General features: G+C 40.2%; 2 protein-coding genes and 1 pseudogene across 12 annotated transcripts in view; 2 read left to right on the plus strand and 1 right to left on the minus strand.

Moving 5' to 3' along the window:
• Positions 1-29,203: 29,203 nt before the first annotated feature.
• ELMOD1 (ELMO domain containing 1) lies at positions 29,204-102,901 on the minus strand. Of its 4 annotated transcripts, none has more exons than XM_032472340.1 (11): positions 102,088-102,401; positions 76,366-76,467; positions 63,261-63,406; positions 63,095-63,123; positions 62,157-62,254; positions 56,677-56,806; positions 47,365-47,498; positions 44,261-44,329; positions 40,671-40,721; positions 39,399-39,532; positions 29,204-30,574 (listed from the first exon to the last, which is right to left on the minus strand). In XM_032472340.1, exons 2-11 carry the CDS (start codon positions 76,380-76,382, stop codon positions 30,402-30,404), a joined length of 981 nt encoding a protein of 326 aa, XP_032328231.1. In that variant the 5' UTR covers positions 76,383-76,467; positions 102,088-102,401; the 3' UTR covers positions 29,204-30,401. The 4 variants fall into 4 exon arrangements, with proteins under 4 accessions (XP_032328231.1, XP_032328233.1, XP_006189059.1 ...); XM_006188997.3 differs by lacking the exon at positions 102,088-102,401 and adding an exon at positions 102,783-102,901 and having other exon boundaries at positions 30,402-30,574; XM_032472342.1 differs by lacking the exon at positions 40,671-40,721 and having other exon boundaries at positions 102,088-102,402.
• LOC116661095 lies at positions 92,482-93,783 on the plus strand (annotated as a pseudogene).
• Positions 102,902-125,662: 22,761 nt separating the features above from the next.
• Positions 125,663-144,179, plus strand: part of LOC102503986 (CWF19 like cell cycle control factor 2) — a 179,232-nt gene continuing 160,715 nt past the window's right edge. For 2 of the 8 annotated variants that reach the window (XM_032472553.1, XM_032472554.1), the window contains exon 1: positions 125,773-125,918. Coding sequence is in view for 2 of the 8 variants with exons in the window: in XM_032472557.1 (XP_032328448.1) it covers positions 125,767-125,918 (152 nt within the window). In the remaining 6 variants the exon portion in view is untranslated. Of the gene's footprint in view, positions 125,919-144,179 lie in introns of all 8 variants that reach the window. The other 6 variants (XM_032472557.1, XM_032472556.1, XR_004316962.1 and 3 more) reach the window with 6 other exon arrangements.

Here is a 144,179-nt window from a genome sequence, read left to right on the forward strand (position 1 = left end):
TGCTAGATTTTTTTTTTTAAGGTGCTTGATCTTGAGACATCCTTGGATGACTTCCTGGTAGATTGTTTTCTCTAAAAAGTAGAGACTGTTATTCTCTGGAATTTTTAAAATCAAAATTATAAATTAGTTTCTATTTATTGATTTTATTTTTGGAAGGGGAGGTAATTAGGTTTACTTATTTATTTACTTTTAGAGGTGGTACTGGGGATTGAACCCAGGACCTCATGCATGCTTAGCACACGCTCTGCCACTTGAGCTGTACCCTCCCCCATAAATTAGTTTCTGTTAACTCTAGTTCCCCTTTAATAATCAAAAAATTAAAAATGTTTCTAACTCTTCTATCTTCAACTATCACTCTGTTTGTTTTTTTTTAATTACATAATATTTGTTTTCCTACCTAAGAGATACTTCAACAACAAGTTAAAAACAAACAAAATCCCTAAACTTTGTTTGGCTAGAGTTTCCCTGATGCTATTAGAACTCTTTGGTAAAGTTAAATTAGGTTTTATCCATGTGAATGAAATCATTATCTTTCTTACCTCAACATCCTTACAGCAGCAACAACAACAAAAATGCAGAAAGGGGAGTGGAAAAAGGTCGTTACAAATGCCAGCCATGGCCATGTGGCCAGTTACAGAAATAAGGACTGAAACTGATATGAGTATTCCTCTTTATAGTTATAAACACACACACACAAACATGGCTTCTGTAGTTATATATATGATATATATTATATATAAAGTCAAAATGGCTTTTTTTTTAATTGAAATATAGTTGATTTATAATATTGCATTTGTTAGTTTTTGGTGTATTGCAAAGTGATTCAATGATATATATATTATTTTTTTTCAGATTATATATTTTTCAGATTCTTTTCCATTATGGTTTATTACAAAATACTGAATATAGTTCCCTGTGCTGTACAGTAGGACCTTGCTTTTTATACATTTTATGTATAGTAGTTTGTATCTGCTAATCCCAGCTCCTAATTTATCCCTCCCTCATTGCCTCTTTGGTAGCCATAAGTTTGTTTTCTATGTCTGTGAGTCTGTTTTGTTTTGTAAATAAGTTCATTTGCGTCATTTTTTAGATTCCCCATATAAGAGATACCATATGATATTTATCTTCCTCTGTTTGACTTGTTTCACTTAGTATGATAATCTCTAGGGCCATCCATGTTGCTGCAAATGGCATTATTTCATTCTTTTTCATGACGGAGTATTATTACATTATTCATTCCATTCCATTATATTACATATAATATATATATATATATATGTATATATCATATCTTCTTAAACCAATCATCTGTCAGTGGGCACTTGGATGGTTTCCATGTCTTGGCTATTGTAAATAGTGCTACTATGAACATTGGGGTACATGTGTCTTTTCAAATTAGAGTTTTCTCCTGGATAAATGTCTAGGAGTGGGACTGCTGGATCATATGGCAAATCTATTTTTAATTTTTTAAGAAATCTTCATACTCCTCTCCATAGTGGCTGCACCAAATTACATTGCCACCAGCTGTGTAGGAGGGTTGCCTTTTCTCCACATCTTCTTCAGCAATTATTATTTGTAGTAAAGTCAGTATATCCTATGTTACACGATGAGGTATGTATCCTACATGAAGTAAACATCACTCAAGGAGTTTACTTCCTCTTTTGGGGAAGGTAAAGAATAAAATACTGGTTCTGTTTCTCTGGAGAACCCTGACCAATGCATATCATATTTCACAACTTTTAGTTTTAGTATTTTATAACTTCAATTTTTTTGAGATCTGTAACTGTAACTGTATGACAAGTTTCATGAAGTAATAGAGGGGAAAGAGAGAAAAGGATGCGATCTATAGTTGGTTTTTTAATATGGTGGAACCCTTTGACTTACATAAAATGCAAAATTCTTTCAAATGAAGGCTTCTCATTGGGCAGCACCCAATGATTGTTCTTAAACTAGACCACGTGAAGTACGTATGAAAGACCTCCACTATATTTGGGGGCTAGTTTTAAACACAAGGAGTAATTTTCTTTTCATCCCTATAATCCAGTAGTGTTTCTGGAATGTTTCAGCTATAGGGGATTTCAAAGGTACTTGGTTCAACAGTAAAGCTTTATAGAGGGGAGACAAGATCAGAGAAATTACGCAACTACTCATGGTTTGTTAATGGAAATGCTAGGGTGAGAAAGACCCCCTGACGGTTAGGCCGACATTTTTCAACTAGCAACTCTGAATAATTGGATTCTTCTACTGGAAGCTCTCTTCACAGCTGTTGGATGGAAGAAAAAAGGCAAAACTTGGTTCCTTTAGGCTGTGACCCAAAGAGTATACTTAATTCCACACGTATACAGCTGAAAGTGTGTGATCGTGTGGCTACTCATGGCCAGATTTCTCTTGCTGTGGACTGGAAAATATGCTGGCATATCATCCTGACTAGATGTCCAGGCCCCTCTATTTAATATTCAGCTTTCTGTTTGTGCAGTTACCTAAAAAGACTGGGGTTGGGGGTGTTTGAATCAGAAGCCTACCGAATCTCTCACTCTTTCTTATGGTCGTTTAATACTAGACACTTTAACCTTCATCATGGCTGGAAGTAGAAAGAAAATTTTAGCAAGGGTTGAAATTGAAATTTTAGCTGTGTGTAGGAATAAATAGCTCCTTGACCTCTGAGATTTCCTACAATATCATTGGATGGTTTCCCTGAGAACTTTCTTTACAACTCTTAGATGCTAAAACCAGCTGCTTACAGATATCTTTCCCTACTCTCAAGGAACATGATCTAAATATGAATCATCATAGGCATCAAGATCTTGGCTAGAAAATCTTCCTAGTGACACAGTATCCTATTCCCTGAGAGATGCCAAAGGAATTCTTTCCACAGTCTCCTCCCCAGAAGAGGGCATAGTGGAAAAAACACTGACTTTGGCAACAATTAGACTGAAGTTTTAATCCTGACTCAGCCACTTTTTAGTTGTTTGACCTATGACAAGTAAATTAAATTCCCTAAGTCACGGTTTTCTAATGTAAAAATGGAGATAATATTACCTACTTCAGAAAGCAGTGGAAAAAGTAGAAATAGTGTATATAAAGCATGTAAATATAGTAGATTCTAGACAAATTATAGTTTGTAACTATCATTTTTAGGTTGAGTCTGGTTCTTAGAATGAAGGACCATTTCTATATATAAGTTAAGCTTTTGAGAATTTAATGCCCCACCAAGTCCCCTACACTGATCAATACATGTGTGGGTGTTGGAGTAGGCGTACGCATGAGATAAGACAAGAATATGAAATAAGATGCTAATGTTCATCTTTTCAGTAAAATTTTAGTATTTTCTTCCACTGTTTCTTATTCATTTTTTCTCATTTATTTTTTAAAATGATATTTACTTTAAAATACAAAATAATACATCTATACATTCTTATTTTAAAAAATGAACAAAAGCACACTAATTCCTTTTTTTTTCTGATGATGGGAGGGTCAGAATACCTGCTACTATAGTAATGAAATGCTAGCAAGTAAATAACCATGGCTGGCTCTCCCTGTTAGAAGTAAAGATTGTCTTAACTATTCTTGCACATTAACTATTCCATGTGAAACTTAGAATTTTACAAAAAGTCCATCGGGATTTTGATTTTAATTACATTGATTTATAGATTGATTTTAAGAAATGTAATACCATTAAAATATCAAATACTTTCAGACATGAACTTGGTGTATTTCTCCAAATTTTTTAGTATGTATTTTTAAATGTCCTTGTAAAATGTATACAGTTGACCCTTGAACAACATGGGGAGGATAGTAGTACAGATCCTCCTTGGAGTCGAAAATCCTTTTGTTCATGGTTCCTCACTTTCCATGTCTCTGCATCTGAGGATTCAACCATCCTTGGATCGTGTAGTACTGTAGTATTTACTGTTGAAAAAATCCATGTATAAGTGGGCCTGTGCAGTTTAAACTATGTTATTGGAAAATTACCTGTAGATTTATCTAAAAGCTCTTATATTTTTCTCTTTTTTAAAGTTTCATAATTACTTTATTTTTTAAATGAAGGTATGGTTGAAATAAAACATCAATTTTAGGCATACAACGTAATGATTCAATATTTGTATATATTGTGAATGATCACTACAATAAGTCAACATCCTTCACCATATATAATTACAATTTGTTTTTCTTGTGATGAGAACATTTAAGATTTACTTTCTTAGCAACTTTCAAATATACTATGCAGTATTATTATCAGTTATAGTCACCATGCTGTACATTGCATCCTTATGACATTTATTTTGTAGCTGGCAGTTTGTACCTTTTGACCCCCTTCACCCATTTAGCCCACTCAGCCCCCAGCAATCACTAAACTGTTCTCTGTATTTTTTTTTCTTCTTTAGGTTCCACATATAAGTTAGGTTATATAGTACTTGTCTTTCTCTGTCTGACTTATTTCACTTAGCATAATGCTTTCGGGGGCCATTCGTGTTGTTGCAAATGGCAGAATTTTCATTCTTTTTCACGCCTGAATAATATTCATATGTATATCACAGTTTCTTTTTTAATTTATCCATTGCTGTACACACTTAGGTTACTCCCATATTTTAGCTATTGCAAATAATGCTGAAATGAACATGGGAGTAAATATATCTTTTCAAGTTAGTGTTTTCATTTTCTTTGAAAATATACTCAGAATTGCTGGATCATATGGCAGTTCTATTTTTTTTAATTTATCAAATTTATTTTTTATTATGGATATTGTTATAGCAGAATATAAAAATTAAATGATAAAAGTTTCTTCTAAGAGTACAATTTAACTTCATCTTTTAAAAGTTCATCTTTTTTTTTTTAAATATACATACTCAGGTAAAAAACGGCTCTAAACTTATGACTTCAGAATTAAACTCTAGAAATAAATGCTATGGCCATCTAAAAGTTTATATTGACCAACTGCATACATTTTTAAATTATAATGCAATATTTATATACAGAATAACTATATACACACTTCATTTGCATTGCTGATGTATAATTGTTACCCAAACTGTCTTGAGAGATGAGGCTTAATGTAGATTCAAACTAAGTAGAAGATTAGTCTCAATTACAACATTTCTTTCACAGCTAAGAGACAATAATAAGAGACAATCTAAACATTTGCTGAATATAAAAAAAAAGTCCCATTCTTCATGGTATGTTCTGGGAATTCCAGTATATTTTATTTTATTTTTTTAAAAATTTTTTTATTGAGTTAATAGTCATTTTACAGTGTTGTGTCTCCAATATATTTTACATGAGAGATGTTGACCATGAAGGAGTTCACTGCTGTGCTCGCTGGTAAAGCTGGAGGAACTCTGGTCCAGAGGAGGGGATTGGCCTCCATCCACCGGCCTCAGTGCAGCTCAGGTGGAGATCTGACTCAGTGAGTGAATGCAGCCTGGCAGTTTGGGAGGCCTGAGTGGAGGGGAGGGAACAGCACAGCTTTAACATGAGGGCCCACTCCTGGGAAAGGGGCCATCAGGACTTCGTGCTTGGTCCCCTGGCTGGTTTGTAAAAGCCCCTTGTAATTGTTTTTGTTGTTGGTTTCTGTTTTTTTTTTTTTTTTTTTTTATAAACTGACTGGCCTTTCCTTCTGTGACTCCACTGATGTTTTCTACTTTTCTTCCAAACCCTTTAGCATTAGTTTGACTCAGGAACTAGTTTTTTTTTTTTTTTTCTCATAGTTTACATTAAGGTTCACTCGATGTTGTACATTCTATGAATTTTGACAAACATGTAATGACATGTAGCCGCTATAGTATCATACAGAATACTTTCATTGCCCTAAAAATCCCTTAAGCTCCATCTATTCATTCCTCCCTCCCTCCCTCTCCCCAAGCCCCTGGAAACCATGGTCCTTTTTAGTGTTTCTGTATCTGTGCCTTTTCCAGAATGTCATTTGGTTGAAATCATACATTTGGTTGAATTTGTAGTCTTTTCAGACTGGCTTCTTTCATTTAGTAATATGTTTTTTAAGTTTCCTCTATGTCTTTCATGGCTTGATGGTTTTTTTTTTTTTTACTATACATATATCTTTTAATTTACATGTATGTACTATTCATTGTTTTGAAGAATGTTTAGGGATTTAGCTTTTTAAACTTACATAGTTATCAAAGAAATAAAGCCAACTACAAAATAAGAATTAACTAAAAAAGATACATACACCCTGCTATTAACAACAACGTTATTTATAATTGCCAACATATTGAAGCATCCTTAGTGCACATCAATAGTTAAATAGATAATGAAGATGCAGTGTATATATATGTGTGTGTGTGTGTGTGTGTGTGTGTGTGTGTGTGTGTGTGTGTGTGTGTGTGTATTCGTAAGCGGGATTGTTTTTTCTTTTCTTTTCTTTTCTTTTCTTTTCTTTTCTTTTCTTTTCTTTTCTTTTCTTTTCTTTCCTTGTGTTGCCCTTGTCCAGCCCAGGTTATGGTAATGGGATCATGCTGGTCTTATAAAAGTTGGATTGCTTTTGATTTTCCCTTTTATAACTTGTAAGATTTTATGCAATATTGGAATTATCTTTTATTGAGGATTTTATAGAACTCATCAGTAAAATTGTCTTTGTGGGATACAATTATTAGGAATAGATTTTAGGCTATACAATTTCTTATGGTTACTGACTTACCTATATATTCTACTTCATGAGTCAATTTGGATAATTTATATTTTCTCTTAAAATTGTTTCATTCTTCTAATGTTTTATATATATAGGAAGTAGGTAACTCAGACCAATACTTGTGAAAAAATAACTAGAAAAGATGGACAAAATATTTTTTAAAATATGTTTGAAGGTTTTAGGTGGCTAAGAAAGGAGTGAAGAACTCCAGGATCAAGATTATGAAGGAAAGGGAAATCCAAGGTATGAGCTCGGTATCTGGGAGTTTTCTTTCCCTATGAGTTTCTAGATTCTGAAGAAGTGACTGAGAGAGTGAGTAGTGTTTTAAACAGCCTTTAGGAACTAAACATTTGAGTTCAGAGTCCTTCAAGAAGAGGAGTCATGGCAAGCTCGTAGGCTTTGGGTAGAACCTCAGTATGTTACCCTAGAAGTCAGTTAAGCCAGAAGTAAATTGGACTTCATAGTAACTTAAGTCTAGATTTTTATTTAGCCTGACAAACTCTGTCTTTTAATTTGTATTTTTGGATCATTTACATTTAATGTAATTATTGACATGGTTGGATTTTTAAAATTTATTTCTTTTCAGAGACTATTATCTATTTTAAATTATTTTTCATCATTCAGGTTTGCTTGGAACATCACAGTAGTTTGCATTTATATTTAATACCCATGTGCTTTGCTAAAAAAATTTTTTTAAAGAATTTTAAACTTTTTTAAAATTGTTTGAGCTGACCTTGAACAACAAAGGTTTGAACTGTGTGGATCCACTTATACACAGTTTCCCCCCCCCCCCACCAAGCAATACATACTACAGTATGACATGATGTAGAACCATGGTTACAGGGCCCACTATAGGAATGGAGCAACCCTGGATTTCGGTACCCGGGGCAGGTCTTGGAACAAATCACCCATAGATACTGAAGGATGGCTGTATTTGCTTTGAAATTTTGCAGCTTAATTCTTTTTGAAAAACACCTTTATTATGGTATGATTCCTGTAGGGTAAACCACACATATTTCAGATGTAAAATTTGATAAATTTTGATAGATATATACACCCATGAAACCATCACTACAATCTAGATACCTAGCATTTCCATCACTCCCCAAGAGGTGCAATTTTTGAATTTCCAATTTATCCCCTCCCACCCCCTTTAACCCCTGGTAACCATAAGTTTGTTCTCTATGTCTGTGAGTCTGTTTCTGTTTTGTAGATAAGTTCATTTGTGTCCTTTTGTTTTTAAGTTTCCACATATAAGCAATAACATATGGCATTTTTCTTTCTCTTTCTGGCTTACTTCACTTAGAATGATGATCTCCAGGTCCATCCATGTTGCTGCAAATGGCATTAATTTTATTACTTTTTATAGCTGAGTAGAATCTCATTGTGTGTGTATGTGTATACCACATCTTCTTTACCCAGTCATCTCTTGATGGACATTTGGGTTGTTTCCATGTCTTGGTAAATAGTGCTTCTGTGAACATTGGAGTGCATTGTCTTTTTGAATTATGTTTTTTTCCAGATATATGCCCAGGAGTGAGATTGCTGGATCTTACGGTAAGTCTATTTTTAGTAATTTTAAGGAATCTCCATAGTGGCTGCACCAATTTACATTCCCACCAACAGTGTAGGAGGCTTCCTTTTTCTTCATGTCGTCTCCAACATTTATCATTTTTAGACTTTTTAATGATGGCCATTTTGACTGGTGAGGTGATATCTCATTGTAGTTTTGATTTGCGTTTCTCTAACAATTAGTGATGTTGAGCATCTTGCCATGTGCTTGTTGGCCATCCATATGTCTTTGGAGAGATGTCTATTTAGGTCTTCTGCTCATTTTTTTTTATTGGGTTGCTTGTTTTTTTTTGATATTAAGGTGTATGAGCTGTTTATATATTTTGGAAGTTAGTCTCTTGTCAGTTGAATCATTTGCAAATATTTTCTCCTATTCTGAAAGTTGTCTTTTCATTTTGCTGATGGTGTCTTTAGCTGTACAAAAGCTTTTAAGTTAATTAGATCCCATTTGTTTATTTTTTATTTTATTTTCATTACTTTAGGAGCTGGTTCCAAAAATATATTGCTGTGATTTACAACCAAGAGTATTCTGCATATGTCTTCCTCTAAGAGTTTTATAGTATCTTGTTTTACATTTAGATCTTTAATCCATTTTGAGTTTATTTTTGTACATGGTGCCCGAGAATGCTCTAATTTCATTCTTCTCAATGGAGCAGTCCAGTTTTCCCAGCACCACTTATTGAAGACACTGTCTTTTCTCCATTGCATATTCTTGCCGCCTTTGTCATAATTGACTGTAAGTGTGTGGGTTTATTTCTGGACTTTCTATCCTGTTCCATTGATCTATGTGTCTGTTTTTGTGCCGGTAACATACTGTTTTGATTACTGTAGCTTTGTAGATAGTCTGAAGTCAGGGGGCATGATTCTTTTTCAAGATTGTTTTGGCTATTCAGGGTCTTTTGTGTTTCCATACAAATTTTAACAATTTTGTTACAGCTTTCTGAAAAGTGTCATTGATAATTTCCTAGGGATTGAATTGAATCTGTCTGTTGCCTTGCGTAGTAAGGCCATTTGACAACATTGATTCTTTCAATCCAAGAACACAATATATCTTTCTATTTGTTTATGTCATCTTCAATTTCTTTAATCAATATCTTATAGTTTTTGGAATACAGGTTTTTGCCCCCCTTGGGTAAGTTTATTCCTAGGTATTTTATTCTTTTTGGTGTAATGGTAAATTGTATTGTTTCCTTAATTTCTTTTTCTGCTATTTCATTGTTAGGATATAGAAATGCAACTGATTTCTGTATATTAATTTTGTATCCTGTAACTTTACCAAATTTATTGATGATTTCTAGTTGTTTTCTGTTCACTTCTTTAGGGTTTTCTATGTGTAGTATCATGTCATCTGCAAACAGTGACAATTTTACTTCTTCATATCCAATTTGGATTTCTTTTATTTCTTTTTCTTCTGTGATTGCTACAGCTAGGACTTCTAAAATTATGTTGAATATAAGTGGTGAGAGTGGGCATTCTTGTCTTACTCCTGATCTGAGAGGAAATTCTTTCATCTTTTCCCTGTTAAGTATGATGTTAGCTGTGGGTTTGTGATAGATGGCTTTTATTACACTGAGATACGTTCTATCTATGCCCACTTTCTGGAGACTTTTCACCATAAATGGATCTTGAATTTTATCAAAAGCTTTTTCTGCAAATATTGGGATGATCATATGGTTTTTATTCTTTAATTTATTAATGTGGTATATCACATTGATTGATTTGCAGATATTGAAAAATCCTTGCATCCTGGGATAAAGCCCACTTGATCATGGTGTATGATCCTTTTAATGCATTGTTCAAGTTGATTTGTTAGTATTTTGTTGAGGATTTTTGCATCTATATTCATAAGTGATATTGGCCTGTAATTTTTGTGTGTGTGTGTGTGTGATATCTTTGGTTTTGGTATTGGGGTGATGGTGGCCTCATAGAATGAGTTCAGAGTGTTTCTTCCTCTGCAATTTTTGGAATAGTTTCAGAAGGATAGGCATGAGCTCTTCTCTAAATACTTGGTAGAATTCACTTGTGAAGTCATCTGGTCCCAGAGTTTCGTTTGATGGGAGTTTTAAAATAACTGATTCAATTTCAGTTCTGGTAATTGGTTTATTCATATTTTCTATTTCTTCATGGTTCAGTCTTGGCAAATTGTACCTTTGTAGGAAATTGTACATTTCTTCTATGTTGTCCTTTTTTGTTAGTGTATAGTTGCTTGTAGTAGCCTCTTATGATCCCTTGTATTTCCGTGGTATAGGTTGTAATTTCTCCTTTTTCATTTCTGATTTTATCAGTTTGGGCCTTTTCCCTTTTTTTCTTGATGAGTCTGACAAGAGATTTATCAGTTTTGTTTATCTTTTCAAAGAACCAGCTTTTAGTTTCATTGATCTTTTCTATTGTTTTTTATTTCATTTTTTCTGCTCTAATCTTTATGATTTCTTTTCTTTTACTAACTTTGGGGTTTGTTCTTCTTTCTCTAGCTGCTTTAGATGTAAGGTTAGGTTGCTCACTTGAGATTTTTCTTGTTTCCTGAGGTAGGCTTGTGTTTCTATAAACTTCCCTCTTAGAACTGCTTCTGCTGCAGCCCAGAGGTTTTGGATACTTATGTTTTCATTTTCATTTGTTTCAAAGTATTTTTTTATTTCCTCATTTATTTCTTCAGTGATCCATTGGTTGTTTAGTAACAGATTGTTTAGCCTCCAAGTGTTTGTAGTTTTTGCAGTTTTTTTTCTTGTGATTGATTTCTAACCTCATAGCCTTGTGCTCAGAAAAGATGCTTGACGCAACTTCGGTTTTCTTAAATTTACTGAGGCTTGCTTTGTGGGCTAGCATGTGGTCGATTCTGAAGAATGTTCCATGTGCAGTCAAGAAGAATCTATATTCTGCTGCTTTCAGATGGAATGCTCTATAGATGTCAGTTAAGTTCATCTGGTCTAATGTGTCATTTAGGGCCTGTATTTCCTTATTGATTTTCTGTCCAGATAATCTGTAAGTGGGGTGCTAAGGTCCCCCACTATTATTGTGTTATTGTTGATTTCTCCTTTATGTCTGTTAACAATTGCCTAGTATATTGAAGTGCTCCTGTGTTGGCTGCATATATATTTACAATTGTTACATCTTCTTCTTAGATTGATCCCTTGGGCATCATGTAGTATTCTTTGTCTCTGTGATAGTCTTTATTTTAAAATCTGTTTTTTTCTGATGTAAGTATTACTACTCCAGGTTTCTTTTGGTTTTCATTTGCATGGAATATATTTTTCCATCCTCTTACTTTCAGCCTGTATGTGTCTCTAGCTCTGAAGTGAGTCTCTTGTAGACAGCATATATATGGGTCTTGTTTTTGTATCTATTCAGCCAGTGTATGTCTTCTGGTTGGAGCATTTAATTCATTTACATTTAAGGTAATTATCAATATATATGTTCTTATTTCTATTTGTTCATTGCTTTGGGGTTTTTGTTTGTTTGTTTGTTTTGTTTTTTGATTTTTTTTTTCTTTTTCTTCTTTTTGTTCTCTTTTTTTGTGCTTTGATGACTAGAGAAGTTCCTTTAACATTTATTGTAAAGCTGGTTTGGTGCTGCTGAATTCTTTTGGCTTTTGTTTCTTTGTGAAGCTTTTGATTTCTTCAAGTCTGAATGAGAGTCTCACTGGACAGAGTATTCTTGGTTGTAAGTTCTTGCCTTTCATCACTTTAAGTATATCATGCCTCTCCCTTCTGGCCTGTAGAGTCTCTGCTGAAAAATCAGCTGATAACCTTACAGGAATTCCCTTGTATGTTATTTGTATTTTCTCTTGCTGATTTTAATATTTTTTCCTTATCCTTAATTTTTGTCAATTTGATGGCTATGTGCCTTAGTATGTTCCTCTTTGGGTTGATTCTCTGTGATTCTCTCTGCCCTTCCAGGACTTGGGTGACTGTTTCCTTTCCCAAGTTAGGGAATTTTTCAGTTAATATCACTTCAAATATTTTCCCAGGTCCTTTGTCTCTCTCTTCTCTTTTGGGGACCCCTATAATGTGAATATTAGTGTGCTTCATATTGTCCCAGAGTTCTCTTAAACTATCCTCAAATCTTTTCATTCTTTTTTTTTTTTTCTTTTCTGTTCTGCAGTAGTGATTTCCTCTAATCTGTCTTCTAGCTCACTGATTTGTTCCTCTGTGTTGCTTAGTCTATTCTTGGTTCCTTCTAGTGTGTTATTCATTACAGTGATTTAATTTTTCAACTCTGTTTGGGTATTCTTGATATTTTCCAACTCTTTGCTAAAAACTTCACTCTGTGCATCTATACTCCTCTTGAGTTCTCTGACCATCTTCGCCATCATTACTTTAAACTCTTTCTCAGATAAATTACCTATCTCCTCATCACTTATTTCTTCTTCTGAGATTTTATCTTGTGCCTTGGCCTGGGAGATATTCTTCTGCTGCCTCATATTGTCTATCTTTCTATTTGTATTTTTAAGTAGGTTCATTATGTTTCTTGACCTTGGAGAAGTGGCCCTTCTATGTGTCCCAGGAGTACCCTTCTCTCTTATCACCCAAGGGCCAGGGTCCAGCCTGTCCCAGTGTAGAGTCTGGCCTGTGTTTGTGAATTTCTTTCACGGGCTTTGGGACTGTTGTTTTCTTATTTCTGGTATCTGCCCCCTGGTGGATGAGGCTGGACCAGAGGCTTATGCAGGTTTCCTGGCAGGAGGAGCCCATGCCTGCCCACTGCTTGGTGAAGCTTGGTCCTGGACCTCTAATGGTTAAGGCCATGTCTAGAGGCTCAGGATGTCTGCTGATGACTGGGGCTGTGTTCACATCTAGTGTGTTGTTTAGCCTGAGGCTTCCCAATCATTAAGCCTGTAGGCTTTAGGGTGGGGCTAGGTCTTGGTGCAAATGAGCCAATCAAGATGTCAGCCTCCAGGAAAGCTTATGTAGATGAACACTCCAGGAATGTCTGTGACCAGCTTTTATGTCCCCTGGGTGAGCTGCAGCCATCCCTTACCTCCCCAAGAGAACTTCCAAAATCAGCAGGCTGGTCTTGCCCAGGTTCCTATGAAATCACTGCCTCTGTCCTTGGACCTGGCACACATCAGATTCTGTGTGTGCTTCCCAAGAGAATGAAGTCTCTGTTTCCCCCAGTCCTCTGGGGTTCCTGGAAGTTAAGCCCCATTGGCCTTCAAACCCAGATGTCCTGGGGTCTCCTCCTCCCTATGCTGGAACCCTGGACTAGGGAGCCTGACGTGGGGCTCAGAGTTCTCACTCCTGTGGGAGGGCCTCTGTGACTTAATTATTCTTCAGCTTGTGGGTTGCCCACCCCGGGAAATATGGGGCCTGATCATATTGTGAGCACGCCCCTCCTATCATCCTGCTGTGCTTTATATTTCTTTGTATTTCCAGTTGAAGAAGATCTTTTTTTGCTAAGTTTAAGTCTTTTTGTTTTTGTTTTTTGGGTTTTTTTTTTTTTTTTTTTTTTTTGATGGTTGTTTAGCAGTCAGTTGTGGTTTTGTTGTAGTCAAAAGGAGAGGCGAGCTCATGGTCCTACTACTCCACCATCTTGACCTCAAATCTGAGCCAAAATATTGTTTCTTCAAAAAAGAACTAACATGGGTGGCTGCAGCTATAAAATGAATGACCCTGTGTATAGCACTGTGGGGTTGGGTTAGAGAAGTACCCCACAGGTAAGCAGATGGACACTTGGCTTAGATGTGCCTTTCTGGAAGCTTTCTAGCTTTATTTGGGCTCCCTCAGGAGATTCAATTCATCCCTGGATGTGTGAACAGACCCATGCACAGCAGAGGGCGCCCCAGTATAACACAAAAGCCCCAGGGCCACTGACCAGTGCTGTGCTTTTGGGGTTTGTGCTCAATTCTTAAACATTTGGTGATATCTGATTGATGGGCATCTGGTGAGTGTTTACCATGTGCCAGGCACCCTTTAAGCACTTCAAACACAAAGATGAATTTGGCTCAGTTCCTGTTCTCAAGAAACTTATATTCAGCCACGTGATGAGAGTATGTATCACTAAAAACAAGAACTAACATTATTTTTCACTTACTTTGTTTCACCCACCATGCTAAGGTTTTTGCCTTCAAAAATCTCATCTATTCATAAGATTTCTTCAAGCTAGATACTGTTATTACGGCTGGCATCACACTATGAGAAGAACTATAATTGAGGAATGAGAGTGATTGGGAAGAAATAAGAAAGACTTAAGTCTACCTAAAGGAGTTAGGGAAAGAATTAAGAAAGCAACATTAGCTATTTACTTGTTTGTTTCTTCCTCCACTCTGAGCTGCTTGAGTGCACAGACTGCGTCTTGCTCAGTTTCAAAGCTTCAGAACCTACCCTCAATAAATATCTTGTGAACAAACAAACGACATTTCAGTTGGATCTTGAATGTTGAGTGGATTTTCACAAAATAAGAAAGAGAAAAGGCCCTTCTAGGCAGAGGGTGAAGCATAACAAAGACAGTGAGACATGATTGTCAGATACTTAGGGAATGTCAAGTACTTTGCGGTCAGGAAATATCTAGATACAAGGTAGAGAGTGAGCGAGAGGCTGGAAAGTAGATTGGTATCTCAGTTAGCTAATGCTGGGTAACAAATCGCCATAAATGGAGTGGCTTAAACAATTGGTGTTCATTATTATTTACGAGTTTACAAGCCAGTTGGAGGGTTCTGTATATCTGGGCCAGACTTGGCTGATTTCAGTGGGGCTTGGTCAAAAGTCTAGGGTATTCTTATGAGTAGGGTTGGGGCTGGCTTGCCTAGGCTGGCCTCATCCACACGTGTGGTCATTGGCTGGATGCTGGCTGGGTGGACAGCGGGGCCTGGGCCATGCATCTCCCATCGCGGAGAAGCAAAGCCTGGGCTTGTTCATCTGCAAGTGGCAGAGCTCCAAGAAAGTAAGTGCAAGTGGGCAAGGCTTGAGACCTGGTCTTGGTACTGGTACTCTGTCATTTCTGCCACAGTCTATTGGCCAAAGAAAGTCACAAGGCCTAACGTGAATTCCAAGGGTCGGGAAACTGAGTCCACCTGGTGATGGGAGGAATGCAAAGTCAAATCGCAAAACGATGGGGATAAAGATGGGTGAAGAATTGGAGACATGTTTGCTCTCAGTCTCTTACGGTGGAGGTCAGATACCAAAGGGTTAGCACCGTCTGAACACCAAGTATGGATTTTGTAAGAATAGGAAGCTCTCAAAGTCATGACACAGTTTTAGGTTTTACAAAGCTATCTCTGGTAGTAGCATGACAGTTTGGAGGGAGGAGAGATTAAAGGCAAAGGGCCTTTGAGGTGTAAAATGCGACAGTCCAAAATAACGTGGGTTTAAACAGAACATATGACTTTAGTTCACTCCATCTAATCTGCCAAGTTAGATCAAAACCACCTCTTCTATTCCCTGCCCCCACCAATCCATTTTGTGTAGAGATTTAAGGATTTAGTTTAAAGATGTGACTATATAAATTAACTCAGATGGCCTCTAAATTTCTTCCCTATATTAAGTTTCCAACATTCTAAGAAGAGTCTTGTCTATGGTTGTTCCAAATGCCTTGAGGACAAAATAGTGTCTTAAAATTTTTTTTTTTTAACAAAAAGAAATATGAGTTGTGGGACTCAGGGAAAGGTTTTGAGCAAGGAAAAAAATGTGATTATAGATGCCACTGGGAAGTTCCATTTCACAGTGAAGAGTGAGACAGATTGACAGGAGAAGGTTACAGTGAAGGAACCATTTGGATCCCATAGAAGTAGCTCATATTTCTAGACAGGGGTAGGCCCTGGGATAAGGAGGAATAGATCCTCAGGGTAGTTCTAGGGTGGGACAAGGGAGAGGAAGAGTTGAATGCAAAGTTCATTGATTCGTGTCAATCTTAAATCTGATTCATTATATCTCCAAGATCACATTTTATAAACATTAAATTTTATTGCTTATAAAAGTAACACCTGGAAGTTTAACCTGCATTTTCAACTGCTACCCTATAAAGTCTCCATAAAAGTGCAAAAAATTATGAATTATTATTAAAGGAGGAAGGTCCCACGATGCAGAGGGAACAGGAAGAAAGAAACAACATAACACTTTGACACATATAAGACTGGTCCGGTGGTGTATTATTGGATCTGTCAGGATTCTCAATTACCTATACTAGAAACAGACGCAGAACAGCTTGAACTAAAGGGAATCTGTTTTTAGGATGTCAGAGGACTCAGAGAGAGGCTGAAAGACCGGGCTTGGAAACATGTAGAATCCATGGAAACCCATGGAAAACAGTGGGGAAGGAACAGTTTGGTGAGCAAAGCCTGGAAATAGTAACACTCACCCCTCCCCCAGCTAGCTCAGATTCAAAGTTCTCAGGAAGCGTCTTTTTGCTCAAACTCAGTAACACGGATCACCCGCTCCAGCCCCAAGGCCAGGGGGAAGGAGGCTCTGAGCCCTTCACCTTCCAGTATAAGAAACAGTTTCTAAGGTTTTTCCTTTTTCCAAGACTACATGATGGAGGAGAGTTATTTTCTCCAAAGGAAATGAGGGTACTTTTAGGACACGGTTGGGTGTTGGAAGATAAATGAGGGCCTTGTGCATTGCATGTGTTGAGAGAAATGACAGTTGTTCCATTTTCCACATCATCAAACTCCGAGGTATTTATTTGAAAACGGAGGCTTTGTGTTCCAACCAGAGAAAGACATTTGATCATTTTCATACTGTCAAAAAAAGGAGACAGAAGCCTCATTATTCTTGGAGATCTGAAACATTTCTGTAAAAAAAGATAATAGTCAAAAGATAATTCCTTTTCATCCTAGTGAAATTCTAATGTGTATATCCCTGTCACCCTGAGCTTTGAGATGACAGTTTGCTGGTTTTTCCTCTTCCAGCTTCCTGATGAAGAGCTGATTCTTGGACCAAAATTAAGGTAAATGAAATATCCCAGAAATTATAGTTTCTGTTTTACAGTTGGGTTCTTCTTTCATACAGAGAGCTGAGGAGTTTTAGAAGAGGTAGAAATGGTAAACATTACCTAATTTCTTCATTTTATAAATGAGGAAACTAAGATCTAAAGACATTCTGTGGCCTACCTTTGGTCAAGCACATCTCCTGATCTAAACTCTCAGCTTTTCCATCTGAGCCAATGAAACAATGTTTTTAATCTTTATTCTTTTATGATTTGCTATGTGACTCAGATCCTTTAGTAAACTGAGCTTCCAAATTTCTGGGGATTATAATGGTCTCATTTCATGGAAAATCTGGCTGGGTTTCTCCCTTGCAGTTCTCCTGCACCCCCGTGTTGGCTTCCTTCGCTGGTTTCTGCCTGGCTCCCTGCCTGCACCACCGGTGTGCGTCTGAGCACATCACGATGGATGCTGGACGGGGGTCATCATGCCCTGCTCATTTCAGGAGCCTGAGTCTTCCCTCCTCAGCTCCTTTTGCCCCAGGGCTTAGGCCATCGTACTACCTGATAGTATTTCAATAAATGTGTGAATGGAAACTTATAGGTTGGCTGGTTTGATTTGCCAACAACCCTTTTTTTGCAACTCACTTCTATCTTTTAGTACTCTTGGCCCTGCTCGCCCAAGACCTCAGGCTGCCAGAGCGCTCGCTGTAGCAGCCTACTCAGGCTGTAGCCACGTGTCCCTCCCTTTCCTGCCATCTTCCTTATCACCCAGAGTAGCTTATCGTGGACTTTGTTACTTTGTTAACTTTGCTAATCATGTCATTAGGCATAAATGGAGAATATGTTTCAAATAGCTACTGTCGGATGATAAACCACCACAAGGCTTAGTGGCTTCAAACAACAGCATTTGCTATTTCTCATGAATCCACACCTGGATGTCCTGCTGATCTGGCTAATCTTGGCTGGGCTTGCTCATGCATCTGCTGTCCACTGGCAGGTCAGCTGGGGCTGGCTGGTCCAGGAGAGTTTTAGCGAGTACATATCTTGACTTGCCTCCACATGGTCTCTGGTCCTCCCAGAGGCCAGCCCAAGCTTGTTCCCATGGTGGTGGCCAAGTTCAAAGAGAAGAAGAAGAAACTCAAAGATTTTTTCAAGTCTCTGCTTGTGTCAAGTTTGATATTGTCCCATTGCCCAAAGCAAAACACAATGCTAAGCTCAGAGTCGGTGGGGAGGGCAGAGAGATCAGATTTAGGGAAGTGTGAAAGTTGGGGCTACAAGTGCAATCAGTCTAACAGAACATCCAAATTAAAGTAAGCATAAACCTTATCTAAGCTGGTTGGGTGTTACACATGTATAATACATGTAGACAAATATATAGGGGTGGGTGTGTGTGTGTGTGTGTGAGTAATAATCAATGGAGTGAACACTGTTTGTTTCTTTCATCCTCCCACAATATCCGTTTCCCTTACTTCTTGCAAAATACCTGATTTCTTTACAAGTGAATGATTCCTCTCCTGCTCTCAGTGAACGCAGTTTTGGGATAGTGGCACATGACCATGCTTAGTCAGTCAAAACCCTACCTCCCCCTAGTAACAGTGATGGACACACATCTCAAGTCGAGCTAGTACGAGATGCAATTTCAGGTCTTTATCTGAAGCAGACTTTCCCACCAAACTCCTCGCCAGGGGCTGACCTTAAAAGTGTGCACTATGGAAGCTGCTTCAGTCACCGCCACTGTGGAACCAAGAGATGGAGACAAACACGATCTCGGTGACGTTTTTCTGAGCTGCTGGATCCATCTATACCTGCAGCCAGCTTTATGACTCATTTTTCCACTGACATGAGCCACTAAATCTCTTTTTATTTAAATGAGTTATAAGATTAATCCATTGAAGTGCTTAGATCAATATCTAGCAATAGTAAGCACCCACTATGTGCTGCTATTACTTGTTTATGCCGACTTGGGCTGGATTTTCTGACATTTACAATCAAATGAACCTTTTTTTTTTTTAGTTAAAAATTTAATACATTTTTCAAAGGTTATTTTCCTTTTACAGTTATTACAAAATACTGGCTGTATTCCCCGTGCTGTATGATACATCCCTAAGCCCGGGTCACACCTGCTAGTTTGTACCTCTCATGTCCCCACCGCTACGTTGCCCCTCCCCTCTCCCCACTGGGAACCACTAGTTTGTTCTCTGTGTCTGTGAGTCTGCTGCTTTTTTGTAACAAAAAAACTAGTACACTAGTTTGCTGTACTTTTTAGAGTCCACATATAAATGATATCGTGCAATATTTGTCTTTCTCTGTCTGACTTACTTCATTTAGCATGGACCCTCCAAGTCCATCTGTTTTGTTGCAAATGGCAAATTTTCATTCACTTTTATGGCTGAGTAGTATATATACCACACCTTCTTTATCCATTATCTTTATCTATTTATCTGTTGATGGACACTTAGTTTTTTCCCCATATCTTGACCATTGTAAATAATGCTACTGTGAACATTGGGGTGCATGTGTCTTTCAAATTAGTGTTTTTGGAATTTTTTTGAGACAACAAAAACCTGGATGAGAAGAGACCATATATAAAACAGATAAAATTTTCATAAGTAACCTACGAATTTTTCTATTTATTGGTTCCTTCCTCTTCCTCTCTCCCATCCTGATAGATCTATCTCAACCCTTCCAAATACATACTCTCCTCCTCCTGGAACCAGGTACTAATTATTCTGATTTAATTGTTTAAATAGTTTCTGAGTCTGTTTCCCCTTCTACGTACCTACCCTGCCAACTCCAGTTTGGTTCCCCGTAATTTGTTACCTGGACTGCACTAACAATCTCTCGACAATCTTACTGTCTTACTTTTGGCCCCTCAGATTCATCCTCAAGTTCCAGCTCTTTAAGAAAGCCTTTAAGGCTACAAACTGTGACTCCAACTAAATGACATTCTGGAAAAGGCACAGCTACAGAAACAATAAAAAGATCGTGGTTTCCAGGGTTGTGGGGAGAGGGAGGGAGGGAGGAATGAATAGATGGAGCACAGGGGATTTTTAAGGCAGTGAAATTACTCTGTATTATACCATAGTGGTGGCTGCATGTCATCATGCATTTGTCAAAACCCACAGAATGTACAACATCAAGAGTGAGCCCGGATGTAAACTGTGGACTTTGGTTGATAATAATGTGCCCATGTTGCTTCATCGATTGTACCAGATATGCACTGATGGGGATGTTGAGGGTAGGGGAGTATAAATGTGTGGGTGGGGAGGGCTGTGTGCGAACTCTCTGTATTTTCTGCTCAATTCTTCTGTGAATCTGAAACTGCTCTAAAAAAATTAAGTCTATTAATTAAAAATAATAATAAAAAAAGAAGGCCTTTAAGGCCATTCTTATTCTAAGAATGCTCTGCGCTTTCTGGCAAGGCGGAACTGCTTGTAATGCTCTGCCCAGACAGCGCTCTGTTCACCTTGGTGCCTCTGTGCGAATTTGTCCCGTGAGTGTCGTCTCCCGTGGCACTGAAGACAGTCCACCAGCCTTACCACCTCCCTGCAGTGCAGTGAACTGTTTACGTGTCTATCTTTCATCTAGACTTGCAGGCAAAGGGCATATCTTACTCCCCATTGTCTCCTGGTGACTAGCACAATGCCTGGCATAGAGCAGGCCCCCAGTGACTGTTTGCTGCTGAATGGATGAATGCGTGCCTGGTTCCCTAGCCCTCCATTTGCACAGGAAAGGAAAATGGACATTTCTTTGTGGGGTATTCCACCTAACAGGGCCATAAGCAGGTCTACAGCAGGCATATGGAGCTGCTGAGTGGGAGGAAGCAAAATAGAATATTCAGGGTTGAGCAGTGAGATGGAAATAAATATGGTAACTTGTGCTGAAACTGTCATTCCTTATATTAGTGATAATAACAAGACATAAATATTCATGGTGCCATTATTCAAAGAATTATGAAGTGTTGGCAGGAGATGTGCTGTCTGGAATTTTTGCTTCAGTGACTGAAATTGTTACTGATAATTTTTTTTTTAAAAGAAAAGAAAGCCCAACAAGCTAGTGATCTTCTTGAGCATCTTTAATGAGACTGTAGCTGTAAGCAGTTCTGTTAGGGGGACCAGGTGACTGGGTGGGCTGGGCTCTGAATGATCTAACATAACGTCTGCATGACCCACAGTTGCGGTGTCAGCAAAAACACGAGGAGGGCTGAGCTGTAGAAGGCAGCAGTCTCGGGGAGAGCTCCAGCAATGTGCAGGTGCTCCCTTTCAGTGGTTTGTGGAGGAACACACCTGGACACGTGGGTATCCTTAGACCCGTTAGGGAAATCTTGATGAGAGTTCTGTGTTCCTGAATAAGAGCAGACCTGGAGTACCACACCCCTCATGACCAGGTGCCTGCCTTTGTCCTTGGCTCTTGCCCCATTGGTAGCTAGGTGCCAGTGAGCACTCTGTGCAAAGCTGTTCTGAGTGAATGCGGTTCCCTGCATGGGTCTTCCGGGATGGGTCTCCGCGCTTTGGCACCTGGTATATTAGTCAGAACTCAGTCCAGATGCAAATAACAGAGATTTAAATAAATAATAGCTTACACCAACTGAAACTGAAAGATACTTTGTTTCACATTCACATAAAAGTCTGGGGAAGACAGACAGCCTAGGGCTGGTAGGTCTGCTGGGGTTCATCGGGACTTAGGCTACTCTCAGCTCACCACTGACATCCTTACTATGCAGCTCTTGCCCTTATGGTCCAAGATGGCAAATACCACATCTGGTTTGTAGCAGCAGGAGGAACTAGAAATGAGCAGAGGGCATTTTCTGCAGTTTTTTTAATGGACCATTCTTAGAAGCTTCCCACAACACTCCCACTTACATTCTAGTCACCAGAACTAGTCAAACGATCACACCTCGCTGGAAGGGAAGGCGGGAAATGTAAGTCTTTAGTCTTGGATAGCCATGTGCTTCAGCTCAAAGTTAGGGATTTTAGTTACTGTGAGAGATGGGTCAGTCAGATACGGGGGAATGACTAGCACTCTTTGCTGTACCTAGAAATTCCCGCTTATCTTTTATGTAAAATGGTACAGTCCCTCTGAAAAACAATTTGGCTTGTTTCTTGTAAAACTAAATATGCATTCCCATATGACTCAGCAATTATACAGTTAGGCATTTATCCCTGAGATAATGAAAATTTATTTTTACATTAAAATACAAACACTAATATTCAGAGCAAAACCTAAAAACAACCCAAATATCCTTTGAAAGATGAGTAAACAAACTGTGGTATATTCATTCCATGGAATACTACTCAGCAATAAAAAAGGAATCAACTATTAATACACAGAAAAACTTGGGTGAATCTCAAGGAGTTACACTGAGTGAAAAAGCCAATCCAAAAAGATTACATACTGTATGATTCCAATTATAAAACATTCCTGAAATGACCAAATGATAGACATGGAGAGCAGATTGGTGATTGCCAGGGCTGAGGGACAGGGGTGGGGTGGGGGGAGGTGGGTGTGCTTATAAAAGGGCTGCACAAGGCATCCTTATAGTGATTGAAATGTTCTAAACATTGACAGGGATGGTGATTATACAAATGTACACACAGGATAAAATTTCATGGAACTGAACATACACACATACAAACAAGTACATGTAACACTGGTGAAATCTGAGTAAGATCGGTGGATTAAATCAATGTCAATTTCCCTGTTGTGACTTTACACCACAGCTATACAAGATGTGCCACTGAGGGGAAATCGATGAAGGATATATGGGATCACTCCATATTATTCCTTACAACAGCATGTGGTATGAAATACATTTATCTTAAGAAGTTTAATTAAAAATTCTTTCAGAAGCTGGGGAAATACACAAAAAAATAACATAAGTAAAACATATTAATCCATAAAAAAAATCCACATCAAGTTAGTAGCATTTTAGATGGAGCCTCTCATTGGTGTATCATATTTACATGTTAATTCGTTTCATATTTAAATAGAGTCAGGAGCACAAGTTAAGCAAGGACCTGAATCCAGGAAATTAACTATGTGGCTCATAGTAAGAATAAATGTAACCCCAAACCTAGCAATTTCATAAGGACATTTTAATAGCTTTCTTATAATTAGCTAATATTTTTAATTGATTCTAATTTACCGGCTTTATTCTAGAGCATGAAAAAGTAACCAGATTGCTGTTAGGCTGCATGAAAGTCTTTGGTTTATTTACAAATGGCTCTATTCTGTTCTGCAAATGTTTCGGTGCGCTCTGAAAATAGGGTCAGAACACGTGGGCAGCAGAGTTGCATTATTTTGATTGTCACCCTCTTGGTGCTTTCAAGCTCCCAGGTCCACTCTAGACTCGGACTTCGAATAACTTCTCTGACAGCTGTTAAGTTGCAACTAGGTGGTTTCTATTCAGTGAGGTGAAGAGTTTGGCTAATAAGTAAAGACTCTTCCTTGTTTGTTTTCTCCCACGTGTAGGAGGCTGGCCACCCTGACTGACACCTTGAGAGAGGGGAACTCTTTTGAGAATGGCCATCAGTGGAAGTGTGCATCGGGGCAGCCCCAGCTTACTCCTGTAAGAAGCTTCTCAAGAAGCATCTGGGTGGCAGGGCAGCCATTCCGCCTGGGACCTGTGTCCACCTTGGTGTCTACAGCAGTGTTTTGGGCAGCTAGGACAAACATACTACAGACCAAGTGGCTTAAAGAACAAACATTTATTTTTCACAGCTCTGGAAGTTGGAAAGTCCAAGATCAAATTGCATCTGCGGAGACGTGAGGACACACGTCTAGGTGTGTAGATGGCCATCTGCTCACTGTATCCTCACAGGGCAGAGTGAGGGAAGGGGGAGGGGGAGGGGGAGGGGAGTTTTTCCATCTTTCATTATAAAGGCTCTAATCCCATCCATGAGGGTTTTACCCCCAAAGGGTGGCCCCAAAGGCCCCACCTCCTACTGACCACCACATTGGGAGTTAAAGACTTCAACACATGAATTTGGTGGGGGACACAAACATCCAGTCCGTAACAGCCCTCCACCTTCCCCATACCAACTCCTGCTTGTGTCTCTGGGTGGTTGACAACAGAACACGTAGTCCTTTGTTAGAGGTGGCCACAGGGTCAAGTTGTATTGATGAAATTGAGGGAAACAAAGGGAGTGTTTGATTTACTTTTATGCCATTAACAATTGGGACTAAACCTTGTTGGATTTCAGTGGAGAGGAACCAGATCAATATCCTTTAGAGCGGTGCTTCTCAACTTTAACGTGCACACGAGTCATCCGGGGAGCATGTTATGATGAAGATTCTTGTTCAGAAGGTCTGGGAGGGGGTTTCAATGATTCATTTCTTTTTTTAAAAAATAAATTTATTATTGTTATTTAATTTATTTATTCTTGCAGTGGGGAGGCAACTAGGTTTTATTGTCTACTTTTAGAGGAGGTACTGGGGATTGAACCCAGGACCTCCTGCATGCTAAGCATGCACTCTACTACTTGCGCTATACCCTCCCCCCAACAATGATTCACTTCTAACAGTGCTCATGCTGGTGGTCCAAAGACCAGACTTCAAGAAGCAAGGAAGTGGGTTTAGACTATGAGGTCCACGAGACCAAGGACAGTATCTTCTTTTCCATTTTATCCCCAGACTTGGCATGGTGCCTGGCACAAAAAGAAATAATAAATGCTAGCTGAATTGAAATAATGCGGGACACCGGCTACAAGGACAAATCTTACAGCTTCATTTTCCATTAGAATAAGCTCACAGCCAAAACCCAAACAGATAAAAGCCAACCATAATAAAACATGTGTTTTAATAGTACTTGAGTTTCCCATGCACTTGAATTAACGGTAGCTTATTTGATTTTTGCTGTTACAATAATCCTCTGAAGGAGAGCCGTCTTTATTATTTATCTGTCACAGATGGTAAGAGCCAAGTCGGAGAGGGTAAGCCTCAGGAGGCTGGCAGCGCACACGCTGGGACGCGGGTCTCCTGCCTGCGGGAGTTGTCCTGCTGTCCTCTGCAGAGATAGCACAGCGCTGACCAAAAGCGGATGAGGGAACTGGCGGTATCACACTGCTCGAGGTTGTTGCCATTTCTGTTCCCTGGTAATTGCTACACGCTTGGCGCAGAAGAGCTGATACATCCAGGATGTAAGTGTATGGGTGTGATAGGAGGAGATTTTGCAAAAAAAAATACCCCACAAGCTCTCTCTGGGCCACTGGGACAAACCAGCTGCGCCCGAAGGCTCTTCTCTCTCCCAGCAGAAGGGGTTACATCCAAGCTCGGCTTCCTCGAGGACCAGAGATTCTCTTCCCCAAGGTAACATCCCGCAGGTCCAGGGTCTGCAGGGACAGGGCAGCTGGCAGCCAGAGCCAGACCGCCTGGCTACAGAGTGCACCGATCAGACCCTTCCCTCTGCCAAGGTGGCTTTCAGGTTTGCCGCAAAAGAAGGGAGGGCAGTAAGGAGCGGGGTGGGGGTCCACCTGAACCCCACAGTGTGTCCAGCACAGCACACAGGCCCTGGCGGCCTTGGGACAACAGGAAACGCTCACACCTTCTTTTGTCTGATCCTTGCTTTTGAAACTTTCCTAATAAAGTCTGTTTCAAACTGTGCCTTGTGATGCTGTGGAATTCCCTTGAGCCCTCGTATGGCAGGTGGCAATCATGAAGGGATTCATCTTAACTCACCTTGCATGACAGAGGGCGCTTAACTGTTGTTTTACAACCTTAATCTCAGCTTTCTCTTCTCCTTGCCACCCTTTTTCCTAGTTGCCATCAACTTTGCAAAGCAGACCACAGTGCTAGGTACAGAACAGATAAAATAGTAGATAGGTAGTGAGTCAACACGTTACCCTTTGTACCCCCGCCCTGGTTTCGGTCAAGCATCCCAGGGAAGTTAACAGGTGACATCACATGTGTCGGTGTGCCCAGGAGTAGCAGCATTCCGGAAGCTAAGTCAGGTCAGCGGGGCACAAGACGCTCCGCAGTGCAAGGAACGTTTTATTTGACAAAGAGTTCACACGTCCGAGTTTCTCTTTCCACAGAAAAGCCCTTTAGCTTCCAGCCAGGCCCTGCGAGGCCCAGCTTGCTGAGATTTCCCACAGGGGAGCCAGGAGTTACACAGGCTTCCGGTGCTCTTGGGGGAGGCAGGAATCAGGAGACGGAGCTCACATCCCTGTTGGAATTGTTCTGTGTGTGTCAAGGAAGAAATTCTGACCCAGAACGTGGGAAGCCCTGAGGGACGGTTTGGCAGCATCTGTGATCTGCAGGTATGGATTCACCCTGCAGACACCGGAGGGAGGAGTGTTACATACAGTATATTATCAGCTGGGGGTAGGTGTGCATGTGTGTTTATAATCTACCCAGGACAGTAGAAAATAATTCCAGTTATGTAGACAGCATAATTTGCCTTTAAGTCAGGCGTAAGGCCCTGACTTAAGAGATGCTGTTTATTTATTTCCTTTTGACCTCCTTCACCCCATTTGACCCACTCCACACCTCATGCTTCTTACAACTACCAGTCTGTTCTCTGTATCTGTAAGGTTTTTTTCTTTCTTTTTTTAAGATTTCACGTATGAGATCATTTGTCTTTCTCTGACTTACTTCACTTAGCATAATGCCCTCAAGATCCATCCATGTTGTTACAAATGGCAGGATTCCCTCCTTTCTCATGGCTGAATAATAATAGTCCATTGTGTGTATAAATATGTCACGTTTTCTTTACCCATTCATCCATCAGTGGACACTTAAGTTGCTCCCATGTCTTGGCCGTTATAAATAATGCTGTGAGGAACATGGGGCTGCATGTATCTTTTTGAGTTAGTGTTGTCAGTTTCTTTGGATAAATACCCAGAAGTGAAATTGCTGGGTCCTATGGTAGTTCCATTTTTATTTTTATTTTTTTGAGGAACCTTCCATACTGTTTTCCATGGTGTCTGCACCAGTGCACACTCCCACCAACACTCAGGTGTTCCCTTCCCTCCACGTCCTCGCCAGCACTTGTTATTTCTTGTCTTTTTGGTAACAGCCATTCTAACAGGGGTGAGGTCATACCTGGTTGTGGTTTTCTTTCTCTTGATAACTTTAGTCATGTATTTAAATTCTCTAAGCCTGTTTGTCTACAAAAACAAGCATGCAAACCATCTCACTTTATATGCCGTTGAGGAGGTGAAATAACGGGGGCAAAGAGCTAGCACAGCCCTGGTACACGGCATCAGAACTCACTGAATGCCAGCTCTTAAAATGGAATCCATACCAGAATCTCTTTCATCCTCTGGACTTTGTTCTGCTTTTCTGCCATTTTGTTTCTAGATTGCAGCAGTGACTTCCGTCAAGTTCCCTAAAAAGCCAGAGGCATTGCTTTGATGGAGCACATGTCACTGTGGCTCAAAGTTTCCTTTTTCTTCCCTCAATCTCCCATCCGCTAGCCCCATGCTCCACCAACCCTGGTCCCCTCTTCATTTCTGTTCAGTTTGGATCTGGCCCCATCTGTTTACGGATCAAGGTCATTTGTGGCCATGGAGCTTTGTTGCCAGGTTTTACTTCCCCACTGCTGACTTCCTATAAGCCCAGCCTGTTCAGCTGACCTTCCAGCTCAGGTCAAGCCCACACCTCTGATGGGTCTTCAAAGATTTGGGGTAGTATCCTGGGTATCAAAATGTCTCTGTCCTTGTGATGTATTTCTCCTGCTGGAGGTTAGAAGGTGAAGACACTGGGTTGCATCTGTCTAACTGAGTGGTGGGTGGGCGACCCCTCTGTCTCTTTGTCCCTCTCAGTCACCTAACATCTTAGTTTCCTCAGACTGTCCCACTTTATTCTCCTAAAGAAATTATTAACAACATCCTCCTTTGTCTTTAAAAGTGTCCCGGTTTGGAAGATATCTTGTAAGGTTATCTTATCTTTTAGGTTTGGTATATATTTAAGCTTCATTTCAAATAGAAGAGATGGTGGGTTACCAGGCCAAAAAAAAAATTTTTTTTTCAGTACAATAATAAGAACCGTGAGAAGGAAAGTGAGACTGAAGTCACAATTTTCAGAACTGGTGCTTCAAAGAGCTTGCTTTCTGCAGTGCAAACTGGAATGTGTTTTTATCATCGCAAGAACTGTTTTGAAAAACCTGGTAGAGGCATGCTACATAATTTACATTTTAAGTGGCTGACCCTTGTTCAGTGGAGTGAGTATAAGCAAGCTAAAAATGCTCAAGGGAAACACACACACATACATACACACACATCACACTTTTTTTTTAATGCCTTTGAAAGCTTCTCCTCTTTTTTTCTCACCTCACTTTATATTACAGGGTAGAATGCATCTGCCACAAAGAGGTGCGAACAAGAAATCTAATAATATTCAGAACCAGAAGCAGCTGGCAGAGTTTGTTCATCCTCAAACTGTGCAGCCATGTTAAGAAGCAGCAGAGAAGTCATTCAAGGAGCTGGGAGGGAAAACCCCCAGCTTTGTTACCATCAACCATCGCCACCCGCACAGAAGGGACGCGAGCCGGTGTAGATGCCACATGGTATCAAGCCATGTCAGTGACGCCGGACCACAGGGGACAGGAAGAGAACAGGCGTCCATGTGGCTGACAAGGCTCTACTGAACGTGGAATGATGCCTTCACACACAGCGGCTGCTGCTGTGGCGGGAAGTCAGCGGTCCCCAGACAGCCCGATGACCAGGTTCACCAACTCTCACTTACTCTGAGGATGAATACATGTTCTCATCACTCCTCTCATCAGTGTATCACATGTTAACCAACTCCCTCCCTTTCCCATTCTGAGAAAGGGCAGAGGGCTATGAAAGATGCAGTGCAGAATCCCAGAGGCACTAGAATGGACCAGGAAACCACAGGCACCGTGGTGTTTCCCGGATCCGCTGTCCAGCAGGAGACAAACCAGGCTTCAGAGGAAGTTACAGAGAAAAAGCTGGATCTTATTCTTTCATTAAAGCACCACCAGGCCTCACGATCCGTCAAATAAAAGCAGCCTCTCAGACATGACACCCTCTAATTCGCACCTGGCTACTCTGGCCGATGGTGTGACTTATATTCGGCTCCGGGTGGTCGGCCTTTGACATTCTACCAACTCACATATTTGCATATTCAGAAGCCGTACAAGTACGAAAACATTCAAATGAAATCCACTATATGTTACAGTAGAATGACATGTAATTTATTCATAACTGACAGGCAGTACTCAAAATTAATTTAAATAAGCAAATGATTACACAAACGTCTAATAATACTAAAATTGACAGAAGGTATAAAATACCATGGGTATGAAATGCCATGGTAAATACTATTCAACAGACTACAATCATAATTCCAAACGAAGTCATGGTTTTTTAAAATGATTTTCAGCAGTTTTGAAATGATTTGATTTTGTCCCTCATCCAAGCAATTTACTTCTTCCACTGATATAAGACAAGGTCATCATTTTCAAGAAATATTACAGAATGACATAGCTCAGGTTCCTCTCTTGCAACACATTTTCTTGCAAATTGTTTTTTGATATCACCTCTTGACAGAGATGGCAAACCAGCTAGCACTCAGTGCCCCAAGCAAAGATGCCTGGATGAGAACGGTGCCAGGGTGTAACTGCATTTAGCAAGGGGCAAGTATGCATACTTCTTTTTTTGAGGCTCCAGCATCATCAACATATTTAGGCACCCAAGCGAGTAAAATTATGGGAATAAAATAATTGGATGTCCAGGTGATTACGCACAATGGCAACCGCGGGTAAGTTACAACAGAATTCTGTGGTACTTCAAACAAAAACAGCACCTACCTAAATTTGCTTCTTGTAAGCCTCATTACATTTTCAAGAAGCGCAGCTGTGTTTGCAGGAATGATTTGGCTTATCATGTGTCTGTCGGTATTATCTGAAAGTCTTCTACTTTACTGGAATGAGATCCAAGCATGGACCTGGCTTGAGAGCTATCAGCCGTAGTCACGAAACGTATCAATAAATTAAAAGGCTTTCACAGAACAAGGGTCAGCTAAATTTTTTACATACAAAATACAGCTAGAGAAATACAATTCTTCAATGCTGAATTATGAGGGAGAGGAAAACAATCTAAAAAAATAGAAAACTCTCTCCATACCCGGGCATCAAGGCAAGATGTAACACTGCATAATGCACAGTATGAGCAGTCAATGGATGACAGATACTCCAGAAATTGTGGTATCCTGGGGATCTGGTAATTACAACCAAGATATGAAAATACTGTACCAACAGGCATGCATACAATCACTGTGTGCATTCGGTGTGTGAGCTGGGACCTAAGCAGAGCGCTAACACAATAATGAGGCAGTGTTCCAGGGTGTCCAGTAAAACCAGTGTGGGTGACTACATGTTGATCAGACCTTCTGAGGCAGCAAAGTGTGGGCACAGCGCCATGTCTGGGTTCTGCAGCTGTTTTATGATTCTCTTGCGGAATTTCTCTCGCACACGATTAAATTCCATTATGTCCATGGGGTCCTCTTCAATCCAAAACTTATGGAACTCGTGCATCAAATAGCCTGTTAGAGAGAAAGACAGTGATAAGAATGTAAGAAAAAAAAAACCCTTACTTGTATTCAAAATCCCCCTGAATGCTGAAAGAGATGTCAGACCAAATAACAGTAACCATGGAGCTCCAAGAAGAGATCGGAATACAGCCAATACTGCGGTTAAAAATTATTCTTTAAAACAGGCACAGTGGAAGCTACCGATTGCAAGATTCTTGCAATTGGTCCCAGAATTATTCTCACTCTTCTCAAGCAGGAAGAAAAATCAATTCTGTCATCTCAAGAGTATGAATAACATCTGGAACATTTTCTGAGAGGTCGACAGTAACTACTTCATCTTTCCCCTAATTAAATTAACGTGATGGTCTGGTTTTTCAAAATGACTCCGGTCAGTCTTTTTTCTCTTGATATCTGATTTGAGTCAAGTTTTTAATCACCCTGACAAATCAAACGAATGTATTCTGATAATTTATTATGAGAAAAAAAAACCCTGCAAACCAACTCTGAACAACACAGACTGGTCATTAAACCACATGAAATTGTTAATAAGACATCTTTGCTCTGAAGCATAATTGATATTCAAAAACTTTGTCGCAAAAATGTTCTCTACCAATGATCTGAACTGGGAAACTTTTTGGAACAAATGTTAAGTATTTGATTAGAAAACCCATTCATTGTATTGTTTCCCCACTGCGCCTCTCCCTTTACCATATTTAGAATTGAACTGTGAACAGCTTTTTTGAAAAGACAATAATAGACGTGGCAAAACAAAGCAAGGTCAAGTGTCTCTAAGAAAAAAATATTTTAAAAGGAAATAATACTAGTTAGAAAAAAGGAAACCAAACATTACACAAGCTTTTCTTTGTCTTAACATTAGAAGACAGTTGGGAGGAAGGATTCTGGAGCCAGAAACCTGGTTTAAATCCTAGCCCTTCCCCTCCTTGGAGAAGGATTGAGCAACAGATGACAAGGGGGCACAGGAAGGGAATTTTGGAACATACATACATAATTCTAATAGTAAAAAAAAAAAATCAATAGCTTTTGTTTTTCTGGTAAGTAGCTACTTACAGGACAACCTTTAGCATAGTTCCAATAACAGATTTTTAAAAAATCTTTATTTATATCTCATTATAATACAAAATTAGAAATGACCTTCCGTCCCACCCCCACACACACTGCCAGACGTGGGTCTGCTTCCACAAACTCACCTGATTTCTCATTCATGACATTAAGTATGCCATTACACCTCTAAGTATATGGTCTCTCTCTTCAATATAGGAGGAAGGGTAGCAAGGAGAGAGAATTTATTTTATATTTTCTTCGGGTTGGCTCACTTCCTTTAGGATTTGTGTCTGGGCTCTCTACACACATTAACACGCTATGTTAATCTGTGTTAACACAGGTTAACATACTGACTGCTATTAACATCTCTGATGGGGACACATCCCAACCCTCACCCAAATGCCTCCGGGCTACACCAGCCAAGGCCCGCAGCCACTGTCGTGGGAACCTGATCACAGCAGAGAAGCCCCAGATCGGAGGTAGCGATCCCAGGAGCCATCCCATTTGACTCTGCTCCATCTGACGCCTGGATTCCCTGACGCAGCACCCAGCCTTGGGCTCCTCTGGTGACAACACTGACATTAGCCTGTTCCATGGCATGGATGAAGAACCTGGTTCTTTAGAGGTCCTTTCTCACACTGGGCCCAAATTTCCTGCCCCATATTTCTTGGAAAAAATTCAACACTTCTCCAACTCAAGTATTTGAAGGGCTGCCCTTTATGCCATGAGGTTAAGCACCACCATTACTTCTTACCATTTCTCATATGCATGACTTGGGGCCCGTTTCTCATCCTGGGTGTTTCAGTGCACACCAACAGAAACTTTTTTCCTCTAATCTCGGTATCTCATTCAACCAAAAGAATTCAATCATCTATCCATCCTAAAGCATCCCAAGAATGGCATGAGGGACTTTAAACCAATGTAGACCCTCCCAGATTCAACCAAACACCATAGTTCAATAAAATGAAGCTCATGTCACTAAAGTTTGAGATCTACTGGTTTAGAAGACGCCCTCTTTTTAAGTTCCCTTGGTTTCTTTCTAAATGTTATAGTGTTTATGGTTCTAAATAAAATCTATGATCATTTATAATTTCTTCTTCCCTTGCTCTATAAAACACACACATAATTTTCTTGACTTGGCCTCTGAGCTCAGATAAACATACCTGAGCTGTTCTGTACACAGAGTCAGATTCCCAATCCTGATGAATTAGAAGCAACTCATTAGTACCATGATTAATACGGTATTCACTCTTATTGACAATAATAAACAGGCACTATGAAAAATGCCTTAATGAGGAATTCACTTTTCCACAATGTACATACTCACTCTAAAGGTGTCTGGTGCAGCACGGAGTTTTAGAATACAGATCCATTTGGTTTCACCATTTTTCTACCTTACATGTAACTACAGGAAAACACTGTGAAAGCTTTAAAAGATAGGCTAGGGGAAGAGCAGAAGAAGGGGGGTTAATAATCTGACACCATTTTCCTTCCTCTTCAGGCTACAAAACTCAAGCTATAAATCTTGCAAACTGACTCCCTGGGACTCTATCTCATCAGGAAAATAATTAGACACCGTATAACATGATTGTAACCAAAATGCAGAAATAGTGGCTTGGCTTCCAGGGTCCATGTTATAATCACAAAACTTCACTCATTTATATAACATTACAGAGTGTTCATAAATCCGTTTAGCCAACTGATCAGTTGGCCCATCTGCCAATTAACAAATATGTAACAGATCTGAGGAAAAGGCAGAAGTCCTCATGCTGCACAAACCTTAGCTTCTTAGAGAGAGGGAGCCAGGCCGACAATTTCAGGGGATCTGCTGGCCAAGGAAGCCAATAAAATGGTGGGAAGGGCAGGGGGAGGAGAGAGAGGCCAGGCTACTGCTTACAGCCTCTTATTTAATTCTCACAACAGCTTCATGGAATAGGTAACGCAGATGAAATCTTCACTTGACAGATGAGGACGTTGGGTTTAGAAAAGATACCTGAATGGTGTACAATTACACAATTACAGCTGGAAGCCGGGACCTGAAATCAGCTGCCTTTTCCAGTGTATTCTCTTCCTCTGGTTCTTATTCTCAGTGAAAGTCAAAGAAAAGATAATTCTCATTCCTCTTCTGGGCACTGTACTTTTTCCTTCTGCTCACAACGCCTAACCTGACTTCATATCAGTGGAGTTGCCCGTTCAGGGGAGCTGTAGATTGAATGCAATTTTCATGGCACGCTGCCTTGGCAGTGCTGCGCTCACTGAATAAAACTATAAAGTCAAAATGATAGAGCTATTATATTCTTATATTCTTTCACCTAGATGAAATGCCTGTTTTGAATACTAATGTGCCCTTCCAGCTCAAGCCTGCAGCTTATTTGTTGTTGCTTGAAGGTGCCTTGGTTTTGCTTCACTGCATTTTGGTTAGTAGACGACAGAGACACATGTGAGGACACATGTAACTACAAGAATATTACAGAGGAGACGTGCAGCACTGATCACGTCTCACAGAGGAGCGATGAATTCAGGGCAGTTTGCTCCCTCTAAGGGGGACTGAGTTCCTCTGCCCTACCCCAATCCACAGCAGATGGCTGCTGTTTCTAAAACCTGGTGAGGGTCTTAAAAAATAAGTCATCCTAATGCATGCTTATTCGCCTGGGTTAGTGTTAGGGCTAGGGTTAGGGTTAGGGTTAGTGTTAGGGCTAGGGTTAGGGTTCTCTTGGAAGCTTACCAGTTCAGGCCAAGGTTAAATTTTTGCAGAGAAACTAGACTCCCCTTCTCCCAAAAAGGACATCATCCAATATTTTAGCTTCCCATCCATCCATCCGTCCGTCCGTCCATCCATTCATCGGTCCATCCGTTTACTGAGCACCTACTCTCTATCAGGCTCTGTGCTGAGGATACAGCAGTAAACAAAACACACATTCCTGTCCTTATATGTCAATTCCTATGATTCTAACTTTGATTCCCTCCTGTGAGAGCTTCCCATCCTTGTGGCTCTGACTTTCTCCTTAATGCCAATGAATCCCAAATCTGCCCCCTTGTAATTCTTCAGAGCTCCAGAGTCTTACATTAGAACGTCCACTATTTCCCAAAAGGAACACACACACCCCTGGTATACCTAAAACTAAACTCATTCTATTTTTCCTCAAAAGTAAGGGCACAGTAAATACAGAATAAGGTGGGTACAAGGGATACAGAAACACAGCAGGGAGTCCTATTTACTTATGTCGATACTCTTTCAAATGGTGCACAGAAGCTCTTTCAAGATATCCTTCCCATCCCTGCCTTTTTCCCTCCTGTCATCTCTCGACAGCCCTCCTGCCACCCCAAGCCCTGTGCTCTAGTCCCTGGCTCCATCAGGCTGTTCCTCATCGCCTGTAACCGCTCCCTCGGGCCGGACCACGAGGCCACCACTGCTGCATTTCCAGCTCCTCAGCCTTCAGGTCTCGTGAAATTGGCCTTTGCTTCGGGAAGCTCTCCCTGACTCCCAGGCTGAGTGACGTACGCCAGCCATGGGCCTTTTCAATTTTTAAAAACCAGTATCTTTACTTCTTCAGTAACAAAATTCTTCCCACTGCACTTTAATTAGCTGTTTAGGTGTCAATCTCCCTCAGCACAGACTCTGATCTGTAGTAAAGCCTCAGTACTAGTTGTCGAAAATGGTCAGAATTGTGACAGGAGTGAATACAATGACCTAGTTGTCAGAGTAGGAGCTGTAATCACATATGTAGGGGGCTTCCATTCTCCATGAACAAGTCATAAAATGGATGTATTTTTAAATTTGCCCTTTATTTTTATTCAACTTATAACATGCACATAGTTCAGAGTCAAATAATTTAATGTCCTGTTACAAAAAGCAAACAAAAACCTAGCAGCAACTCCTGCCCTAATTCCTGCTTCCTTAAGGAAACATTTCAAGCCTTTCAGCTGATTCTTTTGATTATTGACCACCATAGCGCTAAATAATTTCCCATTGCTTCATTTTTTGACTTCCTTCATCTTGCAGAGTCTCTTCACTTCTCTTCTGTGATAGATTTTCTGCTTTCTGGACCCTATTTATTCCTTTCAGGATTACTCTTATCTTGTGGAAACATACCCTTCAGGAGCGTCCTTATAAAGGCAAAAGGAGGTAAAATGTTTAAGACCTTGGCTTCAAAAAAAGGTGTTTTTTCTACTCCCACACTTACCTGGTAAGTTGGACTGGGTATAGAATTCTAAATTGGAAATCATATTCTCTTAGATGCTTTAAAATATTCTCTTAAATTTTTGAAAACATTATTCCACTGTCTTCCAGAATACAATGTTGCTGTTGAGAAGTCCAATGTCATCTTCGGTCCCAATTCTTGACGTGACAGATTTGGAAATTTTTAGAATCATCTCTTTCGCGTGTCATGAAATTTCACAATGACATGGACCTCAGTGTGAATCCATTTTAATCTGCTATGCTGCTGCTCACTGGTTTAAATACGAAAAGCCATCCTTTAGTTCTGAATATTTTTCTTGATTCAGTTCTTTGACCCTCTCCCCTCAGCTGCACTGTTACTTTTCTGGCACTCCTATTACTCAGCTGTCAGACTTCTAAGAACGGTCCTTTAATTTTTCAACTCTTAGTTTCTATTTTTCATCTTTTACTTTCTGTAGAAGTTTTCAGCTTTATCTTCTAATCCTTCTTGGAGATTGCATTTCTGTTTTCTGATTATTAATTTCTAAGAGCACTCTGTTGTTCTCCAAATGCTCCTTCTGTGACACCTTGTTCTTGTTTCATAGTTGCAATTTCTTCTCTTCTCTCTTTGGGGATATTAATGATACATATTTTTGAAGTTTTTTTCTCTTGGCATGGTTTCTATTTCTTTGCAGTGGCTTTATTTCTGCTTGTTTTGGATTCTCTTTCATGCCTGAGGCTTTCCTTTGTTTTCTTTTTTTTTTTCTTTTAATAGACTTTATTTTTTTAGGGCAGTTTCAGGTTTATAGCAGAACTGAGCAGAAAATACAGAGTTCACACATAGCCTTCCCCACCCACACATACATACTCCCCTACCCTCAACATCCCTCATCAGTGTGGTATATTTGGTACAATCGATGAAGCAACACGGGCACATTATTATCAACCAAAGTCCACAGTTTACATTCGGGTTCAGTCTTGATGCTGCATTTTTTAGGGGCTTTGACAAACGCATCATGCCATGCAGCCACCACTATAACATCATACAGAATAATTTCGTTGCCCTAAAAATTCCTTGTGCCCCATCTATTCATCTTCCTTTGTTTTCTTGTTATCTAGTGGTGCTTAAGAAACTATTCCAAAATCCAGTGGCTTAAAACAACCATTTTAATACACTCATGAATTTGGTAGGTTAGGAATTCAGAAAGGATATAGAAGGGATGGATCCACAATGCCTGGAGTCTCAACTGGCAAGACCTGAAGGCTGGGGGGGGGGGTGACTTGACAGCTGGCGGCAGGAATCACGTGGAGGCATGTTCACTCACACGTCTGGTGGTGGATGCTGACTACCAGGTGGGGCCTCATCCGGGGCCGTCAGCCAGATTACCTGTGTGCGGCTGTTTTGTATGTCCTGGACTTCCTCACAGCACAGAGGAATTAGATCCCTTTCATAGTGGCTCGTGCCTCCAAAGGCAGCTCAATGCCTGATCACCAGATAAAAATACCTTCCCTAACGCAGCCCTGGAAGTCACAGAGTATCGAAATCTGCTTACTCTATTGGTCAGCCAACTGGTCAGCCCAGATTCAAGGCGTGAAAGAAACAAAGAAGCCGTACCACTCAGTGGGAAGAGTGTCAAGGAATCTGAGGGCATGTTTTTAACCATCACAAACACCCGATAATCCCTGGCTGTCTGTAACTATTTTTTACTAAATAAAAAGCCAACTGGATTAAAAGCTGATTGGAAGCTCTGAGCACATAGGAAGGGTCTGTTGACTGTAAGCAGGATTGGAGCGACATGCCTGGGCCATTTCACTGGGGAAACCCAGAGGGTAGAATCTTTAGCTATTTTCTCTTGGGATGTTCAGATTTCAGAGAAGGCTCTGCCAATCTCTTGACTGGCTGCCAAAGTGACAGGAACTGGGGAGGAGAAGGAGCCTGGGCCTCAGTCTTCATCACCACCTCCAGGATGGTTCGCCATCATCTGTACCTGATTCTCATCAGACCAGAGACTCTTTATTTTTCTCTCTCTGGAAAGATACGCCAGCCTCTGCTGAGAAGCGGGAAGGACAGACGCTGTCTCCTGGGGAAGAGGATTCAGGCCTCTCAGAGCTTCTTAATGTGCTTTCGTGCACTCTTGCTATTTTTGGTCTTACCTTAATCTTCATTTTCTGAGATACCTAATGCTGCCAGTTCCTGAAGCTTTTGGGGAGTCCTGTGGAATCAATCAGGTTGCTCCTCACCTTTCCACACCCCGTTTGGGATTTGCTCACTCAAGACTACTAAATCCTTTAGTGCTTACTCTGTCTTCCAGCTTTCAAAATGAGGTTTTCTTGCCTTGTTTCAGATTTCTCCTATTCTTGTGCATCTACGCTTTCTTAGAAAAATCCCTTTATATTAACTTTAGTGAAGTTGCAGAAAGAAGCATAATGCATGTATTAGTTACGTTGTCTTTAACTGGAAGTCCTAGTAAGTAGGTATCAAAGAAGACAGAATCCTAGATGATATAATCACTACTAATTTAGGAATTTAGGTAAAATAAATTGCTGTTAACTTGTGACTTTGTCACATTTTAAAAATGAACTGGGGAACCATACTCTCCTGGGGGTAGATTTGGGGTGAAATAACATGAATTAACCATACTTAGAGACAGTGGCAGACCTCTTTTGCAACTTAACAGGAGAAAAAAAGCTGAAAGAAACATAAGGAGAAGAACTTTGAATTTTTTCCTAAGAAAGCTTAGGCATGAGGCCCTCAGTGTAGTAAGCATGGTTTCAATGGTTTCAAAGACATTTCTCCTTCAAATTGCTCAGGCTGATTGATGACTTGGTGGACTGTCTTCCTATGTTCCTCCAAACCAGTCTGTGTCTGGCCTGCAGGGATAGTAAGGGCACACAGCTACATTTTAGGATCCAGGGCTCCACTAAACGGTCTCGGACTTTATCTTCCAAGACCTCAGTACAAATGCAACCACAAAGGATGCCCTTCAGGGAAGAACAACATGAGGCTCCAGTTCAGGGTCAACAACACTTCCCGCTACCAGCACCCACACTTACAGGGGCGACAGATACTATCCTCTGTAGTAAGTAATCGCGAGCGATGCCACTCCGACACCATCCCCACCGCCCACTACACCACCGCCTCCTCTTCCTAATGCTCACTGAGCACCAGCTACGGGGCTGGCTAGTAAAGCTTCTTTTTAATCTTCCTCTCACATTACCTCCATAGCAACTCTATGAGGAAAGGACTCATTTTATAGATGAGGTAACTGAGGCTTAGAGAGGTTAGTAAAAGAGATCTGAGAGTCACTCCGGCTGTCCTCAGAGCCTGCACTCTTAAGGGCTGTGCCATGCTGGACCAGAGGGAGGAAAACACTCGCGATGCCTTTAAAAGTCAGACTGAGATTTGATACACTGAATATTAGGCAAGAGCTGGGAATGCGAAAAGATTCATGATGCCTGAAAATGTGTAGGTTTTGAACACAAAAACAAAATCCACACCAAAGAAAGAAGTTCAAAGGCCCCAAAACAGCCAAGCCACAAAGATCCCTCAGCTTCAACCCGATCTAGAGTGTTCTACAGAAACCCGAGTCAACAGGTAAGCAACAGGACACTCACAGAATGTCTGCTGGAAGTGAGACAATGTTGGAGCTTCTGGGGCGATGTTGTAGAAATGAGTTTTCAGAGCTCCGCTCACCAGTAGGTTATACGCCAGGTCAGTTATATTGATGCCCACAATTGCAAATGAATACCTGTGAAGTGCAAAACACACCACTGTGTGTCACATACAGTAAATAAACATTTAAAAAAGTGATCATTTGAGTTTTAAATTACTATTAAATTATCAGAGTCCCAGATTCCCCTACCCTCCCCACCTCGTCAATACCCTGAATCTTACAAATTATCAAAAAATTGCAATATTTATACCAAAAGAATGAAGAGTTCATATGCTTTGGCTTGGTAATTCCATCCCCAAAAATACGAGAGAAAAAAAAATCAGAAAATGACAAAGCTTTAATGCAAGGATAGTCATTTCAGCATTATTTATAAGGCAAAGACATGTAAGCTATTTCTATATTCTAAAGAAGGTGAGTGGGGAAGTAAATTATGGTAATCTCATATAACAGATTACAACTAATAAAAACTATATTCCTAAAGGCTATTTAAGCAGGATATTCGACCTTATGTACAGAACAAGCCAAATTTTATTAAACACACACAAATGTGCATAGAAAACAGGCTAGAACGAAATTCCACAAAATATTGATATGAGCATGTTAGAGTAATAAGATCAGGCTGATTTTTTTGGTTCACTGTCCTATATTTTTGAAATTTTCTATAATAAATCATAAATTACTTTTAAAATGAGGAAAAGTTTAATTAATATCGTAATACTCGGTATAGTTTCTAGTCCATTTTCTGCATATCTATCCAAAATTAAGTGAAATTGAGTTCTTAAGTCCTCTCTGCTAACATAAATTCAGCACGTTAAAAAAAAAAGGAGTTCTTTATTCAGGAATATTTTTGGATGAAATGGGGCAATATTAAAAAAAAACTTCTAAGGTAAATTTTTATCTAATAGCCTGATCCTTGATAGAAATCCTCGAAAGAAAACTAGCAAATACAATTCCAAATTATGATTTTGAAAATCTTTTCCACGCAGTTATAACTTTCCAAACCGCATCACTTGGTCACAGGAAAGTAGTATCAAATCATCATCCAGATAAATCAAAAACATATAAGCAGGTCCTTTTCAAAATTCAGCGGGGTTATAGAGTTCCATCAGGACAAGTGGATTTTCACCTCTGTCATCTTTACAGTGCTCTTGGGGCATTTTTATTCTGGTTCTGGCTCAGACTGACCACCCTTATATATGAAATCCACACTCACCCAATTGCTTTCTCCATCCTTTTCTTCTCCCATTCTGCTTTGCTGAATTTGCTGAATGAATGAATGAATGAACAAATAAGATCTGGTCTCTAATTGGTGCTTGTTCTCCTTTAATGTTTTTGTTAAAACTGTTGACTAGAGGCGGGGATGTCTGTAACTCACTTATCAAACACTAATCAATTTAAATGTCACTAATTAAATAGCCGCAATATAACTTACGTGGGGCTCAGAAATGGAATGATTTAAAACCACGCTACTTATCCCCATTTACTTTAGTGCAGCAGTGACTGACAGACCTAAAGGCCCAACACTGAGACACTCTTTCATATTATCCAGTCATTATCAAACAATACTTCATCCAAGAAACCTTGCCTAGTGTCTCCTCTCCTCTAACAAGATGCTCCCTCACCCTTTCATGACTCCCCACTGCATTTTGTTTGGTTTTATGGCATTTATCCCATCCAGCCTTACTTGTAATGTCTGGCACACAGCAGATGCCAAACAAATGTTTACTGATAAATAAATAATTGAGTCAGCGACAAAAAGAAAGAGGGAAAGAAGGGAGGGAAGGAGGGAAGAACACGCAGGTTCTAAAAATTCTGTTCCAACAAGAGCTATGGCATTTCCTGTGGCTAAGCAAGACAGCTAAACCACAGCAGTTCCATTTTAATCTCTTTTTATAATTTGAGCTTCTGAATGAGACTGTTTGAAGAAAGAATTCTATAATAAAAGCATTGTGAAAATGCTGACTGGCATTCTATTACTTTGTGTCCTTTCTCACTCCCGTAATCTCACCCGCCTCCACACTGCCAGCGTCTTATAGACAGGAACCATGATCCCTCTTCATTGTGGCCAGTGTGCCCTTCCTTTGGTGATCTACACTGAAAAATGTGGTTAGCCTTTGAACTAAATAAAATTTTAAAGCTAAAGTTATTATGAACACTTAGCTTTCCACCTAAGCAGGAGAAAGGAGAATGCTCTACAGAACACTGCAAACACTACATTAAAAGACACACATGTAACACACACAGCACAGCCCACAAAAACATGACACAAAACCTGGATTTATATATACTTTCTACTGGCTTTAATTCAAAGTAACTGCCCTTAATTCATGTTAAAATAAACCACTTCTTTTTAAAGTGTGACTACCAATTAACACACCAACCAGCCAGCCACAGAGGCATCAGATTTTTCACCTTAAAAGAATAATACCCAAATGAAAATGAGCTGGGTGTGAAATCTAAGAAATTTTATATAACCAAATTTATAAGCACTTATTTTCTCTTCGACAAAGTTTATAAATACATAGCGTCTCTGTATTTGTTAAATTAAATCTCTGTCTGCATAGGAAATCTACGAAAAGGCCAAATGACCTCTACTCATTGGATTACTTATAGGATATCCTGATCCAAACAGAAGGAATTCCTCTCTTCAGGAAATACATACACGCAATAAACAAAACGAACTGTCAAAATTCTCCTCTTAAACTTGAATCTACTTTTATCCCCCAAGTTACTTCAAAATTCAATAGATGGGTCTTCACGAGAGCAATAATGTATACTGTTTGCTGAAGGGCAGACAGGAAAGAACTTTCCTTAGTGTGCGTGGCTTTTCTCTGTCGAACACTTGAAATATTCAGAGACGGACAGAACTTATGCTGATATCACAGTGGGTCAGTATCCATTGGGCTATGGGCCAACTCTCTATTTTCTGCTCAATTCTGCTGTGAACCTGAAGCCGCTCTAAAAAAATTAAGTCTATTAAAAAATTAATTTAAAAAATATATATTTCTTTCAGACATTGGTGAAGGACAGTAGCATTTTCAACACATTCTGATTTGTCTTCAGTCACATTTACCATCAATATGAAATGATTAATACGTAAACTTCATCTAGTCAATTTTATGGTACCTTGAGGGACAGAGTGCACCCTTGCACACTCACACACACACACACACACACACACATAAATGCTAGACTCTTCTTAAATAAGAGTAATCACATAAACCCTCAAGAGTCTCCTCTCTGATGGTCAACAGAGGATATAAAACTAAAAGCCTTTCTTTCAGAACGGCTCATAGACAAAGTTAATCTCCCTCCAATGGCTAATCAAAAAATATTTTAAGCCAATTGTCACTTCTTGAGGACCATGGAGGATTCATGTCTTCTGGCTTATGCTCCTTCAAGAAATGCCACCTGACAGGGCATACAGACTCCTCAGCCAATTCTAATTAGAGAGAGGTCAGAGTCTTTATATCACAGAAGCATGCAATTCTGAAAATGTCATTAAAAACTGAAATAGCTCAATTTTAACCATGTAATATATGAAGAAAGAGGTAAGTGATTTCAGTGTTTTTCTCAAAGTAAAGGTAAAGAACATGAAAACTTAACATTATAAAAATTATAATTATAAATTTGGGAAGAAGAGTATAATTTAATGAATCTCAGCCAACTGAAGCTAGAAAGAATATAATAGTAAGGTCAACCTGTTTGTAGATTTTGAGAATGGTATGATAAAACGTTGGACTTATTTAGCAAACAGGAACACTAACAAGGAATCTGCCATGCTGAGGAGAAAAAAGTGATACAAAACTATGGGTGCAAAATAGAAGAACTCCTTATAATAACAGTGGTTAAAGCACGTATATACAATAATTACTTTGTCTAATAACGCAGTTAGAACTATGTTAATAGAAGAGCGAATTTGCTCTGTGCAACCAAATTCCCAAATAAAATGTCCCTCTCTTGGAGTAGATGGGATCAGAGTACGTGTGGAAATGTGGTCAGCCTTTAGGTGAAGTGTTCAAAATGTTTCTGCAATGAGATAAAGCCATGGCTGCAGAAAAGCTCTTAGACATTTTCCATCAGGTCTGTCTAATATGCTTTTTCCTTCACCAAAAACAGCCCAAATGTAATGAACTATGTTACATAGAAAGCTGGGAAATGTTTACCTTTTTGAAAAAGTTTCATGAATTTATATTTCTTTAAAAATTCTTACCCATGCTTATTCTAAAATAAAATAAACGCAGGAAAACACAAAAGCAAAGAAAAATACCTTATTTCCTCTTTAGTGATATCCCTTCATGTAATCAGTTAAAGACAAAAATTTAGAAAGGTAAATGAAAATGCGAACAATTGAGAATCTGCAATTTAATTAAGAAAAAAAAAAAAAAAAGAGCCTCAGCAATTTCAGACTTTCTCGGTGGGTGCCTGACTGTATGGCTTCCATCCTTTCCTCTATCCCCCCATCATGGTCCCCTGTCTCTGAGCTCTTTCTTCCAGACTCTACTTTATCCTCCTTCTGTGCTCACCTCCTCATCTTCCTAGACACCGTGGATTTTATCAGTCCCTTCAAATACGTATCTCACTTGAATGGTGCCATTTTACATCATGAATTCTGTAACAAGAACCTGACATTCTAACCTTCCTATCCAGCATTTGCCAAAAGGGGCTTGTTCGAAAGAGCTTTAAGCCTCGCTTCTGGTGGGCTGACTCTCCTGAGAATCTCACCAACAGAGCGATGCAGGAGATGGAGCTAACTCGACCTAATCCACAGAGCCTAATCTACCTTTTACTTTCAACAATTACCTGCATTTCGGATGAAGAGAATCAGAGAGGACCTGCTGCGCTGCTGCAGGATCCCGTTCCGCAAAATACCTGCAGTGGGAGGGAAAGAAGATCGCAATTCCACACCTGCTGAATTACATCATTTCAATCCAATTTGAGGCCATCCTGGACTCAGAGAAGGACATCTGGATAAGTATATAGCACTCGGCTCAGCTCCTCCAGAGAATGAACAGCTTTTCATGATAGAATTTTCCCACTATAATGACAGTATCAGAAGGTACCTGTATACCCTACATAGATTTAGGAATAATTCCAGTAGATTTGAAAAATTTAACTATGAATTTTGCCATTCCCCAGAAAGCCAAAGGTGTTCTTATTAAGAAGGGTTATAGATTCTCATTAGGAAGGCAGGAGGAGGTCTATCAGAAGGCAGAAAAGGCCTGGCTAAGGGGACATGGTGAGAGGCTGTGACAGCCAAAGGGCAGAGAAAGGATGACACTAGGGGAGGTGATAGAGGCTGCATTTCAAATATATTTTCTTGGAGAATATTCATGGGGTGGTAGAATCCTGGATGAAAATATCTTATGGAGCTTAGAGACGTTAAAAATAAAAGTCTGTTCCGGAAAGACATGGGCAATGAAGTTTCCTAACAAGTATAAAACCCTTACACACCCTCAAAATACATCATAAAAAGTGCTCCATAAAGACAATTATAAAATAAGACTATATCATACACTATTTAATTTGATGTGTGTATATTTCCTGCATCTATCTAAGGATAAAATACGCTCTTAAATTTTCTCTCAGAAAATTTCAAAGCTAGTCAGCAAATTTAGTGTGTGTGTCCATGATTATTAACAAAATTGAGTCTCTTTATATGTTTGTTGGCCATCTAGATTTCTTCTTTTGTATCTTGTCTGTTCATATTTCTTGGTCCAGGATATCTAAAAATGTCCTCAAATAAATAAGACAAATAAGCCAAAAGAGACTAATATACTGGATATGGAGCCTTTATCATTTTAAATGTCAACATTGGCTTTCGTTTCATTCCATTTATTGTGGCTTATCTTACAGCATATTTCAATTTCAATGCATGAGATTTATTTATTTTTCTTTTACATTTTATGCTTCTTTTTGTTTTTTTTTCTTTAAGAAATTCCTCCTTATTCATGTATCTAAAAGATGTTCTCCTAAAAGTTGTAAAGATTGGTTTTTGACATTCAGTTTGTAAACTGAGTTGAGGTAGAGGTTTCATTTCACTTTTCAAATGGAAGGCCAGTTGTCCTAGTTCCATTTATTCAAAAGCTCATCCTTTACCCACTCAGTTGTAACACCACCTTTGTCATCACAGTTTACTTTCTTTATTCATTCACATTGCACGATAATGTAGCAATTAAAACATTTTATTTAAAAGTGGGTGATTATTCTGATATAAAGACCAAACTAGTGGTTACCAGTTGGGGAGGGTGGAAAGGGCAATATAGGTGTGCGGGAGTGGGGAGTACAAACTGCTGGGTGTAAGATAGTCTATAAGGATGTATTGTGCAACACGGGGAATACAGCCAACCTTTTATAATAACTGTAAATGGAATGTAACCTTTAAAAGTTGTATAAAAAGTTTACCATCTTAAAAAAAAGAATGAGTGATTATTAAACTTCCTAAATTTAAAATAAAAGTGAAGCTCTAGGGTGGAAATGGGTGCCATTAGAATGACTAAGGCTAAATTTTTTAAAAAATATATATCACCATCCTCACTAACAGGGTAGTGTCAAAGGAGACAAAACCCACCTTAAAAGGATTCCCTTTGGTTTGAAAAATAGTGGCGACAAACGACCTAATTTAAGCATGAAAAAATTATGAGCACAATTAGTTGGATCATAATAAATATGCAAAAGCCAGGAGAAATAAAATGATAAAAAATATAAAGTTAAAGCCTAAAAAAAAAAAAGTTGGATCACTAACAAGGGAACTAGGGTGCCAACTCCTCACTCTGAAAATTGGCACCTTATCTACTTGAGCAGCTGTCTTGCCTGTATTTTAGAGAAACCAAATAACCACAGATAATAAAGGAAACTGTCTTTATGGAATTCCAGCCACCAACCATGGGAAGAATAACAGAACTAGGAAAGCGGTCTTTGTTACAATTAATTGGTTCAGTGATGACCACGGGAGGAAATGGTTAAAGGGCTGACGGGCGGCTTCACAATGGGGCCATCAGACCATGATTCCTCTGATCCACCTCAGCACAGGACTGAGAGCGTGGATGCTGCGGGCCTCCCACTGTGATGTCAACATGAATCTACTCAAGCCTTTCTGAGTATCTCTGACTTTCAGGACACACTGGGGACGGGTACAAATGCAAACAGACAAATTCCAGATTGTGGGACATTTTATGGGACAGTTGACCCAGAATCTTGCACAAGTTAATGATGTGGTAGAGGAGGCAAAAGGAGAGGACAGAGGAGGACAGCCTGCTCTAATTAAAAGAGACCAGAGAGATAGAATCACTAAATACAATGTGTAGGTCTTATATGAAACTGGATTAAAACAAACCACTTGTAAAAAGACCTTTTGAGAGAACTGGGAAATTTGAATACGAACAGGATACAGATGATACCAAGAGATCATTGTTCATTTTGTTCAGTGTAATAATGGCACTGGGGCTAATGTAAAGTAATATTCATGTCTTTCAGAGCTGCATGTTGAAATATGAGCATGAAATGACAAAAAGTATAGCATTTTCACTAACACACTTCTACCAAAAAAAAACCAAGAATATAGCAAGTATTTCAAAGCCTCAATAATTACTGAATCTGAGAGATCAGGACAAAGGGGGTTCTTTATTATCTTCCTTCTGTTTTTGTATAGAATTGAAGTTTTTCATAATAAAAAATTAAAAACAAATTTGAGATTTGCTTAAAAGAATCCATCAAGTTTGCCAAATAAAAGGAAGATGGGAGTAGCTTTTTAAATTTTATGAACCTGAGTTCAAGTCAGAGGACTTGAGTGTTTTCTTAGAGTCTTCTGGGAAGTTGCTTTTGGGACTAATGACTCAACTTTGCCATTTCAATACGAGGAGACCGTAATATCGCTTTAAAATTCAACCATCCTTCATTTTACTTACTGCAAATTGTACAGTCCCAAAAGTCCCATTCCTCGAAAATCTGTTTTAGGATCATCACCTTGGAAACCGATTTCACACCATTGCTTAGAAATCCGGGACTCCAGTGGAGTATTGGGCTTCAGGAATTTCCACAACTGAAGACAAGAAAAAAATCAGCCTGCTGATATACGCATATAATATTCTTCATGCCTCAAATTTAGTAAAGTACGTGACTAGGAGGACCTTTGCAAAGCTGAATATATGCCAATACATTACAATTGAAGATCTGATCATCTTTCAATTATCTATGACAGCATTTTTCAAAGTATGATCGGAAGACTCCTCGGAGAGGCCCTAAAACCTTTTCAGAGAGCCTGGGAAATGAAAACTATTTCATAATAAAACTAAGAGGTTATTTGTCTTTTCACTCCCATCTTCTTATAAGAATACAGTGGAACTTTCCAGAGGCTGAACGACGTGTGATCATGTCATTGCTCTGAGGGCAATGCAATGTATACTTGCATATATACTACAGTGCTTTTAACCTTTCTGTTTTAGTTTCTAATCAGAAATATATATGTGTAAGTGTGTGTGTATATATATGGGAAGGGAGAACAGGGACAGTTTTGAGGCCATGCATTATTCAAACCTCAGACAATGATTATCTAACTTTATAGAGAACTTTTAGCAGAATTGTTAATAGAAAGAAAAGTGGACTGACGTGAGTTTCATTTCTCACCTATTACAGGGGCGAGAACAAGCAACGTACAGCTGAATAAAGATCAGAACTGTTCATGAATAAACCTCAAAAGATACAATCCCCTTTAAGAGTTACCTAAAATAATTTACATTATGATCAACTGTATTTTAATGGACAAATATAAATTTTAAGCATGATGCTCTTCACCGCGTAAGAAACTGGTTCTACTTTTCAAATATTCTATAGAAAGACATTTTCGGCACATGTAATTACTTGAGAGAGTGAAAAAGACTGAGACCCACAAATGTATAAATATGTGATGTTCAAACTATTAGTTCTTTCTAGTAAATAAAGATGGGCAGGTAAACAAATTTAATTTTTAGACTATAATATTTTACGTTATATCTTCATTATAGACAGGGACAAATACAAATGTAAAATTTCCTATCACTATTTCAGAAATAATTCAGCAATCTAAAATTGCTAATTCTATGTTACATGGATTTAAAACCTTAAACAGAACAGTAATACACAAACATTTTGCTTTATAGCAAATTGTCACATCTGACACATTATAAAGCAATGTCCAGACACAACATTGTAAAATGATTATAAATCAATAAAAAATGTTAAAAAAAAAAAGCAATGTCCAATGATAGGAAATACTATCAAAAAAAGAGTTGTGATAAAAAGACAAAAAAGAGTTGTAATTCATCAAAGTTATTTTAGGCATTAATCCAAAATTACTTATTATTCAAATGATATGATATTTTATGTTAGCAGCATAATAGTTAAATTCAATCTAAAGGGCAGGAGAAAAATTTCAGGGGAAGGAAAGTAAATCTAAAATGCTTGAAAGCAAAATACCAAACATGCATGTAAGTATCTTTTTATATTATTCATATAAGAATTTGCCAGTTCTCTGTATTCATCAAAACCGAGAATGTTTGAATTCACCAGAAGAGTACTAAAAACTTAAAGAAACGGTCTCTTTTAAAAAATCCTTTAGGAACTTATTTGGTTACTGCCACAATGGAAACAAATAGTAAAGCTCATCACATTCATTTGAACAATAATTTGAAGTAATCTCAGGTCTAAAAATATTTGGTTTCATCAAGTGAGTGGAGCAAAATGGCAACAAGAACCATTTCATTTCTACAGCTCGGTTATCAACCTTTATCTGGGGAATATTTAGTTTAGGGGAGTAAAAGATTTGAGTAATAAAATGCTTCAAAGAGAAATTTCACAGTATACCGTATATATGTATTTACATGCAATACAATGTGCATGTGCAGCCGAACTGTAATAATTCTACCTAATAAAACTGAAAAAGGAGGGAAAAAAAAAAAGAAATTCCACACAGGGAACTATATTCGATATCTTGTAGTAGCTTACGGTGAAAAAGAATATGAAAATGAATATACGTATGTTCATGTATGACTGAAGCATTGTGCTGTACACCAGAAACTGACACATTGTAAACCGACTATACTTCAATAAAAATAAATAAATAAATAAATTAATTAATTAAAAATTTTAAAAAAAGAAGTTCCATTTTAGTAATTTCATGTATCACAAAAGACTAGGTTAATGGCTAAAAAGTGTTCTTAGTTAAGTTCTTAGTTGTGTCTGCTTTAATGAGGGTCATTTGCTTGGAAAATGAAAGTCAATTGTGCTAAAACACTCTTGTGAAGTGCTACCAAGTATACATTTCCTGTAAGAATGCCTGAGTTACTGGATTCCCTTCTGACAGACAGGGTCTTCCCTGAAAAAGTAATGGGAGGAGGCAGGGTGGCCCTAAAAGGTGAAGCTGTTTCTTGCACCTAGGAAGCTGACTGAACATCTGAGCTAAGATAGTGCGCCTTGGTAGGGGGCTCTGAGGAGTCTCCCCACCTAAGGCTGCGCTACTGGGAGCAGAGTTATTACAAAGCCACCTGCCAAGTGCAGGAGACCAGAGCTAGGAAGGGTGGTTCCCGTGGGAGATGACAAGCTACAGATGTGGAACCTGCACGCTGTGTCAGCCCATCATCACTCATGGCCTGTGCTCTCTGTTTGATCTCTCATCCTTGCACTCAGTCTTTACTGCAACCTTATTTGAACACTTCTGCCCTGTCTCAGGTCTGCTGCAAACAGAAAGAACAGGGGCATTTGTCCATCTATTCATTCAAGGAGAAGCAGCTCTGCCCATCAGGAGAAGATCTTTTAACTCAGGGTTATATATATTTTTCTATTAAGTACATGAATTCACCTAAAATTTTGCCTTTACTATTAATTTGGTTAAAAAGCATTTAACAGAAACTCCATCTGAATAACATATGGACAGTGCTACACGAATAGAAAGTGATGTTAATCAGTTTTATCCCAGCCTGCATTTAAGTGATCATAAAATCCAGATTTCTTTTTCACAGTTTAAGGCTCTAAGTAGAAACACTGATAATGGTCTCCTGTATTTATAAATCAAAGCAATAAAACAATACAGCAATATATTACTCAAGTCTCTAAACCAGGGGTCAGCAAACTCCGTCTATAAATGGTCAGAGAGTAAACATTTTAAGCTTGGTTGCCATATAGTCACGGCCACAACTGTTTAATTTGGCCATTGTAGTACAAAAACAGCCACAGACAACACACGAATGGATGAGTGTGCATATGTTCTTAAAACTTACCTACAAAAAAATGGGTGGCAGGCCAGATTTGACCCACAGGCCTTAGTTTGCTTACCCCAGCTCTAAACAATGTTATGAAATAGATAACAAGAGTATGAATACCCATTTGAAAGATGAAGAAGCCTAAGTTCAAGAAGTTAAACATAAACCACGGGCCAGCCTCTGAAACTACAAATGTGGATAAGACAACGTTTCTCCCTTGAGAGACTGCATAGCGCAATAGTTAAGAGCCCTTTCTAGTACTGGAAGTCCTAGCCATAGCAATCAGACAAGAAAAAGAAATAAAAGGGATCCAAATTGGAAGAGAAGAGGTAAAAGTATCACTATATGAAGATGACATGATACTATATACAGAAAACCTTAAAGACTCCACACAAAAACTACTATAGCTGATAAATGAATTCAACAAGGTAGCAGAATACAAGACTGACAAACAGAAATCTGCTGCATTTCTTTACATGAACAATAAAATATCAGAAAAGGAAATTTAAAAAACAATCCCTTTTAAAGTCACATCAGAGATTATTGGATTAAGGATGGCAGAGTAGAAGGACACCGAGCTCACCTCCTCTCACAAACACAACAAAATCACAGCTAACTGCTGAACAACCATCAGTAACAAAGATGGGAACCTACCAAAAAGATCTTCTAGTCTAAAGACATAAAGAAGGAACCAGAACAGGATGATAGGAGAGAGTGCACTCACAATATAATCAAATCCCATACCCGCCAGGTCGGTGACCCACAAACTGGAGAATAATTATATTGCAGAAGTTCTCCCAGGGGAGTGAGGGTTCTGAGCCCCATGTCAGGCTCCACAGCCTGGGCGTCCATCATCGGGAGGAGGAGTCCTTAGAGCATTTGGCTTTGATAGCTAGTGGGTTTTACCTGCAGGAGCTCCACGGGACTAGGGGAAACAGAGACCTCACTCTTAAAGGGGATATACAAAATCTCATGTGCACCAGGGCCAAGAACAAAAGCAGTAACTTCACAGAAGCCTGGTCCAGACCTACCTGCTGGTCTTGGAGGGTCTTCTGGAGAGGTGATGGTGGCTGCGGCTCACCTTGGAGGCATAAAAGCTGGTGACAGACATAACAGGGAGAATTCACCTGCATGAACTACCCTCAAGGCTGACATCTTGCTTGGGTCATTAGCACCAAGACCTGGTTCCACCCAGCAGCCTGTAGGCTCCAACGCTGGTATTCCTCAGGCCAAACAACTCACTGGGCGGGGACACAATGCCACCCATCAGCAGACAGGCTGCCAAAAGACTTCCTGAGCCCACAGCCGCCTCTAGACATGCCCCTAGACAAAGCCCAACCCACTAGTGGGGTAGGATCCAGCTCCACACACTAGTGGACAGGCACAAGCTCCTCCTACCAGGAAGTCAGCACAAGCCTCTAGACCACCCTCACCTACCAGGAGGCAGGCACTAAAGGCAAGAAAACTATGGTCCTGCAGCCTGTGGAACCAGTCCACAAATGCAGGCCACATTCTACCTGGGACCAGCAGGCCCTTAGCCCTTGGGTGATGAGAGAGCTGTGCACTGCTGGGATGCATAGAATGTCTCCTACAGAGGACCACTTCTCCAACACTGAAAAATGCAACTAACCTACCACATACAAAAAATACAAATAGAAATTTAGACAAATGAGGCAGCAGAGGAATATGTTCCAGACAAAGGAAAAGATTAAAATCCCATAAGAAGCATTAAGTGATGTGGAGATAGGCAATCTACCTGAGAAAGAGTTCAGAGTAATAATTGTAAAGACGATCAGAGAACTTGGGAGGAGAATGGACGCACAGAGTGAGAATTTAGAAGTCTTTAGCAAAGAGTTAGAAAATATAAAGAACAACCAGAGTTGAAGAATACAATGACTGAAATGAAAAATACGCTGGAAGGAACCAGACTAAATGACGCAGAAGAACAGATCAATGAGCTAAAAGACAGAGTATTGGAAATCACTACCACAGAACAGAAAAAAATAAAAAGAATGAAAAGAAATGAGGACAGTTTAAGGGACCTCTGGGACAAATCAAGCACCCTAATATTTACATTATAGGGGTCTGAGAAGGAGAAGAGAGAAAGGGCCTGAGAAAATATTTGAAGAGGTCATAGCTGAAATAGCCTAACTTGGGACAGGGAAGTCACCAAAGTCCAGGAAGCACAAAGAGTCCCATATAGGATTGACCCTAAGAGGTACACACCTAGTCATAATATAATTAAAATAACAAAAATTAAAGATAAAGAGAGGCTATTAACAGTAACAAGGGAAAGGTAACAAATAACATACAAGGAACTCCCATAAGACTATCAGCTGATTTTTCAGCAGAAAGTCCACAGGCCAGAAGGGAGTGGCGTGATATATTTAAAGTGATGAAAGGGGAAAACCTGTAACCAAGAATACTCTGCCCAGCAAGGCTCTCATTCAGATTTGATGGAGAAATCAAAAGCTTTACAGACAAGCAAAAGCTAAAAGAATTCAGCACTACCAAACCAGCTTTACAACAAATGCTAAAGGAACTTTTCTAGGTGGAGAAGAAAAAGCCAAAACTTTAGAAACAGGAAAACTACAGAACGGAAAAACTCACTGGTAAAGGCAAACCTACAGTAAAGGTAGGAAATCATCTATGCACAAGCTGGGAGGAAGGTGAAGAGACAGAAAAGTAGTAAAATCATCTGTATCCACAACAGGCAGTTAAGGGATACACAAAACAAATGTAAAATATGATATCAAAAACAGTAATCATGAGGGGAGGAGAGTATAAATGCAGGGTATTTAAATTGCATTTGAAATGAATAGGTCAGCAACTTAAAGCAAGCACACATATATATGTGCTATACCAAAACCTCATGGTAACTGCAAACCAAAAATCTGATAGATATACACACACACACACAAAACGGAATCCAAGCGTAACATTAAGGAGAGTCACCAAATCACAAGAGAAGAGAACAAAAGAAGAAAAGGAAGAGATCTGCAAAAACGAATCCAAGACAATTAGCAAAATGTCAATAAGAACATACACAGCAATAAGTGCCTTAAATGTAAATGGACTAAATGCTCCAACCAAAACATACAGACTGGCTGAATGGATACAAACAAGAACCATATATTTGCTGCCTACAAGAGACTCATTTCAGATCTAGAGACACATACAGGCTGTAGGTGAGGGGATGGACAAGGGTATTCCATGCAAATGGAAATCAAAAGAAAGCTGGAGTAGCAATACCTATATTAGAAAAAGTAGACTTTACAGTAAAGACTGTCGTAAGAAATAAATAATGACACTACATATTGATCAAGGGATCAGTCCAAGAAGAAGATATAGCAACTGTAAACACATATGCACCCAACATAGAAGCACTTCAATATATAAGGCAAATGTTAACAGACATAAAAGGAGAAATCAACAATAACACAGGAACTGTGGGAGACGTATCACTCCACTTACATCAGTGGACAGATCATGCAGACAGAAAACCAATAATGAAACACAGGCCTGAAACAGCACATCAGACCAGATGGATTTAATGGATATTTATAGAGCATTCCATCTGAAGGCAGAATACACGTTCTTCTCAAGTGCACACGAAACATTCTCCAGAATTGACCACAGGCTGGTCTACAAAGCAAGCCTCAGTAAATTTAAGAAAACTGAAATCATATCAAGCAACTTTTCCAACCACAACACTATGAGATTAGAAACAAACCACAAGAAAAAAACTGAAAAAAACACAAACATGTGGAAGCTAAACAATATGCTACTAAACAACTAATGGATCACTGAGGACATCAAAGAGGAAATAAACACAATGCCTAGAGGCAAATGAAAATGAAAACACAATGACCCAAAACCTACGGGATGCAGCAGAAGTAGTTCTAAGAGGGAAGCTTACAGCAATACAGTCTTACCTTAAGAAGTAAAAAAAACTCAAACAAAAAACCTAACCTTACACCTAAAGCAACTAGAGAAAGAAGAACAAACAAAACCCAAAGTTAGTAGAAGGAAAGAAATCATAAAGATAAGAGCAGAAATAAACAAAATAGAGAGTAAAAAAATTAGAAAAGATCAATGAAACTAAAACCTGGGTCTTTAAAAAAATACATGAAATTGATAAACCTTTAGTTAGACTCATCAAAAAAGGGAGAGAGGGCCCCAATTAATAAAATCAGAAATGAAAAGGGAGAAGTTACAACTGACACCACAGAAATACAAAGAACCAAAGGAGGCTACTATGAGCAGGTATATGCAAATAAAATGGACAACCTAGAAGAAATAAACAAATTCTTAGAGAGGCAGGCCACACTACCCAAGGCAATCTATAGATTTAATGTGATCCCTACCAAATTAGCCTGACATAGTTCACAGAACTAGAACAAATAATCCTAAAATTTATATGGAATCACAAAGATCCAGAATTGCCAAAGCAACGCTGAAGAACAAGAAAGAAGCTGGAAGAATAACCCTCCCAAACTTCAGACAATACTACAGAACTACAGTAATCAAAACAGCATGGTACTGGCATAAAAACAGACATATGGATCAATGAAACAGAACAGAGAGCCCAGAAATAAACCCACAGAACTATGGTCAATTAATCTTTGACAAAGGAGGCAAGAATATACAAAGGAGAAAAGATAGTCTTTTCAACAAGTGATGTTGGGAAAACTGGAAAGTAGCGTGTAAATCAGTGAAGTTAGAACACTCCCTCACACCATACACAGAAATATACTTAAAATGGCTTAAAGACTTAAATACCAGACAGGACACTATAAACCTCCTAAAAGAAAATATAGGCAAAACATTCTCTGACATAATTCTTAGCAATTATAAAAATAGATAAATATATATAGCACAGGGAACTATAATCAGTATCTTTCAATAACCTCTAATGAACATGGATGTATGTATGCATATGCATGACTGGGACATTATACTGTATACCAGAAATTGACACATTGTAACTGACTGTACTTCAATAAAAAATGAGACTTCTCTAATTTTAATGATTCATACTGAATCTAGCACTATTTAGTAGAGACAAATGAGTCATCTGCTTAAGTACCTACACACACAAAAATACCTGCTCCTTCCCAAAAAACACAACAGAATACGTTTAAAAACTCACAGCTTCTATTGACATTTTTCAACACAAGGTTAAGGTAGATAAACATCTTTTTTTCCCCAATTTTGTTACTGCCTTTTTGAATTCTAGGAAAGGACAATGGAGCACTCCATCCTAAAAAGCATACATTTTCAGAAACAAATTTATAAAACATTTCATATGAATAGTCCTAAAGGTTTATCTTTTTTTGTCTGAATTTTTTAACTTAAAATTCAGTATTTTAAGATAGTTTTATTCACGTGTCCTAATACACTCTCAGATCATATAAGAATTTTAAGGATTTGCTTTGATAGCCACAATGGAATATTTATAACTGCCTATTATTCTTCTCACAGCTTTAATACACCACACATAAACCTTCACCTCCTCTTCTAAAACTCTCCAAGTTACATGAATAAATAATCAGCATTAAGATCTTGGGTAATTTCCCATGGGGGCTATTGCTGAAGCAGAAACCAACTTCATCTTCTTTGATGTCTATTAAAAGTCGTAAATGGAAATCCCAGGTCAGTCTTTGACAAATGCTATTTCTCCTATTGGCTTTCAACACAATTAAACAATCTAAACTTGAGCCAAATATGAGAGCCCCTGGAAATCACCTCTGATGCTTTCTCAGATTACAAAAGAAATCTGGCTTCATAGTTAACGTCTCACGTGAATTTTCTAATGAAAAATGTACATCCAATGTCGGAATCAGTAAGAAAAGCAGGCTTTACCAGTGAGTTCAGTGCTTGTATCTTACTCATCTTTATGTCCCCGCCCCCCATGTCCAGAGCAGTACCTTGGCAAACACTAGCTGACCTCGGCAAAGAACTGAAATGTGCTCAAGGACTAACCTTCAGAAGCATTTCTTCATGTTGGGGATTATCAGAATCATATGGTTCTCTGCGCAGTTTTTCCACGTCTGCAATAAGATTTCTGTACCCAACGATTTGCAGAAGGCAAGCCTGAAGAGAGATTCCCAACCTAAGGTGTTAAAAAATAGAAGAAACACACATGAGGAAGAACAAAACATATTCTTTGGCATTTGTTCACTTGATTCAAATACAATGGGGCCTTTCATATTTATATAATATTCAGGAAATTGCTCAAATAGATCTACCTAATAGGAGCACAATTTCTTACTAAAACTCCACATGGACAGTTGTGGAACTTGGCTAAAATTCACTTCTCATTCCAGCCCTTCCTTAATCCAAATGGAAACAATATGGATTAAAAACACAATGAAAACCTGTGAATGACCAATAGGTACGTGAAAAAATGTTCAATATCACTAATTATCAGAGAAATGCAGATCAAAACTACAATGAGGTATCACCTCATGCCAGTCAGAATGGCCATCATTAGTCCACAAATGATAAATGCTTAAGACAGTGTGGAGAAAAGGGAACCCTCCTACACTGTTGGTGGGAATGTAGTTTGGTGCAGCCACTATAGAAAACAGTATGGAGATTTCTCAAAAGACTAAAAATAGACTTACCATATGATCCAGCAATCTCACTCCTGGGCATATATCCAGAGGGAACCTTAATTCAAAAAGACACTTGTACCCCAATGTTCACAGCAGCACTATTTACAATAGCCAAGACATGGAAACAACCTAAATGTCCATCAACAGATGACTGGATAAAGATGTTGTGGTATGTTTACACAATGGAATACTACTTGTCATAAAAATGATAACATAATGCCATTTGCAGCAACATGGATGACCCTGGAGAATGTCATTCTAAGTGAAGTAAGCCAGAAAGAGAAAGAAAAATGCCATAGGATATCACTCATATGTGGAATCTTAAAAAAAAAGACAAGTGAACTGATATATAAAACAGAAACTGACTCACAGACATAGAATACAGACTTGTGGTAGCCGGGGGAAAGGGCGTGGGAAGGGATAAACTGGGAGTTCGAGATTTGCAGATACTGACCAATACATATAAAATAAATAAACAAGTTTATACTGTATAGCACAGGGAAATATATTCAATATCTTGTAGTAGCTTATGGTGAAAAAGAATATGAAAATGAATATGTGTATATTCATGTATGACTGAAGCATTGTGCTCTGCACCAGAAATTGACACAACATTGTAAACTGACTGTACCTCAATTAAAAATTTAAACAAACCAAGGGAGCTCTTTATGCAGGTGGCTTGAAAGTAGATGTGGAAAACACAGGTGATCATGGGTTCTTAGGGATCATTGACCTCCCTTAGGAGTTATATCACAAACACCTCATAAGTGTGTGTATGTGTGTGTGCGGGAGAGACAGGGACAGAGACAGAGACAGAGAGACAGTAAAAGAGAAATAGTGAAATAACCCTTAGGGGTTTAGGGGTCAGAAAAACTTCAAAACAAGTAAAAACAACAACAAACACGCCTCGGCTTGGGAGCGCCCCTGACAGCCAAGGCAAGGAGAACTCAACACTTTACAAAGTTTCCCTTTCCATTCAGACTGCTCTAGTTGTCTGAATGCTTTTTCTTTACTTCTCTTTGTTTGTTTGTTTGTTTGCAGGGGAGGTAATTAGGTTTATTTATTTTTGTTTTATGTATTTTTTAATGCAGGAACTGGGGATTGAACCCAGAACCTCATGCATGCTAAGCACACACTCTACCACTGAGCCATGCCTTCTCCTTGAATGCTTTTTCTTATGCTAAAAGATAATAATAAGGAAAACTGATTTTGTTTATTACCAAGTGGTTCAAATGCTGTTCTCAGAGCAAATTTATTTCCCCTTTTCCCTGCCATGTCTATTTACTTTAAGACAAGAATTCTTCCTTCTAGTCCCATCTCCAGAGTTAAAAAAACCAAAAAAACAAAAAACCTCTCTTCCTTCGATTCCTTCTCATGGGACATGATTTTCAGATGTTTTACTAACTTGCTTAGTCTTTTCTAAATGTACAGTTTGATTAACAGTCCCCTTAAAACATCACTGGAACAGAAAACAGTCTGGCAAGCGTGACATACAGAGGATCACTACTCCCTGTGATCTGAACACTGGTTTTCTCTCCTACAACATAGAATATAAAATAGGGTCTCTTTAAGCAGCCACATAACATGACGAGTTTATTAAACAGGTGACTAAGTCATCCCCAAGGTCTTTTTTTCCTACAAACTACTGTCACATAAATTATTCTTCTGTACTCATCCGATGGCATTTTTAAATCTAAAGGTAGTATTTCACCTTTGTTTATTCCTGTTAAGTTCTTTACAGTTATTCACTTTTGTGGTTCAACAATAGCAATTTCATATAAATCAACCCAAGAGTTACTGTCCAATATATTCCTACTCCTATTTCACTCACTAAATTAAAACATTTTTTGTTGGAGTGGTGGTCATCATGATCACAATGACAGTTTCCTCCTTTTTTTGTGGGGGGGATGAGATGCATAGAGGTTAAGTCTAAAGTTGGGAGCAAAAGAAATTTTTTTTTTCTTTTTTTTTTCATTGCAATATATTCAGTTTACAAAACTGTGTCAATTTCTGACATACAGCATAATGCTTCAGTCATACATATATTCATTTTCCTATTTTTTTCACTATAGGTTTCTATAAGATATTGAATATAGTTCCCTGTGCTATACAGTAGGACATTGCTGTTTATTTATTTTATATATAGTTGTTAGTATCTGCAAATCTCAGCCTCCCAAATATCCTTTCATACTCCCTTCCTCTCCAGTAACCTTAAGTTTATTTTCTATGTCTGTGAGTCTGTTTCTGTTTTGTAAGTAAGTTCATTTGTCTTTTTTTTTTTTCAGATTCCACATATAAGTAATATCGTACAGTACTCTTTATCTTTTTGGCTTATTTCACTTAGAATGACATTCTCCAGATCCATCCATGTTGTTTTGTTGCAAATGGCATTATTCTTTTTTATGGCTGAGTAGTATTCCATTGTGTAAATATACCACCCCTTCTTTATCTAGTCAACTGTCGATGGACATTTAGGTTATTTCCATGTCTTGCCTATTGTACATAGTGCTGCTATGAACACAGGAGTGCAAGTGTCTTTTTGAATTAAGGTTCCCTCTGGATATATGCCCAGGAGTGAGATTGCTGGATCATATGATAAGTCTATTTTTAGTCTTTCGAGGAATCTCCATACTGTTTTCCACAGTGGCTGCACCAAACTACATTCCCACCAACAGTGTAGGAGGGTTCCCTTTTCTCCACCCCCTCTCCAGCATTTATGGTTTGTGGACTTTCTAATGATGGCCATTCTGACTGGTGTGAGGTGATACTTCATTGTGGTTTTGATTTTCATTTCTCTGATAATTAGCAACACTGAGTATTTTTCATGGACCTACTGGCCATTTTTATGTCTTCACTGGAGAATTGCTTGTTTAGGTCTTCTGCCCATTTTTGGATTGGGTTGTTTATTTGTTGTTGTTGTTGTTATTAAGTTGTATGATCTGCCTATATATTCTGGAAATTAAGCTCTTGTCAGTCTCATCGTTTGCAAATATTTTCTCCCATTCTGTAGTTTGTCTTTTTGTTTTGCTTATGGTTTCCTTAGTTGTGCAAAAGCTTGTAAGTTTAATTAGGTCCCATTTGCTTATTTTTGCTTTTATTTCAGGGGCAATAGAAAATTATAAGTTTTAGGATGGTATACTTACTCCAAACATAGAGGGCAGTGTCCAATAACCCAGGATTCTAAACTCAACCAAAACTGAGCATTCAGTGAAATGGCCCTTATAATTACTTGTTACCATAGCACCAAAAAACTAAGTCGGATATTTAAATTTAGGAAAAGGGCACAGGGGCACTCATCACCCAGAAATCCAACACAGGACTGAGAAAAGAGTTAATTTTGAGGGAAAGAAAAGAGTGGGAGAAATAAAAAAGAAGAGAACAAGGGAGCCAATTCAATTTTACTGCAGTAATTCTTACCACCACCACGCTACACTTGGAAAAATGTGATTAAAACAAAGTGTGAGTAGTAATTATGGCTTGATAAATTACAAAGCATTTCCCCCAGTCCTCTCTATTTCCTGATTTTTTTTCCAGAAAATTATTTAATTTTTCAAAAAGTCACATTTTGTAAGTGTTAATCTGGGGGGGGGGGGGGGAAGCACTAAAATCTACACTGAGATGTAAAAACACAATCCACTACCTATAAGGGTTTTTTTTTCTCCCTAAAGGAAATCAAAAGAACAGATGGCAAGGAAATACTTCTGATTGAAATACATAGCTTTCATAAAAAAGACAGGAAAGATTTGCTATTTAATCTAACTCAATCTGTAAATATGATTATAGGTCTAATATATCCCTCATGCTTAGTTGTAATCTTAAATCTTTGGTTCAACTTAATTTAAAATGAATCGCATTCTTACCACCTTCCCTGAGAAATAAAATATATGTCAGAAGGTTTCAAAAAGACATTTACTGTATAATGAAATCACATTTAGTGGCTGAATAAGGAAAAGGCAGCTAATTAGCTGAAGCATCTGCAGAAGAATGATACGGAGACCATGTGGAAATGGAGTTCTGTGATGAGCCTCAATTAGCTGGTACCTGGAATCCCTCCAAGAGATAGACTTACGTAAAGTGCACTCTGAAATTCCCTTCGACTGTAGCTCCCTGTCCTTGGCAATTAAAAGCTTTTCTCAGCTATAACATCCGACGTTCTTGAATGTGCACATCTAAAAGACAGTTTCATTGTTACCTACCTAAACCGTCTCTGAATATTTCTGCATGTGGAATTTATTCTACCTTATCCTTAGCCTAAAATTTTACAGAAAAATTCCTGTACCCAGTGGAAAATATAAAGCTAATTTTAAATGTCATGTCCATTGCCAAGTGCAATTTAATACTTCCAAGATGACTAAATTACAAAGTTCTAAAGTCTTCATATAAAAACCCTCTCTCCCTCCCACACATGCCTGTCTTCTTGACAAGCAGGTAGAAACTGTCTCCAAGATTATCAGCTTGTCATGAACTGAAGGAATATTCTTTATGAGACAGAATCAGCTCAGGCACATTTACAATTTGAACATTTACTGTTAATGTAAAACACAGGCATCCTATGGAGCGACTGTTGACAAATGGGCGCCCTTTATTTCATCTTCTGCTGTCAGGTCCTCCATCATTTCTTACATTCACTGCATCTCAGAAGCATGAGGATAAATCACAACAGAATTACAACACTGCTATCTACAAAGATGAAAAAGGCACTTTTTTCTTTACTTTCCATCTTAAAGTCAAATATTGCAGATGACTGGGGTGCGGAAGAGAAAGAGTATTTAAGAGCGTATTTAGCGAGAGAGTATTTAGAAATACTAAACACGTGGCCATGTGACTCATTTTATATTTACTTACTGTGGATTTACGTCGGGGTTAATTTTTTTCAGTTCCATGATGTCTTCTATGGTTTTCTCGATAGCGTCGGAGTGAACGCTCACTGAAGTCTGCAACAGCTGGAAAACAAGTTTCAGTCGGTTCCCTGGCCGTGAACGCTGGTGTCTTAAGTGGAGTCTATTTAAATAGGGGCTTCAAGTATTTGTTTAAAGCTTCTAAAGGAAGACAGCAAACTAAAAGCAAAAACTGATTTCGTATTTGAATTCTAGTAAATTTGGTATCTTCAAAATGGGGGTAGTGCAATTTTCCTGATTAAGGTTATTAACATAAAACAAAAATAAATCAGTTTCCTTTTTAACCATCTTCATCTATTTCAAGATACTTATACTGAAATACATTGTATTTTCTTTTTCTCACTCAACATACATGGTTTCCTTTGTTAATGGGCATTACGTCTATGACTGAAGTACACAGGCAATACAGTCTTAAGGATGCCAAAATTAAATTAAATACTCAAGAATCTTGAAAAAACAGGTTATTTTTCTCTTAAATGGATGCTTACCTATGTACTATAAATGCTAGCATAGTGGCTTCTTTGATTTTCTTGGAAAACCTTGAGTATAAAGTTAAATGATTTGGATATTGAGGAAAAATACCAGAGTTAATACTATTCTTATTTTCAAGGAATTTAGTTTATGATTTGGAAAGAGGTATAAAAAAGGATTATTTCCACAATGAAATCATACCTGCATCATAAATCTGCCTAGAAATTCATGAGTAACTGCTCTCATGTAAAAAGGACAGTGGCTTGTGAGAGGAAACCAATTCTTTCTTCTCAGTTTGCATTAATATTCATAGCCAAAGATATATTTTTGTTTCTTAAAATTTTTACCTTTTGAGATGAAGGTAAACCTCCATGTAAAAAAGCTGCTGAAAAATACAGAAACAATTTTACTTACCTTACTTTTTGAATCCCTCAGTGATGTCTCTGTAAAAGAGATAATAAATCAAGCCATTCAAAAATTATCTTTTGCAAGTGGTTTGTAATTACTACACTGAAATACAACACCGCATCCGCAATCCCAGAGAGCCCACATTGTGCTTATTTCTTTGTCTCGTGCTTACCGATTTTCATGGTTCTGGAAGCTCCAGGCTTGGTACTGTAACAGATCCGCTGCAGTTCACATCTCCCAGTCAGCTTTCTCATTACAAATTTCAGGCAGCGCCACAAAAATTTACAGTAAAAATACAGGCACACCTGGATCAACATTCTGCCAAAAACAAAAGACAGGAGCCTTCCAACAGAACTCTGGAAAAGAACCGAAAGCAGCCACCACCAGCAAGGAAAGAAGCCCAGAAAGAAAAGCAACCGTTAGCCTTCTGGGTTTACAAGCACATTTCATTTTTCTAATCCCACATGGTTTTACTTGAAGCTGCTACGAAGCCCATCGCGGGGAGGAGCCCAGGGTCGGGAAGGACGCACACCGTGCCCGCGAGCTGCAGAACGCCCTATTCTACTAAGTCCGGTGTTCCAACAACCTGGGGGTGAAGCACGGAGGCCTTTTGCCCCTACTTTTGCCTAAAAATATTTTGAAGACAAATCAGTACCTTGGAAACAGAATCCTTGTGCGTTAGAAGTCGCGTCGGCCTCAGAGCCGGGGAAAGGACGCGCTACGGCTGCTCCCACCCTCCGCCTCCACGAACGGCCTCGGCTCGCCCCAGTTCGCTTCCGGCCGCTCCTTATCCTTAGTGCCTCGTTTTCCGCCTCCGTTTTATCTCTTCCTCTGCTCCCATGCTTTCCCCCTTTCCCCTGTTTTCCCTTAGGCACTGCTGTCCTCTTTGCGAACTTGGTTTTGTGGCCACTTGTCTCCTGTTGACCAATCCCAACACTTCTTGGATGGGCCAGAAGCTTCCTCGTTAGTTCACTCAACAAGCAGGCTGGCCTTTAGGCCCCCAACATTCTCCGATTTAAACCTTCCCCAAACTCGCCCTCTTAGCAAGTTCGTTCTTGGCTCCTGATAAAGTTTTCTTTATTGCGCATCCTAACTCGCTCCTTAACAATCACACACCACTCGTGCACTTACTCACAATGTCTCTGGCACACATGAATTTGTGTTTTATGCCAACTTTTAGTTTTTAATACGTTGAGTGTCTACTACTCCGTGGTATTGTTCAGCGTCTCAAAACGACTCAGGCTACAGAAGAGAACTTATCATGCAGGAACTTACACTCAACCCACCTTCCCAGCTTCTCTTAATACTGTGTGTTCCTAAAAGGCAGGATTATGTGTTACATCTTATTGGTGTCATTTCTAAAAGATATTTCTTTCCCTCAAATACTCAGTAATTCCCTCCAGCTCTAACATAAGGTGACCCACATGAGTTAGTGTAGTTAACTAATAGGCTCAATGATGTGAATAATCCCTGAATTCCAACCAACACCTTGATTGTGTTCCTTTGCTCAAATTGCTTTGGCTCCAATACCTTGAACAGCCTGTGTTAAAACCAGCAATTCCAACAGGCTTACTTGTACAAAGGGATGAAGTCTGTATCATATAAATGAAAAAGGAATGGAGGAAACATAAGTGACCAAACTGCTACACTAAGATATGACAGAATTGTTTGTAGGCAATAAAGTTATATTCTTGAATATCTAATAATACAAGAAAATGTCCATAATATGCTTATCAAATAGGGAAAAGTTAGAAAAGAACATGTATGGAATAATCTACTTTTTCTTTAATAATACAAAAAATGTGATGGTGACATAAACAAGGAGAAAAAGACTGGTGGGACACACAACAAAAAGGTTAACAGTAGTATTTCTGGGTAATGGAATTATGAGTAATTTTTATTTTCTTTTCAAAATATATATATGTTACCTGATTTCAGAAAAAAGAAAGTTCTAACAACAATTAAAATGTATAAAAAGATCACCAAAACCATTACAAAAGTACATATGAAATTTCCATGTGACGTCAGAGTCTGCTGAAAGTCAAAAAATGGATTTACTTTGTTGTAAATTCTGAAATTCAACTGTTTTAGTCAAATACATTCTAAGATCTGTTAGGATTTAGGTTATCAGCTTCCCTCCAAAAAGTGAGCCTACAAATAAATTTGGTGGAACATTTTAATTAGATGAGTGAGAAATTTTACAAAACCTCAAGTTGCTCTCTTGGGAAAAATTTTCCATTTTTCCAACTACTGGATAGTTATGCCAGAAAAAAAGATTGAGCAATACATTTGTTCACTGGTTATCAGCATACTAATAACTGGTTGGGATTAATTCTATCACTAAGTCAAGGATAAAGCTTTACATAGTATCTGCCCTTGTGGTACCCATGTGCAACTTCCGGTGAAGTTTGCCTAGCATGTGGGCTAGCTCCTCAGATGAAGCCTCTTTTAAGTCTGTGCATCTGGGCTCCATGATAATCAGGTTCTTACAGTATAAATCCTCCTAGAGAAAAGGGTTCTGATTTTTCTTTAAGTAGTATCTTTGTGTTCTCCCCACTTAGGGTCCAAGTCAAACTACAAACTACTGAGTTTCCCCCATGCAACTTCTTCATCAGATCTATACAGAGATGTGGCCTGAGACCTACAGGTGTCATCCCAGGTGGCAGGAAGCACCTAGATGTAAAGTGACTTACGGCCCATCTGTAATTCCTCCTACTGGCCTTCTCGCACATGCCACATGCGAAGAAAATGCCCGGGGAATTGTTTTGCATCAAGACAGCCTTACATAAAAGAAGAGAAAAGACACCACGTTCTATTGCTTTTCTTTTGTCTTTTTTTCAGGCCCCCTGGGGATACGCACACTGTCAAAGACAGGGGAACCCAGTGGAAATCCACAGTGAAGGGTCAGAGATGACACATGACTTGTTAAGTCTCACTGCTCTGAGAGGTGGATCACAACCCTCTCACACAGTAGCAGAAACAATATTACAAACTGTGAAAGGGAAGTGCCCATTTGTGTATCCTGTGACCTGACACTTACATACGGCTTCCTTACCCTTTCATAATTTCTGGGCCAGTAGTCCTGATCATGCTCTTTATTACCCAGAATGTGTTTTGATTTTTTTCCCCTTGTTTTTCTAATGGGCCAACATGCCCACAATTACTTCATTAAAAGGCCACCTTGTTATGCTAGGCGCTGTATTTCTTGCTATGCTGGGAATTATATTTTTTTCAAGCCAGATCATCAGATCAAACAAGGCTTTGACAGATATAATTTATTTTGCATTTAGATCATAAGCCTAAGGCATGGTCAGAGGTGGAAATACCAGAGGCGGAAATGCCTACCCCTTACTTTGGCAGGCTTATTTTGATGACAGAACAAATATCCAAGTTGCTTCCTCATGAAAGGACCAGATCAGCAAAACCTCCGTGTGAGCATCTCAGGGTGGCTGTTCTCCACCATCCGGTGCTGCCAGGAGCCCACCTCTTAAATGTCTGGACCTATTTAAGGGCCTCAATTGTAAAGTTTATGGAAAAACTGTGACGGTCCAGATGTGAATGATCAACCTGATGAAATATTTTGGGAGAGTGTTAAACTGGTTTGGAATGTTTACCCTGAAAAGGAAGAAATGAAGAAGTAAGTCTTTAAATGCTCTTAAGCTAATCAGTAGTTAGTTTAGGAAAAAAGAAAGGAAGGAAGGAAGGAAGGGGAGGAGGGAAGAAAGGTGTGTCTGTTTCTGACCTGAGTTTGGGAACTTTGGGGTTTATATACCCTTCCTCCTTTTAATTTCCTTTATGTCCTTATGTTTCTGACTGCATGCATGGAGTGAAGGCATCTCAAAAGTACCTGTGAGGCAGATCCCATTTGCTTTCTTTAACCCCCATCCTTCTGTTCTTACCCTTAGAAGAGTTACTACCATGCTCTCTCCACCATTTGAACCCTACAATCATTCATTTATTTATTTTAATTTTTGCGGGGGGTTTAATTAGGTTTATTTATGTATTTTTTCAGCGGAGGTACTGGGGGTTGAATCTAAGACCTCATGCATGCTAAAGCATGTGCTCTACCACCGAGCTATGCCCTCCCCCAGGAATCCTATATTCAGAGGGTTTATAGCTCTCCTTGTTTTTAACTCTTGGCCTGAGTCATCAAACCAATAAACTCAGTTTTATTTAGGGGAATATTTTGCTTTTTTTCTTCGTAACACTAGACTTAGTTTTCTTAGTTCTGACGGAGAATTCTCAAATCACTAGTGAAAAGATCTGTTACATTTTGTTGGAACAACAATCAAATTCTCAAGACTACAAAGAGAAGATCTGATCACCAGCTCCTATTTTTAATAACTATCTGCACAGACAGCAGTTTTCTGTGTTTGTTTCTGGTTTTTTGACTCACAGCTTTTTGATAGTGTTCCGAAGGACTTACTGTAGCTTCCTAAGATGAATGCCTTGCTTAAGCACTGGGAGAATCCGATTTAATAATAACTACTTGCACACGTTCTAATTCCAACATTTTCTGTTACTACCACTTATTAATATGCTGCAGCGTGACGTTTATGGCTGAGTTCACAGCATTGTCCTTCCATGAGGCAATTACGATCACTTTCATTATTTAACATTCATTCTCTAGCCTGCACAAGAATAGTCACCCAATGTCAGTTACTCAAAACGAATCATATCTCTGCTACCAAATCAAAGTGAGCTCCTGTCTCCTGGTTCTTTGTTAGAGGGATCCATTCAGCAGGGACGGGGATGCACTAGGACCCCGTAGGCTCCCGCCTTGGGGGTGAGGGGTCATGGGTACCTGTACTGCAACACTACTCCATCATCTTAAATTTGTGATTCTGACGTCTTCTTTTGGAATAATTAGAAAAGAGGCTTATTTTGAACAGTTTTGATGAATTTGCTAATGAAAGTTAATTCTTGCTTGAAGAAGTCCTGTAATAAACAAGAAGGACACTATTGGTGAGGAAGGAGACATACAAAATAACCACAATTCTTGGATCAAACCAAGTTTCCTAAGCAAAACACTGTTTCATCTAAACAGCCATAAAGAACAACAGAGTGTTCAATGCTTCCAGCATTTCTTGTACTTTCTAAAATGATATTTTAAAATATTTTAGTTGCTCTATTGAAGTTCCCAACTAGGGGCACTGGCAGTTGGAAATTAACTTGTCAACAGGTATTTGGCCTAGTAAATGGGACCCTCTCTATAATGAGCATTCCACTAGGAAGAGAGGCTGCAGAGGACTTGTCACATCAACCGGAAATGTGAACTCAAAGAAATCATTTGCAAGCCTCTAGAAAAACAAGAGTATTTCCCGCATTGAGCAGCGGTGAGGCAGTGCAGTCTTCATCTGAAGGGAGCAGGCTGCCTTTCAAAACAGTGGGTATAAACCTATCATGGATAGACATTCTTTCAAATTCTATCTTTAATTCCAGGAAAATGTTATATAAGGGATTAGCTGACTGTGGTAAAACCAACATAATAAATTAATGGTTTAAGCTTTTCTTTTCAAAGAAAAGGAGACACGGGTCTCTCTTAAATTATGAATGACATCACTATTCAATTAAACTTTTAATGATTAAATACATACATTTTATAAGACATTTTTTAAAATTCAGGGTCTTTGTCTATTTGGATAACACTTTTATTAACTTATTTGTAAGGGAAGCAGCAAACAGATTATGCTTTGACATTTAAAAAGCATTTAGACAGGGGGAATGACCAAGGTCACAGAGCAGGAACACCCTGAGCTCACCTCTCCCCACGGCACACCAAAATCACAACTATTCAGAGAGCAGCAACTGATGAGAAGGACCAGAAGACAAGCAGGAAAGATCTACAGCTAAAGATAATAATCACAATGGCAGAGATTTTCCCCAAGGAGCAAGGGGTCCGGGCCCTACATCAGGCTCCCCAGTCCGAGGGTCCTGCACTGGGAAGATGAGCTCCCGGAACATCTAGGTATGAACATCAGTGGGACTTAATTCCTGGGGAGCCAGAGGGCTGTGGGAAATACACTCCACTCTTAAAGGGGCCGCACAAAACCTCACGGGCCCTGGGACCCAGCTGTTGATCCTGGGGAGCCTCCGGGAGAGACAGGGGGCAACTGGGCTCACCCTGGGTGCACAGACGCTGGCACATCCATTTTGGGGAGCTCATTCTGCCACAAGGACACTGGTGCTGGCAAGTGTCATTCTGGAATCCTCCCTGGAGCTTCTGAGTCCTGGGACCTGGCCCCGCCCATCAGCCTGTCAGCACCAGCACTGGGATGCTGCAGGCCATGAAACCAGCTGGGCAGGAACACAGCCCACCCACCTACAGCACTGTTGCCCTAAGACCCTCTGAGCCCACACCCACCCCACGATGTGGCCCTGTCTACCATAAGGCCCAGGGCCCGGTCCCACATACCAGGGCAGGGACTCTAGCCAGTCTCACCCACTAGTGGGCAGGCGCCAACCTTGGGATTCCCCTGGGCTCTGGCCCTGCCTACAGGTGGGTGTGCACCCCTCCCAGGAACAACACAGCTGCCCACAGCCTGCCATGCCAGGACCCGGCCTACCCACCAGCAGGCCAACAGCAGTTCTGAGACACCCTGGGTCCCTTGACCAGCCACCCCAGGATCCAGCCCCACCAACCAGTGGGCCAAGACCACCTCTGGGACAGCCCAGACCCCATAACCAGCAGGGTCAGGAGCCAGGCCCACATACAAGCAGGCTGAAACCAGCTTTGGAACCCCCAGGGCTCTGCAGCCAGGGAACCTGGGACCTATTCTTACCCCAGGCCGACACCAGCTCTGAGACACCCTGTACCCCTCAGCCAGCCATCCTGGGATCCAGCCCCACTCACCAGTGGGCTGACACCAGCTCTGAGATACCCTACACCTTGCAGCCAGCTGTGTTAGGAACCAGCCCCACCCAGGAGCATGCAGATACCACCCCAGGCCCACCCCAGGCCCCAGATCTGCCAACCAGCAGGTCAAAACTGGTGGTACCTCCAGTTCCAGGACCCCCAGGGCTGTGCAGCAGCAGACACTGGGACCTGGCTCCGCCTATCCCAGGTTGACACCAGCTCTGAAACACCTTGGACCCCTCGGCCAGTCACCCTGGGATCCAGCCCCACTTACCAGCGGTCTGACATTTTGGGACACGCCAGACCCCACAGGCAACCATGTTATGAAAAGGCTCTGTGCACCAGTAGGCAGACACTTGATCCAAGACCTCCAGCCCCATGAACATCCACCCTGGATCCCAGGTCTGCCCACCAGTGGGCCAGCACTTGGTCCTGGACCCCCGAAGCTATACCCAGCTCATGATCCAGCCCTGCCTACCAGCTACCAGCAGCCTCTGCACAAGGCAGGTCTGGGTCGACCAATCAGATTGAGGTGGGGGTTGGGGGGACAGCCACACCTACCAGACACAGGAGTCAGTCTGCCACAGCAGAAGGACCACACAGTCCACACAGGGGGCACCCCAAGAGCATACAGCTCTGATGACGAGAGGGGAGTGTACCACTTAGATACAAAAGGCATCTCCTACCAAAGGCCACTTCTCCACGGTCAGGGAACGTAACGCACCTCCCAGATACACAGAAATAAAGACAGCAAATTAGGCAAAACGAAGAGACAGAAGAACACATTCCAAAGGACAGGATAAAACCCCAGAAGAAGAACTAAGTGAAGCAGACATAAGTAACCTACCTGATAAAGAGCTCAAGGTAATAATTGTAAAGATGTTCAAAGAACTTAGGAGAAGATTGGATGAGCAGAGTGAGAAGTTGGAAGTTTTTAACAAAGATTTAGAAGACATAAAGAAGAACCAAACAGAGATGAGGAATGCAACCACTGAAATAAAAAATATAGCAGAAGGAATCCACAGTAGATTAGACAATACACAGGAACAGATCAGCAAGCTGGAAACAGAAGAGAGAAAATCACTGATGCTGAACAGAAAAAAAAATGTAAAAAAATGAAGGCAGTTTGAGAGACCTCTGAGACCACATTAATCATACTAACAGTTACATTATAGGGGACCCAGGAGGAGAAAAGATAGTGAAAGGGGCAGAGAACATATATGAAGTCATAAGAGCTGAAAACTTCCCCATCTCGGGAAAGGAAACAAACATCCAGGTCCAGGGGCAGAGGAGCTGGGAAGCTGATGCTCAAGTTCTAACAGAATCTCTCATGGCAGCTTGATGCAATGGGCAGGCTCTGAGGTCACCTTCAGGAAACTGCTTAGAAAACTGTTCAGCTTAACATATTTCAACAAGGGTGTGGAAACAGTTTTTGCTTGTTTTAATGCAGGAAACAAAATAATTAAAATAAAATTATTATTATTAATTATTACTAATAAATTATTAAAAATAATAATTAAAATGTATGTATGAATAAATATACGTGTGTATATATACATACACATATATGTATGTGTATTACGTATATATACACATACATGGTGTGTGCGTTAAGTGCGTCCTAAAACAGAAAATTATGGCCAAAAGTACCAGTCTACAGTGAGGTGTTCAGATGCACAGGACAAAAATCTACCCCTTCTCAGGACTTTGCTTCTACATCTCATAAATAAGGATAGTCAGTGTCTCAAGCAAGCCTAGTCAAATTCTGGAATAATTACACAACCCTGCACTTCTGGCCCCTCAAAAGCAGTGGAAGCTAATTGGTGCTGAATGGAAAGGTGACCTGATTACATAGGAAAGTGTCTGAAGTCTGACTCCAAGTCTAGTCTCAGTTTGCCGCTCTGAGCTGTGTGACTGGGGACAAGCTACTTGTGTCTCTGAGTCTCTCCTCTCTCCTCTGTAAGGTGAAGGGAATGGGCTGTCTGGCTCTAAGATAAGGCTAGACGTTTGTTGTAAGGGAAACAGATTTTTTGTGTCTGACTCACCTTCTCTTCAAGGTCCACATCAGGTCAGGGCGAAAGTGTTACTGTGCTTCTGGGCTGTTTTATGACGTGTTTGCAAAGGTGTCCAAGAACTGCCCCCAACTTTCTCTTTGCAACGTTATCTTCTACACACCCTGAACAGCGTCTACAGCCAATGAACCTGGACCACCTGCTGCGGTGGCAGCTGGTCACACTTCCCCAGGCTTTGTTCCCAGCACTTTCCCCACCTCCCACGTCCCGTCTCCCTTTCCTTCAGCATCCCCTCAGTGAAGCCTTCCCTGAATACTCCTGTCACAAAACGCCTGCAGCAAGTCACTGATCACAGGCCTGCTTTTATCTTCCTGTTGTAGGCGTGGCTTCATCTCCTGACCACGTGGAATGTTACTTTGGAGCAGAGACCATCTCCTATTCACTTTTGTATTACCCAGAACACCTCACAACAGGTACACAGTGAGGGGGTAACATGATGCAAAAATTATGAGAAACAGCTCTGATGTCAGACAGGCCTGCATTCAAATATCTGTGGGACCTTGGTTGAGTTTCTCAACTTTGCTAAGACTTCTTACCTGTGCTGTAAAATGGGATATTAATTCCTACCTTAGTATAATTGTTATGAAGAGAAAATAAAAAGTGTGGCATAGTACTGGAATTCTTACTAAAATGCCTTCTAAATGAATCAGTGGACCAAGAGATGAGTCAAGTGCGAATGACTTATAAAATCCCACCTGCAGATATTTTTTTGCTAACTGGACATCTTCACCTAATCATAGGAGTAAAACACTGTTTTCCCCTCAACTGTCTTACAGCCAGGGTGTGGGTACAAGTCTGCTCAGTATCTCAGTTTCTCCCGTGGAGGTCTGAGTTTGGCAAATGCCTTCCTTTCCTCTGCTCTGCCTGAGGAAGGTATGCAGTGAAGTTCACGGTCAAGAAACTGAGATCCTGAGGCTGAAACAGTTGAAAGCAATTATTTATATGGAGTGACTTATACCTGCCCCTTTATTAGAAAAATTCAAAATTAATAATGTTCTGATGACCTTACCAATATATAATCTCAATCACTAAATCCTAGTAAAGGAAAAGATCTACAGTACAAGTATTATTAAATTAAAATAAATGAAATATATTACACAAACTAAACCTTAAGCCTCAGTTCTATTTAGGGCTCAGAAAGTGCCCCCTCTTTTTCCACTCACACACAGACACACTTTCTTCTCAGTTTTATCCCTTGTATCCTTTGAATGCAGATCATGGCTAAAGTCGTATCGGGTGACTATGGGGTACTTTTCCAATATCTCATATCTACCCTCAATTTCCTGTAGCATTTATTTCTAACATCTCATGGAACTGTTTTTAAACAAACATCAAATGTTTTATCCACTCCCTTAAGCTCTGAGTGTTTATACCATTAATATATGTGACGATAGCAGTGAGTTAGGGCAGAGTACAGCCCCCATGTATTGTAAATGTGGATTAAAATCCATTCCTTCCCATACCTGGTTTCTTCAAGGTTAACCCCGTGTCTTCTGAGGCTGTACTTGGCCTCAGAAGCTGCTCATTCTAGAGTAACTCAGAAGTGGACAGATTATTCTGTGGGCTTTTAAATAATGCTGACTCTGCTCAGTGAACGTCCACTCCTTTTTCCACATAATATATTTGCCGAGCTCAGGAATTAACACCTGATTTGTTCATGTTATTTTATGCAACCATCTCTTTGGTTCAAATGAAAAAGATTGCCCATTGTCCACCATCTGTGGGAATGGACTCCAGGGAACAGAAAATAATCTGAATTATCCAACAGAGCCTGGAATTTAGGATTATTACTCCTTGCCCTCTTATCCCTCCAAATTCCATAAACATTAACATATAATGAACACACACGATAAATTAATTTTAAAAAGCATTAAAAACAAAAATTTACAAAAGTTAAAGCCAAAAGCAATAATCAATTAAAGAGAGGCAATGATTGAGTTTCCTTTTATCATTTCAAAACCAATGGGCAATGAAAATCCTCAAGTTTTTTCTTGATGCATAATTTATTATTCTAGCTTCAGTTTCACACAAATAATCAATGTCAAGTACTATTTATAAAATAAATATGCCAAGTTGAAAGAGAAAAATTTGTATCAGAACACATAACTGACAGGGACATGCCAGTTCCATTACCCTTGGTGCTGGTCTGTGTGAAATTAGAGTGGTAGATTTTTCACTGTTATCAGTTTTAAATCATCAAATACAAATTTAAAAATATAATCTCTACTAAACACAGTGTTGCACACCTATTCAATTTAACAAAAACTAACAGAAGTAAACAAATGCTCCTATCTCTCCTAAAATGGCTGGTTTTGAGCCACTCAAGTTTTTTCTAAAACAAAACATTGAAGAAGAAAATTCAGTAGCACAAAGCTTCACAGAAACCTCACCACTACCATTTCCCCTCTCACAAAAGGAGTTCCTGACTTAAACGCTTCACCTAACGCTAAAGCTCTGTGTTAACATGATTCTTCAGCTAAAAAACATCATGTTTAAACTCAAGGGGGAATTCATAGACACGAATTTCTTATGAATGCGTAAACAGATAGGTTAGTTGCCATGGCAACCAAGAAAATATATCAGGTCAAATACTTTGCTGGCAAATGTCCTAGTGATCTTTCAAATACTGTCTTTTTACACAGCTGAGATAAACAGGCTGAGGAGTCTTCTGTATGATAAAACAAATGCTGATGCCTAAAAACAGTGACCTCCTGAGAGGGTTTTCACAATTCTAAGCTTGAGTAAACACCAGTAGTCACACCAAAACATAGTGACTCCTACACCAACTGACCTAGGTGCGCCAGAAATGATGATGCAACGAAAAACCAGTGGGGAAAAGAAAATCTTAAACTGCAGCCACTGCAAGAATTAAATCATTTCCTAAAAGAAGTAAGCCCACTAATGATTTTCTTAGAGAAAATAGCCAGAACATGGTACAAGAATACATAATATAGGTAGGCCACCATCTTGTAGGAAAGAAACTCAGTATCTGGAAAGTGTCGGGGGAAGGTATAACTCAGTGATAAAAGTGCATGCCTAGCATGCACAAGATCCTGGGTTCAATCCCCAGTACCTCCATTAAAATAAATAAGTAAATAAATAAACTTAGTTACCTCCTCCCCAAAACAAAGAAAACCAATAAAAATAAAATATTTTTAAAAACCAAATATTTTTTCTCTTTAGAGTAAAAATAAATAGTACTAAAGTTTTTGAGTATCAAGGAAAAAAAAAATCTACCATGATAATTCACCTGTTCATCTGATCAATAAAGAATTTCTATTAAAACATGCTCATTAAATATTTTAGAGTTATTTCTGTAGAATACAGATTCTAGATTTTTTACCTATCAAAACTGTATAACTATTCTGAATACTCTATATGAATTTAACTGTGCTAAGTGAATTTATTTTAAACCTGTACTATTTTTGTGTTAGTAATGCCATTAGTATTTTTATCTTTCACAAGACTACTTGGACATTTTTAAAGGACAATTGCAAACATTTAAAGGAATGCTGGTAGTCAACATTTGTCATATAGTTCAATTTGTGTTTTCTTTAGTAAAATAAATGTGGATTATATCAAGGGAAAAAAAAAACCAAATATCTGGAAAGTGTGTTTATTTCCTAACTTTCAGAACCAACTTAACTTCATTTTGTCATATATTAATATACTATAAAATTTCTCTAAGAATTCATTTATAGAGTTGTGTATGACAGACAATACTCTTGAAAATAATTATAATTATAGATCCAGCTAAATGGCTTTCAAGACAAGACAATATCACTGTAAACACACAAACATAAACAGCACTTTATCCAGTACAATCTTCAGAGAACCAAAAATTAATACAGGTTTCAGAGACACCACTGAAGCAGGAAGAGCAAAAACTTAGAGCATATATTTTTCACCAAAAAAGGAACATTAGAAAATGCCTCTGTGGATTGGTCAGCCAACCAAAATCAATATTTAAATGTAGATCAACTTTAGGAAAATGATTCTACACAAATTACACTGACTCCCTGGCAACAAATTCCCCAAACCTCAGCCTTAGGGCTTTAGAAACACAGGCCATCAAAGTACGCCTGCCCCGTGCTTTTGTGCCCATATTCCTGTAAAATCTCTTAAAATCCCCTCCTTACATGATGCTGTCTCTTGGCATCAGTATGCGTATAGAGTTAGCAGAGGAATCTGCTAGATGGCCAAATTATTCTTAGCCAAAATCCAGTGCTATTTTATGCAATCCTGAGACCCAGTTATAGGATCACCAACGGTGAACACAGATATTATACTAACTGTTAAGGAAGTTTCTCCGTTTCAGAGGGCTCCTCCAGGAAACCATAAACACTCACCTTAGGAAGTGCTTCATGGTGCCTGTTTTGATTATCCAGGTGTTATCCAAACTGTCCTCGAGTAACTGCTTCCAAATTTGCCTTTGTCAAAGTAACTGTAAGCTGTGAGGAGAAATTAGAGAGGCTTACTGTTAATGGGGTGGGAAAGCCAAATTTCTACTTACCTTAGTGAAGCAGATAAGGTGTTATGGACCCAGAATTTTATTAACTGAACTGCCCACACAGCAACGCATTCACTGAATGGAGATTCCGGCTAAAGCCTTTCCCTTCCTAATGAACACAATTAGTCTTTCATTTTAAGTCACCTGCTGGAGAAATGGTTAGTTTCATGAGCAACCTTTTCCATAATAAACTCTCCCTCTGCTTTGCATGCTGCTGTTATATCTTGAAGAGCAGTATTTGTAAGAAAAATAAAAATGAAGAACCATTAAGTTAACTATCCTGATTTCTAGGTATCAGATAGTCTTAAATCTGGCAGCCTCAATCTTCCAGAAGTACAACTCAGAAAATAACTAGAAGAAATTGGTAACGTCATTAAGCTAAAAAAAAAAGAAAAAAAAGAAAAAAAATGCTGATGAAGTGCCAAGTACTCCAAACAAATGAAGGATATGCCCCTGGTCCCATTTTGGGGGGCACTGTGACTAAAACAGTAAAATGATATATTTGTTTAGCACATTTCAGTTTACAATTTGCTTTCACGAAATCTACAATAACCGGGCGGTCTGGGGAGAGTGTAGCTCAGTGGTAGTGATGCATGAGATGAGGTCTGGGTTCAATCCCTAGTACCTCCATTAAACAAACAAACCAAATTCCCCCCCCCAAAAGAAGAAAAAAATCTAGAGTATCAAGTTATTGGTCTTCTTCCAACAAGAAGGAACACCAGAAGCTGCCAACAAAGCAGCAAACTGGGATGAGATATCAAGAAACAGACTAGAAAAGAGAGAGTGGCTGGAAGCAATAGCAGGATGACATCACCTCATGAAAAAAGAGACAGATGGACACCAGCTGCAGCAAGATGGGGAACTGAGTGTGTAGACAAATGGCTTAGGGCAGAGACACACTTATCAACTAGAACAGCCCAGGAACGTGGGCAACTCAGCCAAAACAAAAGCCAGTCTTTTCTCTTTTTTTAAAATTGAGGTATACAGTTGATTTACAGTATTACATAAGTTCAGGTGTACAACATAGTGATTCACAGTTTTCTAAGGTTATACTCCATGTGTGCTTACTGTAAAACATTGGTTAGATTCCCTGTGCTGTACAATACATCCTTGTGGCTTATTATATACATAGTAGTTTGTGTCAGTTAATCCCCAACCTTTATCTTGCTCCTCCCCCTTCCCTCCCCCTACTAGTAATCACTAGTTTGTTCTCTGTATCTGTCTGTTTCTTTTTTTTTTTTGTCATATTCATTAGTTTGATTTTTTTTTTTTTTTTGGATTCCACATATAAGTGATATCAAACGGTATTTGTCTTTTTCTGTCTGACTTATTTCACTAGGCATAATACCCTCCAAATCCATCCCTGTTGATGCAAATGGCAACATTTCTATTTTTTAAGGCTGAGTAGGATTCCATTGTACCTGTATACCACATCCTTTGTATCCATTCTTCTGTTGATGGACACATAAGTTGCCTCCATATCTTGGCTATTGTAAATAATGCTGTTATAAACATCAGGAATGTTGACTAAAAAATGCACAACCTAAAAGTTGAGAGTTAGTTTTATTCGGTGGACATTTCTGAGGACTTAAGCCCGGAATACAGCCTCTCAGAAAGCTCCAAAGAGGCAGGGGAGGAGCCACAGTATACAAGAGTTTATGCAACAAAGACCAGGTAGCTGGAACATCAAAAGATTACTGTTAATTAAAGAAAACCAGGTATCTCAAGTTAAGAAATTTAGTGCTTTTCTATGTACAGAAAGGTGCAAAGTCTAGGCTCATTGAAATCACTTCTTTGATATGTACCCAGCTATCTAGGGCCAGTATCCTGTTCTTTCACATCCTGAGTTTCCTCAGGGTGCAGTGCTACGGGGTGGGGGTGGCACAGGCTGGGTTGCCCACTTGTCTCCATCCTAAGTTCCCTCCAGCTCACTGTCAGGGGCAACCATAGCAGCTTGATGGCCACAGCATCCTTTGTTTACTGATATGGCAAGCAGTATTTTTCATTCGTAGGTGAATGTATCTTTTCAAATTAGTGTTTGTGATTTTTCAGATACATAATTGGGAGAGGAACTGCTGGGTCATATGGTGGTTCTATTTTTAGTTTTTGTGAGGAACCTCCATACTGTCTTCCAGTGGCTGCACAGATTTACATTCCAACCAGCAGTGTACGAGGGTTCCTTTTTCTCCACATCCTCACCAACATCTGTAATTTGTGTTCTTTCTGATGACAGCCATTCTGACATGAGTTGATACCTCACTGTGGTTTTTATTTGCATTTTTCTGATGATTAATGATGTTGAGCATTTTTTCAGTTCCTGTTGACCATCTGTATGTCTTCTCTGGAAAATGTCTATTCAGGTCTGTTGCCCATTTTTTAATCAGGCTATTTGTTTTGTTTTGGGGTTTTTTTTTTTTTTTTGATGTTGAATTAAATGGGCTATTTATATATTTTGGATTAACCCCTTATTGGTCATATCATTTGTAAGTATTTTTCCCCATTCAATAGGTTGTTATTTTGTTTTGTTGGTTTCCTTTGCTATGAAAAAACTTTTAAGTTTAATTAGGTCATATTTGTTTACTTTTGCACTTTTCCCCCCTTCACTTTAGGAGATACATCCAAAATATATTGCTATGATTTATATCAAAGAGTGTTCTGCCCATCTTTTCTTCTAGGAGTTTTATGGTTTTCAGTCTTACATTTAGGTATTTAATCTATATTCAGTTTAATTCTGTACGTAATTTGAGAAAATGTTTTAATTTCATTCTTTTGCATGTAGCTCTTTTGTTTATTGGGGATTTTGCCAGTCTTTTCTTTAATACATAGCTGTTTCTGTAAATATTTCATGCATGCTTGAAAAAAATTACTACATAATCAACTTAAGATTGTGGTTGCTTCTAGGAAAAGGTTTTAGGATTGGGAAAGGGAAAAATGGCCTTCAATTTTACAAATGTTTAATTTATTAAAAAAGCAAAATAAAGGGGAATGATTTGTTCATTTTAGGTAGTAGAAACGTATATTATTCTTTGTATTTTTGTGGCTTTTTAAAACGAATCCAAATTTTAATTAAAAAGTGCTAGTGTCTACCCAGAGCCCAGATCATGGTTTCGAATACATTCTCCAGTTAAAGGAACCAGGGCTCCTTGGAAAAATGTCTGATTCTAGGGTTGGAGCTGGAAATATATAAGGTGGGTCTGAAGCATCTTCTTGTGCCAGAAAGTAAGGAAGTGCTCAAAAGACAATCAGGAATATGTCAAATAAACACAGGCGCCAACTGAGAGTTCCCAAAGGCCAGTGCTGGAACAGTCTGAGTAACAAAATAAATAAAGTAGTACTGGATTATAACTCAAAGTATAAAATAAATATCCATGACCCCATACTGACGTAAATAAATGATTGAATAAATAAATAAATCGGGAGACTGCATAAACCTTCCATACAAAAGAGTTCCAAATAGTTTGTGTAGACACGCTGCCCTCAAGGAGGTGGAGCGTAACTCTTTACCCCTTAAATGTGGGCTGGACATATGAACACACCTTGCTTTACTGTGCTTCACAGATACTGCTTTTTTTTTTTTTTTTTTTTTTTGGACACATTGAAAGTTTGTGGCAAGTCTATCAGTGACATTTTCCCAAAAGCATTGGATCACTTTGTGTCTCTGTGTCATATTCTGGTAATTCTCACACTATTTCAATCTTTCTCATTATTACTATATCTGTTAGGGTGATCTGTGCCTACGATCTTTGATGTTACTATTGTAATCTTCTGGGGGTATCTCGAACTGCTCACATGTAAGATGGCAAATTTAACTGATAACTGTTGTGTGTGTTCTGACTGCTCCACTGTCCCACCATTCCCTCATCTCTCTCCTCCTCCTTGGGCCTCACTACCTGAGGCACAGCAATATTGAAATTAGGTCCATTAATAACCCTACAATGGCTTCTAAGTGTCCAGCTGAAAGGAAGAGTCACACGTCCCTCACTTTAAATCAAAAGCTTGAAATGACTACGCTTAGCGAGGGAGGCATATGGAGAGCTCAGGCAGGCCAAAGGCTGGGCCTCTTGCATCGAACAGTTAGCCAAGTTGTAAATGCAAAGGAAAAGTTCTTGAAGGAAGTTTAGTGGTACTCCAGGGAGTAGTGTTCTATTGGAAAAAGATGCCATCGAGGACTTTCACAGCTAGAGAGGAGAAGTCATGGTCTGGCTTCAAAGCTTCAAAGGACAGGCTGACTCTCTTGCTGGGGGCTAATGCAGCTGGGGACCTTAAGTTGAAGCCAGTGCTCATTTACCCTCCCCAAAATGCTAAGACCCTTGAGAACCAGGCTAAATCTACTCTGTCTGTGCTCTATAAGTGGAACAACAAAGCCTAGATGATAGTATATCTGTTTAGTATGGTTTCCTGACTCTTTTAAGCCCACTGTTGAGACTTTCTGCAAGAAAGATTCCTTTGAAAATATTACTGCTTATTAACGGCACACCTGATCACCCAAGAGCTCTGACGGAGATGTACAATGAGATTCATATTATTTTCATGCCTTTAACACAACCTCTATCCCATAGGCCATGGATCAAGGAGTCATTCTGACGTCTGAGTCTTCTGATTTAAGAAATATATTAGTAAGGCTACAGCTGCCATAGAGAGTGATTCTGCGGTGGATCTGGGCAAAATCAACTGAAAACCTTCTGGAAAGGATCCACCATCCCAGATGCCATTAAGAACATTCATGATTAACAGGAGTTTGGAAGAAGTTGAGTCCAACCCTCATGGATGACTTTGAGGGGTTCAAGACTTCAGCGGAGGAAGTAACTGCAGATGTGGTGGAAACAGCAAGAGAACTAGAATCAGAAGTGGAGACTGAAAAACAGATGTAACTGAACTGCTGCAATCTTATGAGACTTGAATGGAGGAGGAGATGCAAAGGAAGTGGTTCCTTGAGATGGAATCAGCTCCTGGTGAAGATGTTGTGAAGACTGTTGAAATGACAACAAAGGATTTCGAATATTATGTAAATTTAGTTGGTAAACCCGTGGCAGGCTTGGCGAGGACGGGCAATTTTGAAAGAAGTTCTACTGGAGGTAAAATGCCATCAAACAGCTACAGAGAAATCGTTCATGCAAGAAGGAGCCAATTGATGCACCAAACTTCGTTGTTGTCCTATTTTAAGAAATCGCCCCAGCCACCCCAGCCTTCAGCAGCCACCACCCCGATCAGTCAGCAGCCCTCAAAACTGGGGCCAGAGCCTCCACCCGCAAAAAGTCTGACTTGCTCAAGGCTTGGAGGATGCTTAGCATTTTTTAGCCATAAATACCTTTTAATTAAAGTATATACTGTTTTTTAGACATAATGCTAGTGCAAACTTAACAGACAATGGTATAGTGTAAACAATGTTTATGTGCACTGGGAAGCCAAAAAAATCCATGTGACTTGCTCTGCTGCGTTGGTTTGGACCCAGGCTGGCAGTATCTCTGAGCTAGGCCTGTAGTGGCTTCCTGAGTCCAGTACGGGATGGGGGAAATAAGTAAGTATAGTCGAGAAAACTCGCAAATGTTACCTCCGGTAGGTGATCAAAACTGATATTACAGTGGTAACTCATGTTGCTAGTTTATAGCCCTGATCTGATGTGATGAAATGGCACTTCAGGAAATGTAGCCCCAAGCTGTAAAGTTGCTAGACCCACAAGGGAGGTGGCTGTCCCTTCTCTCAGGTGCTGGCCTGACATGCGTGCACTGACTTTGCCTGGCCACCTCCATGGAACCCTGAGAGTTCTGGCCCAGCTTCTAGTCATCCAGGTTCATACCCACGTGCACGTGACTTAGGCCCTTCTCTGCAGGCCTGTGGGCTTGCAGTCAACACTGCGTGGAGGGAAGATGCAGGAGCTGCAGGGTGGTGAACAGGCAGGACCTGTGAGCCCCTACCAGGACGAGCTGGGTGCCGAGATTGGGCCAGCTATTCGGAATACGTGTTTGGGAAAGGGCTGGGCTGAGGAGGGCCTTGGTATGTTAGCATGTGAGATTCAGTGTTTGGGATGCTGGGTGAATACGAAACCAGGAAGATACACAATCGCGGTAGTATGACTGTCAGAAAGTGTGTCACAGAACTGGAGATGAGGTTTGTGAATACATGAAAGCCACCAACCACTGATGTTCATCTTTGACAAAAGTGATAAAACTCTGCACTTCCTTGGAGCACCAGTGAATTTCAGATTTGGAGGGGCAACAAATAAATCATTTTAAAAATGAAAAAAAAAAAAGAAAATGGCACTTTACCTCTGTGGTCTTCCCTCTTCCAACCCAGATTAATCACGATAAAAACATCAGACAAGCTCCCAATGAAGGATATACCACAAAATCCCCAACCAGTACTCCTCAGAGCTCTCAAGATTGTCAAAAACATGGGAAATCTGAGAAGCTGTCACAGTCAAGAGGTGCCTAAGGGGACGTGATTACTAAATGCAACGTGGCATCAAGGATGAGATCCTAGAACAGAAAAGGGACATTACATTAAAAAACTAAGGATATCTGAGTAAGCATGGATTTCAGTTAATAATGAAATATCAAAAGTGGTCCATTCGTTGGAACAAATGTGTTATATTAACGTAAGATGTTAACAACAGAGGAAACTGGGTGCCAGGATAAGGGAACTCCCTGTACCATCTTGGCAACATTTCTGTAAATCTAAAACTATTCTAAAATTAAAAAAAAATTATGACAAGGTGTTAGCGCTTACTATGCTCTAGACATAGAGGTGGGCACTAGGGATACAGACAGAACAAGACGGGCATGAGTTCCATCCTCCAGACCCAACAGTCTTGAGGGAGAAAGAAGAGGACGTAGAAAAACAAAAGATAATTAACCACAATATTACAAGGGGAAATAAATACTGAGAAAGTGAATTTGAGGGTTATCTTAGACGTAGGGTTCTGGGGGTTCCCCCAGATAGCACATACAAAGTCCTAGAAGCAAAAGAATACACAACATGCAGATGGGAAAACATTCAATATGACCTCGGGTGGTGCTCAGTGAGAAGAACAGGAAAAACAGAGGCACAACATGGAAAGGCAGTAGATAAACAAGATTATACTGTACAGCACAGGGAAATGTGTACAAGATCTGGTGATGGCTCACGCGAAAAAGAATGCGACAATGAATATATGCGTGTTCATGTATAACTGAAAAAGTGTGATCCACACTGGAAATTGACACAACATTGTAAACTGACTATAACTCAAAAAAAAATTTTTTTAAAATATGGAAAGGCAAGAAAGGGTCAGATCACTGAAGAATTCATATGCAGTATTAAAGATTTTGAACCTTATCCCGTGACCAGTGAGGAACTAGTGAAAGTTATAAACTGAGATGTGACATGATCAGAGTTCTAGTTTTAAAAATGTACTCTGACTGTAGTATGGAGAATAAATTAGACTGCGGTGAAATTATAGGCAGCAGCATCATTTATAAGGTTATTACGATCATCTAGGCAAACAGCAATGGCAGGATAAGGCAATAGACAGCGACAGAGTGTGATGGATTTGAGAGATATTTAGAAGGGAAAATCAATAGGACTTGTGTTAACTGATTGATTGGGGGTGGCAGTGAAGGAAAAGGAGGAGGGAGGGCATAATCAAACAATCAAACAATTATGCCCATGTTTATGTCTGGCAACTAGGTAGACAGTGGAATCTTGCCCTAATATAGGGGATTCTGGAGATCAGATTTGGAGTCTTGGAGTATTTGGACGTCTTCGGTGCATTTTGAATTTGCAGGGTCAAGTGGGAGTGTGGATATACATGGATCTGACCGTATTGGTATTCATTTCTAGTATTTTTATTTTCTCATTTTTATTATTTCCTCCTCTAGGGTAAAGGATCATTTTGTCAAGTGAGGAATCACTTAGGGACTGTTCAGATAAATTCCAGCAAGTTGTGACCTGAACTGGGGCACTGACCGTGGTGACGAAGAGAAGTGAACAGAGGTGAAAAACACTTTGAAGGAAGAATCAACTGGACTTGCTGGTTGGGTGGGACAAGTGCAGGGAAGGAAAATAATGATTAGTTCTAATTATCCATCCCCCAAAGAGGAGCCACCAAAAATGGGTTTGGGTGTAAAAGGAAGCCTTTGCAAAAGGCCATTTAACTCACAGCTCATTGGGTATTCATTAAATAACTCCTGTAAATGTTTTCTGTAGAAAAGCAAAAAGAATTACTGCTTACTTCATTTTTGAAATGTAGCTTTGTTTTAAAGAAGGCACACTTGTTAATGGCCTAATCACTATTAACTAGAAAATCTGCATAAAAGAATACGGAACAAATCATAGTTGGTGTGCACCATATGATACTCTGCGCCATGACTGATAAGGAAGATCCTTTGAACCTCTTTTCCACGAGCAGCACTGAGCTGACCTACTCCTCTGTAGGCCAAAGCAGTTTTGCTCAAAAGGCTGGGCAGGGCCTAAGCTCAGGGAGAATCTGAGTTTGCTTTTTGTTTGCACAGCACCCTAAGAAAATGGTAGCCCTGATAGATTTCTCAAGTATTCTGCACACCAGCCTGTCGACTTTAACTTGATGAAATTTCATGTTGCCTTGTTTGTATCTGTCTCACTAATTGAAAAATGCTGATACGTATTAACTTTTTGTTGAATTCAGATTTATTGAGGTATTACTTACATCAAATTCACCCTTTTTTAGACAGACGGTAGCTCCAAAGCCACCTGTTTCACTGCACAAGGGAAACGTGGAAACTGCTCTGGGTGCCGTCCCTTCCCTGTAGCTTCCTCTCTAGAAGGGTTTTTAATCCAGGGTGGATATCGGAATTATGTGCTATATTTTAAATCTCTCCTATTGTTCTGAAATGATCTACGTCATGTTTCTTTCCCCTCTGGACTACACGCTCCTCCAGGGCACCAGGGAAGCCCCAGGGCCTGACACAGTGCCTGGAACACTGAGTGCTCAATGCAGATTTGTGGAAATGAACTCTGCATCCTTCTAGAGAAATGTACTTCTCCAACAGCACTATTCAATAACCACATTAATAAAACACACTAAAAATGCCCCACTGGAAGAAAAAAAAAACCCTGCGGGTATTTAAAACCAAAATAAAGAATATAGTCATAATCCTGGGTTCCCTGACCCCTCCCTTCTCCTCACCTGTAGTAATTCCTCTCCATGTGTGCAGGGATAGTGCCCTGACCTGTTCTGAAGGGAAGGATCAAATGACTGCACTTGATGGATCAAACACCTCCAGAGATCAACTGACACTTCAGTGCTGTGTGCGGGGCTTTGCGCTCCTTGTATTTTTTCTTTTCCCAACTGGGAGGAAAGGGGCAGCAAGGACTGGTCTGCTGCTTCTGAAAATTCATCCTCTCACTTGGCATCAAAGAACCTGCCCTGCCTCCTATGAGCAAGAAGCCCCCTGAGGCTCTTTGTAAAGTATCACCGGGTGACCCTACCTTTCAGAAGCCCATCCGTCTGTTGAGCATCCCAGGGAAGGAGAGACTCAACGACACGGAGCAGAACTCCTTTCTTTAAAATCTTAATCCCTACATGAGATGAAAAAAGCTCCTTTCTATGTAGTCCTTCAGATTCTAACTGACTGTATCCCCTGTAACGACCAAAATGCTTGTGGACCCACAATGTTTATACATAGATAAAAGACAACCCACAAAGTAAATATTGTTCCACTGGTATAATTTGCCTAACTTGGGATTACACCTATTTTTAACATTGTCATAGAGAACATTTCAAAATAAAAATTTAATTTAAAAAACTAAATCTCAGCTTAAGGTTTTGTGAATAATAGCTAACATTTTCAAAGTGCTTACCTTATGCCAGGGAACATTCTAGGAGCTTTATTTATATTAACTCACTGAATAGTCATCCTATGAAATGAATAATAGTCATTATTCCCATTTTACAGCTGAGAAAATTGCAGCACAGAGAGGTTAAGCAACCTTTCGAGGTCACACAGCTAATACTGGCAGAGCTGGGACTCAAATCCCCACAGCCTGGCTCCTAAGGCATTGCTATTAATCACTCTCCTGTGCTGCCTCTGGAAAACACTGAGGTAACATTCTGGATTGACATAAGGGTGTGTATTCAATTCAGACAAAACTGCAGAGCTGGGAATAATCAAGGCCTGGCTGTCTACCTGCCCCTCAGAACTCATGTTCCTCTGGAAGCCAGCGGGGGGATTTTTGAATAATTAACCTCTTTCCTTTCTTGAAGCAAACGTACTATTAAGCTGAAAGGTTTATAAAGCAAGTTTTATGGGAAGAAATTATACAACAGAGCCAAAAAAGGATGAATTTTGTTTTCTTTCTTGAGGCCACATTTCCTAGAATATATGAATCATTGGCAGCATTATTCTGAAATAACATAATAAAAATACCTCCCCCCATGTACATGTAGTGTTCCCTTGGGTGTAGAAAACGTAATGAAATTCAGGCTCCTGCTCCACTGTGCTGTTTGTGCGGTGATTTCATTCTCCCCAGATTGTCCTTTGAGTCACTGGTCATCATGAGTCAACGTCTCCCCTTGTCCTGCTTTCAGTCTACCTCCACATGTGTTAGTTCTCATAATACATACACCTTTCCCCCTTTTGTAGATGAAAATATTCATTTTGCCTTTTTTTTTTTTACTATACATAAAATATATCTAATGGGTGGTAAAATATTCCAAATCTACCTAGGAGATATATACTAACTTGAATGAGTTTTCTTGTATTCATCAAAAAGCAAGATAAATTCCATTCTCCTTTAGATTTCCCTAATAGCTTCTTATTGTTTGGTTGGTTGGTTTTGGGGTTTTTTTTTTTTTTTTTTTTTTTTTTGGCTTCTTATTGTTGTCTTTTCATGTTACAACACTTCCAGGAGAAAAAAACCAATCAAGTGGGTCAACCTCAAAATACAACTTACTGAAATTAACAATCAGAAGATGAAAACATTCTGCTGCCCCTCCCCCAGAATCTAGATTAAAGAGAAAGTTTGGGCTGCATTTTTTTAGAAGCAGTGAAAAAAAAAAATCCATTTAGCAGCTGAGGGAGGGGTGAGCCCACACATTTACCATGGTAAATTCAAGATTAGCAATATCGAAATTATGTGTCACTACTTTAATGTCCGCTGTTTGAACCAGTATTCCCATTTCTAGTGAAAGAAGAATGAAAACAATGACGTGTTAAACCATAAGATTCATAAATAAAAACTTGTATAGTTTTCTCCCCTAAGAGGATGATTGAGCAAAAGCTGCTCTGGGTATCAGAGGAAAGCCCATGGCCACCAATTCAGTTCAATTCCATTTATCCAGCATCTTCATTATTCTATGTCACTTTAAGTATTTACTAAAAGTAATTGAAAAAAATTTCCTGATGACAATGATAAACTTCAAGTAAAGGAGCTCAGCCCATGTGGAAATGTCAGTCTCCCCACTGAACGCTCTCACAATATGTACTCATGCCCTGCCAGAGTCAAATGAAATCACAATGGTGACATCCCTGAATCAGTCAGGTGGGCAGAGATTTGCAACTCTTCCGGAAACAGATACAGGCCTCTCTTTCCCCACCCTTTCTCCAGCAACAGCTATATCTGGGTAGAAATGGCAAAATGAAAGAGAAAAGCAACAATTTTGATAAAGGCCAAAATTTACAGAGAAGATAATTGAAGCCAAGGTAGTTTTAGGATGCAATTAATTCAACTCATAGGTCCCATGAATTCTCTATTATGCTCTGTGTGTTTGCATGCCTGTGGATGGTTTTCAAGAACTTGAGAAAGTTCTCCAAAACAAGCCTGACCTCTCAGCAGGAAGCGCGTCTCTGTGGGCACATCAGGCAACGGCGCGGGTGGTTTGCGGGGGAGGAGGAGCCGGTTAAGTCACCTGCAGTGTGAGGTGCCGCGCTCTGGCTGAGCCCACCCACAAAACAGAACAAGGAGGTCAGTCTTTTTAGATCAGGTGGGTCAAGTATCAGGTTCAAATTATGCAAATCAGTAGGTTCTCAATTAGCAAATTCAGAAAATGGCTAAGTTTGCATCAAGCTCCTTATTTTGTCAAGTCCTAAGAAACACGGTGTCAGTGCAAGGGAGCCAGAGACAGACGAGGAACTCAGTCTTCAAAGAATGTCCTGCAGTCGGACTTACCATGTGAAATGAGAAGGGAAGAGAAGGGGATATGAGCGGAGGAGAAAGAAAAGAAAATTCTCTAAGGCTATTTATGAGCATCTGAAACATGCATAAAATGCAAATTTTTACTTAATATAGGTATGCACATGAGGCCAAAGGGGAAGCAATATGGAAATTTACTATTCAAGAAAACTGGAAAATCTTTCAGATTCTGCATTCACATCTCACACACGCTGTCCGGCACGTCGCGTTAGCCGCGTTAGCCGTATAATGCTCATGTGTAATAATCTCCCTAAGGCCACATTCCAGAACTTTCCTTTCCTCCTCCTCTGATGATTAGCTTGAAAAAAAGCTCTGCTGATACTCACTGAAATGACAACTAAGACGCTTTTTTCCTTGTTCAGGAATAAAACATTCATCCAGGGTTTATTTTTGTGATTTATAACAATGGAGGCCATGCCAGCCACAGAATTCAGAACTGCCTGCAGATATATTTATGCTCTGCTTTAGATGTACAGTGATTTTCTGGCTTTCATTTTGGTCGCCTACATCCATCTCCCGCTTTCATGGAGAGAGCAAAGGGGCGGGCGGAGCAGGATTGATGAAACCTGTCTTTAATCTACAAAAGAATAAGGAAATTACAAAATCTAAATATGAACCCATTTTTCCACAAAAATACTCAGTCTAGATTTTGTACATTTTTCACTATACAATAGTTTCAGTTTTAGAAATTCTTTAGTTTTAGAAGTTAAATTTCTAAATAAAATCACAATAAAATGGTAAACTTATGTATGCATAAAACCACAATAGAATGGTAAACTTATGTATGCATAAAAACTAAATGGATATGATTTTGTCAATCCACTGATGCTTTTTGCAAAATTTCCACTTTCATATAATGAGAACGCAGTGAGGGCATCTGTCTAAAAACATTTGACAGAAAAGTCCAGGCAAACTTGGACATTTCCAGGGACCTGGAGGCAAACAGGGTACCTTGCTTCTAAGGCTACTGCTGAACCTGACCGCAGAGATAACAGAATTCTTCTGAGAATGCTTATGAGAAGTAGACCATTTAGATGGGGCTTCTACAACAACTTGTGCTGTAAAACAAATTTTAAAAATAGTTTTGAACTCATTCTAGAGCTATGATGTGATATGCATGACTTGACCGATGTTTGCTGAACGAGTATTGCTTGGTTCTTTCCAGTGGTACTGGCATCAGTGCCATCGATGGTGAGGTGCACCGTTATGTCATGCGTCCTTAAGGAAAAATAAAATGCTGCTAATTAAATCATGACGCAGCCCAATTTCAGTGAGGTGGGGGGAAAAATCTTAGAAGTGATGAAATACAGTAAGACTGAAAACTATTTATTTCTAAATTCCAGGCCATGATGTCTCTTCAGAAGAATCCACTGGTTGATGACAAAGAACCCGGAAGACCTGCAGCAAATCCCACTAGAGGATTCCCGTTTTCTGACTCAAACATTCCTATTCAGGTTAAGCCAGGTTGATTAAGCAATTCTATGTTATGTTATAGGTTGATTCCATCTGAGCAACTCACGTCCTGCTTAGCCTCACGGAGGTCCTCCCAGCTCCTCACTGCGTAGTCTCTCTGGGCCCTGGTTCCCTTCCCCTGTCACAATCCTTCCAGTCACATCCTTACCCAAACACAGGGCTCAACACAACTTTCTTATACTACAAAGACCGCTGCGACCATAAACATCTCACAAGAGACAAACACCTATCTACACAAAGAGTGAGGGAGTGAGCGCATAAATGCTTGGCTGAAAGTAAAGCATGGTCCAGTCCAAGCTCCGTTTTCCTACCCTTACATTACTTGATGTGATTTCACGTGATGCTGCTTCTTGAAAGGCCTGTTTTTGGCTTCCATTGTTTCCACGTCCTCCTGGTTTTGCATCTGTCTCCCATTCCTCCTCTGCCTGCCTTTTAAGTGTAACTGTTCCCCAATGTCCCGTTCTCCACTCTTTTCTTCCTCTATACCTTTCCCAAGTGACCTTCCCTCTTGGGGGGGGCCTCAAACAAATCCAACAAATGACTTATCCAAGGCCAGACAGCCCATTGGTAGGAAAAGGTCTCGGCTCTTAACTCTGGTCAATAAACTTTATCGTGTACCTACTATGTTCAGTTCTTTCTAAGGACTAGAGACACAAAATTAATCATACAGGCTTTGCCCACAAGGAATGGGAAATCTAGCAGATCTTTTGCATGGAATCTAGTGCCCTTTCCGAAGTCAATATAGAAGCTCTGAGCGTCTCCGACGAAAATTCACTTCAGTCATGTCAGACAGAACCAGACCACACTAGACAAGGGATCCTAACCAACGCGTCAGCTTTATGGACTCTTCACAGATGTGTGACAAATTGATCATTAATTGCGTGAAATTCTTTTTTTGAACAACTGGGGGTGCATATTATTTATAGTACCATGTGTTAAGTAGACTGTTTTGCTAAGACGGTGCTAGGACTAGGTTAAGAGAGTATTAAAATTTACTATGAATTAGGAGAAACACGAATGGTAAATAAAGAAGTTTACACAGGCAACGTGAGACCCTAAGCACTCATCAATCCACTGTAATTACTGCTGATGCATTCACATTATTTTACACCTTTAACTCCTTTTAAGTGTGCCCTTAAAACTTGTCATGGACTTCCATTTGAAAGTGACAAATAAAACACATGTAATCCCACCAACATGAGAAGAAAGAAAGCAAAAAGGCAAAATTCCGTAAGGCTAAGGGCAACAGGAGAGCACGGGAGCTGTCGGCAGAGCTCCGGAAGCTGAGAAAGAGATGGACAGGTGGTAACTGACTTAGCCGAACGGACTAAGCCCGCAGTGAGGGAAGTGAGCCGAAGGCACTACAATTCAGAGCACAGAATCTCGGTCACGTTCAGGACTAAGGGATGCCTAGCACTTCTAAAGGTGGGAATGCAAAACGAACTCAACACAGGAGACCTGGCTGAAAGTTTTCATAAGAGTTAGTCAGGGCCTAGAGCTCCTTCCCCACCCTATGAAAGCAGGCGTACCCCTCTTGAAGAGGCTGAGGTACAGAGGTTCTGAATCTCGGTAAACAAGAAAACAAGACTGAGCTGTCGTATTGAATACCAGGAGGTTAAATGAAAGTCTGCATGATAAATGCGAGATTTATCCGGCCTTCTTCTCCTACCCAACTCCCAGAACAAAGGCAGCCAGAATACTGATCCTCGGATTATTGGAGATTTACCCCTCAGAAGATCCTCCACACCAAAACACACGTGGATCTCCCCTAACTAAAAATAATGGGAGTACAGTCAGTTATGACGTGTCAGTTTCTGGTGGGACATCACGCTATACACCAGAAACCGACACATTGTAAGTGACTATACTTCAATAAAAAAATCAAATGAAATGAAATTTACATTGCCCACAGATTAAAATTTTAAAAAAATAATAATGGGAGAACTGAGGGAAGAGAAGTCAATACATACAAGAGAGAGGTTAGGTATGAAAGTCAAATCTTCATTCTGTAGTAGAAAATCAGTAGATCTGATACTTTTAAATATTAAGAAATAGCAATATTAACAGATTACTTAGAAGTAAGGTGGAACACACCAGAAGAAACAGCTGAAAGAATTAGAGAGTGTTCCTGAGAAGCAAACCTGGCATGGAGATGGACTTGGCCACTGGTCTGCTATTTTTCATTCTAATGTTGTATAATTATATGATGTTTGAAATGACACATAAGTATTATTTTGATAGAAACAAAAAATTAACTTTAAATGAGATGACACACATAGGGTAGTGCTTCCAGCCTTGTGAGGTCTAGTCTCCTTAAACCCTGTGAACCCACATTTTAAAAAAACAGAAAAAGAAGAAAGTAAGTTTCAAGGAACTAGAGCATCGCCGGCATCAGGTAGATAAAGTCAAAAAGCCCAGGTTACTTCAGAACACACTGCAGGTTGTTTGTTGGATCCAACACAGGCGAAGATGCAAGAGAAATATTTAATAGGCAAGTCGAAGAGTCTGAGTTGGCACAGGGTGACATGGTTCAATGTGATGTGTGCTTATTATCCAGCAGAATGTCAAAGTCATCTGACATAGTAATTATGAATCCTCCTTTTGCAACTAAAAATAATATAGATTTGATTTTTCTAAAGGTTGCTTTGGAAATGACAAGGACAACAGTATATTCTTTAACAAATCCTCAACTAGAGATTATATTCAAAAGAAAGCTGGGAACCCTCCTACACTGCTGGTGGGAATGCAGTTTGGCACAGCCACTGTGGAAAACAGTATGGAGAGTCCTCAAAAGACTAGGAATAGACTTACCTTATGACCCAGGAATCCCGCTCCTGGGCATATGTCCAGAAGGAACCCTACTTCAAAAAGACACCTGCACCCCAATGTTCATAGCAGCACTATTTACAATAGCCAAGACATGGAAACAGCCTAAATGTCCATCAACAGATGACTGGATAAAGAAGAAGTGGTATATTTATACAATGGAATGCTATTCAGCCATAAAAACCAACAACATAATGCCATTTGCAGCAACATGGATGTCCCTGGAGAATGTCATTCAAAGTGAAGTAAGCCAGAAAGAGAAAGAAAAATATCATATGAGATCGCTCATATGTGGAATCTTAAAAAAAAAAAAAAACATAAACACAAAACAGAACCTGACTCATAGACATAAAATACAAACTTGTGGTTGCCAAGGGGGCAGGGGGTGGGAAAGGACAGACCAGGAGTTCAAAATTTGTAGATATTGACAGGCAAATGTAGAATAGATAAACAAGATTATACTGTATAGCACAGGGAAATATATACAAGATCTTGTGGTAGCTCACAGTGAAAAAAAATGTGACAATGAATATATGTATGTTCATGTATAACTGAAAAATTGTGCTCTACACTGGAAATTGATACAACATTGTAAACTGACTATAACTCAATAGAAAATGTTAGAAAAAAAAGAAAAAGAAAAAGCAAGCTGCAAAATGGAAAATTGAGATAGATGTTATTGCAGGGCTGTGATACGTCCTACCAGCATCATGTAAATTTCTTAAAAGAGAAATCAGTAGACACTGAAGTATATCTCATCTGGTTTCTTTTTAAAAACTCCCCCTTAAAAAGGAGCTTAAAACTTAATTAAAATAAATGCAAATTTTGCTTATTAAAAAAGTGCTATAAGCTATAGATTTTATTCCAGGAATGTGATAATGATATTGTGAGTATATATTTTAGAGATATATACTGAAATATTTACAAGTGGTGTGGTATGGTTGCTGGGATTTGCTTCAAAATAAAATGGGGTGGATAGAAAGTAGGGCTAGAAATCAAACAGCATTGATCATGAGTTGATGATTGTTTAATACTGTGATCGATTATGTTATTCTGTCTACTGTCGTGTATATTTGAAATTTCCCAAATAAAAAAGTTATCAAAAAAAGGGAGCCGTCCACAAAGCTGAGAATCACTCTTAGTATACCAGGCATATTTTACAGCCAGGCAAGGCTAGATGATCACCTTAATATGTTCATAACAGAAGGCAGAGGTGAACCTATTATTCTTTTAACAGCTTTGGCAGACTACAAGAACAATGAAAAGGAATTTGGTCTTTAACTCACACATTTCCATGACTGACTTAAGTATCTTCGGTTCTCTTTCAATCCTCTACTCTAGAGCCCCCAGTATGGTGTTCGGTATCATCATGTTTTAGTAATTACTTACTGAGCTTTTTTCTTAATGGTAAAAAATGTAACAGTGACATCTTAGATTCAGTGAGATGTGGTAGATGGGTTGAGGAAAAAAAACTGGCAATTAAAACATCACACACTCTAACAATGTTTCCTAATTTCATAAATGTTAAGATGGAGAAAACAATTTGACTCTTGGAATTGATGAAACACAGTAGGTTCCCCTCAAAGCATCTCTTCTTATCCCAACCCTTCATCCCCCTACTTAATCCATCTTGAGAATCAGCAGAATTGCAGAGTATCTGCCTGCACAGTAGCATTCCTACCTTCTCCTATGTGTCCTCGTGATACTGATTTGAAAATACCACTTCTTGGTGCCTCTCCTTCCGACAAATGCTAAGCAAGGTGGCTTGTTCCAGAAGTACTCAGAGAATGAATGAGTATCTCCTTTCGTGCCTTTCAGAGTGCTTTGTACTCAAAAGGTCCCAGTGACTGCCTCATACGCCAATATAAGCACGGACTTGTGCCCCGTACCAGCCAGGGTTTATTATCACAAGGAACAGAAACCAGCTTTGCCTGTTTTAGCAGAGAAGGGATTTGTTGTGAAGGTCACCCACAGAATCTCAAGGAGAATTAGAGAACTGGGTTTAGAGGTTACGTAGTCAAAAATAACGCTTAGAATGACGACACAGAACCAGCCCAGGAAAGATACCTCCATTGCCCCCACCAGGTCCAGACTCCGGAGCTGGCTCTTCTGACGCCCCTGCACGGGTCAAGCGTGTTGCCAACCGAAACGTCTGCCACTGGGGCAGAGTCTGGGTCCGCATCTATGATGCACAGATGTCTGGGAAAGGAAGCATCTGGCACTTTTAACTTCTATGGTGAGAAGTGGGCTCTGTGTCATAACATGGGTGAACCCCATCAATGTGAGAAAGGGGTCCAGATAGCAGTGCTCAAGAGTAATGACAGGTGTCCACGCTACACTATAAACAAATACCTTTGAAAGCCAAAACACAGTGCAGACTAACAGAGTACACACAGAGCACACTGAGTGAACACAACGTCTGCCTTTTGTTTTTGTCTAATTTAGTTAGATGTACTGTGCAATTTTATTTTAGGACACGTAGACACATGCCTACTTTGAGGCTATTCAAAATACTTATTTTGGGGGGAGGAGGCAATTAGGTTTATTTATGTATGTATTTAATGGAGGTAGTGGGGATTGAACCCAGGACCTCATGCATGCTAGGCACATGCTCTACCATTGAGCTATACCGTCCCCGCCAAAACATGTACCATTTTGAACTAAGAACTTCAAGTGTGATCTGTAAGTAAAGAATATCTAAGTGGTGGTCACAGAGTAGATGTACTTATTTTAAGTGATGATTGATTAATTATCTAGGGAATAACCCTTAAGGAGAAAAGAATACGGATAGATATTCATTATTAATCAAGGAAAGACGTACAATAGTTATATGCTACATAAATGTTACTAAGCTGAATCAGACGTTGGCAGATTCATGTATAAGTGCCTGGGAACTCAACTGAAACTGCATAATCAGATTTAGGAGGTGCTTTTAAGGTCATGTGAGCCAACGTCCCACCCAGACTCACATGAGCCAGGCACTCTCTCTTATTACATCCCTGAGAGGGGGCCCAAGATGCTTCACTTTCAGTATAGTATGTTATAGTGTCAGTTTCCAACCTTTTTGATATGGGCCCTGTGAATCCCAACCAAAGAAGGCATTAATTTCTTCTGTATTGTTGGTTAATACTCAAGTGAACTAAAGCTAATTTTTACAACTCGAACTGTTGTTAAAGTAGGACTTCCACTCCTCGTCCTGAGAAAACTAATTTTAGAAACTAAAGGAAGCCAACATCTATTCACTTTCAATATAACCTTAGTTTCAGCTCCTGCTCTGGGCTGAGGGCTATGAGTTTAATCCTGACTGTCATCCAAATTTACTTGTTCTTGGAGCTTTGCTATCAGCAAACCTGATATGTGTATGGTCTAAGAGTATCTGAATCATTGATAAAATTGTAGAAATGTATGTCAGGGTCAAGGGAAGAGCTCTGAAGCAGGCTAACAGAAACCACCTTCTAGGCGGCTTTCACGCCTATAAACATTCTTTGGTTACAGCCGATCAACCCACCTATTAGATCACATCCCAGATCTCATTTCCGCATCTCACCCACAGTGATTACTCAAGAGGCTAGTTGATAGATGTGTCCCAGAAGGATTGTGTACATGTAAAAATTTGATGAGTCTAGCTCTATTTTCAATACTCCACGTTATCTATAATTTAAAGGAATAATAGAAGAAATATTTGATACAACGCAGAACTTTTTAGAGAACAATAACTATAACCCAATCCTTCTGTTCTGTAAGTCTTGATTTTCATGCACTGGTTCACATATTGAGCTACCTACACATTAAACATGAGACAAAACATGAAAATCAAAATTCTATGTTAGGTATTTTAATACAGGCTTTCAAAATTATGTATTTATGTGGTCCTATATTGGGTGTATATATTTACAATTGTTATGACTAATGATGTGAATATATATTTTCATTAAAACTGTACACCATTTTAAAGAATGTATGATTAAACTTCTCAATTAAAAACTATTAGGTTTTCTGCTAATTTAAATGGATTCTAAGACCAAAGAAAACCCAAAATTAAAATGTCAGTGTTCTATTGAAATATAGAATCTTCAGAAAATCTGGCTTCCAAATACTGAAGGGTACAGCATTCTTATTCTTCTTCTGAAGGAAAAGGAAGAAATGTACTTGTATAGTACATTCATTCCAGAGATTGATTCACACTTAAAATATTTCTAATGCCAAATGGTAACGTAAAAAAATTTAGGGAACAGAGCTTATGATATCATTGGTGATATCTGCTAAACCAAAAAGCAGCTGTGGGATAAATAAATTATTAGTTTCATTGTGAATGAAAGCTTCAAAACATATGGCAGATTTCACAGTCTACTTGTACAAGAGAAATAGGAAGGAGAGTAACAGTGGCTAAAGTAAGCGCTTACACCAAGCATTGTAATTACCCAATAATTCAAACCCAATGATCCCAATAATTCAAATGGAAACCACGTTTAACTGCTACGTAAAAAACTTTGAATCTGCAGTCATTAGCTTGCTTGAGGCTGATTTTTAAAAAGGGCTTAATAAGCTCTCCTTAAGCATTTACCACAATCATCTTGCTTTGTACCGAAATCGCGAAAAGTCAAACACAGCAAATTGTGAATTATTTTGATGTCTTCTGAAACACCACAGAGAGTACACAGACAATATACAGATTGTCTAATTACGTTGAGAATGAAGTTGTTCTTCCCTTAAAACAGTAGCAACAGTTAATGTTTATTTTATACACATAGATGATTGGAGTTGACACAATATTCTCTTTTTAAATATGCCATATCTTCCACTTCACAGCACAGAAACTGATGTTTAAAATAAGACTTGCTTGTGGTCAGCGTAAGTGAGCTGGCAGGTTAAAGGCTCCCAGGACGCAAGAACATACTGTCTTCGGGTTCTTTAAATTCAGAGTATTTACTGAGGACTTAGAATGTGAATTGAGCACACTGTCAAAGCTCTCTCTGGGTGCCAGTCCACATGAGCTGTCATTAGAGACCACTGCAGTAAGGTTTTCTTAATAAGTCACATCCACGTGAAATCTCACTGAAAATAGAAACTGTGGTCTAACTGCCTTGAGATTTTAGCAACTTCAGGATGTCCTTGATCACTTTTTTTCTCATATACTATCAGAACTATAAGATAGGACATATTTGGCAGACACTACAAAGAGGAACAGTACAAATACCTGAAAGAAAGCTGTTTTCTGCTCTATTCTAAGGAATAATCATTCGATAAGAAAGACACTAATTAACTGCTTCATTGTACATTTTAGCATAGAGTAATTCTTATGATTTCAAGAACTTAAATAAATAAACCTAACTACCCCTCCCAATTTTTTTAAAGAACTTATAGTAAAACAGGAAGTAGAAATTTAACCATACACATGGATACTCAAACATATGCGGCTTTTCTGAAGATGGTCCCTAGAGATAACTAGATTTGCTCACAAAAGTACAATGTACAATGGCACGCCAACAACGCTTGCTTGAGATTGGCAAGTTGAAATCTTCAGAAAATGAAGATTTTTCTGTTCTCTACATGGACTGCAGTGGTTTGATGTTCAATTTCCCTGGAAAATTCCTATGCTGACCAATAGTGAAAGTACCGCTGGGTCTTCAATAACACAAACGTAAGTGGTGTGCTGTTTTTTTGGAATTAATTGCATTTGGAACATTCTTAATAGGTACTCGCTGGTACTACAAGCATATGGTCATTTTCTCATAGTGCTATTTCTGTAAAATCTACATTCCTTCCATCATCAGAATCTGCTTCCTTAAAGATAACTGGACTAAATCAGAAAATGATTGCAATTTACTGTCGTTTCCTATTTGAAGCAACAGATTTGTTAAAACCAAAACATCTGCTTATTTCAGGAATTTGTGCCAAAGCTACTCAATATTGATGAGCATCTCAAATATTACATTTAAGTATTGTCTTTTTCATAAAAGGAACAAAACTTTTACATACTCTACTCCAGACTTGTTTGATGACAATTTTTTTTTAACCTGAGGAAACCAGGATGCTAGCAGAATAATGAAGGAGCCCTTTGGGTATTAGTCAAAGGGCAGACCAACTGTTTTTTAAAACGCAGTGAGATGAATTCACCTAAGAATTTACCAATCCTTGCACTGGACCCTTTTCATCTCCCTCTTCCATTCCCATCAGCAACTACTTAACATCCTTTAGCATCCCCTTGTCACTTTCCTCATTCTCAGGCTTCTCTGTCCTCCAACTGAGGCCATCAACTTCCAGCTCCCCCCTACTAGGTATAAACCCATGAGTTTCTTTCCTCCTTGCCTCCCAGGATAAGATCTCACTCTCTCATTCAAGGCCAGACCTGTCAAAACTTGCCGGTCATCTCACTCCCTGACTGGAGCTGCTCAGCAGAATTCAGTGTCCTTCCCAGGTTCCTATAGTGGACCCTGCAAGTCTCACATCTTATGACGTAGCTCTATGCTCCCACCCGCCAAGTCCCCTACTTATCTTTGTATCTTTCGGCACCTCTCACTAAATCTAGTAAGCAGGGGTGTGCTGAACTGCAACTACTCACTTTCAGGCCTGAGTTACTTTCAATAACTTGAACCAGAACTGAGCTTGACCCAGATTGCCTGCAGAACAGCATATGACTTCTGCTCCACTTTATTTTTTCAAAAAATAGTGACCCCCAACAGAGGAATGAGAAATCCCCAGTGACTATACAGTTGCCAGATAAAAGACAGGCTGCCCCGTCAAAACTGAATTTCAGATGAACAACAAATTCAAAAATTTTAGTACAAATATGTCCCAAATAGTGCATGGGACATAGTTATACCAAACACAGTGGTTCATTGTTTATCTGAAATTTAAATTTAACTGTGATGAGATTGTTTTTATTTGCTACATCTGACAGCTCTACCAGTGACTCTCAAAATTCTCAGAGAAGTCAAAGAATGCTTCTTTAGAGCACCTGGAGGTTTGCATGCAAGATCTGCAAACTTCTCAATCAGCCAGATTTTATGTCTGTTAATGCAGCTGGCTTACTTTCTGAACATCTCAGTAACATACTTTAGGAAATGCTGTTTATTATATAAAATTTTTACTTATTTTGCTAATTTCATAGAATTCCCTTCTAATACCATCTACCAGTAATTTCAGCACAAAGAATACGATAATGTTGCCCTAAATCTTTTAGAGAGCTGATTCTCATAGAGGTATTACTATGCCTGAGTTAAGTCCTTGCCTTTATGTATGAATAATTAAAATTTTTTGAGAAATTAACTTTGAAAACACAATATGAGAAATAAATCAGTCTTTCATTTGTGGGGATTCCTTTTCTTCATTAATCAAGCACAGTGAGGCACACTGTCTTCACTAAGTCTGGAGAGAAGCAGCCTGGCAGGCAGAGGTGATGTAATTGCAGTGGGTCCTTATTGGAAAAACCTTCTCTGTGAAATATCTGTAAACCAAATTGCTCCGGCTTCACCATGTATGGGCTGGCAAGAGAAGAGTTACCTCTTTTAGCATTGTGCAAATCTCGGAGGCTCGAAATCTTGGTCAACAGAGGACACCCTCACAAGTCGTTTAGAGATACACCTGTCTCACTAAAGGAGGAGAAAGCAGCCTTCTTCTGCAGAGGAGTACCATTTTAGAGTAGGAACTGTTGTGAACGTCGGTTTCCTGATTAGTGGCGATGGTGCAATGGAAGTTAAAACCCAAAGTATAAGGAAAGATGCCTTACAGCTTGTTCCAATCCTGAGAATTCCCTACCTCAATTAATGTGTTCTTTCAGTGTTCTTCACAGTGATTACAGAAAAGACGTTCATTTCTTATTCCCAGAAGGAATTTGAGAGAGATAAATGCCTTCCAGTGCAGAGGGATACAAGCGTGTGCCTTCCTCAAAATTTCAACTAGACCGATCTCAGATTCAACTTCTAGGCAGAGAACGACTAAGTCTGCTGTAACTACCTGGTGTCATAAGATGATAATGAATTAAGACGTTTATCCCAACATAAGCACACTACCTGCTTTCCACCATTTTGGCAGCTCCAGTTAAGGACGTTTGTCAAGCTCCCGGCGGAACACGCACACACTGCAGAGCAGCAGAGCAATGCCTGGACGTCTGCCCAAAACTGGTCTCTCCGAACGACAGGCTCAATTTATAGTATCAATCTAAAGCTCACTGGGGGTTAGCAGAGTCTTTTTCCCAGTTGGTACAGGGAAGGGATGAGATTTGGAAAGCTGAGGCACAGAATTTCTACCTGCCTGTGCAGACAAGAAAGGCTGACAAACCTATTCATTAAACTTGATCTGAAGCAACCGAGCCTGCGAGGTCGTTCCTGAAATATTCATAAGGTGTGTTACCGGACTCGCCACTTACAGGTTGAGCAGAAATACCGTAAGAGAAGCCAGCACCCACGCTCGGAGGAGGGGGGGAAGCACAACCGCACACCCCCACCACCACACTTCACTGTTACGCTTTTTAATACTCGGCCAGCCGTGGCTCTCCGCTCGCCTGTTCAGTCCTACCTGCCTAGGAACGAAGGATGCTCTGTAAGTGAGGAGTTTCCCGACAGGAGGAGGAGGCGCCGCGCGCTCGCCCCTCAGACGGTGCCCCCGGGTCTGCAGCGCGAATGACCCCCAGCTCTGCGGTCCGCCAAACCCAAGTCCTGCCCTGCCCCAGGGGCCGAAGTCCCCGGGCAGGGGACCCCAGGACCCGGACCGGCCACGCGCCCAGGCCAGGCCGCCTCTCGTCCCCGCCTCCCACTTCGGCCTCCGCCAGGAGTGCCTCCTCCGGAGCCCTCGGCGTTCAGTCGCTAGGTGACCCGCGCCCTGGCCAGGATGCAAACAGCCTCTCAGGCCGACACTCGCCCTTTGGGTGTTAATTTTGGGGGGCAGGATAGGGGAACAGATTTGGTCCCGGGTGCCCACGGAGCGCCTGCACCGAGGTAGCGTGCACTTTCATTCCCGTCCCCTCTGCCCACAAGCCTGGCATTTCTGCGGCGCCCCAGACGCAGCGCAGCTCGCACGGTGCCTCGAGTCCTCGCCGCCACCTCTCTCCCGCTCAAGGGTATTCGCCCCTCGCCCCTCCGCGCCCACGGGGTCGGGCCCCGGCGCCGCTCCCCACCTGGACTCGGCGGCCGCGGCAGCTCAGCAGGTCCGGGCACGCGGCAGTCGGGTCTCCATCGCCGCCCTCCCCAGGGGGCCCAGCTGCGCGCTCCGCCGCGCCGATGCACGCGGTCGGTCCCCGGCGCGGAGCCTGGACCCGGGTGGCCGCGGCTGCCGCACTGGCTGCGGGCGCGGGAGGGGCGGGGGCGGGGCAGGAATCTGGGTCGCGCGGAGCGGAGCAAGCTGGGACGGACCCCAGGCGGCCGGCGGCGAGGAGGCGACCGAGAGCAGCCCGCGTAGGGCGTGCGGAGCTTTCCCTGGAAGCATAACGCGGGCGGCCACTGAGCATGCCCAGTCCAGGGCAGCGGGCGCGCCGCGGGGGAGGGAGCGCGGCCCCCAGCGCGGGAGTCGGAGAGTCGGAGGGGAGAGGGTTAAATCTGCGGGCCCGGCTGCCCGGGCAGAGCGCGGGGAGTAGGCTGCGGTGGCCAGCTTAATTGCTCCCGGGTCGACACCCCCACCCCCATCGCCCCGGAGGCGCCGGGGACTGGAAGATGGTGAACCTCGGGAGACTTGTCTGTGGGATTCCCGAAGAGTCCCGGAATAAGAGGGCAAGGGTATTCCCCACTCCCTCCCCAGAGGATTGTTCACAAGGCTCGGCTCCCACCTCCGCGGCCTCACTGAGTGCCTCCCCCAATCCAGACACCCACCCCTCACCTGCTTTCCTGTGCCTGGGGACCTCTCCCGCCGGGATGCCCGGGCAGTCCCCGCCTCTCACGACTCCTGGACCAGTCGGGTCAAGTTCTCAAAGAGCCAGCTCTTTAATTAGGTTTGTAATTGAGAGATCGAGTCAGTCCTCCCAGGTTACATATCTGCATTTCAATCAGGCTTCAGAAACAATACCTTAACCTTGGGGTTAATTATAATGGATGAATTATAGACACTGTGGCTTAGAGCTATTTGGGGAACACTGCTCCACAGTACAATAGGACCTGGCCGAGAACCCACTTCACACAGACACAAACACACACACACACACACACACACACACACACACACACACACACACACTGCAGATCTGTGCCTTTATTTTGTTTTCTATTTCATGTTACTGAAGATCGTTTTTCTCTCTAATTAAAAAGTTTCTTAAGTTAGTAGCAGCATAGGGTAGGAGAAATACATTGACCTTTGAGATTCACCTTGATTTCAGTTTCATTTATCATCTCAGTAGTTTACCCAGCTATTTTGCCCCTCTGTTACCTCATCTGTAAAATGGTGGGTGGTGATTCCTGTCTCTTCTGACTATTGTTGAGGATTAAGTGAGGCAATGAATGTGGAACCCCTGTTACATAGTAGATGTTCGCTAAATAAAAGTATTTGCAGTTTCCACCTCCATTGATCTGTTTTTATGAAAGTCAGGTTAGTGATAATCTTTAAATGGTGAACATTTCTTACGTTCCCCCCTTAATCTTTCTAATTTTTTTATTGTCGTTAGAAGCATTAGCCAAATTAAAATAATTTCAGTTTCTTGCATTTCCCTGTGGTCCTTCTTTCACAACTATTCCATAAAGTAAGGCGTACTTATATGGAAGGAAATTTACTTTCCACTAATAGTGTGCACATTTTAAAGTAGCAATGTTCAAAAAATAAACTTTTCATTAGCCCCCAAAGACCATGTTTTTCATAACGTTTGCCTTTCTTCTTCTTCTTTTTTTTTTTAATGATGTTCCAACCTTTCTGGAATACTCTTCTCTTTCCATTCCACTTCACAAAGTCCTACTCATTCTTCAAGCTCAAATGCTACCTTCTTTCTGAAAGCTCCCCAAACCCCAAGGCAGAGCTAATGCTCAGCTTCCAGAGCACCAGAGCATACTGATCTCACAGCACTTAGGACAGTCTGCTCCTACTGTTTAAGCAATGTGAAACAGTTTACCGAGCAACTGTTGTGTGCAGGCACTGTTCTGGGTCTGGGCAAACAACAGTGGATGAGACGGACCAGGTCCTTGCCCTCATGGAACTTAGAATCTAGTTTGAAGAAGATAGGCAGTAAACACCTAAAAAATAATCCCCAAGGACACAAGTCAAGTATTTTTGTCTTTGTGTTGTTTATTGAATTAATCTATATGGTCTTGATTCATTTTCACAAAAACACCAATAAAAACATTAATATGGGTCCTAATTCAAACTACATGGACATGAGTCCCTGCTAGTTTGTTGCTGAATCAGTGATTTTTATCCCTTTCATCTGATACCCTCAGCTAACTCCTCCAGGTATGTACCGGCTATCCATATGATGAATGGAAGGAGATGGAGGAAACCCAGAGTTTAATCTTCACACCAAATAATATCTTGTTTTAGCTCAAACTACAACCTGTCATCTATAAATCAGTATTACTATTGCTTCTTTCAATCCACAGCAACTATCTTTAAAATTTTTCCTTTTCACCTCCTCAACCCACCGTGTTTTAAACAATGGACATCCAGCTCTCCCCACTGCACCAGAGAAGAGACCACTGAGCACCATCACGCTAGGAATTAGCTCATTATTGGAAATATACCCTCCATACCCTCCTTTCCTCTTCCTAATCAGCCTCACCAGAGCAGATACTGTCTTCATTCTTGAACACTCGTCTATACCAATAGTCTGTTCTCTTCCATCTTCATTCCATCTCTTCTGGCTATTACCGACTTTTCTATCTTTCTCTCATCTCTCTCAACTAATCCTTCATCTTCTAATAAATATATTGAGAGTTTGTTAGGAAGACTGACTTTATCCTAATGACCTTTTAAGATCTCTAAAAATAGACTAGTATAAAGCTCCCAGAGTTTTAAAGAAAATTCCTTGGTCCTTCCCCATATCTGGCCATTTCTCTTGTGCTTCATCACGGCTGCAGTTACACCTGCCACGCCTGTAGGTACACAAAGATGCAAGACATCATGCTCTGCTAACTGAAGCAGCTGTCCTAAATATCCCCATCATCAGGCATCTTTTATCTTTTGGTAGAGTGCTAGGTACTCTTCAAGGAAAACCACTATGATACGTAGCTTTGTCACAGGCAAACAAATGAAGCATTTCTCATCAGTTAATAAACACTGGAAAAATACAGCTAATAGACAATCTAGTAGGATGATATACAGAGAGGGTTATAGAATTTTAGGTAATAGACTTGTTGGAGACTAATATATACTTGAATTAATCCAGGAAGTCCTCATGGGCTTCCAAACTGGCAAGGACCCATGCCCAGGTCGTTTGAAGGCAATCGATTGTTTGAATGAAGGATGTAAATTGCTGGGTGACATTTGCCACAGCAATGTTACATAATGTTCAAGCACCAGGAAAGTTAAGGGAAGTTAAGGGACCGGGACTTGAGCTCTTCCAGTTTTCTCTCTAAAGTGAGGACGATAATAATAAAATAAAGACTATTTACCACTTGTTGTTGCTGGCAGGATTAAATTAGTAAATGATTTGTAAAGCCCTTAGCATAATGTTTGACCCATAGTGGCCCATAAATGTTAGCCATGAATCCAGCTGCATGATTTCTGGATAAAAAGCCTATTTAACCATGAGGTCCACAGAGAGGGTAGTTGAAGAAACTGAGATCACCTAATGTAGTATTTAGATATAATGAGTGGAGAATCCATGAAGGAGGAAGTTGTGCCTCTGAAGTCTGCCCAAATTACAGCAGTGGAGCTGAGGAGGAAGGGAAGACATGGGAGAGGCTGTGCTCTGTCATCTGTTTATACTCCACGTCGGTCCATTAGAAGTGACACAGAGTTTGGGTCTTTTCCAGACAGGTGGCTCTAGTATTGAGCATCATCCTAAGGAATTCATTTGAATAAGAACTTCCTACCCAGAGGTCTGTTTCTTTAGCAAGGTTAGATTGAGCAATGGGCAAGTAGGAATTTCCTGCCTGGATTATTTTGTGGGTGGAGTGGGAGTCATGGCCCATTTATTTATATTTAATCTAGCTCTGGTCTTAAGTGTTGTGACTTGAAGAATTGGTAGTAGAAGATGTATGTATTGTATGTATCGACTTCATAAGGAAACCTCTGGGCTTAAAAAAAGTATTAGGCCTTGTCTAATCTTGCTTAATTGTTGTGTAAAATTTAGAAATCAATATAAGACAACTCTGTTTTCCAGTAGAATGGATTTTACAAGCCTATGGAGTCCTGGATACAAAACTGAAGTGACAGTTGGATCTAATATGACTATTAATATCAATATTGATAAAGTTGCGACTGAGGTTATGTGAGAATTATTCATTCTGCTAAGGATGCTTTAAACAAAATAAACTAAGACTCTTAGACATGCTGCTATGGCAGCAGTCCTCAAAACATGATCTAGAGAAGGCTTTCCAGTGGCCTAAAAACTGGTCCAAAAGGCAATTCATTTAATAATTATTTACTCAGCATCTAGTATATATAATGCACTATCTTAGATATTGGGGATACAAAGATAGATAGAACACCATCCACGATCTTGAAGAGCTCACGTTCAGATAGAACCAGAACCATTTCTTCAAGGCTGGGAAATGTAACCAACCTACCAAATGCATAGAAACAAAAACAGCAAACTAAGCAAAATGAGGCCACAGAGAAAAGTGTTCCAAATGAAGGAACAAGATAAAACCCCAGAAGAACTAAGTAAAGCGGAGATTAGGTAACCTACCAGATAAAGAGTTCAAGGTAATGATCATCAAGATGATAAAAGAACTCACAAGAATAGATGAACAGAGTGAGAAGTTACAAGTTTTTAACAAGGAATCGGAAAACATAAAGACAAACCAAACAGAGACCAAGAATACAATAACTGAACTGAAAGAGATGAAGACAGTCTAAGAGACCTCTGGGACAACATCAAGCGTACTAACATCCACAAATTAAAAAATGCATCTACTGAAAATTAAGTCACTAGATATGACCTAAGATCCATAAAACTAAGTGGGAAATACCACTTGCTTTGTGAATGGTGCTGAACTAGACATAGCTCCATATGATGTTATTTCTCTTCGCGGTCAAAGCCCAGCCAACTAACTTCTTGGATCTCAGTATTGGTGTTAGGGAAGTCCAAGTGTGTTAAATATGTTAACTGTTGTTGATCCTAAGGTTGAAACCATCCTCAACAATGTTTTGGGTGGAACAGTGAAATTGGCTATCACTGCTGATGACATCATGAAAGACTGCTGAAAATTAGAACTCATGGCTCTGGTGGTCTGGCCTGAAGGAATCAGTGTCCAGGAGTCTCAGAACATGCGTAACATCCAACTCCCTGTTGCTTCTGGCATTGACTTGGAGGATGCAGTCAGGAAGGCTATGGCCAGCATGGCAAGGAAGGCGACGCGTTTCTTCCTAATCCATTGTGGATAGAAGTCTCCATTCTTAGAAAAAGAGACAGTTCTCATTAATAGGGAAAAAATAGTTTTCCATTTGGGGGAAAAAAAGTCACGAGGGTCAGGAATCATATGGAAAAAATCTTAGAATATGTACTTTTTCAAGAATAATATCTAATTACCCCAAATAATTTTGATCTCACACACAGTTTTCATTACAATAATGACCTATTTTCCTCTGTTATATTCTTTTTTCGTGGTAAACCTGCCAGTGAACAGCATTTTGTTGACTTTTGGGAGCAATCTGTATGGCCAACGTGGATAATGTGAAAAATTTGAATCAGGACCTAGTTTATTTAGAAGAATCCTGCTGGCCATGTAGTCCAGAGTTTAAAAAAAAAAAAGAAAGAGAGAGAGAAAGAGATCTCAGGCAAAATTACATTTAAAACAGGTGGTTTGGTCATATTAAACTATTGAAAGCATACAACTGAAATTCAGCTATAATAAGTAGTTATAACAAGTGTCCATTACACAGCAATATTACAAGTTTCTTTTTCCAACACATATTGTGAATTCATTATTTTACTCCAAAATATTTTCCACTGAAAGATGCACATTTATCCCACACATGTATTGTACCGTGTGCCTTAATCTTGTACACACTATTTACCTTGCCATCAACATAAAACCTAAAGGCTTATTTGTGTCTGTGGAACAGAAGGGTTTTTATTCTTTTATTTCAAAACTGAATAATTCTGATTCTTCAAAAATCTATACAATTAATTCACTGTCAAGTGAGACAGCCCTGAAGATCAAGTTTGTTATAGATGTTAGTGCTTTAAATTTATTCTTCAGAATCTACCAACTTGTTGTTGAAAGAAGGGAAAATATAATACAGAAAGCATGGATTTTTTTTTCATGATATTGACGTGGTGCAGAAGAATTTGGTTTAGGTTTTTGTTAAGATGGATAAGGTATTCCTCTGTCCAGAATTTTCTGAGACTCTCCAGATCTCACATATTTTCTTTCACTGTCAGATTGTATTTTAGACGGTGAGCTTAATTTTTGATTCAGAAAATGTTGCCATATACACAGAGACATTTATTCTACTAATTTCATATACAGAAACTGAAAAAAAATGAAGATTGGAATGATATCCTATTTTTCGTTCCACATTTATCAAGTGCTATGTGCTAAACCCTGATGGACAATGGAGATAGAAGAGAAATAATGTGGCGCCTGCCCTCAAAAATCTCTCAGCCTAGAAGCAGAAAAAGTCATGGAAACAGGTGAATTTAATGCAAACAAGTAAGTGGTAAACTAGAGATAGGGACAGATCTTTTTATGGGAGCCCATTGGAAAGAGTGTCTCTGATATATCTTTCCTTAGTATGTTCAGGAATTTCCTACAAACAATAAAAATATTCCACTGAAGAGCACGTCTCCCCTTGGCTCAGTGGTATGTCACTGTGGCACCCTGTTAACAGGCAGTACAGGCATGCAAACTGCGTAAAAGTCTGTAGCTTACAGGGAAATACATACAAGATCTTGTAGTAGCTCAAGGTGAAAAAAGAATATGAAAATGAATGTATGTACATTCATGTATGACTGAAAAATTGTGCTGTACACCAGAAATTGACACAACATTGTAAACTGATTATAATTCAATGTAAAAAAAAAAATGAAGAAAAGTCTGTAGCTTCTCACATCATGTCACCCTGTATATAAAGGTGTTAGCCACAATATAGAGCAGCCTGGAGTGGTAAGCCTTTAAAAGTCTGACTTTTTAGATCTCGAAATTCCACAGGACAGCCGGCTTAGAGTACCTGTTCTTCCCTCTGTTTTGCAGAAAGGGCATTCTTCTGTGACGCCTCTCTGAAACTCAAGAGCATTGTCTATAAGTTCACAATTCATTCACTTCTTTCACTTCAGCGAGCATTTCTTGCATGCCTGCTGCAAATAACACACACTTCTAGGGGAGATTCCACACATTCGGGTACTAAAAAATCAGTTATAGCCCAAGGATGATGATGATGATGATGATGATGATGATGATGATGATGATGATGATGATGATGATGATGATGATGTTGATGATAATAATGCCCCAAGATCATTATAAAATAATGGTTAAAAATAACTAACATCTCCACATTGTTTTCACTATGTACCAGGCACTGTCATAAGTATTTCACATATTAACTCAAGATGACATGGGGCTCTCACAAGTCTCTCACTTAATTGATTTCTGTGGACTTGGGAATAAAGAAAATGAGGGGGGAGGTTATAGCTCAGTGGTAGAGTGCATGCTTAGCATGCACGAGGTCCTGGGTTCAATCTCCAGTACCTCCATTAAAAAAATAAATAAATAAACCTAATTACTCCCCCCCTAAACAAACAAAAAAAATTAGAAAAAAAGAAAATGAGAAATGACATTTGAACATGTGAGGAGAGAAAGCGCTCGCTAAAACATCTGTCTTATTTTTGGCTAGATCACTTCAGCCAGTATCTCCTTAGAATCAGTATGGAAGGACCTGTTACACGTAGCAGGATTATGAAAAAATTGTAAAGGCAGAGAAGCTGCCAGTGATGACTGGGAGAACTTTTGAGGTCTGGAGACAGAAGCAGCGAACCAGTGTATCTTTTAAGATTTGTAGCATCTATTCTTTTACACGAGTAAAAAGCACACGTTAGTTACACAGAATAGAATTCAGTTATATTTTTCCAGTTTCCTGTGTTGTTGGACCCAAGGAGGGTCCCAACACAGTGAGGCCAAACAAACGTCGGAATTTGGAGCAGAGAAAGGTTTATTGCAGAGCCAATCAAGGAGAATGGGGCGGCTCATGCTCTAAAGACCTGAACTCTCCATGGTTTAGGGGGAAGAGTTTTTAAAGGCAAAATTTGGGGAGAAGTCTGCAGGGTGTGTGACCTTCCCCTGGTTGGTTGGTGGTGAGGTAACAAGATGGTGTTCCAGGAATCTCGATCATCAGCCTCTGGTTCCAAAAGTCTGGGGTCCACGTGCTTGTGCCCAACCTGAAGTTTCATCCTCCACCTGGTGGGGGCCTTTGTTCCTACAGAAGAACTCAGAGATACGCATCAGACTGTTACGTGTATCCCTTGAGAGCAACCAGGACCCTGTCCCACGGCTCCACGATTGTTTCTTGACTGCCCTTCCTTTGTTGGTGCATTTTCTCACTCCCCTAATTAGTAATTGTTTGAACTTTTAGAACTCACAGCAGGTCTAGGAGGCTGAAACCTTTTTCCTACAAATAAGAAATGGGGGACCTGGAAAGGCTTGTGCATCCAGGTGGGCCCCACAAAGTCCAGGTCAGTTTCAAGCCTCCTTTTTCATTTCTTTTTTTACTTAAATTAAGTTTTTAAATTTAATTTAATTTTTTCCAAAGCTCCATGCTCATCACTGCCATCAGGGCTGCCTGCGGGTAGCCCTCGCATACCCGTTCTCTCCTTTGAGCTTATTAGCTATCCTGGGACATCAGGTTCATGTCTGTTTTGTAGCGGAGGAACCTGAGGCTCAGAGCGGTTGTGGAACTGGCCTGTGCCAGCACTTAGCTGGGGGCAGAGCTGAGACCCATATCCCTCAACCACACCTGTCTTGCTCCAAGCTCAGAACCCGGGTGGCTTCTCTGCTTCCTCCTTTTTCTTTGATACTCCTCAGCCTTCAGGGGAACGTGTTGGACAAGAAAGGGATGATGTTTTGGGCAGAGAGGTTGATCGTAGACTTGGCAGAGGAAGTCAGGTTTAGGGGACTCGGTTTCACCTTTTCTGCTCTTGTCTCTAGAGCAAAGCTCTGAGTGACGCTGGGATGCTCATATATGAAAGCAGACAAGTATCCTGAAGTAAGAAAGTAAGGGGGGAGCAACCAAGAGGAAAATAAAAATCACAATATCAATGCCATCACCTTTTCAACATCCCAATGTCGAGTCAGCTTCAGGTGAAGGATGTAAGCCACAAAATCATCCACAAAGTCTCTCCTTGTTTTTTTTTTTTTGTTGTTGTTTTTCTCATTAAAATGGCAGAGAATCCCAGTAGAAGATCTACTGGTAGTCAGTCCTAATGGGACATAATTCATAACGTCATGGTTATAAACATGAGTGATAGACATTTGCCTCTGTAACTGGAGATTTCTTTGCTAAGAAATTTCCAGTGCACCTGGTTACATGGAGAGGCCATCGAAATTGTGGTGGATTTTTTCATTCTAGTAGTTGAAACTGGGTTTTGCTGAATGGGAGGAAAAGGACCAGGAATACTTACAGTATTTTTGCATCAGAACCACTCAGGTAAGTGATTCCAAATAAAAATTCCAGAACACCACCTAGGCCTAGTGAATCAGAGTCCTTGGGGATGCAGCCCATCCGTGTATGTTTTTTAAAAATTCCCAGGTGGTTCTAATGCTCACAGCTGATTAAGAGCCATACACTTAGGAGACAAGCCAAGTTCTGTAAAAGCACTACTGAAGCTCATTTGTTACATATTTTATAATATTCTTGCAATAAAATAATAAAATTTGTGTGTTGCGCGAGGCTAAACACCCTAAGCAGGCCTATTGTGGACAGACTAAGATGTGGTTATCTCCTTTCTTCGCCTGAATGAAACTAGTGCTTTACTAGTGAGACAGGGAGGGGGCAGGGCACAGCCATTAACACCAGCATGGCGAAAGATTCGACCCCCAGGAGGCCTCGAGGCTCAACATGGTGGGAGGTTTGACTTCTAGTAGACCTTGAGCTTCATTACACCCCCACTGTAACACACTGGCATCATGGGATAACAGGCCCACAGGCACCATGGCAGTCCCGAGGCTAGCCACGAAAGGTCAAAGAGTGGGAAATGGCCAACTTCCTGGGAATCCCAGCCCCTTCCCCAGGCTAGTTAGACTGGTCCTTCCACTTATTAGCATGTGAAGCCACCAAAGCCCATAAAAACGAGCAACCCTGCCCCTCATGGCCCCCCTCTCTCACCCTCTTCAGAGACGGGCCGCACTCTGTCTATGGAGTGTGTACCTATTTTTAGTCTAATTTGAGCACCCAACCCCCTCACCTTGTGGCCTTTCTCTTGCCTTTTGATGTATCTCTGAATAAATCTACCTTCACTCAACTGTGGCTCGTTCTTGAATTCTTTCCTGCGCGAAGCCAAGGACCCACACTTGGCAGGGCACATCCCTGGGGCTCACCTGAAGCCTGGGACATGGCCCTCCTCATGCCCCACATCTGTTTTTCCTGCATCATTAGCACAACAGCAAGAGCATTTAATAGCCACTCCACAGAGAGAAGCAGTGTTTGCCATTGTTTACCATTAACATTTATTAGGCTGTGGTAGGCATGGTAAGGCCGCAAGAGACTGGGCCAATTCATTAACAAAGGAACAGGTGTAGCAGGCAGAGATAGGGCCAAAGCCTTAAAGCAAAGCTTTTTTTTTTTTTTAGAATAACAGCCAACATTTAAATGGCCTTATTTGTGCCAGGAGTTAATCAGAACACTTCACTTGTATTATCTCATTTCATCATCATGACAACTATAAAGGTGAGGTCTCTTCCTATGCCCACATTAAAGATGAGAAACCTGAAGCAGAGAGAGGTCAAGGTCACAAAGCTAGCAAGATTCCAGGCAGTCTGACTGTGGAGCCCGCGTCTGAACCACGATGTGATACTGTCTCTCAAAGTCATTCTAGGTGACTCTGCTAATTGGTGAGAAGGAATAAAGAGTGCAAGTTTTATTCTGGTTTGTTTTTTGGTTTTTTTTTTTTGTTTGTTTTTTTACTAAATTTGCTGTGAAAAGCAGCACCACACATAGTGGCAATTTGGGGTGTATTCTAGAGAGGGGGCAAGAAAGAGTGGTTATCGCCGTATATCAAGATGTTACCAAACCAAACTTAAGTCACGTCCACTGAGACAGCCAAACTTCAGTCCACCAATCTGCTGACACTGGATTGTGGTGAAAGAAAGTGTAGCATTTATTGTAAGGAGCCAGATAAAGAGTCCAGGGCAGCTAATGCTCAAAACACTCAAACTCCCCGATGGGTTTCAGGAAAGTATTTTTGAAGGTAAGGTAAGAGAGGGGAGTTACAGGTATGTGACCAGCTCGTGCACAGTTCTGATTGGGCGATGGTGAGGTAATAAGGTGGTGTCACAGGGGTTAACATTATTCAATCTTCAGGCTCCAGTAGGTCTGGGGGCTACGTTACTTGCTCCTGGTCATCAAGTAACTAATTTCTTCCATTTGGTGGGGGTTTTGGCATCCGTAAAATAACTCAGGAAATGTGCATTCAGTACTGTTATCTAGGTACTTCAGGGAAGAACTAAAGATTCTGTGACTGCCATATGGCTGATTTACTATTTAAATTGTTACCAATTCTCCTGGCACGACTGTTACTTTTGTCACTACGTGTTCACACCTACAATCATTAATTGTTGAGCCAGGCTTTTACGACTCAGGGGAGGCCTGGGACACTACTGCTTTGATACAAATGACAGGCAGGCAGAGGACATGGAGGGCGGGGGTCTGTCCTGGGGAGGCCCCATCGGGTCCTGCTCAGTTGCAAAGAGGCCACACACACCTTTTCCCTTTTTCACTCTTCTCGCTCTCCTTATTTCTTTTTGCCTTTTCCATTTCTTCCTCCCTTATCACTTTTCCTTCTTTATTGCCGAGGCTGTAAGTCTACAGACATCCCCCCACAGACATTCTTAGTGGTCTTGGGAACCCTCAGGTATAAACAGGCAGTGGGGGGGAAAGCAACTAGAATGGATCAGCAAGTACATATTATCACTATTTATATGCAGTACTTGATGCTGGAGACTGCAGTGTAAGATACAAAACTATAAGCTGTAGGCTTCAGAGTTTATAACTTAATCAGGAAACACTGAATTAATGCAAAATGTGAATAGTTGAAAGAAATCAGGAGGTGGGACCTACCTGACCGCTGTAGGAGTTATAAGTCAGACTCCACCATCTGTGTTCCCTGAGGGCTTGGTTTGTTCTCACAGCGGAAGCCTTTTAAGCACACCGCACACCTGGAGTCCCTTAATCTCTCCCATATAGACCCCAGCGTGCCCCAACTGCTGTCCCCGGGAGGGATTTAAAGCCCCAGTAGGACCCTTCCCTGCTGCTCAGTTTCAGGTTTAGTCTGTGAGCTCTTCACAAGCGTCCCCTGCCCACGGATTCTGAGCCTCTGGCATGGGAACCTGCTTTCCCTGACAAGTGAGACCCTGCTTTGCTTTTGGGAGCTCTTCTAAAGAGTGCACTTTGCCTGCAAAAACACTGGTGACTGAAGCCGTTTACCTCCTGGTGGACTTCCTGGTGAAGATGTTTGCTGGGAATTCCAAGAATTGCCTGCTGTTGGATCTCTCTTTCTCTCTCTTTTTTTTCATTGTTCTGTGATGACTCTGCTGTCTTGTCTCTTGTATGTCACTTACAAGTCTGTCCTGCTGTCTGGATGTACTGTTCCTGAGCAACCCTGGGGGATTTGTTGCCGGAGAACAGGTTCTTGCCTCATGCAGGAAAGACCTCAAGAGTAAAGTGGAAGTAAGTTTACTCAGGGAGATACACACTCCATAGACAGAGTGCGGGAGAGCAGCCTAGGAGATACACTCTCCATGGGCAGAATGGGGGCCGTCTCAAAAGGCAAGAAGGAGCAAGACCGAGAGGTGTGGGAGTGTTTAGTTTACAGCAGAAGTAGACACACCCTCCATAGACAGAGTACAGGCCGTCTCAGAAAGGCAAGAGAGAGAGCGCGACCACGAGGTGCACAGTTGTTAGTTTTTATGGGCTCAGTAATTTTCTGTGCTAATAAGAAGGAAGATTATTCCAGCTACTTTGGGGGAGGGGCAGGGATTTCCAGGAATTGGGCCCTGCCCACTTCTGACCTTTCATGGTCAGCCTAGGCACTGTCATGCTGTGCCATGAGGCTCAGGTCTACTGGAAGTCGAACCTTCCACCATCTTGGGTCTCACCAGTTTGTCCTGTCCTCGGTTGCTGTGTCCTTCCCTCAGTGGTAGTGCCCTGCCCCCTCCCTTCCTGTCTCAGATTGATGTCTAGTTTCTATGTGTGGGGCTGCACCTTTGCCTTGGGTTTAAGCAGACCTTGCCAACAATGGCCAGAGAGGTCCCGACTCTTCTTGTTGGTGGCTTCTCCTGTTCTTAGCTGCTGCTGGACTGACTAAATATGTTTTGTGTTCTTACCTGAGTACATATGTATCTTTCAGGCCTCCTGTTCACGAAGGGGTTGGAGAGCTGTTTTTGACAACCAAACTTGCAAAGAAGAAGACTAGCACTTCACCTGTGTACTCCCAGGCCCTGGCTTCACCCTGGTAACAATACACTCTGTGGCATCTGGCCCAGCGCTTACTGGAGGAGAATTCTACTCTGAAGTCTGACATCTTCCTCATGGAGGAGGACCAGCTCTTGAAGCCCCAGCATCTCATCACAGTGAGGCCCAACCTACAGACAGGTTCGATGCAGGAAAAATGGATGTGGGGCGTGAGGAGGGCTGTGTCCCAGGTCTCGGTGGAGCCCCTGGGACATGCCCTGCCTAGCGTGGGTCCTTGGCTTCAAGCAGGAAAGAATTCAAGAGCGAGCCACCACTGAATAAAGGAAGATGTCTTTAGAGAGATACATAGCATAGAGTGTAAGGCAAGAGAAAGGCAAGGAAAGAGGTGTGGGAATTGGGTGCTCAGGTTAAAGTAAAAGTAGGCACACATGCCATAGACAGAGTGCAGGCCGTCTCCCAAGGGGAGGGAACGAAAAAGGCCACTAGGCATGGTGTTGTCAATTTTTATGGGCTCAGTAGCTTCACAGACCTATAGGTGGGACCATTCCAACTGCTCTGGGGAAGGGGCTGAGATTCCCAGGAATTGGGCCACTGCCCATTCTTTGGCCTTTTGCGATTAGCCTTGGGACTGTCATGGTGCCTGCGGGCAGGTTATTTGTTACAATGAGCATAATGAAGCTCAAGTTCTACTAGAAGTCAAACCTCTTAATCCTCAAGGCCAACTGGGAGGTGAATCCTGCACCATTTGGGTGTTAAATTGCTGTCATCCCCTGAGTGGCTGTGCCCTGCCCCTTTCCCTCCTGTCTCAGTTTGACATGTGAGGAGGAGTTACAGAAATCCTGTCTAGTTCTTTGGTGCTGCTTTACCTTCTTCTACCTTTCTAGGGCCTAGAATCTAGCCATGGACTCTTTTACTGACCACATGACAATCAGGCTGAGGCTCATTTGCCTCCAGGGATAAGCAACTTGCTGGGTGAGTGACAGCGCCGAGGATGGCATTTGTGAACAGGCCCTGACACACCTGGGGAGAGGCAAACAGCGATGGCGTGAGAAAGAAGCAGTTGAACAGTTTTTAAACCCTAGGCTAGAAGTTTTTCTCCAACAGAAACTGAAGCACATCACAGCAAGGGCTCAAGCCCCAGCTGTTTACAGCAGACCTACGTCAGCTGGGGGAGCCTGAGAACTCTCCAGCCACGCACGCAGTGTTCACCAAGGCTGGGGTGGCTCCGCTCCGTGCCGAAGGCCTCGCGCTCCCTCTTGTCTCGGCTGCTTTATGTTGTCCTCCTTCAGCTCCTGCACGTGACTCGGAATCCTGGCTTCCCAGCCCAGGCTTGGTTGTGGCACCTGCCTTGATTGGAGCGACGGGGGTTGCACTTTGCATACCCCGTTCTAATAGGCCTGGAGTTTTGCCAACCTTGGCTACATCTTCAGTGATAAAGACTGTTAGGTGAAGCCTCAGTCTCCAGTTCCACGTGGGACCTCACTGCAGGCACTTCCTTCTAGCACTCGTGGTATGTTAAGTCCATCTTGTTTGGCTTGGCATAGCCAGACTCTAACCTGACACACCTCAACATTAAGCCTTCCTTTGAATGCCGTCTCTTCCGTGGCCCACGGCCTTTAGTGTGGGGGCCAGCATTCCACAGCTAATGGATGATATTCACAGTCACCCCCAGTACTTTGGGAGCAAGGGGTGTTCTCGCCATGTTTTTTTTATGGCCTGAGGGCCTTGATCACGGTGACCAAAATCTGAAACTCAATTCTTCAGGAATTTCTAGATATCAGACTTCCTTGTGAGGCTCCGTTGCCCCATTTATATAAGATATATACCCAGGGTTCTCTGATTATTGAGTATTCTGGTTTTTACCTTGTTTGGCATCCTTAACCTTGGGGCCATCTCTGGCAAGCACTTGTTCCAAACCTGACTAACCAGGAGAATATGAGCTTGGATCCTAATGTGAAAGAAGAGAGACCTGGGAGGACTGTTTGGGATCTAGCAGGAGCTGGCCAAGGCTGTGCTGTGTATCTGATGTTGAGTACCAAGTCCTGTAACTTACAAGAAGGATAGGTGACCAATTCTTGCTTAATCCTGGGCTCTGGACAAGACAGACAACCCAGTATATGTGGTTTTAACCCTGCTTTAATGGAAAAGTATGGTTAGGGGGGACAGTACCCCTGAAGCATATCTTCCCCTTAGGAAATGCAAATGATTGCTCAAATCTAAAGGTTTTTACTTAGAACACAAAGCAAAAGTTCTCAGCTCATCGTCAGTTAGTAATCTGACACATTTCTCCACTTTCAGTGACCTTTGGTACTCACAGCTTCAACCACCATCTCTGCTATAGACTTGTCTAGAAGAACGAAAGATAGTTCCAGGTCATCTTGAGACCAAGGCATGCTTTATAAAACGGCACAATCCAAGAATGCATGTGTTGTACTAGAAGTGAACTCTTTACTGTAATATCTCTCCTTTCAGTGATTAGATCTGGTACCCCTCCTCTCCCATCTCTGCAAGATAGTGGGAAGATCATTCACTGGCCTTCTTTTCCCTGACTGATGGACACCCTGGTTTTATTCCTACATCACTGTATTTACTTCAACAGCTAATGAAAGGGAAGGAGACCATTAGAGATCTATTCTGATTTGTGGTCTATTTTAGCTGCCCTCGTAGACACCTTTGGTACAGACCGAGGCACTGAACTACCCCTGAATACACAACAATTCTCCATTGCCAAAATACCTCCTAGCCTTGACCCCAGTCCTCCCAGGAAGTCTGCCTGTATGCCCCCCCACCACTACTTTAATAAATGGCAGAACCAGGGACCCAGCTTAGATCTGTCACTAACCACTGTGTCAACATCTTTGGTTCCCTGTCAGACTTGCTTTTTGCTCTGTTCTGTGACTTATGGCTTAAATCCTTGTTCATCTTTTTGTTTCTTATTGCAATGCTTTGGTGTTTGTTACTTCTTTTTCTTTTCTTTTTTTTTTTAATAAAGAGGAATGATTGGATTACTCCTACTATAAAGAAGGCGAATACCAAGGGATTCCCTACAATTCCCTTTACTGCTGAAACCCTTTAAAATTTTTTTTAAAAAATTTGGGGGAAGATAATTATGCCTATTCATTTATTTATCTATTTATCTATTTATTTAACGGATGTGTTGCTGGTGGATGTGACCAGTGTTCTAGGTTCTTGTCCCATCCCAGAAAGAATTCAGAGACAAGACGTAGTGGTTAAAAAAGTAAAGTGAGAATTTTTTGTATATATAAATAAATAGAATTTATTTATACACTCTAAAGGGGAGAGCTGACAGGCTCAGGTGAGTAGCTGCCCTGTGTTTTTTGGCAAGTTAGCTACTTATCATCCCATCTGCACTTTCCCAAAGGGAGGAGGGATTTTTGTCCTTATTTAGTCTCAATCAGAAGTGTCATGGCATCGGTGCATGATGGGTACTTCTAATCTGCAAGGCTAATTTTATTGAAATGAGGGCATAATAAGTAAAACCTTACATTCTGACACTAGAAATTCCTGCCTTTTCTCACCTTTCTTTGTCAGTCTCTAGGCCACTCATCACCCCAAAAAGCATGACCCCTTATCAGCCCAAAGGTTCCTGCTTTTCTTTCTCTGCCCAGGGACCCCTGGTGCTTACATGGTGTATGGTTTCCTGCATTTGGCCCATGCCCCTCCTTTCTGCCCGGTTCCTGCCATGTGGTCTGTGTCCCCCTTTCTCTACTCGTATCTAGCTGTCCACATGCTCTGACAGAGGTACCGAGGATTGAACCCAGGACGTCGCGCGTGCTGAGCACATGCTCTTCCCCTGAGCTGTGCCCTCCCCCTCTAAACCCTTTTCAATGAAAGCTAACCCTTGTTGAATGGTTACAGCAGGACTGGAGTCTGTTTCTTCTCCTTGATTTTTCTGGTGTAAACTGGGCTGACTTCTGAGAGACGTTTTGTTACCATGGCTTGGTAACATCTGCTCACTACTCCTAACTGATTTTAGCTCTTACATTCCTGTTTGTTCTCTGGGAGAAGCCTGGGGCCACCTCAGTGACGCGGCACCTCTTAAAGGCCCTCGTATGAACCAGAAGACGTTCGTGATTCTGGAGCTTTTGAGGCAAGATCCTAATTTCCAAGTTCTGTCCATATTTGCCTAGGACCCTTTTGTTTCTATAAGTTCCTGCTTCCTCTGCTGCCATCTCCTGACAAAGGTGCCTGCTACCATTGAAGGAGAATGGCTACAAGCTTACCGTATTTCTTTAGGACCTAAATCTCCTTTTCTTTAACAATTTGTCCCTAACTCCTTTGGTTTCCTAACTCTCAGCCAAGGCTTGTCTAACTGCCTCATTCCACCCCTGCCTCCTTGTTTTAGATTAGAACCAGTGAACATGAAGCCACTGTCACAAGGAGATTCATATCCGTTGGACTGGAAGAGCATTTAAACTATGGAGGAATTTGTAATAGAGCAGGTGCCATCGTAAGAAATCTGTCAGAGACTCGTAAACCCCAACAAGTATTTTCACAGGCATGGAAAATCTTTAACTTAAGATCATGGTCTACCTATATCATTGCCTCAGTAATTCAACTTCACTAAGTTTCTTGTTTCAAATGATTTTTCAAAGCTATCTATTTCCATTATGATAGGTTTAATTTTCACGAAGAGTTACGTAATTAATGCTAACTGTTAATTCCTCATTGTGAGAATGTCCACAGGCTTCTGAGAGATGTTGGAAAGTAAATTCTAGGTCTAGCTAACTTCCTATTAACCACATGATCCCCAAAGTCATGATTTCAAATAGATTGAGAAAGTGATGATGTCCTATCTTATTTCTGTCACAAACTGGAACAACAGAAGAAAACAAGACAATTACTGCTGTTTGTCTTTTTAAAATTAATAATATAACATCTAAACTTTCAGTTAAGATTCTGGACACACTATTTTTTTTTTTTTTTTGAATTGAGAGGACAAATAAACACTCATTTGTTTGTTTATTGAAATATAGTCATTATAATGTATCAATTTCTGGAGTACATCACAATGTCCCAGTTATGCATATGCATATATTTGTTTTCATATTCTTTTTCATCAGAAGTTATTACAAAATATTGAATATAGTTCCCTGTGTTATACAGAAGAAAATTTTCTTTAATCTATATTTATATATAGTGGATAAGATTTGCAAATCTCAAGCTCCTAAATTTATCCCTTCCCACCCCTTTCCCCTGGTAACCATAAGATTATTTACTATGTCTGTGAATCTGTTTCTGTTTTTCAGATGTTGCTGCAAATGGCATTATTTTATTCTTTTTTATGGCTGAGTAGTATTCCATTTTATAAATATACCACAATTTCTTTATCCAGTCATCTGTCACTGAACATTCAGGTTGCTTCCATGTCTTTGCTATTGTGTATAGTGCTGCTATGAACATTGTGTGGACACACTATCTTTAGTGAAGTTTTGAAAGTTACACTGTGTAAATTATTTTTCCAAGCTCTTGCTTCGAAGATGCAACTATTTAAATAAAACATTTTCATGTTTATCTTGTCTATATTTGTCTTATAACTCTTGGATGGACTTGAAAACATCAAAAACAGTTTCTCTGCAATAGTGTCCCTGAGCATAATGATTGCAGTTGAAAAAGAGGAGGGCCTTTGGGTTGGAGTCCTGCCTCTATTACTGATTATGGGATCTAGGGAAAATTAATTTCCTCCCCCTAAGCCTCAGATTCTACGTTTCTAAAACTAAGGGCATAAAACTTACTGCTAGGGTCATTTTTGCTAGGGTTTAATAATAAAGTATGTTAAGTGTAGTACTTAATACCTCATTAAAAGGTAGCTATAGATAGGTATGTTTTAACTTACAAAACTGCCCTTTTATTCATGTAAGAACACCGACATGAATGTAAACCACTCTTAAAAACTATTTCCTGCTTAAATTGCATATACAGTTTGTCCTTTCATCTTGGTTGCTACATCTGTAAAATGGGATATGGAGATGTCAATAATTAGAATTGTTTTGAGATAATTTTGTGGGTTCTTTAATAATTATTTAATGATTATCTGAGCACTGTATCATCTGGCTCCTTGGTCCCTTGTACATTATAAAATTAAAACATTTTGCCTAAAATAAAAATTCAAAATATATTAGAAACTTGACAGTTTGTTACTCTGGAGCAGATTTTTGAAAGAGCTCTATGTTGTTAATTTTCTTCAGTGGTTGAACACTTGAAAAAGCAGCAAGGTTGCTTGTTAAGTGTGCATATTGTTGGGCGCTGGCTCCAGAGATTTTGAAACACAGACTATAATCCACTGGGTTCAAAGGAACTATTAGAACTTATATTTGCTTTTAGCTAACTCATCGTGTCTAGTGGGGTCTGGAATTCTGTGTTTTTAACAATTACTCTGGTGATTCTGATGCTGCTGGACTGAGTACCAACCTTTGAGAAACGTGCCTGAATGTGGTGGCTTCTAACGTACAGTGTGCACAACTTAGGTTATATGGAAGATGCTGGAAACCCCACTGATAGTTTGTCTAAAGCAAATTCACCTCCACTCACATTTAGTATACTGGAGGTTTCATTAGGTCTGCATGTCTGACTGCCACCTGTCACAGACTCTGACAGATGCCCTAAAAGAAGTGAACAGAGTGGGAGTTTGCAAGCAAGGGGGGCTGCCTCTGGAGCTCTCCTCCCTTTCCTTTAAGCGGGACATGATTTTTGTGCCTGGTAAATGCCTATATAGCCCCAAAACTATTTTTGCAACACGGAAAAGTGGGTTAGAAAACTCTAAATTCCCTACAGTGGAGATGAAGACAATAATTCAAGCACAAATAGCCAACAGAAAACAGCAAAACTTATGCTCCTAGTATGAGGTTATAGCCATAATGTAAATAAAAGCTGAGACCACCTAATCAGCTCCAACAAATCTCCCCAAATTAGAAATGAGCATGAGGATTATATGAAATATGGGACTTACATCCAGGATAGTTAATGATGAAACTTGCCCTCTCCGGGCAAGTGTCTTTGTATTTTGGGGTCTTTGAGAGATTAATGGTAGTATAAAGCCATTAAAGTAGTTAGACATTTAAAAATAAATTGTTTATAAATTTTTAAGAAAAATCTTTTCTTGGAGAGTTAAGAGAAACATTTAAAAATTATTTTATCATAACTTTTAAAAATCCATGAATCCCACTCCTCTGGAGCCCTAAAGATCTCCCTGCACCCTGAGTTGTGTTATATCTTTACTCTCTACTCAAAAAAAATATGTTGCCTAAAAATAGTTATTCTGTGAAGTAAGCATGTCTTCAGTTTCAAGAACAAACCATTTTGTGGGGGAGACATGGCAGTGGGAGGTGGTCAATACATTAGAGGTAACATCTTGTGTTTCACAACTGACCAAAAAACAACCCTCCAAATATAATTTTATGTTTTGTATTACAGATAGAAGGCTGGCCCCTTTTCTTTTTCTTTTTGGTTACTGTTGCCTCTAATTACTGTATGAGAATACTTTCACCATATGACATAAGACGGTGAACTTTTTATTGAATTTTTATCACTGTAGCATGAATAATGCATTCAATCTTCAAATGTCACAGTGAACATCAAATGGTTTTACATAATGCCTTCTTGATAGAGTTTCAAGAAGCCAGCAAACCAGGGATGCAGCAGAGAAGACAAAAGTTTGGAAGGAAATTTGATATAAATTTGTCATTTACCCAGGAGGGATAAAATAAGTAGCAGAAGAACAGCTGGAGAGAAAAGACTGAGAAATGAAGATGTATTTTTTTTTTAAACTAAAAATAGGAAAAAAAAAAAAAAAGCCAAACTAGCACACTTGCCACTGGGGACAGAGTGGGGAAAGAAACAGAAGGTAGACAAAAAAAACAACTGGTTTGGGTGGGGCAGTGGGGAGGGAAATTAGGAACCTCAGAAAGTATAGGAATTGAATTTGAAACCGTAGTAAAATGGTATTACATTTTGGAACCATAAGAAAAGTTAACCATTTTCAAGGACTTTGGGAACACTTTCAATGTCTTCTGATTGAGAAATCTTAAATGAAATGTAACAGCTATTAGCATTCTACCTTATTCTGCTTATTAGCTGATGGGTGTACTCAGCCTTCCAGCATCCCTTTCTCTTAGGTTTTGAGATAGACCACATCATGCTAATCCAGCCAGATGAAATGTTCAACCCTCTTTTGGAAAGTGCTGTTGTCTACCCAATAGCTGTTCTCCTGCTTTTTCTTGCTAATAGAACCCAAATTTTATTTTTCTCCAGATAGAATGTAGTCTATCAAGATCTCATCATCTCAGGGGGGATGGGCCTCATGCCAGCCCCACTAGCCTACAGTAGTCATGGTAATTCTACCCTCTTTAGGTCTAGGGTACGTATGTGTAAGAGTTTTCTATTGCTGCTATAACAAATTATCACAAATTTGTTATTTGTTATTCCATAGTTCTGTAGGCCAGACGTTTGCGCTGGCTCACTTGGTTTCTGTTCTGCATTTCATAAGAAACAGAATCAAGGTGTTGACCAGCTGGGCTCTTATCAGAGTGTTCTGCTTCCACATTTTTTCAGGTTGTTGGCAAAATCCAGTGCCTTGTGGTTGCAGGACTGAGGTCCCCCTTTCCCTGTTGGTTATCAGTTGGGGGCTGCCCCTAGCTCCTAGGAGGCTCTCTCCAGTCTTTGCACATTGATCATTACATCTCAGAGGCAGCAAGGGTGTGGTGAATCCTTCACACTTGGAAACTTTCTGACTTCTTCAAGCAGAAAGAGGCCTTCCATTGGAAGCTTCATTTCCTATGTGAAAAGTTAGAGACTCTGCTCCTTTTTCCCAGCTAGAGACACTAGTTGGGGGACAAGATGTTTGGAGTGGCAGCAGCTACCTTGTAACCAGGGAACATCAAGAATGAGCATAAGTACCTCCATTAAAAAATAGTAATAAAAAAAAATAAGAGAGGGAGGGTACAGCTCAGTGGTAGAGCACCTGCTTAGCATGCAAGAGGTCCTAGGTTCTATTCCCAGTACCTCCATTAAAAAAATACAATAAAATAACAAATAAATAAACCTAATCCCCCCAAAAAAACCAAACAACAACAAAAATCTAAAAAAAAAAATGAGGATAAAAGTCAACACACCAAGGATGGTAGAGCAGAAGACTAGAAAGCACCTGGGTTCTCCTGATGCCATTTTTGAATAGTAGAACGAATGCCAGTGATTGCTTTTGTCTGGATGGCTTGTCATTTAAGGAAAAATAACTATTTGTTTATAATCAGTCAGTTCAGTTTTCTGTGACTGGCAACCAAAAGCAATTTTAAGTGATACGTTGCTCCCAGCCCTAATTTCGGGAACTCTGTTGTGGGACAGAGCTTTACTCTTCAACACTTTAAAATGTAGTGTTGGCTAATCTGATTAAATTCATCATACTGCAATTCATAATAAATGTCTTCAGTGGTTTTGCCAATCTTAGCTTCATCATGAGACTATTCAAAGAATTACAGAGTCCAGGAAGGGGGTCCAGGGGTCAGCAAACTATAGCCCATGAGACAAATCCTGCTGGCATAAGCAAGAGGAACTAAGAAAGGTTTTCAACATTTTAAAGGGTAGCGAACTACCCTACCTGCCCCTACAAAAAACAAAAAAACAAAAAAAAACGGCCCCTAGGCCTACAGAACAGAATGGGGTAATCATCTGTCATATGGCACAGCCCATCATTTCTGTCCTGCCTCCCTTAACAGTACTCCGCACATCTGTCACTCCGGTATTCACCGTCCCCCTGGCACGTTCATGCATATTCATTTCTCTCTTGTCCATGCGACGGCATCTTTCAGAACCCAGGGTCCTCTCCCGTTCCTCTAATACAGACTCAGAAGGAATGATGTACAAAACCCAAGGGGGAGGGGAGCATTACTCAGGGACCAAGGGACCGTGTCCATTCGCGGAGCTTCCCCAAATAAATTGCACTCCCCAAAAGACAACCGAATTTTCGCTGTAACGGAGAGCCCTTTACTGCTCAAGGACTCTAGGCGGAGAACAGTCTTCACAGCGCTGTGGGAGGCGAAGGGGATTGTGGAAGCGCCGTTCGTCGCCCCGCAGACTCATGGGAAATGTAGTGCAGTTCTCGCCAACATGGCTGCCCCCAGGTGAGTGGACGTGCGAGTACCCACCGCGGCTTTTCTGGGATAGAGCGGGAGAGGCTGGCGAAGGAGAGAGCGCCCGCGTGGGGAGGACCCAGCCTGAGCCAAGGCGGAGGTTGGTGGCGCTTCTTATTGGCGGGCATGATGACTGCAAATCGCCGCTTTCTCTTGTTGGCCTCTTCCCGGCTCCTCCGTCTGCCTCGTGGGCTTGGGACCTCGCCGGGGAGGGGAGGTGTGGCCCGTGGGCAGTAGCATATCGGTGCGTGGGATGGTCCGGTCACAGGCTGAGGCGCACGTGTTTGTATTTGGTGCGGGCCTCACGTGGTGTCTGCCAGTCTTCTGCTTCTTTGGGGGTGGAAGACCTGGGGCGTGTTAGTCCGTGGTGTTGGATTCACAGGTTTTTCTGACTCGTGTCAATCCACGAAGAAAGGGTGTTGCTGGCGACCTGGTAGCTCACAAAACTGAGTCTTCCCATGCTCTTTTTTGAATAATCACCAAGATCCCTGGGCCTCTGGTAGTGTGAGCCTCTGGTTTTGGTTGATTTCATTTAACAAATATTTACTGAAAACTGAACGCCAGGCACTCAAGTTCTGTGCCCTCAAGTAGGTGACAGCCTTCTGGGTGAGCCCAGCACATAAACAAGTAATTATAATACAGTGGGAAAATTGCAGAGATAGAGATACACATCAGATATTAATGAAAACATTGAAGAGGGCCACCAAATTCAAAATTCTGGAGAAGAGGTTTCGGAGGTAAGATGGCAAGTTTAGTAAGTTTAGGCTTACTCAGTAAGCGTTTATGGAGTGACTGCTAGGTGCTGAGTGCTGCAGGGTGAATCATGCAGACAAAAATCTGTACTCTCCTAGAGCTTGCTTTCTAGTTAATTAAAGGAGGAAGACAGAGTAAACACCTTAATGAGGGCATTAGAAACTAGAGTTAGGTGTTCTTCAAAGAATTAAAATGAGGTGATATGATAAGTGATGGGGTCAATATTTTCTAATCATTTAAAATTTTAATTTTCTTTTTAAATAGGTGATGTAATTTGAATAGCTACTAAACTCAAAAGTTATAAGAGAGGAGCTTTTGCTTTTCTCATTTCTGTACCCAGTCTACCCATTTTTCCCTTCCTGGAGGCAATCCATATCACTAATTTCTTGTATGTCCTAGAAATTTGTTTTGTATCCTGTACTGTGCGTTAAAGTCAGACCTTATTTGACAGGAATTTAATTTGTTTCTGATCTTTGGTATTAATTAAATTAATGCACAAGTACAGGAATGTTTGTCTATACTGCTTGGTTCATTAAAGGCTCTCTTATTCAAGGAGAGCATGGACACACATATTGCTATTCCCATATAGGGCAATATCCAACAGGCTATATTGGGGTTAAACTTACTAGCAGAGCAGATGTGATCTCTAAACTCTTATTACCCTGTGGAGAGTGTGCTTAGGCTGGACTCAGCTCGGCTAGCATTCTAATAGTGAGTGGCCTTGCTCCTGTGTAACATTCCTTAACACTCCCGTCACATGGCAAGGCGCATCCAAGCCTTTGTGCAGTAGTGGAAATTCCCTGGCCAGAGAAGTGGCCTTGTTAGAGGGGCACCTCCAGACCTCAGCAGCTGGTATCAGCCTGTGCCTTGTTGCGGTGACTCAGACTTGTTCTTCTTCCCTTGTAGTAATCTTGCCGAGGGAAGGGAAAGGAAATGACACAAATGTGATTATGAGGCTCCATCTACTGGCGCTGGACTCTGTCAGACTTCTAAAATAGTGTGTTCAGCATGTGTTCTTTCTCATTTCTTCCACTTTGCAATCTTTGCTCATGTGACATACTAAGAAAAAAAATTCTTAGCAGATTCATCCCTTGTTCTCCATTGCATACTACAAACAGGATGATCTTGGAGTGGAATGGCAAGAAGATAATTCCTTTGAGGCCCCTCAGTTTTTCTTTGTCTTCTTAAACCATTCTCATCTGGCTCTTCTGGAAATTAACAGTAATTTAGTAATAGATGTATTAAACCTTTTAACAAAGTTAAACGGTGTCAAAGAGTAACACAGCCAGACATTAATTAAAGCAGTGAAAACAGCTTTTATTTGGTAATGCTGACAGTAGGGGAAAGAGCTAAGCTCCGTTCAGATTTATACAGAAGTGATTTGAGTGTTTTAAATTGAGAATGAGTTAGAGGAGAGGATGTAGGGGGTGCTGCTCAGTAGAAGTAAAAAATTATAAAGAGTTGCAATCAGACCAGCTGTGTTTGCTAGCTGGCAGTTATCAAAGTTAGGATTCCATCCTGCTACAGAGACTGAGAGACAGAGGTGCTGTGCTTTCCGATTACATTTCAAAGGCATGGCTCTCAGTTCCTTGAGAAAGACAGTTCTGAGTCGCAAGACATACATGTTCACAATTGTAAGCCATTTTTATTACTTTTTTTGGAGGGAGGAGGAATAAGGTTCATTTATTTATTTAATGGAGGTACTGGGGATTGAACCCAGGACCTGATACGTGCTAAGCATGTGCTGTACCACTGAGCTGTATACACCCTTCCCTTCTGTAAGCCATTTTTAGTAAGTGCTTTAAGAAAGGGAGGTCAGGGGCCTATTGTTAGTAGTTGTTAGAACAAATAGTAAAGTTTCCTGGCAGTATTTTAAGTTTTCTCAGGCTGGCATTTAATGGGGAGCTGGGGTCATCCTAGGACATGGCTTTGTGCTGCTGTAAGGCAGGCTAGAGTTTGGTAAAGTGTTTTAGCACAGGGTTTGGATGGAGTTATGTGCCAAGAATAGGCATTATTAGTCCTATTTTACAGGTGAAGAAACCTAAGCACAGAAATAAGTAAGTAACTCACTCAGGGTCATATAGGTAGTAAACAGTAGAGCTGAGATTTGAACCTAGAACCTGGACTCAGAGCACTGATGGAGGTTCTGGGGAAACAAAGATACAGTTTAATTCCTGTCATCAAAGAGCTCATAGTCCAGTGGAAGGGGACAAGCATTAGAACAAATAACTATAATTAGTGCAATGTTAAAAAATATATTCAACTTTCTCCTTCCCGTCCAGTGATGACTCCCAGAGCTTTCCCTCTAACCTCATTCCTTCTCCTTTTGCTGCTTTATATTTTCACCTGCCAGCCAGCCAAAAAGCGACTGTGTATCTTACCGGTACTTCACACATACTGTATCCTAAGTCTGACTCATCACCTCCCTTCCTGAGCAACTCTTCCTGACCTTCCAACGTTCTAGTTTCAGAATGACGTCGCTAGCCTCTCAGTCACTCAGGCTCTATCCTTTTGATGAGCTCTGATTCTTCTCTCCCTCGTATCTGAGTAGTCATCAAGGCCTATTGATTATACCCGAACTTTCCTTTTGCCCTCTTCCCCTCTTTCCCTGTTTCCTTTCTTCCTGCAGCCCTCACCCAAGATCAGGCCAGCATTTCTACTTGCTAAGCTGGATTATTACAAGTCTGTTTGCCTCTCACTTGCCTGTTGTGCTGTCCAGCCAGCCTGTTTTACTGGCCTTACTTTCTGTCACATGTGGCCCATATATTAGTTAAGCTGGATTACTGGCCATTCTTTCAATAGTCTCAGCATTTTTCTTTTACAAATAAAGATCAATAATTAGAATTTTGACTGTTTAAGAGCTGTTTTAGAATATGTTTATCTTCTTAAATGTTTTTTGTTTGCTGATTTTTGAAGACTCACGTGGGGAAGAGTAGGATCAGTGGATCCTCCGACATTCTCTGCTCTAAAAAATTACGTCTGCTTCTTACTGTCCTTGCGTGACACATCTGAGACAGGAGGGAAGGGAGCAGGGCACAATCATTAAAGGAATGACACAGCAGTTAGCACCAGGGCGGCGGAAAATTTGACTTCCAATAGACCTTGAGCTTTATTATATGCTCACTGTAATATATTACCATGGTGAATGGCACTTTCACAGGCACCATGACAGTTCCGAGGCTGACCATAAAAGGTCAAAAACTGGGCGGTGGCCCAGTCCCTGGGAATCCCAGCCCCTTCCCCAAAATAGTTGGAATAATCCTCCCACTTGTTAGCATATGAAGTACTGAGCCTGTAAAAACTAACAATCCTGCATCTTGTGCCTTTTCTTGTGCCTTTTGAGATGGCCCACACTCTGTCTGTGGAGTGTGTATCTACTTTTGCTTTAAATACCCACCCCTATGTCTCATGGCCTCTCCGGCCTTCTGAGATGGCCTACACTTGGTCTATGGAGTGTGCATCTCTCTGAATAAACCTACTTTTACTCAACTGTGGCTCGCTCTTGAATTCTTTCCTGTGCGAAGCCAAGGACCCTCACTTGGCGGGGTGCATCCCAGGGACTCTCCTGAGACCTGGGACACAGGCACCTTCTTGCACCCCGTTTTTCCTGTATCAGATCCATTTTCATTTTTAGCTTCTGCTCTTTATTTGCTGCCTCACTGGGTACCCTCCCTTCCGTAGGACTCTGTACTCTTCTTTGGTACTCAGCTCAAGTTCTTTTCTGTTTTGAAGTTCTCTCAAACTTTTCCAGTCAGCATCGATCTTACCTTTTTTGTCTCTGATTTATAGCACATCTAAAGACTGTACCATTAACAGTTGTCTAAAGATGTGTCATATTCTTTCATTGTTTAGTGTTTGTTTTCTCAACTAACTTATAAACTTGTTGAAAGCATAAAGTGTGTATTGTATTTGTATGCTCTAGAGTGCAGAGACCGTAAATAGCCATGTGCGTGTCCACCCATTATCATTTCTTTGTCCCTCCAACAAATTTTTGTTGAGCACCTACTGTGTGCTGGCGTTCCTGCTCTCTTGGAGTTCCTGAAGGAGGAATTAGGCCAACAAATGAATCATCACAAATTGTGTTAAATTCTGCGAACAAAATAAAATAGGCTTCTGTAATAAAGTATGATGCAGGGTGCTGATTTGGATAATATGAAGAAGGCCTCTTTGGGAAGGCACTCAGTAACTACTTGCTCATTGACATATTTAAAAAAAACAAAAACCATTCTATGGGGTTCTTACATCTGCTATTTTAAAAATTATAGATATAAAAATGTATCATGTGTATAGCTTAAAAAAAAATACACACCTAAACCACTACTTACCGTAACAAATACTTCTGATGCTTCTGTGTGTCCCTTTCATGTCACAGTTCCTCCTCCCCCCAGAAACAACTTCTCTCCTGATCTATGTGTTTATCATTTCTTTGCTTTTCTTTGCATTTTGCTGTGTGTATGTATTTGTAAACAACATACTGTTGCAGGAGAGGGAAATGTCACGTCCTGGGACCTGCAGAAATTCTTAGGATTGACCATCAAGTGAGGGTTCTTGGCTTCCCACAGGAAAAGAATCCAAAAGCGAGCCATACCAGAAATTGACACATTGTAATTGACTGTACCCCGGTTAAAAAAAAATTTCTTTTAAATTACAAAAGCAAACTGTAGACAAGGGAAAACAAGTTATTTAGAGAGAGATACACACTCCATGGGCAGAATGTGGACTGGCTCAGAAGGTGAGAGCGGCCCTGAGGCATGGGGGGTTTGGTTGTAGGTTTTTATGAGTTAAATAATTTCATAGGCTAACGAATGGAAGGACTGTTCTTGCTCTTTAGGGAAGGGTGGGGGTTTCCCAGGAACTGGGCCATTGCTCACTTTTTGGCCTTTTATGTTCCACCTTGGAACTGTCATGATGTAAGGGACAGTGATTTTAATATTACAATGAAGGTATAATGAGCTAAAGGTCAATGACCAGACTATTCTCAAAGCCACCTTGGTTCCAGCTGGTTCCAGCTGGTCTTTACCTCGTCCCAACAGCTGTGCCCCTTCTTCGTTTATTTAGCGTTAGTTTGTGTCCTGCCCCTTTCCCTCCTGTCTCAATACAGCTTACTTTTGGATTTTGAACTTTTTATAATTGAATCATACTCCATATTCTTCTGAGAATTTTGTCCATTTCTTCTTTTTTTTTTTTCTTTCCTAACATTATGTTGTGAAATTTGTCTGTGGCACATTTTACCTAGGGCTTCATAAAGGGATCCCGTATGGGAAAAATAGCTTACTTAATAGTGCTAAAGCATTGGAGTGTTCTTAGAACCTTCCAGAGACGCTATGAGGTGTTCTTTCCTTTTTGTTACCTTTTAAATATTTCTTTATTGTCCCTGCATCTGTTTGTTCTCTTGGTGGGTGAAAAGTATATTAAGCCTTTAAAAAGTCTGGGCCAGGCAGGGTACAGTGGTGGGGCCAAGTTTCCTTGAAGCTGCCCAGCTAATGGTAGAACTGAGGGTGATCAGAAAGAGAGAAATACAAGGGCAAAATCAAAATAGAATGCCAGGCACATTATCATCTGGAAAGAGCCAGGCTGAGACAGAATCCCAATAGATCCAAGGCAGTAGAATGAAAAGCAGATTGAAGTCAAACTAGAACAAGAAGATTGGGATAGAATGAAGGAGGTGGAGGAATGAGACATTGAATGACTGGAGCCTGGGTACAGGTTTTTTTTGTTTGTTTGTTTGTTTGTTTTTCCAGTTGAATGAAAGATTCTTTAAATTCTACAGTGTTTTACAATTTTCAAAATTTCACACACATGATTTCATATAATCCTGTAATAACCTGTTTTTTAATCTGCTACTCCTACATTGCCCTTTGCCCTCCTCTTTCCCCACTGGTAACCACTAGTTTGTTCTCTATATCTGTTAGCCTGCTTTTCTGTTTTATTCACTAGTTTACTGTATTTTTTAGATTCTACATATAAGTGATATCATACAGTATTTGTCTTTCTCTGTCTGCCTTATTTCACTTAGCATAATGCCCTCCAAGTCCCTCCATGTTGCTGCATATAGCAAAATTTTATCCTTTTTCACGAGTGAGTAGTATTCCATTGCACGCATATATAATATATGTATATATACACATATATACACCATATCTTCTTTATGCATTCATCTGGTGATGGACATTTAGGTTGCTTCCATATGTTGGCTATTGTAAATAATGCTGCTATGAACATAGGGGAGCATGTATCTTTTTGAATTAGTGTTTTTGTGTTTTTTGGATCTATACCCAGGAGTGGAATTGCTGGGTCATATAGTAGTTCTATTTTTAGCTTTTTGGGGAACTTCCATACTGTTGTTCCATGGTTGTTGCACCAATTTATATTCCTACCAACAATGTAGGAGTGTGGATATAGGTATTTTTTAAAAAGTTAATTTTGCTTTTTAAATAGGTAATATTTAACATGCTCAAAGATAAAAACTGTATAAATAGGTTTATAGTTAGGACTCTTAGTTTCACCTCATTTCTGTGTACTCCTGTCCTAGAGGTAATTTCAGGGGTAGATTTATTGTGAAGCCCTCTGGCACAAGCTCCTTTCAAGACCTGTATCTAATTTTGTCTTCTTTTTCTAAAGTGGCCTCCCTCTGTGCCTGCAAAAAAAGAAATCCTGTGAGTTTCAGAGGGTACAAACTCTGGATCTTTACTTTATAACTATCTATTTTAGTTTCTTGTATACGTCCAGTGTTTCTTTCATACGTGTAAACACCCAAGAATGGATATATTCTTATTTTCCTCCTTTTCTTAAGCTAAACATTTTCCCCCCGTATCTTACATTTTTTTTTCTTCTCCTTTTAATAATATACTCTAGACCTCTTTCCATAGCAGTCCAAAGAGAGCTTTCTCATAGTATTCTAGTGTGTAGACATACATAGATTATTTAACCAATTGTTCTGTTGATGGACAGTTGGGTTGTTTTCTATAGAGAATGCTTCAATGAATAACTTGTGTTAAGTGAGTTTATAGGTGGGGTCCAATTATTTTTCAGAAGGTGTCACTTCTGATTACAGTGGGGAGATGGTCAGTGAGGACTGAGCCTGCCAGGATGGTGTGAGAGGAAGTCCACCCTCTAGGAGATGGATGATTGGCTGACTGTTCAACTTGCCCCTTCTCTCTGTGGTTGGAAACACTCAGAGCACTTTTAGCTCTTGACCATATTCTGCAAAGGGAGGCAAGAATAGGGCCTCTATCCCATTCTTTTGCTCTTTTGGGAATTTAGCAAAGAATCCTTGGGTGACCTTAGCTCTAGGACTGTACTTCTTCAGGCTAGGGAACATGGAAATCCTAATGTTAGGCTAACAATGAAAACATATGTTTGTGTGCATTTGAATCTTTAAAGTTCTTTTCTATCTACACTACCAACAAATTTTGATTTCCCTATCATGTGTACTATTTAAAAGTACCTTATGCTAAACCATCTTTGGGATTATGATTCAGCCCTGTAACTGGATGACTGGAGTGTGGGCCTGTGGTAAGTAGCAGGTACAGAGCACAACCCACACCAGCTGTAGAGTAGTGGCAAGCACTCCAGTAGGGAAACAAACGAATGCAAATGAGATGCACTTGGCCATGGAACAAAGATGAAAATGACATTCACTTGTAAATGAGTTTTCTGTGTTTGATGTAAACAGAATGACATGTATTTTGCAGGAAGACCTCTTTGACCTTAGGATAGTTGTTGAATTCATTACATGGGATTGCACATGTTTCTGACATTTTATTATTATTGGTGTGTCTCATCATCTAACAATTTCTGGACTTTTAATTTATTTAGAAAGATTTCCATGATTTTCTGTCCTAGGAGATGGTCTGACAGTTCTGTGAGATGCTCATCACCAAAAGGCTAAGTGCCTGGAATAAAACTTGACTCTGGCATCTTGCACTCAGAGGAGGGAATGGCTGAGCTTATGGAGCTCAGGATCAAGAGGAAGAAGATCATCTTTTCAGCTTTGGCTTTCATTGCTGGTTGTGGTCCCCAGCCTAGACGTTTCCTCAAACATCAGACTTAGATGACTGCTATGTAGCTTTGCTTTCTGAGCCCTAGTCGTCTTTCAACCCCCATTAAAAGTCTCCCCTGTTCTCTGTAGTTTTCTCTGACTGTCCTGGCCCAACTGGTCTTTCCCTTCTTGAACTTCCATAGCAGGTGGTCTGTGGGACTTTTTGGTCACTTATTTTGTCAAATGCATATATTATGCATGGAATATGTCATTTGCTTCTTAAAATATCACTATTATAATACTTAAGCATAGATATTCAACGAATATTTGAGAAGTAATTGATTAAACACTCTTAGAATTTCTCATTCTTTTGAACACTATGATGAAACACTGAGAGCCTGCTGCATGCCAGGCCTTGTACTGGCCAGGGGACACAGGATGATTAAGATTGTCTCAAGTTGCTTGGTCTAGTGGAGGAGGCAAACACAGAAGCAGAAAACATAATGTGTTGGATATAACAGATGGAGCTACTCACAGAGTAAGGACACTTCTTCGGTCAGAAGAAGAGGGTGAGGGCAGGGAGGGAGCTCAGTAGGGAAGAGCTTCCCAGATGAAGTGATACCTGAACTAAGTCTTAAAAGATGGGTAGGAGTCATATAGTTCAAGTGTAAAGAGAGATGGAGGGCCATTTCCAACAGCCAGGACAGCATGAGTGAAGAGACCGAGTGGAGAAGCAGCATGAATGTGTGTGAGAAATTACAGGCAGTGCAGTGCTGCTGGGGGGCAGAGTGACAAGCAGGCAGCATTGTTGAGAAATGAGGATCCACTGTGGGAAGTGTGGGGCGGTGGCTAGGACAGCATTTATGGGCTTTGGATTTAGGCAGAGCTAAGTTTGCACCTCTGGCTCTGCATCTTCCCAGCAGTGGGAACTTGGTCAAATGATGTAACTTCTTTATGCCTCAGCCTACTGATATGTAAAATGGGAAGAACAACGGCATTGTATTTAAAGGGTTCTTGTGAGTGTTAATTGAATTAATGTTTGCAGGGTTCTTAGGACAGGGTAAACATTCAAAGTGTGTTGGCTGATTGTTTTTGAGAGCCTGGAAGGTTGTGCAGGGGCCATGAAGGGAGGGTCTCTTAGAAGATGTAAGCCACCACTAACAGATGGTTTGCATTGCAAGAGGACTGTTAGAGGCAAGGAGACCAGTTAGGAGGCAGTTGTATTTAGCATTTCAGGTGACAGAAGATGTGGAACAGTGGTAATTGAGATGGAGAGGAGAGGAGAGGGTTAAATATCTAGGAGGTAACATTGGGAGGATTTTGTGACAGGGTTGGGGAGTGTGAGACAGAGTGAGGAGTCAAGTATATTAGTGATAAGACAGTTACAAAGTATTCAGTAGTATCACAGCGTCGATGGGCTATTGGCAAATGCACTTTAGGTTAAGATGGTCTTAGACGTGTTCTGTTTTGTTGAGAAATACTGCCTAAAAAAGAAAAAAAAAAGATGGAAGCATTTGAATATATAAATTAAATAAAGATAGCAATTATAGCCCAAGGAAAATATTAGTTTTGCCAGAAGGTAACAGCAATATATAAATAGCACATTAAAATTTATGAGAAATCTTCATGATTCCAGTAACTAAATGGCAAATGATAAGAATTAACCAAGTTACAGGTAAACAAAGATGTACAAACATGTTCTTTCTCATAGAAATCGAAGACATGCACATTAAAAGATCCTTAAATATAAAAATTAGATAAAATTTTAAGAAAATGCTAGTAATCTTCTGAAGTTGATACAAGTACATTTTACTGATGTCACTGAAATCATTTGTTAAACAATGTAGAAAAGTTTTGCCACGGCTATATACATGTGCTCAGAACTCATGTTTCTGAAATTTATTCTAGAGAAACAATTTAACAAAACCATAAAACTATAGGCACATGGTTTTTCACTGCAGCAGTAAACCCTGTAGAAAAAAAGCAACAAAATATTAAAAACTAAGCTATGGTTATTTGGGGAGCATCAATATTATAGCATATTATGAAGTAATATTAAAAATAATTATTAAGATAAAACAGTGGAAAACATTATGAAAATATTAACTGAGGAAAGCCAAATATGATTATGGTTGCACTGACTCCAGAATCTGCTTTTTTTTAGCTAAAGACTGGAAGTAACATGCAAAACGTGAAAGACTGTGCTGGGCATATGTGTATTCTCACGTGCACTACGTTGCCTTTTCTGATTTTACTTTGGCAAGTCTAGTTCTGTGACATTACTTAGTAATTGTTAACATGTTGGTATTTTTCATTGCTGAAGTATTTTGAAGTCCATATAGTTATCATGACATATTAACCCTTAGTAGTTTAGTGTGCAGCAAGAACATTTCCCTTCATAACTCGTATTATATCAAGCAAACTTAACACTTCCTTAATATCTAATACCCAGACACATTCATTTCCCCAAATTACATTTCCTTTTAAAAAAGAAATAACTTGATCAGTCTGCTCAGCCCAGTGGGATTGTTCACTGCTGGGTGGGGAGCGGCTGGATCCCTGGCCCCTGGTGCCATGGCCAGCTCAGAGCGATCAGCCGCTAGCCCTCTGGGCCTCTCTGTGTGGAGCCCTAGGAGGAGGAGGACAGCTGGCTCAGAGATGGTCGGCTCCATCTGCAAGTAGAGCTGCCTCTTTTTTCCTGCCCTCTGCTCCTGGGAGCCGGGGGCATAGGCTCTGAGACCCTTGCAGCCAGCTGGCAAAGAGGAGTGGGAAACCAGCCAGCAGATCTGTGCTCGGGGTGGGGAACTTTGGAACGTTGTCTTTGTCAAGCCAGTTGTGGAAGGTCCTAAGATTTCACACAATCCTCCCTACTCTGCTTGGTGCCGCCAGCTCCTAAACACTGGCTGAGCTGCTGATTTACCTTCTCTATGGTTTGTGCAAAGACTTGTCTCTTCCTTTGATTATCTGGATCTTCCGAGTTAAACCAGGCCTTTAAAAAATGACAGTGAGGGCTACGACTACCCAATAAAGTTATCAAGGCTGTACAGTAACTTTTAGGAAAAGACCAAACAAATAAACATACAGAAAACCTACCAAAACATTTTACTACGGAAGTTTTTAAAAACTCCCCAAAGTTGAGAGAATAGTAAAATGAGCCTCCCAGTATTTTACCAACCTTGTTTCATTTGTTTTTGCTTAAGTATTGTAAATTCCAAGCATTGTATCAGTTCACCTGTTAATACTTTGCATCTGACAGAATTGACAGTTATTCCATAATATCATCTAATACCTAGTCCATGTTTAAATTCCTCTAGTTTCCTGGAAGATGTCTTTTTACAGTCGAATTTGTTTGAATTGGGATCTAAACAAGATTCGCTTATTGCATTCATTTATGTTTCTAAAGTCCTACTGCATTTATAATGGTTCTCTGTCTCCCTCCCCCACCGCCCCTCCTCCTTTCATTTGTTGCAGAAACCAGGTCATGTGTCCTTTATAATTTCCCACATTCTGAATCTGCTTTCTGCTGGACTGTTTCCCTATCATGTTATTTAACACATACTCTACCCCTCATATTTTCTGTAAACTGGTAGTTACAGCTAGAGGACTGACTAGATTAGGGTTTGGTGTTTTTATTTGGGGTAGTGGGCAATGGCAAGAATACTTCATAGGTGATGCAACATGCCTCTTGTTGTGTCCCATCAGGAGGTGTGTTATGTGTGTGTGTCCCACGTTTAGTGATGTGAAGATTGATTATTGGATTTAGGTGTATTCATCACCTTTTCGACTAAAGATTTTGGCAGTCATTGATGAAATTTGCTTAAATCCATTCTTTCATTAGGGGTGCAAAATAGTGGTTTTCTAGTTCTACATATGTTATTTCCCCTGTTATCTTTTAAACCACACTCAGGTCTCTATAGCTGGTTGCATTAGCCAGTTCACGCACACTTCCTCTAGGAACTATGGATAAGTTCTTGACACAGCTGCAACTTAGCTGCTCTAATTCTGATGCTGCTTTGAAAAATAGCCTGGAACCAGAGGGTGATTTCCTCCCTTCTTCGTTTCTTCCTGAAAGCTGTAAACTTTTGAGGTAATGACAATTATAAACAGTGTCAGCTTTATGCCCTGGCATAGTTTTGATGTTTGTGTGGTATGATCTGAGAAGAGATGAAAGGTTGGCTTGATGAAAATATTCTCCTCTTCTCTGGCTGTAGTGTCTGACACCCCCAACAGTGGTATTCTCCCTTAAGGGCCTTCTGCAGACTCAGGAATTATAACCAGGTTAAGGTTGATTGTACCCAGGTTAAGGTATGGGACCAGCACATTAATGGACCTATAAGCAGGAATTCGTTTGTCTTATTGTTAGGGGCTTACCATCTGTGGTTGGGTCTGGAACATGTAACTGAGAATGGAACGTGTTGCTCTTAGCTTGGATGATGGAAGGTACGGATCATGTGCGTGCCTGGGGCTTGGTTCAGGTTTTTACCTGGAGGTCTCCAAGAATGAAGACTGTTGAGGGGTTAGACGGCAGGGGAAGAAAAACGTTGAAAGGTGTGAGAAAACAAATCATTGCTTTGTACTTTTATTGAGGACGACTCTGCTTAAGCCCTCAAGATAGCCTAGAAAATAAAAGCAAGACTCTGTTTCCTGTTCTTTTCTTCACTGCCATGTTGTCCGGGAAGCCTGAAACAGAGGGGTGCTAGGGTCGAGGGGACTTTTCCTTACAGGTCAGCAGTGATAAAGAGCAGGGAGTTTGAAGGCAGAATTTAAGCAAGGTGGAGGGCTTGAAAGAAGATGTGAGAAACAGGAGGAATCACTTTTTTAAAGGTGAAAAATGGCAGATTGATCCCTTTTGCCACAGAAGAAAGTTCAGTTTGCTGTTTTAGAGAAATGGACCATTTTCCCTTCCCACCTACTCAACAACCAGTTCTAATATGGAAGTTTCAGTATTTTTATCTTTATGATAATTTCAGAAACAGTAGCCCATTTATGCCTAATAATGTTACTGAAAAATACCAGTAATTATATAATGACTGCAGAAATCACATTTTTAAGTAAATGAAGAGGGAAATTATTTTTTTCTTATTATATGTCTCCAATTTATATGTAATTACCAGCTATGAAAGAACCTTCCTGGTATGCCTAATAACCACCTTTTGTCCTTGCATGAAAAGTCGAGGTTTTTTTATTCAAGGTTTTGTTCTGCTCAGCTTATTTCTGGCTGGTTGGGGAGACAGAGGCAGCTGTTTTATAACATGTCTCCCAGGCCTTCCTCAGACCAGGGAGCGTATTGCTCTGGAAACCAGCTGGTCATGTTCTTTGCCTGTCAGACCCTGTGCGAGCAAACAGAATTTGGGCAAACCAGTAGAAATCTGCCTGTACAGGAAGAGGTGGCTCTTGATAAAAAAACACGGAGTCTTTAAGCCAGCCATTTCTAATTACCTGCAACTCTTCTGACTGGTAGATAATAACATGTATTTTTTTTCCCTATTAAACTTTGGTTTTGTTGGTTATTTCCTCCTTTATGAAACATCCTTTGAAAACAAGGCAGAAGACAACAAAAGAGTTTCTTTCCTATTTAGTGCTGGCATAAGGAGGTTATATGTGTAGTGTCTATACATTGCAAGAGCAATAATGGAATAATAATTTTTCTTTTAATTAAAAATGAACTTATAGTAGATTTATGATCTATAGCTGGATATCTAACATAATTTACTTTTGTATTTATCATGTTCAGATATCATATATCATAGTATCTTTATTAAATTCTTTCTAATATTTTCTAACTTTTCATGTGAAATAACGTGGGATATTATATGGACTAGCAATATCTTTGCATATGTATATACAATATTATTTGTAATAATAAAAGTATGTGTGCATATATTATAAAGTGTTACACTCACTCATTTGTAGATTCTTGTGCTCATTCACTGATTCACTCGTACATGAAATATTTATTGAATGCCTGGTTAATGCCAGGCACCGTGCAGTCAAAAGTTATAAAGACATGACTGGTCAAAAGATCCCTTTGGCTGCTGAGTGGAGAAAGCATTGTGGAGTGAGGCAAGAGTAGAGTCAGAAAGGCTACATGGTGGGCTGTAAGGAGAACCCAACTTGGAGGCGGACCCAGGCAGGTAAACAAGGATTTCGGAAATACAAATTCCCATGGGAGTGCAAAAAAGGAGGGATTAAACAGTTTTCAACTCAGTGCTGATGTTGATTTATTTTCAGAGTAAGAGGAGGGAGGCTTTCGTTTGTCCCATGTGTGTCAGAAGGCAGGCCACATGGACCCCAGAGATCCTGCCTGCTTGTGGAGGCAGTGCCGAGAGCCAGAGCAGGCACACAGACACCCGCTTCAGTGTGAACTGAGTAGGTGGCCCAGAGTGGGCAACTTTTGCTCTGCTCCATCTCTTGTGACCTTGGACACAACACGATATCACTGAACCACCTCATTACTGGAGCAGGAGTAGGACTGGGTGTAGAAGTAATAGGATGAGTGGAGCTGGTGAGGGTGCAGGGAGACTGAGGCGTGGACTGATGATTGCTAATGCTGTTACTTCTGCTTAAAATGCTTGTTCCTTGCTCAGTGTGGAATAAAGGTCCAGCTCAAGTGTCATCTTTTTGGTGATGCCTTCCTGGATTTTCCCTGCAGTAGTAATTACTCCCTATGCATTTTATATATGTCTACATTACAGTACTTATAACACGTCTTAAATCTTTGTTTATGAATCTGTCATCTCTACCAAACTGTGAGCTCTTCTAGGACTGAAACTACCCATTTTTTTTTTTAAATCTGCAGTGCCACTCATAGCAACAGGAAGAGAGTAGGCAATTAATACAGATTTTAAAAATGAAATTAATGAATTAGTACATGGTTGTTCTGACAAAGTTTTTTCTGCTTTGGTGGTAACCCTTTCTGTTTTTGTTATTTCATTCATTTAACAAATAATAATAGTAACAAACAGTGTGCTGGACACTGTTTTAAGCCCTTTATACATATGAACTACTTTGATCCTTATTATTCTATGAGTTAGGTAATATTATTATTCTCTACTTTATTGATGAGAAAACATAGTAAGCCATAAATTTATATTTGTTTCCAATTTGCATTAATTAAGCAAACAGTTTTTGAGTGCCTGTTTTTTTGCCAGGCATCATTTTAGGTGGTCGTGAGTACAGTGGTGAACAAAGTCCTGCTCTCATAGGGCTTACATTCTAGTGGCAGAAGACAAACCAGAATAAGTGAGTAAGCAAGATGCCAAGGCCAGGTGCTATGCAGGTAAAATTCAAAATCATTATTGAGTGATGTAACAGGCAGGGACTAGGAGTCTTCTGTAGATCAGGTTGTCAGAGGGGCCTTTCTGAGGAAGTGACCCCTAAGATGAGGTCTGAATGACCCGAGGAGCTAGGCATTGGATACCAGGGGGAAGGGCAAGGCTGGTGCACACGCCTGGTGCCAGCAGCGATTCTGGTGTTCTCAAGAGAGGCCAGTGTGACGAGGGGAGAAGTGGGATGTGTGAGGCACCTGGGGTAGGCAGAGGTGAGGTCAGTTAGGGCTCTGCAAGTTAAGGCCAGGATATCAACTTTAGTTCTAACTGTGGAAGGAAGCCATTAGAAGATTTTGGGTGGGGTGGTGATGTTTTAAAAAGGTCATGTTGGCTGCCGGGTGGAGACAGTATTGTGGAGTGAGGCCAAGAGTGGAATCAGAAAGGCTATCTGGGAAGTGATGTGAACATTTTAAAGGAGAGTGACAGTGGCGTGGACTGTAGTGTTAGCAGGAGAGATGGTGACAAGTGGTTAGATGGTGGCATATATTTTGGAGGCAGGGTCTAAAGCACTGGCAGGTGGAGTTCATGCTGGAGAATCTAAATCACAAAATGTATGCTTCCTTCCTGCTTTTTGCAAGAGAGGAGAGTGTTCAGAGGCAGCTGCTGTAAGTTGTGGCTAAGAGGAAAGTGGAGGTGAAGGTGGTATAAACAGGTGTCTCAAAACCTCTCTATCTCTTTCCACCATGTGAGGACACAGCCAGAAGGTGTCATCTGAGTGAGTAAGTGGAACCTTACCAAACACTAAATCTGCTGGTGCTGTGGTCCTGGACTTTGCAAGCCTCCACAACTAACGGACATAGGAGGATGCCTTTTTGTACATTAATGAAACAGTGAAGCTTTCTAAAGAAATAGAAAAAGGTTAAATGAAAAATTGTCAAAGAAATTAATCAAAGAATTCTACTTACAATACCATCAAAAATACTGAGAAATACGCCTAACCAAGGAAGTCAAAGACTTGTACACTGAAAACTGGAAAACATTGATGGAAAACATTAAAGAAGACGCAATTATATGGAAAGACATCCTGTGTTCATGGGTTGGAGGATTTAATATTGCTAAGATGTCAATACCACCCAAAGCTTTCTATGGATATAATGTGATCCCAATTAAAATCCCAACAACATTTTTTTGCAGAAATAGAAGAAAAATCTATCCTAAAACTCATAAGAATTTCAAGGGACCCCTGGATATATGCTCAAAACAATATTGAACAAGAAGAACAAAGTTGGAGGTGACATACTTCCTGATTTCAAAACTCACTACAAAAAATTACTACCCTAATCCATATAGTGTGGTACTGGCATAAAGTTAGACACGCAGAGCAATGGAGAATAGAGAGTCCAAGGAACAGCATCATGCATTTGATCAAATGATTTTGAGATGGGTGTCAAGACCTCACAAAAGTGGGAGGACAGTCCCTTCAACAAATAGTATTGGGTCAATTGGAGTTCTACATGTAAAAGAAACAAGTTGAACAAGATTACACTGTGTAGCACAGGGAAATATATACAAGATCTTGTGGTGGCTCACAGTGAAAAAAAATGTGACAATGAATATATGTATGTTCATGTATAACAAAAATTGTGCTCTACACTGGAATTTGACACAACATTGTGAAATGACTTTAACTCAATAAAAAATGTTTAAAAAAAGAAGTTGAACACTTACATTACATCATATACAAAAATTAATGCAAAATGTATTAAAGACCTAAATGTAAGATGCAAAACTATAAAACTCCTGGAGGAAAACAGGTGAAAATTTCTTGACTTTAGATTTGGCGATGATTCCATAAAAACATAGGCAACAAAAGAAAAAAATAGGCAAATGACACTACGTCAAACATAAAAACTGCTGTGCATCAAAGAACACAATCAAAATATTGAAAAGATAACCTACAGAATGGGAGAAAATGCTTATAAATAGCATGTATGATAAGGTCTTAATATCTAAAACATCTTAAGAATTCCTGCAGCTTAAGTATAAACCAAATAACCTTATTAAGAAGTGAGCAAAGGATGTATAAAATAGATAAACAACAAGGACCTACTGTATAGCAAAGGGAACTGTGTTCAATTTCTTGTAATGAGCTGTAATGGAAAAGAAACTGAAAAAACATATATGTATTCTGTATATGTATAACTGAATCACTTTGCTGTACACCTGAAACTAACATTGTAAATCAACTACATTTCAATAAAAAATGAGACTAAAAAAAATTAAAAAAAAGAAATGAGCAAAGGACGTGAATGGCCGTTTCTCTGAAGGTGGTGTGCTAATAGCTAATAAGCATGTGACA

This window comes from Camelus ferus, chromosome 33 (genome assembly GCF_009834535.1).
Source record: "Camelus ferus isolate YT-003-E chromosome 33, BCGSAC_Cfer_1.0, whole genome shotgun sequence".
Lineage (NCBI taxonomy): Eukaryota > Metazoa > Chordata > Mammalia > Artiodactyla > Camelidae > Camelus > Camelus ferus.

Bases quoted from the DNA above. Each gene is read 5' to 3' on its own strand.
- ELMOD1 (XM_032472340.1), bottom strand. The intron at 56,807-62,156 runs GTAAGTAAATAT...TTAACACCTTAG, and splicing joins AACCCCGACGTAAATCCACA to GTTGGGAATCTCTCTTCAGG. The intron at 40,722-44,260 runs GTAATTGTTGAA...TCATTCATTCAG, and splicing joins TCTCTTCATCCGAAATGCAG to CAAATTCAGCAAAGCAGAAT.